This window comes from Oreochromis niloticus, linkage group LG23 (genome assembly GCF_001858045.2).
Source record: "Oreochromis niloticus isolate F11D_XX linkage group LG23, O_niloticus_UMD_NMBU, whole genome shotgun sequence".
NCBI lineage: Eukaryota > Metazoa > Chordata > Actinopteri > Cichliformes > Cichlidae > Oreochromis > Oreochromis niloticus.
In genome coordinates, this window is record NC_031986.2 from 25,658,223 (window position 1) to 25,787,221 (window position 128,999).

The window sequence follows — 128,999 nt, forward strand, 5'->3', positions numbered from 1 at the left end:
AATATTTGACATATATGTAAGTATCATTGTGGAAATTTTCCATTTAATAAAGCCTGCAGACAAGCAGTGATCGGTAGCTAACATTCTTTCATCAAAACACAAAAACGGAAACCAAGCTTGGTGAGAGAATGCATCATCACGGGGCAGACGATCAGCCATGCTAGACGATCAGCCTAGCATGATGTTATTCCCCCCTTTTCATATATATATATTTTTTTAGGGTAAACAGTGTCTCAAGACAGACTGACACTTGAATTAGTCTGCACAGCAGATTTACTGAAAATAGCTTATTTGCATGCTAACTACTACACCAAGTCCTCAAATTGTAAAGAGTTGTAAAGTTGTAAAGAGTGCAGCTTGAAGCGTGCTGGTGACCCCCTGCTGTACTTGGAAAATTGATGAATTGGTTTTCTTTAAAATAGTGTTTAATTTAAAGTCAACCGGTGTGTGCGCACAGAACTGAGAAAATAGACACAGATGTTTTCACTGTGCAATGATCTCTTTGTAGAAAAGAGAAAAACTGGAGCACTCAAAACCCCATCATGTGCCTGGAAAACTCTTTCTCAGTCAGTCAGTTCAATGTAATTAGACTGTTTGATAAAGAAAGTAAATGACAGGCTACTGTGTGATTTTTTTTTCTCTTTACTGTTCACGGTGAGAATAGTGCATGCAAAAGATGTGCCATTACTAATAACAAGAATGTTCTGATAGTGAGCCGGCCTAGGTACAAACAATATACCTGTACGTCTTGATGCATGCTCAATCATCCAGGTAAGTAAATCTCCAAAAGTTGATTCTGTTCATCTGGACGTAGAGTTTTCACTAGGAGAAACGTTTCGTCACTCATCCAAGTGAGTCTCAGCTGACTGCAGGTTTCCCCAATCTTAGTACATTTGCATAATGACTGAAACCAGCCCACTGAAGGAACAATAGGCTGGGAGGTCAGTTCCTTCATCATAATTATGCAGATTTTCATGACCATTGAGCAACAACCATTGATCAAAGCCCACTGATCAATGGGCATGAGTACCATTCACAGACAGTAAGGAATGGCTGCAATCACAGCATTGTAAGATGGTGAAAGATGTACCCTTAGGCCCCCTCCTGGCCTGACGAGGTAGCTCTTCTGTGTCGTGCCATCCGCTTCGCCAAAGGTTGTTTGGTTTCCCCGATGTATAAATCCTGGCACTTAACAGCGTACACTATGTTACTCTGTGTCAGGGGACCCGATCCTTGGGGTAGACCAATTTTTGGCGCAGCGTGCTTTGGGGTTTAAAAGCCACAGAGACCCGGTGTTTAGAAAAAATTGCGTCTCAACTGTTCCGATACTCCTGACACATATGGGATCACTACAGGTTTTCACTTAGGCAGCGGTTTTCCTTCTCTCCTGGATCGGCTGGAGCTTTCTTTAAGCGCCTTCCCAGCTTTAACAAATGTCCAGCTGAGATAATCACATTTACTCAGGGCCTTCTTGATGTGATGTCCTTCTGCTTCCCTGGCCGCTGTGTCTGTGAGGATGTGTGTTCACTCTGATCAGTGGTTGATGATCAGTAGCGCTGGTTTCACTCATTGTGCAAATGTACTGTTTATAAGACTGCGGAAACCTGCAGTCAGCTGAGACTGAAGAAGTCACTTGGATGAGTGACGAAACGTTTCTCCCACTGAAAACGCTACAAAGATGAACAAAATCAACTTTTGGAAATATATCTGTACATTCTGTAATAGATAACACAAAGATGGGATGTAGGGTCTGTAGGCTGTGTGTTCTCCCTCTGCAGATTAGAGGTGACACAACCCAGATTAAAGAGACATACCTGCATATTAATCCAGACCATCCATCTCCCTCTCTGTTCTATATACTTCTCTGTCTAGCTATCACTTTATCCTTTTCTCTATATTTCTTCCTCACTTTTCTCTCACTTATTAACTAATCTTTGTGAACATATATTGTGTAATAAATAGAAACATATTCCTTCTCTTAGAGTAAGATTTTTCTCTGTCTCTGATTCGTACCTTTGTGAAACATATCAGCATCTTAATTTTTTACATATCATTTAGAGGAAGAAAAGGAGAAGCTAGCTTGAATACAAGAATATACGAATTTACGTAAAAACAGCACAGAAATGATAAGTGACAAAAAAGGCTGACATCCTAGAATAACATCTACTTCCTTGTGGTGCCTGCTGGGTTTTTTCCTGCTGCCTAACAGCGTAAACCAGAGACAAACCAGAGAAACTGTTACAGCCCTGTTGAATCTGCTGTGTGTCCTGCTGCTCTTTCTAACTCACTCAGATAATACTTCTCCTGACTCCACTCAGCAATCAGCACTGAGGGCAAAGCTGGTGAGTTCTTTGGAATATTCTGCTGATTTATCTATCTATTTATTTATTTATTTTTATTTAATGACATCTGATGGAGCATGTCTCCAACATAGAGTAGCTGCACAGAGAGTTTAGAGCAGTTCTTGTTTTCTTGTCTGTAGTTTTTCATCAACGAAAGCAAATAAAATGTATATTTGTAGAAAGAAACAATAGTGGCACTAACACACATAATAAAACATGAATCAAAAATGTCAAATAATTGTATTTATTTATATCCATTTTGAAAAAAATAGAAAAGTCTTGGAATGTGTATATATTTTTCTTCTCTATTTTAACTAACCCCAAAGTCATTTTTATGTGATTCTTGTTTTCAGTGGGCTTAATAACAAAGCTGATATGTTTGAAGTTTTTAAAACATATTTTAAAGGTGTCAAAATTGTTGATCATGAGCAGAAATTTTGCTGAAACAGTTCAGAACTAATTCTACATTGAAATATGTGAATTTATCCTTGAAGTGAACAGGTCAGGATATTTCCTAAAGCTGAAAAAAAAGAGGCAGCCTGAAACGCTAACTGGTAAGACAACAGGAAGTAGTTATTTAAAGGTAATGCACAGTGAATGTGTCATCTCAGATACTTCTCTGGGTGATTCCATCATGCTACTTCACTGGACATGGCACTGCAAAGAAATCTGAGTTTCAAGTGGATCAGTTCCCTTATTTTGCTGATCTTCTTGCTTTCCTTTCTTGTTAAAGTTTTACGTCTCTTTCCTGTCACGATCTGCAATAACAGATCACATGGAAGTTGTGGTGTGTAGACCCAAAAGCAGAAGGACAAGGTGGAACTGAGCTGTAAGGAAATGCGAGTGTTTATTGTGGCTAAAAACAAAAACATAAGGCAAATGAAGGAAATAACCAGGGGGGAAACTAACATAAAACTCAAACCAGGAAAACTAAGTACATGAAAGCTGGAATGCCTGGAACAGAGAGCAGGGAATGTAACACGCAGACTAAGACATACTTGACTCTGTCATAATCGTCTTTTTGCTGTAAATGCTGATTGAATGATGCATTACAGGAAGTCTGGGTCTGAGTGGGCAGCTATAGCTTTACAGCACAACCACAACTGTTTCTCTGTGCAGCGTTTACAGAAATACTGCTGCTTTGCATTTTTGTTCTGTCTTTTTTTTGCCTTGTTTTGTCTTCTTTCGTGATCTGTCTGTAACACTCTGGTTTAAGTTTTTTAAAAAAGCATTTGAGCCCTAAGTGGAACATATGGAAGACTGATAATGTGCATTTAATGCATCTAATTATTCAATTGGAGCAGTGGTGTCTAACTCAGTATAGGGCTGTGAAGTTATCTGCTCTAAACTGAGGATGTAATTTATTTGTTTTTTAGTACATTTGGTTTCTGAATGTTTCATTTGTAGACTCTCTTCTGTGTTACACACTGGAAGGAGCCTTTTTTCTAGCTACAGATCACCTGTGTGTCTGCAGCAGGGTAAAGCACAGAGGGTGTGTTTGATTTGTTTTGTTTGTTTTGGATACTTTATTAACTTGTTTATTTTATATGGCTAAAGTAGAGGTAACGGGGTGCCTTGGTGGTGAGACTTTCTGTGTGTTGTGGTTATTTATTTATTACATTTATTAAATAATATTTATTTTTGTTTATTTATTTTTATGGATTTTTAAATAGCTGTCAATAAATTGATTCTGTCTCAAGTATAATGGACCTAAGAGTCTTCTTGATGATCAGCATAGTTTCAAACTAAATATCCTCTGGGTGAAATTCCCAGGGTGGCTTTGAGTTTTCCCTATGATTGTAAAAGCTTTTGAGCTCTCTGTTGTCACATTCTAGCATATGCGTGTGACATCACTGGTTCCTTGCTTTCTTCCTCATTATTCTCACCTCCTTTTCCCTCCTTTAATATAATGTTGCTCCATTGTTCAAACTGTCCAGCTGTTCTGTCCACTCTCCTGCCACCAATTAGATGGCATGTCCTGTTCAAACTACTGATTAGACAACTTGAAGGTTTTATTCATGTTTGTTTGAAAAGCAAACTCTTGTTACTTTGTTCTTCTCACTGCAGCGTTTCAGCTTCCTCTGCCTCACACTGCTGTCTGACTGCATTCAGCTGACAGTGAAATGAAGCAGAAAAGAAGCTGCTGATATTTGGACAGCACACATGATGGAAAGGAGGATTTCAGTTGATGTGCACATGAATGATTTGTGTTTCCTCTGCAGGTGAAGGTAGAAAGTGTGTGTGAGCTGATGTGGATGTGAAGTTGGCAGCATGGGTCAGTGTGTGGGAAGACAGCAAGCTTTGAGGTGAGATGAGCATCTCTAACTGTGCATGACTCTTCTCCATGTCACAGCTCAGCACTCACTGCTGAGCTTTTCTCTGAACTTTGAGTGTTTAAAGAGCATGGATCTGTTTGTCTGCTGTGGACAGTTTTATTAACAGCAGAGTCTCAGATCAGGCTGTTTATCCTCCAGTTATAAATGTGATTCAAGCACATTTTTACTGAGTCTGTTTATTGTAATCTATTAGTGTGTTGCCTCTTTTCCCTCTTCTTAGCACAGCTTTGGGTCCTTCACATGGGGCGAGCTTGTTGACTCATCATTTATCATCCAGATCAGTTTTTAATGTTTGCAGTAGTGAGTGATTCACACTGTGACTCTGTGGTGTAGTGGGTAACACAGTCTATGCAGTTCAATTTCACCCAGAGACACATCCAGTTAAACTTTACAAACTGCTGCAGCAGAAAAATCTGAACTCTAATAGCTGAGTTGAAGGAAGTGCAGGAGAAGAAGACACAACATTTGTAATACTGACTTTAAACAAAGACATTTGTCTGGCACAGAGTGAGTCACTCTCAGTATTTAATCTGATTATCGTTGTATTTTAGAGGAAAGACTGACATTAGGAGGTTTATGATATGAAGACAGGTAATGTTGTTGGTGACTCAGTGTTTGTGAATAAATCCTCCATCATGTTTAATATCAGCTCAGCTCTTTTCCACACACATTTCTATGTTCATATGTGAAGCGGTGTGTGTTGGAGTGTTTCCACAAACACAGCAGTCAGAGTGTAAAGAATGGATGTTGTAGGAGGTGTTTCTGTAGTGAAGAGGCTGAGTGTCTGTAGGACTCCAGCTGCTCCAGCTGCTCCAGCAGGTCTCCTTTGTGCTTTGTTTCAAACACAGTGTAGGGAGGAGCTTCCACGCAGGTGTTTCAGGTGTTGCTGGATGGAGGAACGAGGATATTATTGTCATTGCATATACAGACTAAAATGTGATCTAGTCTGCATGTTCAATTGTAATGAGCAGTGATGTCAAATGTAGCAGTTTTACTTTGTTGTAAAGATTTTATATTGTGTTTATTTTTACCAGGTGAGGCTGAACCAGAGATCTAATAAGCCAATCACTTGGCAAAAGTAAACAGTACACTGTTTACTCCTGTTTGTCTGTATTTCTGTAGTTTCTTCTTTCAGTGTCAAACAAGCTTTCTGGTTAGGATTGGATGGCAGTGGTTAATGTTTTATCTCAGCCATGATGTTGAATGGCTCAAAAAACATAAGCAGCACTACAGGGAGTCATTAAGTCTGTGATCTTAATAGACCTTTATTTTGTGTGTTTCTTCTTGATGATATCTGTTTAAGAGCTCTGACTACAGAGAGCTCAGAGATTTCCACTGTTCACATACTGAAGCAGGAGTTGCCCAGCCATGAAGAGAGGGGTAAGAGGATACGCGCATACACCTTAATTAAAATGCATGATGCATAACGCATTAATAATATATAATATTGAACAATGTATACAATGTAAAGATAAATAGGAATTAAACTGCTACTTAAAAGCTTATTATCAAAATCTACAAACTCCATCTTTCTAACTCTGCAACTTTGCTGACAGTGATGCAGATGTCAGACTGTCAAGTTTTTTTTTCACTTGAAACATTTACTATATGTTACTGTAACAATCACAACAAAAAGAAACTTCTCTATCTGATACGTCACTTGCTGTGTCGTAATCGGTCATAAAATGTTTTCTTTCCGTTTCAAAAACTCAGAGTTCTTAATCTCAGTTTCTTTAAGCTCATTTTGTTGAATATTCTTCCTAGCGTATAACCAAGTGACAACAAATCTTAAATAATTTTATTTTTGTGTTTAATGCTGTTGTCAGTCACAGTGTTTTGGATAACACATTAAATACACATTATCAGAAATGATGTCCTAACAATCATACGAACTTCATCACACTAAAAGTGTCCTTGGTGCAATGCCTGTTACCAGATATTAGTACAATTAAAAAGTAAAAAAAAAAAAAAAATCAGATGTAAGATTCCGTTTTGACTCTTTTCAGTTTTATAGAAGACAGCTACTTGTTAATGTTTCTTTTTCTTTTCTTTCCTTTTCCATGGTTTCTTCCAGGTTCTCCGGAGGTGAATGTCACACCAAAGGTAAGGTTGTTTTCAGTTTGGAGTGTATTGTCAGTGTCTGAGCCTGTTCTAGTTAAGCTTCTGGTACGAACTTTGCCTCACTAAAAAAGAAATCTATCATACCACTGGTCCCGGAAGCCCAGGCCTTCTACACCTCCAACTTAGTAATCCCGTGTGGGAATCTTCGAGCTGCTTTAGCCTGCCTTCTGTCGCTGCTGTTGATTTGCAGCCTGTTCTTATCCTGGCTCCCCCTGTTCATGTTGTTTCTAAGGAGTGTCATATCTGTTCCCTAAGAATATTTCCCTGCTCCGAAATATAAATTATTGCAAATGGAATTAATACATACAATAATATTATTATTACATTGGTGGTCATGAATAAAATGAATTAATCAGGTCAAGACTGCAGAACAGTGGGAAAGCTAATCAGTGGCAAGGACGAGTCGAGGAGCTGGACTCCTGCAGCAATGAGCGGCCAGGATGAGTGACATGCTTCCTCCTTGCTCTATACTGGAGATTAGGAAAAGGCCAACACAGATCAATTACAAATAACATCTTTTTGTGGATGATTGGATGAAGTCCCTTCTGAACTGTTACAAAGTTACATCAACATAATATTGCCTAAATATAATTATAGTAAAGTAACATGGAAAATAATTTGAAAATGAAATGCTTCACTAACACTAAACTCTGATTTTTAGCTGAAAGTTTCAACTGAGCTCCTCGAGATCCTGAATGATTTAGATGATGTGGACTTTGACACCTTTAAGTGGCACCTCAAGTCTGAATCGAAGAAAAACATCAAGCCCATCCAACAGAGCAGGCTGACGAAGGCAGAGCGGCATGCAATGGTGGATCTCATGGTGAAGAAGTATGAGATAAGTGGAGCTGTAGAAGTGATGGAGAGCGTTTTAATGAAGATCAGCAGGAATGACCTGGTGGAAAAGTTGAGACTCTTAACTGAGGATGCATAAATCTGACATTTAGATCAGATATCGACCAAATCCTGAGTAGAACATCTGAATTTAATCTTGGTAACAAAACAAATTTAAGACCAGTCCATTCAGTTAAATCCCATTCAGGCATTTATTGGACAGATGGTAAGATAATGTGTTCTGGCTCTTAATTTTGCTTAATTTTTACTGTGTGCAGAGAGAGGTGCACTCAGTGACATCTGCCTGTCAAATTTGCTTTGTTTTGTTTGTGTGCGCAGTGCTGAGAAAATAGTCACAGTACTGTGTCCCTGTAATTAACACAGATGAATAAACCCCATCATGTGCCCGCAAAACTCTCTCAGTCAGTTCAATTTATTAAAGAAGCCAAATGAGAGGCTAATGTGTATTTTTATTTTAAATGAGAGATCTCATTTATGTAATCACACACTGAAACATAAACCTGCCTCACCACTGCTGCTTTCAATAGATCACATTCTTGAAGAAACAGGAATATTGGACAAATTAGCAGCTATCTTTAAAAAATAGATAGGACCCGTTTTAGCCAGTAACCAGGTTTCTGTAAGATCAAATTAATCAATATCTTGATCAACTATTAAATCATGTACTAAGAGGCTTTGAAGAGTGAGACGTTTTGTTGAAGAATCCACATTTAACTGTTTCTTTTGTCTTTGATTCAGTTGAGGATACCTCAGTAAAAATTCTTTCTTTGTAATTTTTTTTTGCTGAAATTATTTTTTACTGACCTCTGATGTAGCCAGGTGTCATTACTGGTGAATTATTATTTTACTAAATCTATGTTTATCTTTAGCCAGCCGTTTCAGAATTTATTTAATGTCAGCTTCTCTGGTCCCTGGAAGACAATGGACAATAGCTGATGTATTGTCTTGCTTTCCATTTTCTCAGAATAGAGTCGCCAATAACCAGAGTTTGTTTCTTCCTCGCAGATGTTTCACCAACTGGGAAAAAGCTCTTTGAAACGTGAACAGACTGGTAGTGTGTCAGCACAGAGGCTTCTATTTAGGGCTACACTGCACCCATATCCTCATCCTCACCCAGCCAGCCTGAGTTCCTGGATGCTCAGGAATCTCTACTGGGGACTAGTTAATGTTAACTAAGCTACCTTTGCTTACAGTGACTACAGGATATTGACTACATACTGGATTTTCGAGGGTGGGGAACTAGGTCTCTAATTCACTTAGTCTTTCCTCCACAGCTACAAACAGCCTACATTTATTACAAGTATATTAATTATTAAAGGAGGCCTAAGTACACCCTCTGTTGTGATAACAATTTGGCGTAAAATGCTTGTAAATTCAGTAGAAATCTAGTAATAGAAGTCATAAAGTCCATGCTTGTGGTAGTATTAATAGCAGTAGTAGCAGGATCGTGAGTAGTTGTAGGTAGTCCAAAGACATGCAATTAGTGGGGTTAGGTTAATTGGTGCCATAGGTGTGAATGTAAATGCAAACAGCTGTCTGTCTCGCTGGCTACGTCCACACTAATGCATTTTTGTTTGAAAACGCGTCGTTTTCTCTCCATTTTGGCCTCCTGTCCACACTGAGACGGCGTTTTCGCTCAAGGAAAACGCAGCGTTTTTAAAACGCTCTCGAAAACGCATACATTTGAAAACGGTGCTTTCGCGTCGCAGTGTGGACCGTGAAAACTGAGACTTTCTAAAATGATGACGCATGTTAGTCATATGATGCAGTCATGTGACCAATTAAACTAAGATAGTGGACGGCATTATACAGCAGTTGTTTTGTTTGCTCTCAGTTTTGACAGCCCTATTAAAGATTAATATCAGTCTGTACATGCTCCAGATAGCTTTTCTTCAAATTCTTTAACTCTCAGTCGCTTTTGCAACTTTGTACTTTTGTGTTACTCGCAGCAACAACTCCACCTCATTGTTAGTCCATTTAAAAAACTTGGTGCTTTTTCTCAACATTTTGCCGCAACGTTTCAAAAAGCCAGAAAGTCAGAAATGAGGCAGGTCGAATCTTCTTGTGTTTCACGCATGCGCAGTACTGGAACGTAAACGTTTTCGGCCGTTTCAATGTGGACGCACAACTCTGTAAAACTCCGCTAGTGTGGACGGGGAGCGTTTTCAGACAAAAACGCTGTTTTCAAATTTATCCGGGCTAGTGTGAACGTAGCCTCTGTGTTAGCCCTGCTTGCCCCATCCCTAAGCCTATGGTAGGATTTATGGCAGCACTATGAGACCGAACTGGATATAAAAATAATGATGTTTTTTCTTGTTTCCATTGTTTATGCCATGACTTATATCCTGAAAAAAATATGTGTATTATGTAAAACTAAAGTCAGCAAAGGGAAGTGATTTAATGTGGTCATCATGTACAGCTTACAAGGAAAACACGACTACTCAGAAAGAGCTGTTTTTTCATTATTTGTCATCATCACTATGGAGCATCCATTGTTCTCAATAACTAGAATAGTAGAAGTACCATTAATAAAACAAACAGAGCGGTAGACTAATTATAGATTAGTAAACTTTCTAAAAGTGCTGATTCTTGTTTGTGTTTGTGGAAAGACTTTTACTTTCTTGCAAGAATTCTATGGAATAACTGTAAAAAAAAAAATAACACAGGAAAAGGTAATTGATTTCATATGGTAATCGTACACTATGTTCCACACATACTCCAAATGATGTCACTAAAATTTTGTTGTCATCATTTCCTGATCAAAGTGCCTGGATTTAACTTGTCTCCTCAGGTCCTCTTTTAAAGGCCAATTCACATATAAAATGATCCCTTCAAGGCCCATCACTCTGGATCTGCTGGTTTTTACAGTGCAGCTGAACACAAAGTCATTAATATTCCAGATACTGATGATCACTACACATGTGTACAAATAAGTTGATTATGTACTGCAGAAGGGGCAACATGGTGGGTAGCACTGAGTGGTTAGGTCCTGGGTTTGAATCCACCATCTGGCTGTCGCCTTTCTGTGTGGAGTTTGCGTGTCCTCTGCAGGTCCTCTGGCTTCCTCCCACAGTCCAAAGACATGTGTGGTTTGATTAACTGGTTATAAATTGAATGGTTGTCTGTCTCTCTGTGTTAGCCCTGCGACAGACTGGCGACCTGTCCAGGGTGTACCCTGACTAGCAGACCTAGAAGTACGTTGGGTCTGTAGTGTCAGTACTACCAAATGGTGTAGTTTGTGTTTTGGCAGAGTTATAGTACTAGAAAATGTGCCACCTCATTGAAGTTATTATCTACTTTGATTTGTTTTACTTAATATGGGTATGAATGTGTTTCTGCAGTAACAGCTTGGAGACAAGAGGTGGAGCCACTTGATCAGCTGGGACATGATGAACTGACGATCAGCTTTGGCTCTCATGTTTTAAGTCTGTGTTATTGCTGTTGTTACTTATCAAATCACATATACTACTAGTACTACTTTGTTAGCATTAGAGTCAGTATTAGAGACAGTTTGTCCTCTTCTGAAGTTATTTATGATGCTATCACAGCTTTTGATAGATATTGATGTACAACAATGTTGCTGTTGAAGTGTTGTTTTACTATTTTGGTACCATCGTCAAAAATCAGTCAGTAAGAGCTGAAAATCTGTTATGTTAACCAAAACTGCAGAGGTTAGGGCAGAGGTGTGAAAAGCTGGTATTTATGGTGTTTTGTGCAACATTACAACAGCCAAACTGACTGTGTGAAACAGGAAGTGTAGAGCAATTCTTAGTCAATCACATCAGAGGTGAGCTGCTTTCAGACGACTCCGTCTTGTTGTGGATGCTGAAGCTGATCATGGTTCTCCTGTGGATGATCCTGTTGGTGCTTCTGCTCTGTGCAGAGGCCGAGAACATGACTCTAACTCTAACCTGCTGTTATGGCAGTTCAGGCAAACACTGGTACAGTCAGTTCAGATGATGCATCAGGTGCAATGTGTCACTTACAGATTCTATGTTCTGCTTCTTGATTTTGAAGCCAACATTTAATTCTGAGAAACAAGGACTGATTGGATTGACTGAAGGACATTTTTTATGCTGTGCATATGTTCTGCCTCATCTCATATAAGCACCCAGCTTCTTTTACTAAAAGAAAAAAAATTTCTATGTTGCAATGTGTAAAAATAAAGCAGGAAATAAAGTACTTTATTTTCAGGTGGTAACAATGCTCAGTAGGACCTCACTTAAATAATTTTACTGAAGCTAAAATGATGACAAAGCTGTAGGAATGAACTCTAATCTATAAAAGCACCGTTATGCACAAACACATGTGGAAGAAGACGTTCTTATGAACTCAGAGCCTCCAAGCCCAGCAACAAACATGCTGAGATTGAACTTTCTTTCCTTTGATTGTTTTAGCGTTCCAGTATGTTGGAGCTCCCTGCTGCAGGTCCACCTGAGTCAGAGTGACATGGAGACATTTATGGTCTGATCAGCCTATGAATGACTGGCTGTTTAAACCAAACAGGAGAGTGCTGCATCTGAAAGCTGAGGCCTTAAAACAGTTAACTGTCTTGCATTTGTATGAAGCTGTGTGGGTGATAATTGATTTTTAAGCAAAAGAGTTAAGTCCGTATTTTAAAATATATTTCAATCACTGCTCCCACTTGGCTGATGGTTTTCAGTAGGAAAATCATCATTGTTGGGTGCAGCTGAGTGTGAGGTGACTGGCATGGTGATCGTGTCATGATTCTCAAGTGGAAACGTGTGGAGTACCCAATTCTAACTGGGTAAAAGGTGCTGTTTCAAGTAGAGTATTAGAGATATCGGAGCAGAAACTTATCGGACAGACTGGTGCAGCATGTGAACTGGGGCTCTGTGCCACTCTGTGGTGCTGAAGAGAGAGCTGTGCTTACCATTGGAAAGAAAATGGGCCCAGACCTGGAAGTTGCAGCTGGACTGGACATCTGTCTTAAGGGGAGCTAGCTTAACTACCACTCAGTAAATGTGTTGTTTCTCTAGTTTTGTGGTTGTGTCCTGTTGACAAATGCTGGGACAAAGCTGAGGAAGACAGCATTTTGTTTTTTATCATTTAGGATGAGTTTATTAATGGTTTGCGGCTGTTGGTTTACCTGCTCAGGTTCATTTGAACAATTTCTCACGCAGGCATAAATAAAGTAAAATGACCTCACTTCTATTTCTTCTATTGTTACAGACTGAACAACTGAAGGAAGCAGTATGAAGCTGTTAGAATCTGTTTAAATTTAACCTTTAAAGCCGGTCGGAGCGGGCACGCTCCGTTTTGCACAACCATTTTTAAATCCCGGTAGCACTGTAACCACGTAAGCTAGCGCAAAAATTTTTTTTGCATATGAAACCGAAGGAGTTGTACTTACATTTTATGCCATCAGCTTGTCCTAGGTCACGGTTTCCTTCCACATATAGCTTTGCAAAAACTGCATAAAAAGCACTTGCAGCAACAAAAACATAATATTCCAGAAACACGCTTTGACAATCTGATCAGCTGTTCGTAACACTTCCTACGTCCATCAGCGCGAACTATCGCATGTCCGCCATGACCTGACCTAAACCGGAAGTGACGTTATTTTGCGGAAATGTAGTTTTTTACCATCAGGGCCTTATGAGGCTATACTGGTGTTTTTAAAAGTTATCTTTGACTTTATGACTTTCTGTATCGTTTCTGGGATGCTTAGAACTCAAATTGCACTGCTGGAAATAGTTTATTTTGATGCATATGCTGCTTTTTTCCAAATTTGCATCATAATATTTATTTTCGTTTTTCCTGCAGTATATAAAAATTGGTGTATTTCAAAAATAAAACTATGAGACACTCAAAATAAATTTCCTGTGGTGGGAAACTATTTTGTGCAACTTTTTTGTATTTACAGTTTTGAGGGATAAGCCTCTTATGTTTCTCTAACTAGAAATATATGTTAAAAAACAAAAACGATTTTCAATTTTTTGGTAGTTTATTGCACTTGTTTGCAATTTATGTAGTTACTATGCACTTAATGCATACATATTGTTAAAATCTGGGCTATAATGGTTGTATTGATGTATATCAACTTGAAATGCTCCCAAAAATGGCACTACAGCATGTAAAAATATAATATAAGCTCTGGCGGACTTGGTTCTATGGTAGGTCTTAAAGGGTTAAAGTCCCTATTAACCCACATGCCACAGTACTGCCTTGAAGTGGTAAAGTTTTAGTTCCCGTGCGACATTAAGGGGATTTGTGGGTTTTGTTTTTAGGTTTTTTTTGTTTGTTTTTTCAGACGTCACACTGACTGAAGTCACCATGTAAAGTAGGAAGTGTAGAGCACTTCTGTGTCAGAGTCCATCAGAGCTGAGCTGCTTTCAGACGACTCCGTCTTGTTGTGGATGCTGAAGCTGATCATGGTTCTCCTGTGGATGATCCTGTTGGTGCTTCTGCTCTGTGCAGAGGCCGAGAATGTGAGAGAGGTCAGAGGAGAGCTGGGGACCAATGTCACTCTAACCTGCTCCAATCAGACAGCAGACACACACTGGTACATGGAGATCTACAGTCAGTTCAGAGCATGTATCGGCCGCAGTTTTTCCTCAGCAGGCTCTACCTACTGCTCTCCTGGTTTTGAAACCAAATTTTCAGTCCTGGGAAACAAACTGATAATTAAAAACTTGACAGCAGAGGACTGCAGGCTTTACTTCTGTGGCATCGAGAGAGGAGGCAGCATTCATTTTGTTGAATCTTTCCACCTTGTCTCAAGTAAGTAGCCAAGTTTTTTATTTTTATTTTTTTGCTTTTGCTGTAAAACATATGAACATATGATTAACAAGTGATTAGTTAGTTCTCAGGCTTTATGACGTATTTGCAGAAAAGCACATTTTGAGCAGGCTAACATGATTTCTCTTTTCTGTTTTTCATGTTTTAACTTATCTATGACCACATTCTTTATTTTTGCATTCACTTTGTTCTCAAGTCTGACCTTCATAGTCATTAGTATTAGTAAGTGTGAGAATGAATGCAAAGGAAATGAGATCATGTTTTTTTCACATTCAAACTTCCCACCATGTTTTTTTTGACTCAGTCAAACTGTCCTCTCTGAAGGTCCAGCGTGGTGGGTTTCAACATGTCCTGAGATACTGTAAAAGAAAACTTTGGCAGTTAGAACCTAACAAGTAATAACTCAACTTGTGAGCTTGATACATTTTTCTTTTTTCTTTTATTTTGCACTTACTCTGGGTACAAAAAAGTTACTTGCAGCTTCAAGGATGGATTTCATAAGGCAAACGGCTGCACCTATTCTGATTTGCTTGATTTCTTGAGTGAAAGCAATCCCTTCTTTGGATAAAAATTATAAAAATAAATAAATAATTAACACGAAAAAACCCAGCAGAGTTTTGTTATAGTGGTTAGCAATAAGATGGTGTATTGATACAGGTAACTAGATGGGTTTTTTGTTGTTGTTGTTTAAAGAAATAAGAGTTTTCTATCATGGCTGTATGCTACCTTATATCTCTGATATATGGAAAGTATGTTTTTCAATGAAAATTTATAGACGGTGGGCGTGTTTCAAGTTGCTGATTTGTAACTATAACATGTTCTCAGTTGATCTTTTTACCTCTTTGTTTCCAGATGTCATTGTTCCTCCCAACGACCCACAGAACGACTGCTATAAGAGTCGCCTCATCATCATCTGTGTCTCAGTGGCTGCCTTTATCATTCTGATAATCAGTGAGTGTGTCACTGTAGATAAATTTAGCACATTTTCTAACTTCAGATCAGAGTATCTAATGTTTGAATAGATGTTTCTGGCAGCACATATTAGAAGTGTTGGTCGAACTTCAGTCCATATTTATTTGAATAATTTTGCACTGTGACCAATCACTCTTACAAGTGAGGAAGCAGCTTTATACTGTCAGCGACTGCACAGAAATCAGTGTATTATAAGCATATGTCTGGATCTGTACATCTGGATAAACAAGATGAAGTGACTCACTGCTCTGTTGGCAGGTTTTGTCGTCATATTGCTGTGCTTGAAGAGGAGCAAATACTACGACCGATGCTTCAGGTCACATCTGTGACGCTACAGAGCTACTGCGGGCTGTGCAGGTAAGCAAAAACTGTGATTGCTAGCAAAACTGATGCTGTGTGTGCTACATAAACCATAACTACTGACAGTACTGGTACTAGGATCACTCTCTATAATGGTTAAAAAATGCTATGACCAACATTAACAGGCAATAAGTTGTAATGACAAAATGGAAATATGCATGTGATGTCTTCTGAAATTAATAGAATCTAAAACAGCTTCGTTCATTTAAGATTCCTGGTCATTTATGTTTGCTGCTTCAGACCATCCAGGTGTGCATTATCACAGTTATACAGTTTTCCCAAGAGAGGACGTCCCAACAAATTCACCCCAGTCCAGCATGCAATAGTATCCTCCTCTGTCACACTGATCTTCTCTGAGAAGATCTTCTTTTACTCTTTTACTCTTTTACTGCTGGCAGCTCCATATTTAACATCATTTGTCCAAAATATCTACTACCCATCCTCTATGTGCGCCCAAAACATCTCAGCCTTGTCTCTATAACTTTTGATTTACCCCATTATTAATGTTTTCATGTGCATTTGGATGAGCTGCATCAGGGACAAACATAATCAAAGTAATGCGACATCACAGCCTCTCTAACTTTAGCTCCAAACCACTCAGCCTGAGCCGTCCCTCTGATATACTCATTTTCAGCCATTATCTCCCAACTGTACATCAGCAGGTCTCACTGTGGTTGGGTTAAAGTCATACAGAAATGGTTACTTCAAAATTATTGCTCCTAAAGTTGGTTCTGTGAGCTATTAAATCATGAATTATATTTAGTTTTTCACAGGACTCCTTCCAACTTCCAGTGGGCTCAGCAAACACTTTTCTGGTGGGTTTATGGCCTCAGGAGCTCCTTTCAGGTCTTCCTGAATGAAACATGATGCTCATTTAGGAAGTCATGTTCACATTAGTACAGAAAGAATGAAAAGCAGGGCATAATTTAGGGCCTTACTCAATTGTGAGGTATGGTTTCTTAAGGAACACCAGTGTTTTGGCACGAAAAACATGATGATCAAGTCAAATGAATGAGATGAACCAGTGTCAAAAAATTATCTTCAAAGCCAAAGTGAAGCAGCAAAAACCTCATTTTTCCTAATAAAGACTTGAGTCTGACTCTAAAAAAGACAGTTGCCCACAGACCTGCGTGTTAAAATGCTGAAAAACAGTTTTGATCTCTATATCTATTTTACTCCTTCAGAGTTGCTGCTAACGCTGCAAAGACGATCACTGTAACTATTAAAAGTACTCTAATAGTACTACTTGTACTACCCTGTACTGATTACTCATTTTCTGTTTCAGGGTAGGTGACCCTCTTCCAGCAAGACATCACGGGGTTTGATTCATTCATTTCATTTGTAGTGTGTAGTATCAGTACACAATATATTTCATGATTTGTTGTAACAGTATTAAAAAGTAATTTGTCTGCTTCCACTTTGTTTCACTGTGTAATAAAAATTACATTTATTACAATGTAACATTTGTTCTTTATTTTAATCCATATTTCTATTTCTAATCTATTTCTTAACCGTGGGAACATTTAAGAAGATCAGAAGACACCGTACAATTTAAACTGAGCCTTTTGTGTCATGTAGCAGCCAACTGTTACTTTAAACATGTCATTGTCATCTCTGGTACAATGATTTTGCTGTTAAAGTTGCTATTGTTCTCATTACTAGCATCACTACTGCAGCATTGTCATTAAATCATTGAGCTGCAGAAAACAGTTGAATATCTCTAATACTAAACCAAGCTACTGAGTTTAAGCAAGGCCGTCAAAGTAATTCTACTTCCTGAGCGCTTGCTCGTTTTTGTGGTTTTTAAAAAAGTCTGATGTCATATCAAGTGACCATCTGAAAAAGGAAGTGTAGAGCACTTCCCTCTTAGAATCACATCAGAGCTGAGCTGCTTTCAGACGACTCCGTCTTGTTGTGGATGCTGAAGCTGATCATGGTTCTCCTGTGGATGATCCTGTTGGTGGTTCTGCTCTGTGCAGAGGCCGAGAACGTGACCGAGGTCAGAGGAGAGCTGGGGACCAACGTCACTCTAAACTGGTCCAATCAGACATCAGACACATACTGGTACATGGAGATCTACAGTCAGTTCAGAGCATGTATCGGCCGTAGTTTTTCTTCAGCAGTCTCTACCTACTGCTCTCCTGGTTTTGAATCCAAATTTTCAATCCTGGGAAACAAACTCGTGATTAAAAACTTCACAGCAGAGGACTGCAGGCTTTACTTCTGTGGCATCAAGAGAGGAGGCAGCATTCATTTTGTGGAGACTTTCCACCTTTTATTAGGTAAGTACCCAAGTTTCAATTTACTTTATTGCTGTAAAACAAATGATTAGTTGGTGTTCAGGTCGCATGATGTATTTGTAGAAATGCACATTCGGAACTGTCTAACAGGAGTTTTTTACTGTTTCAACATGTTTAGGAAAGTTGTGACCACATCCTTGCAGTAATGTGGGATGTATGTGAATATTTGTTCTTAACCTCTAACAATACCATTGGGCTGTGGTGACAGTCTTTTAAGCCAATGTGCATGTGAGCATGGATAGTTTCAATAGTATTGTAGCAAGAGCTGTAGTCATATGGTTCCTGATTCAGAATAATTTGACTTTGATAACCATTCTGTTGAAAATTATGAAATTAATACAATGAGAAATGAGCTCAAGTGCTACATTGCTCCTCCCCCGCCCCCACAACCAATAGACAGCAGAAACTAAAAATTGGCCATACTTTCAAATGCCTTCAGTAAAAAAGCATCAGAAGAGCTATTCTGCTGAATACTGCTGTCGTCACAGATCTGCACGCAAAGTGTGCTTGACCATTGGTGTCTTGGTTCCATGGTAATACTAAACACAGATAAAAACCAGTCCTCTTTAGTCACATTAGGATGAGTGGCGAGGAACTCGCGTCCCATTTGCTTTGTGTCTGTACTTCATGTGTGAACAGTAGATCAGGGCACCAACACCAGAAGACATCTTGTGCATATCTAAATAAGAACGAGTTGTATACTTACAGTTGGTAGGCAGCTGACGTTCTTGTTCGTGTGTTAATTAAATATTTTCCTTTTCTCTACATTTAAGTTGCCTCAGCAATCAGAGTTAATTTAACTTGTTAGTACCTTAGTTTAGATCACTGCTTGTGTTTGGAGATGTGAATCTTCTGCACTGTTTTCAGAATAATTTGTCAACAAAATGCCCCGATTGGAAACTTTAATTATCATAACTGTAACTGTTCTAAAGAGATAAAACAGAATACTTTTTTTATTTTCCTTGTTTTCCATTAAATCTCTCCTTTGTTCCTCTTTCATCTTTCTCCAGATGCATCTACCAGCAACCCACTGAAGGACTGCATCATGACTCAGTTCATCCTCACGATATCCGTCTCAGTTGCCGCTGTCATCATTCTGATAATGGGTGAGTGTGACTGGAGATAAGTTTAGGAGATTTTAGTCTGAACTGTAAATACCGACATCCACTACTAGACAAGCCACACTATTCACCGATGAACACGACCCAAATTTATCTATCACAGAGTTCACTGGAGCTTTAAAAGCTGGTATTTAAAAAAAATAAATAAATAATAAAATGAAAAATAACTCACTGACATCTGTACTAAAGGAACAGTTAGGACACGAATACTTGAGCTCAGCTACACGCTCTGTCCTCATATCGTGACCTCTGGTTTGGTAATATTTGCACAGACTTTTTGAGAAGAGCATAACAGTGTTAGTCACATTTAACCTGAGGCTTGTCGCCCATGATTAATTCATTTCAGTGCTCTAATGTGTTTTATGTATTTTTAAACATGATTCTATCTTTTCAAACACACTAAAGTTTGATATTTTAAGTATTTTATGATTAACTTTGATCAAAAAGTTCTTTAATATCAGGAAAAAGAGCCTCTACAAGACCACCCACATCCTTCATTGACTGAATCACAATCATAACACAATTTTTGATCTTTCATTAATGTCTGTTGTTAATCGACTGATCTGTTGACCAGCAACCACTAGTAAATAGTAGAAATAACTACTAGATAGTTTTTGTACACTATTTTTCTTATTTATTTCTTTAATATTTTTTTTTCTAATATATCTCTAATTCAGGTTTTCTTGCTCAACCCTGATTGTCTGTGAATTTCCCCAGTGTGGGATTAGTAAGTTTATGTCTAACTTCTTGGCAAAGAGGAACATAGGAAAATGATGATGAGTCCATCATTTATAATTTGTGCTAATCCAAATCACTTAAAAAAGCATGTCAAGAACATTCACCTTAGTCAACAATGCCGATCTAATGGAGTTCTTGTAGTTTGTATTTTTGACGTGGGTTTTATTTTTATTTTGAGTTTTTGATTTCAAGTCAGTAAAGCTTCAGTTTGTTTGTTTTCTCTTATTTCAGTTTAGCTTTTCTTAGTTTCAGTTTTACTTTTAGTTCACTTAAGTATTGTGATATAGCAGACATTTATCATGGGGATTTTCAGAACTCAGAATAAACATTACAACCCAACCACTCTCTGAAAAGCCAGTTAGTCATGTAGACCCTGAGTCTCAGTGAAAAGATGACACAAACCTCTTCAGAGAGGATGTGTGGACAGAGATGTTCAAATTGACAAATAACCTGTATATTTTTATTTTATTTTAGTGTTTCAGGTATTTTCTTTTTCTTGCATGTCTTATTTGATTTATTTTGGGTTGTTTTTATTTTACTTGACTAAATCATTTTGGGAATGGCAGCAGTATTCAGACCAGATCACATTCTTACATTCATTATGAGACATCCTGTCCTGACTGTGAGTTTGAAGGTGGAGTGATTCGGTGATCTGTTGGCAGGTGGGGTTTTGATACTGCTGTGCTCGAGGAAGAACAAAAGTAGCAAACAGGTAGAAGAGCCTTCAGCTCACATCTACGAGAACGCAGAAACACTGTGGGCTATTCAGGTAAACAAACCTTCCACTGTTACTGACAGAACTGATACTGTGAGTTTTAATTTTCATTGCAAATATTTTTCTAGAAACTCCACAATCCTATATATCTGTATATTTGGTAGTTCAGTTGAGTAACGAATGGAGCGCTTTAGTATAGCATGTAATGTCGTAACACAGAAGAGGATATCACATTACAATGCTGTGTCACAATATAAAATAGCATCATACTATAACAATCATAGTGTATGTGAATAGGTTTGTACGTTGTCTGCTTCCCATGGACAGTGTGGGGGTTTGCTACTCTAGTCAATTTAAACTGTATGAAGTCTTCATGGCTTTGAGTTTGCTCCATGTCCACACAGTTAGATGTAGCTGGCACCATTCAACCACACTTCATACTATTGTCAGACTTAACACAGATAATAGTGCTGAAAATGTTAATTTTAAGCCTTCAACAAGGAACTTAACTAACCAACTGTAGAGATCACCGCATTACCTCTATGAACTACACTGTGAAGCACTTTTCTACTCTGAGCACCCACAATGCATTGAATCTGCTGAGCCACAGTCACCCCAACATCTCTAAAAACTGTTTTATGTTTGCATCTGGTGATGACACTGCTATTGGTACCTATGATATCAATACCACTGCTTAAAGTGCTAACACAATACTGCTTCTTCCCTATACTTATGTTGTGTTTCAGGGCAAGGTGATCCACCCCTACCGAGCAAGACATCACTGAACGAGTTCTTTCAGACGCTACAAGACTTCATTTGTTGTATTTCACTGAAAAACATACAAACATTTGTGCACGTTTCTTCTCTGCAGCAAATACATTAATTTTTTGCTAGTGCTGTAGAGCGTTAATCTCGTTAAAATGATGTTAACGCCATAACCGCGTTAACGCGACAAATCTGCATTAGCGAGTCAATGTGGATCGCCCCGTGCGTGGGGCTGCACAGCGTCAACGCATAGATTTGCCACGTCAGTGCGGTTATGGCGCTAACGTCATTTTAACGAGATTAACGCTGACAGCACTACATTTTGTATATTATCAGGCTTGTTGGAAGACATCTGTCCACTTGAGATGTAAAACTTTCCAATCATATGGAAAGTTGTACGTTTTAAAAGATAAACTATAAGCTGCTGTCAAACCCTGTCAAGATGGAATCTGAAGACAGACAATGATTCAAACTTGTGGGTTCATTTTGCAGTATTAGTACTAGGTGGAGGCAATAACAGTATTTATGATACTAACAGAAATTTTATAAAATACACTGAGGAGTAACAGTAGTAAAAGAAGTACAAACATAGTTAATGTCAACATCATAGGTAGTAGTTTTCGTTAAAGTTCTTGAAAATGGAGCAGTAATCTATTAATAGATGTAGTAAAGTCTACGTTTGTGGTAGAACTGATGCAGTAGTAATAACAGTAAGGATTATGGGTAGTTTTTGCAGGAATTTTATAGCGTTACTGTCAGACAGGATGGGGTTGGTGGGTAAAACGTTTCCTGACTTCTTCTTTTCTGCAAAGATTCTGGCAACGCCTGAAGAAAAAGTAGAAAAGAGGAAATAATTTGAAGTGCTAATTTTACAAACGTTTCCAGGGAAATATGGCTACTCCGCATGACTTCACCATTAAAATCCTACTGTCATCACTTCTTCTGCACACAACGATGTGGCTGAATTTAACTTTAAAGTCTTCACTCTCAGAAACAGCCAAATGTATTAGATGTGCTGAGTGTGTTGGGAGGTTCTTCAGAACCACTGAGGTATCTGACGTACCACATCTTTTGGTGTGCAGCTGATCACTTATGTAACAGATGGTCCCTACAGTCATGTGTAAAAACTAGATTTTTGCCTTGAATAAGAGTTTATAACTCTGTCAGGCTGGAGATGGAGGGCAGACCTTTCTTCTTATTTGACTGTTTCAGTATTGGCTTTTGTACCAGACGTTTTACAGTCATAGCAGTAACAGTAACTACTGTACTGTTTGTACTTCTGCTTTTGGTTTTCTCTTATTGTTAGCAATATAGATGGTAGCAGGATTTGTAATGATTATAGTAAATGTTGCAGTAACTTACTAATAGATGTAGAAAAGGCTGCCCTAGAAGTAGTAATACCCTTGGTTAAGGGTAGTTGTAGCACAGGACCTGTAAAACCATGCAAATAGTATAAAATGGAGTTTGTCTTTGACTCATTTGTCTGTTTCCACTTGTTTGTTTCACTGTGCAATTTAAAAAATGTAAATGGAGTCAAATGTTTTATACTTTTTACTTAATTTAATTTATATTTAACTATCTTTTTTTTATTTTCAAGCCACTTTCTTTTCAGTATCAGCTATGAGCTGTTGTTAAGGGAAGATTTACGATGTTCAGAAAATACATTATGATCCGAGCAGAATTTCATTTTTTTTTCATTTTCATTTTCTTTCAATTTGTATTTTAAGTTCAGTTTAATGTCATTTCTCTGTGATTTACCATCTCATCACTTACATTGCCTCTTACTAATAACATCTCTGATACATATATATATGATGCAGAGTAGTTTGCAAAGAAATCCTTAATAACGGAGAGCTCCTGTAATGCCTGATTTATTAAAACAAGTTAAACAGGTTCAGACTGCACCAGCGTCTCTGAGAAATTAACTGGCAGAATGAATGCACAAAGTTTAACCATTTTTCTGTAAATATTACCAGTTAGTCATGCAACCCTTTTAATTACATTTTTTAAATTGTATATATCAAGATTTATGCTTGAACTGCTGAGTTGTTGGTTTTTTTTTTAGATAAATGATGACAGGAAATCCAAATTACAAGCACCTGATTTCACAGAACGTGACGCGTTGCCTGAAATTAAACAGCATAGAAAATGTTTAAAGTGAGCTCAGGCTTAAACATCTGCAGCAGTAATATTAATCATATTAATATATTAATAATCCATGAAATCCATTTCATAATAATTCACAATATACAGCTACAGTTACATGTGTAGTGGGTTTTTCATAGTGTTTTTTTGTTATTTTTATTTAAAATAATCCTCTACCTTTTGACTGTCATGGATTTGCTGTGTAGCAGGAAGGATGTAGGACTCATAAATAAAGAGTGAACTAAAACACGCAGCTTTATATTGGCTGTAAATGACTCTTCACACATACAGGAAACAAAACCAAAAGCAAGGAACTACAAATATGAACTTGAATCAAAACACTATTAAACTTGGACACTAAGGAACTAAACTGGGAAACAGAGAGCTAGAAAACTACGAAGAGCACGGAGGAAAAAACACACAGCAAAGAGGATGTCCACGAGGGTTACAGACGTGACAACAAGCAGCGGAAGACTGAGGACTAAAATACACAGGCAGGCTAACGAGAGGATGGGGAACAGGAAGAACACATCGGGGACTAATCTGACGTGATGAGACAGGGGAAAAGCAAAACTCCAAAACACTGAACAAGCAAAGTAACACAGGAAGCATGACACATAGACGTGGACTTGACACTGAGACACAGAAACATGACAGACTCGGGAACAGCGGGAACATGAAGCACAGAGACAAGACCTGGGACACAGGAAAGACATGAAGACAAAACTAAGACTGGGCATATAACACAAAACTATAATACAAAACTCAAAGAGTATAACTAAACCCAAAAAACACAAACACTGGGCAGCCAGACCCAGTGCCCTGTCATTGACATTGTCTGCTAGTGGCAAATTTTAGGCTGATCACTGTAGAAGTGACAGATTTTACAGTTTGTCAGCCAAGGAAGGAGTGCAGCAAGCTTTCATGTTTCTCTTGCTTTCTTTCATGTAAAAGTTTGTTCCTCATTTCTTCTTTTACTTCCTATAAAGGTTATTGCATGCCACTGGTAGTACCAGAGGGTGCATGCTTGCGTTTCATGTTGCAGCAGTATTATGGTACTCTTTACATTACTTGAAGTGTCGGATCACATAACAATTGGACTTAATGTTACATTTTGAAATAAATACTATAGTTAAATGTATAGAAATGTGAGTTTTTCTCAGGACTGGATTGAGACAAAAAAATCGGACCACACATTTTGGTCTAGATTCCCCCCCAAAAGAGAGATATTTATTAAAACTCAGGCGGTGTGATTTTTTTTTTTTTTTACACCTTCCTCCATCTCTTCCCCCTGAACTTCTCCAAAGCAACGAGGGACAGCGATGGCTTGTTACTAGTTGTTAACCTTCACTGTGATGAGCTCTGAAACCTGAATAAAACTCAGTAAGCAGTTTTATAACTACTCTGTCACAAAATTTTGAGATGAAAGTGATGTTAAAGATTGGCCTGTAATTAGCTAAGATGGCTGTTTCAAAGTGATGGCTTTTTAAGAAATTATTTAATTATTGCCAGCTTTAACTCCTGTGGCACATAGCCCATTAATACATATAATATTTAAGATTGAAGCATTAATTAATGGTGGAACTTCTTTGAGCAGTCTTGTCGGAGTTCCCCCGCTTAGTACATCTGTACTGGATAGTGATGCACCGTAGCTCCTTTCCAAAATTCTTTCCATTCATCCTTTATATTAGCTAAACCAAGTAAAAAAAAATGCACATGCCAAATTTATTTACAGAGCAAATTCCATTACATGTAAACTCAATGTGTGCACCAAGAGATAAAAACATAAACTATATAGGTCTACAGTGTCTCAGTGTAAATAAAAAACAAAGAAACAAATGATAACGAAAGGGTTTTGAGTCTGTTTTTAAGTGTATGAGTAGATGTGTGGACCCAGGTCAACAGACAGCTCAGAATCCTGAAAATAGAGCATCACAGTTTTCCCAGTTTCTCAGAGCCCTTTTGAGATCAGACTTTTATGTTATAGAAAACAGTTCTGGTAACTCTGTTGATGTTTCTTGTAAAAATCCAGATCATTGTCCAAAATAAGGCCAAGATTCCTGACTTGCTCACTGTGCTTCAGAGACAGGGATGATTAATATGAATGTCTCTGACTGTTTGGATCAGCAACAAATATTTCTGTCTTATCGCTGTTCAAATCTTAAAAGTTTTTCAGAAATCCAGTAGTTCATGTCATCAGTGCTGCTCAATTATTTGTGAACAGGATTTTGGTAATAAGACGAAAACGATGACTACAACTGTGTATCTTCTGCATTAGAATGGCAGGCTTTATTTTGATTCTTTTTGACAGTATCAATTTAGAGCAATGAAAAAATTGACGAGCAGTTGGCCAAGAATTGACCCCCAGTGAACTTCTGATTAAATGTTTATTCAAACCAGTATCAGAGCAAGAGGTGAACCAGACATGCCAATCTACCATGTGCATTTCAAGGTTAGCCTCCACAAAACATCAAATACACACACATGCTGAAGTTGCAGTAATCTGCAGTACCTCTGCTGGTACCAGTACCAGCAGAGGGAGATATTGGATTTCAAGCAGGAAAATAGTGACAGGAAAGTGTTAATGGTTTCTGGTGATTTAGGACCCTTCAGTGTACTTCACACTTTCCTTTCTCACGAGCAGTTTTCAGTTTGGATAGAGGAGACAAACATCTCTATTTAAAGATAGGCTTAAAACGTTCCTTTTTATAGAGACCTGTAGCATGTAAGGCTGGATCAGGTGACCCTGAACCCTCCCCTACTCTGCAATAGGCCCAGGCTGCTGTGGGATTTCCATCATGCACTGAGCGTTTCTCCTTCACAGCAGTAATAAACAGCTGGAACCTATTAGGATGGTTTTATGATTTGTTTGGGACTGTTGGTTCATTTCTTGCACAGCTATATTGAAAATAACATATTCTCACTCTTGTTATTAAAACAGAACAGCAGAAGGAAGCAGCATGAAGCTGTTACAACTTATTTAAATTTAAAGTCTCTTTTAACCCAAAGAGCAAAGTGCTAGCTAGAGGCGATAAAGTTTTACATCCTGTGACAGATGTAAGGTGTTTGCGGGTTTTCTTTATCAGACATGCCACTGCCCAAAGTCACCATGTAAAGTAGGAAGTGTAGAGCACTTCTGTGTCAGAGTCCATCAGAGCTGAGCTGCTTTCAGACGACTCCGTCTTGTTGTGGACGCTGAAGCTGATCATGGTTCTCCTGTGGATGATCCTGTTGGTGCTTCTGCTCTGTGCAGAGGCCGAGAAGGTGACCGAGGTCAGAGGAGAGCTGGGGACCAATGTCACTCTAACCTGCTCCAATCAGACAGCAGAGATCCACTGGTACATGGAGATCCACAGTCAGTTCAGAGCAGGTATCGGCTGCAGTTTTTCCACAGCAGACTCTACCTACTGCTCTCCTGGTTTTAAATCCAAATTTTCAATCCTGGGAAACAAACTTGTGATTAAAAACCTCAGAGCAGAGGACTGCAGGCTTTACTTCTGTGGCATCAAGAGAGGAGACAGCGTTCATTTTGTGGAGACTTTCCACCTTTTCTCAGGTAAGTACAAGAATTTATTTTTGATTATTGCTGTAGGATTAGTGAGTGTTTAGGCCTCAATACACATTTTCAACTGGCTGACAGCATCTTAAATACACGAGTAAGTAGTTTTTGTTACTGTCGGAAACCATCTACTTTCTTTATTATAACTTGAGAGTTGAGGAAATTTGGGACAACTCCTTATACTGTCTTGTGATAGTACAAGATTATTACATGCAAACGTTTGTTTTTGAGTCTGACCTTTATAGGCACTACTAAGTGCTATAATGAACACAAAGGAAATGAGTTCATGTGGTACGTTTTCAAATTCGTGACCACCCACACAAACTGGCACACACACACACACACACACACACACACACACACACACACACACACACACACACACTATAAACATTTAGCCACCAAAAACTACTTGTTTTGGTTTAGGAAAACTGGTGCGTTGTTAAGACTTGCTCCAGTGTACCAAGGAGCTTGGAAAGAAAAGCGACTGGACTTCTTTGAGCTTCTTAAAGACGTTTCATGTCTCATCTGAGAAGTTTAATCAGTTCTAAGACTAATTGGGGAAGAGTCCCAGATTTCTGAGACCACTGCGAGTTGTCCCTTATGAGGGTCACAGACCCAATATTGATCATCTGCCTAATCACATGAGCCATACTCCTGTGTTTTTATATGAGTATATGAGTTTCCTGTTTAGTTTTTCTCAATTCCTGTTTCGGTTTGCTAGTAATTTAGACCTTGCTTTGTTTCACCTCCTTCGCTGCCTGTGACCCATTACCCTCCCGATCTGACTACACTGTTTATCTTCATGTGTTTAGATACTTGTAATCTTGACCTTGCCTTTAGTCTGTTGTAGCACTTCTTTCTCCTCCCTGTGTGTTTCGTTACCAAATTTTCAATTTGCCTTCTCCCAGTTTTCTTTCTTTCTTTTATAAGATTTTGCACAAGCTTGAAATAAAAGGCTTGTTTTCTTGTTTACATTAGCCTGCCTAAGAGTGCTTTAACCAGTGCCACCATGCTACTTATAAACGCTTCTTAACTTATCTTTGTCCTTTCTATTTTCCAGATGTCACTCAGCCTACCAACAACCCACAAAACAACTGCTTTTTCAGTCTGTTGATCACCATATCTGTGTCAGTTGTCGCCTTCAGTGTTCTAATAATCAGTGAGTCTGTTATTTTTGAATTTTAGTAGATTTTGTGGTCCAACCCAATATCATGGCAAAGCGTGTAACAGACATACCGGTCCACTGTGTCCATTTCACACTTGGCCTCTCCTAAACCTGAAATGGACACACGCATGCAGAAGCGGCAGTAAGTTGCAGTAACAGCAGAGGGAGATATCTTATTTCAAACCACTTTGAAAATAATCATCCAAAAACCATTTAAATAGACATTATTAACACATTTACATGTATATACAGCAGATACCACCTAGCTTAATCATTTCCTGTGATCAAAGGCCCTGAAATGTACTATAGGTTTTTTGCACACTACTGACTTCATAAAGTTAGAGAGGCTGCTTTATTGCAGTGGCAACTTGCACAAAAAAAACCTTACAAAACTAAACCAAAACCTAGAAACTGGAACTAATGACAAAAGACTGGGAAACTACAGACGGCGACCTCAGGAAGCACAGGAGAAGAGACACACATAGCATGAGGGGAGAACACGACACTGACAGAGACAAACACAGGGCTAAAATACACTGAGGGATAACGAGGGCGTGGGACACAAGAGGAGAGCACAGCTGGGAGGAATCACACTTGACAAGACCAAAGGGCGGCAAGGCTAGAGACATGAGACAAGGGACCGTCAAAGTAAAATGGCATGAACACAAGGGGAACACAGAGAACACTTAGACACTGGAAAAAACAACAAAAACCCAGAAAACTCTAAAAATTCTAAAAATTAATAAATGCAAAACATAAACATGGAGTCACTAGACTCTAGACCATGACCTAGATAAGTTACCTTAGTCACCACAGCTAGCCTTAAAGGCTGTTATTATTATTTCTTTTTATGAATCTAATTAAATAAAAGCTCATTGAACATGTGGGCTGAATGAAAGATGAAGTAACTCAGTGATCTGTTGGCAGCTTTTGCTTGTATAATGCTGTGCTTGAAGAGGAAAAGCTACAGCAACCAGAGGGATGATATCTCAGTTCACATCTATGATGTACCAGAGCCCCTGCAGGCTGTGAAGGTAATTAAACCACTGCTATTACTAACAAGACTCATACTTTGAAAGGTAAGGCTTCAAAAACTAGAAAACTAGAATGTAAACTGAATGACCACCTACTATACATTGCTTTCTTATGTTTTCAGTCCCATTCACCATTATTAACATGCACTGTGACATAATGACAAAGTGAAAACATGATTATTTTGTCTTTAAAAAATTAGAATGATAAAAAAAACATTATTTCATTGAAGTTTTCTAACATTTGTTATTTGATACTTTTTATAATTCTACTTTTCACAACTATACTATTGTACTATTAGCTTTTGCTATTAGGTACTACTTTTGTGTGTGTTTGTTTGTGTGTAAAGGCCTGTGAAAAATATGACTAAACAAACTGGTATGTTCGTATGTTCACCTAAACTGTCCAAGCGATGTGGGAAAGCAATAAAAAAATGTCCGGGTTGGAAAAAGGATACAGGGAGGCAAAATTGCCAGATTAAAGGGTTTTATTAATGTTTCTATTGTAATTAAACCACAAGAGATGGAAAAAGCTGTTATAACATTTTAACGAAGGAAAACATCAAAACCCAGGAGTTGGTCACTAAACTAAAATGTCCAAAAAGATTTAGTCACCAAAACAGACCCCTCTCCACAGAGCAGAAGCAACCACCACACACAGCTCACTAGCTACAATACCACTGACACTACAGCTCACCTTTCTCTGGCCTTAAGTGTTCTTAATTGCTGATTAGCATCAGCTGTACAAAAAGGGTGGCACCTAAGGCAGGAGAGATGCCAGGACACACCCACATGAGGTCAATTTGCTGCTAGGACCGTAACAAATATAAACAAACAAAAATGTTTCAACACCGATGGCTTGTTTAGAAGGATTGAACAACTCCTGTAAAAGCAGCATGGCAGCACAGCTTAGCTTCGGGAATTTGCGTCTGAACAAACCACAAAACCTTTGTGTTAATAATAAGAATAACTGGTTGAAGATGAAGGCTAAGCCTGATTCTGCCTCAGGTTCCTTCCTGTTAGAAGGGAGTTTTTCTTTCCTGCTGTCTTTAAGTGCTTGCTCAAGGTGGTCATTCGATTGTTGGGGTTTTCGCTGTACTTACAATATATGATTGCTGTTATGATTTGGTGCTATATAAATAAAATTGAACTGAATAAAGTTTAGTGGAGGGAGGTTATGGTGGATCTAACCCCCTTAGTTTTAGTATAACAGAATAATGGAAGAACAATAACCCAGGGAATAATTTCCCATTGTGTTGAATAAAATGGTAATCAATGGCTATGTATGCTTTCCTCTCACAAACCTCAGGATATCTGGCTTTGAAGACCAAGATGACTGAATATGAAACAAAGTCCACAAACTAAAAGAGAAATTATCAGTCGTTGTAATAATGATCACTGCTGAGAAGTTAATAGGCCTTGGCTTTTCTTCTTAAACACATTGTAGAGCACTCAGCACCCTTTACTAAAAGATTTAAGTGATTTATGTATACTTTTGACTATGTGGGGGGGAAATCCACAATAGATTCAAATGTGCCCATCCCATTCATGTTGTTTAAAGTCCAAATATTTTTGACCTCTATAGCTAATTCCATCTTCATAACTACTGTGCAACAAACAGTATCACTCTAGTATTCTAATCTACTACTACTGTCAAAAATACTTCCACTAGTACCTGTACTAAATATTTGTGTTTCCTTTCAGGGTAGGGCAGTCCACTCCCAACCAAGAAGACATCACTGAAAGATGACTTTATCCTTCATCAACCGTTGCATAGTAGTTTTTTTCTGTGCAGTTGTTGTTGACTAGCCTTTATGTTTTCATAGTATTGTTAGAAAATACCATCTAGGCTACGTCCACACGTACACGGGTATTTTTGAAAACGGAGATTTTCCGTTTTCGTTTTAAAAAATAATCCCGTCCACACGTAAACGCAGAAATGAAGGAAAACGCTGCTAGGAGCATGCCAAAGCAACAGGTGACGATATATTCCTAACCGTGTAGAAATGTTGGCCAATCAGAAGTCTAGAAGCCTCGGTGGGAAATAGTAAACAAAGATGGGGCAAAGAAGCAGAACCGAGTCGTATGTGTGGAGGGACAGTAACTGTGTGTGTATATGTAAGCATTTAAACACTGCAGAGTACAATTAACAGTAACAGTATTGTAGAAATTCATTTCACCTAAACAATAACGTGGCGCACAGTGTGACTTCAAAAAAGGTGCACACCTTTGACGCTCTCCGTTTTCCTCGTCCACACGTAAATGCAAAAACGGAGTTTTCGAAAATATCCACCCTGACAGGCGTTTTTAAAAATCTCCGTTTTCAGTGACCGAAAACGCCGTTTACATGTGGACGAAAGGTGCAAACACATCTGCGTTTTCAAAAATACCCGGGTACGTGTGGACGTAGCCCTAGTCTGGTTAGGATGGAAAACCTCAAATTCATCATTTAACAGAGGCAGTAATATTAATAGCTGCATTTATAACCATGATTCTATGTATTTGTAGTAGGAGATGTAGTTTTCATTCATTACAAATAGTGTAACATGGAGTTAGATTTGTAGTATCGATACTACCATTAGGTGTCGTTGCACTGTTACAGTATCAGAAGCTTTACACTCTTTCTGGGTTTTTCTTGTTTGTTTTTTCTCCATCCAATAAAGTTGTAGTTCTAGTCAAAGTTCTTTTTGTTTTATTTTATACATAATATAATTAACACAGCCTTTGATCACATAGACATGTCAGTCACAAACCACACACCAAAGCTTTCCTGATGTTTTTGAGTGGCAAAGGTGTCACATTTATAGATATTTCTTCTTTGGTTTGAATTTTGTTTTACTGTAAACACACTAGAAGTGTAGAAACAGCTTGAAGATCTGTCTAATATGTTCATATTTAGACTCCAACATTTCGTCTGTTACCTCTACTACAACATACTCCTTCATGTATTTTTCTGTAACCGTTAGAGTCAGTATTTCCTCCACAGGTATGACATTCACTGTCAGAAAGATGTAAAACCATTTTTCTCATGAAACTGCTGCTGCTTGTGCTATTCATTAGGATTCATCATCGAACACTTTCTTAATTTCTTGGTATTTGTGGTGGAGGTTTTTTTTGTTTGCTTGTTGAAAACATGGGTCAGATTTTGAAAAAAGAAGTGTAGAGCGCTTCTCCACCATCAGAGCTGAGCTTGGACTTCCTGTGAGGTACTTGGTGCTTGTGGGATTTTATCAGGTGTCATATTGGCTGAAGTCAGCATTTGAGAGAGGAAGTGTAGAGGACCAAACTGTGCCAATAAAACAGGAAATATAAAACAGATCTTCGTCAGTCCCATCAGAGCTGAGCTGCTTTCAGACGACTCCGTCTTGTTGTGGATGCTGAAGCTGATCATGGTTCTCCTGTGGATGATCCTGTTGGTGGTTCTGCTCTGTGCAGAGGCCGAGAACATGACTGAGGTCAGAGGAGAGCTGGGGACCAATGTCACTCTAACCTGCTCCAATCAGACATCAGACACACACTGGTACATGGAGATCCACAGTCACTTCACAGCATGTATTGGTTATTATTCCTCAGGAAGCTCTACCTACTGCTCTCCTGGTTTTGAAACCAAATTTTCAATCCTGGGAAACAAACTCGTGATTAAAAACTTGACAGCAGAGGACTGCAGGCTTTACTTCTGTGACATCAAGAAAAATGGCAGTAATCAGTTTGTGGAAACTTTCCACCTTGTCTCAGGTAAGTTTCAAAGATTTTGCAGGCATATAATAATAATGACGATAATGTTCATTATTGTTGTTGTTCTTCTTCTTTTTGTTAAGGTTATGTTGTATTTTGAATCCTTTTTGTCTCTTTCATTTTCCCTGCATTCATTCATCATGTTCTAGTTACAGCCTAGTTTTTATCATCTTGGTTCCTGGTGTTTTACAAAATGTACAGTTATTTCTAGTTTCTTGATATTTTTTTTGTTTGAAGTGTTTCCATATCATGCTGGATTCTTTTGGATGTAAATATTAAACTTTGTATGCCTAAACATGTATTTTAAAACTTAAGAAATATAGAAGTAACAGGAAAATATCTCATTTAAATAACCCCCAACCTCCACCTTGATAATTATGCAACTTAACTTGGAATTGCGATTTCATTATATTCATCATATATATAAATATATCTATATATAGATATATATATTTGATGACATATCGGTGCTACACCAACAGCTTTGACACAATTTTGACAAATACCCCTGTTAACAGAATGTGCTGTACAGTATGTGCACTTACTTTAGCCAGGATTAGTTGATCTCTCATGTGAAACTAAGAACAAATGAAAAAGCCTCTGATGAAACTTCGAGTACAATGTAACTCTTTTAAAGAAGTACAACAGTTTCAGAAAAAGAGAAGTTTCTTCATTGTGGCTGATTTGCAAAATTGTGAGGTTTCTTTTTCCTACCCTAACCCTTTATTTTTTTCTTTTTCTCATACACAGATCTGCTGACCAACAACCCACAGAATGACAACACCATGAGTCAGTTCAGTATCACGATCATCTTATATATATCCGTCTCTGTTGCCCTGATCATTCTAGTCCTGGGTGAGTGCGTAAATTGTGTTGTAGATAGCTTTAGCAGAATCTTTGGTCTGAACAGTAAATATTGACAGCCACTCCAAGAGAAGTCCCAGTATTCACCAATGACAACACATATTTAATTCCAATAACAGGCATACTCATTCATAAATAATATATAATTCAGCTCCTTCTTCTAATAAATCTAGTTCAATGACAAACATTGAAATGTGTGGTAAATGACAGGTTAGACTCAATCTTAATCTCAATCTTAGTTTTTACAACCAGTTTTAGTGGACTGTAACAAGCTTGTCCTACTGAGTATGATCTGCTGGCAGCAGCTTGGGTTTCAAAACAGATTGTTTTCATACATTCGTGATGAGATGTTTATCTGTGAGATTGTGAGTTTGAAAGTGGAGTGACTTTGTAATCTGTTGGCAGGCGGGGTAATGATACTGCTGTGTTTGAGGAGGAACAACAAAAGCAAACAGCTGGAAGATCCTTCAGCTCCCATCTATGAGAATGTAGTGACACTGCATGCTTTCCAGGTAATTCAACCACTGCCGGTGCTGACAAAACTGATACTGTGAAGGATAATTGTTCTTGTCACTATCAGACCTGAATTACCCACTGTACCCTTAAAATGACTCCGAAAGTTTTCAAGTACAAAGTCACAATGACGAAGTGAAAATGTGATGTCTTTTTCATTATTAAAAACACTGAATGCTGAATAAAGGGCCTAATGTTAGATGTGACATTGGGTATAGTTATTGCTGCTTCTGTTGCTAGTATGCGTGTTTATATAGCCCCTATGTCTGAAAATGAAGTCCTTAAACCTGCATTTTCTTTGATGTCAGGGGGCGATTACTCTGGTTGTAAAGTCTGGTGTACTGTATACATGTCTATGAAAAAAAGACTGTTTACTTGATTTATGAGCTCTGTAAACACTTTCATGATTAGTTCATGATCTTCATTTTTAATTTCAATCACCGTGGGAATGAATAATGTCCTCAACCAGGTTCAGCACTGTTTCTGTCAGTCTTAAATGGAAGTTACTGATGATGAAATTCCTGACATCAATTCTGTGGCTGACAAATGACGTGTAACAGTGCCAAAAACAGAAGTTTATCTAATGTCTATTTAAGGCAGGCTCCAAAAGTCACTCAGTTCCATAGATTCCATAGATCCAAGTTAAATTGTCAAACCTTTACATCCAAAAGAAAGATGTTTAGGAGCTACTACACAATCCACTTTTCATCTCTATAGCTAATTTCCCCCTTTGTAACAACTCTACAGGGGTCTCTTTTATCAACTAAAGCTACGGCCATTCTATTTGTGTTTGACGTGTATGAATTGAAATGAGTTGATACTGACACAGAATGCTGTAAATTCCACTATTTAGAAACACTTTACCCTATTGGTTAATTTTGGTCACTTCTGGCTCCAAAAAAACACACCATTGGCAAAATGTTACCTTAAATGCTTCAAAATGGGTTAAGAGTTTAGGTCACAGTAACTTAATCCATTTCTATAAACTAGAGTTGTACTCAAACAGATCTTTTCTACTCTCAGCACACAAAGTTTTACCACAACACACACACAGCTCATTATTTTATACATTCATGTACTGAGTAACTGTTTGACACACAGTGAGGGGATACTCACTGGGAAACTCTCTACGTGGACTGGAAGTGCACCAAATTTGATATTTTCTGCTTAAATCTAAATGATTACTCACCCGAATATCTCTAGTAATTTTTCTGTGTTTTCTGCTGATATCACTGCTAATGCTAACAGCTTAAAGTCAACATTAAAAACTTCATGTGTAAAGGCTAAATTACACCATTGAGCCTTGCTCTCAAAAACCAATATAGATGTAACAGTGTTTGTGTGGCGGGAAATAAGTGCTGAAAGTTTTTAAAACATGTTCAGCGTTGTGTTAGTACAGAACATTACGTCACAGAGTTGGCTGGTTGGTGGTGTCCCCAGGTGCAAGGATGTACTCTCCACTTTCACTCTGTATCTTTAGCAGTAAGTAGTTCTTTGCTGTTGGCTAGCTGCACTGACATGGGAAATTCTACCTGTTACTTGTAATGTATGGGTTTGTAAAGCACTTTATAAATAAGGACTGTGTGGGGGTGGAAATCAGCTGATGTGATAAGGTATTTTATGCAATACGATAATCTTTCTTTTCCAAAGAAAAACATGTTAATCACACTACAAACATCTCATCAGAATGTCTGCAGGGAAACTAGATTGATTTGTGCGAAAAAGGGAAAAAAACACAAAAAAATGGAGGTTCAGAGGAAGAGATGGAACATTTTTGGTAACCTTTTTTTTCTCATCTCACTGGCTGAATTACTTCATATTAGAAGCGAAAAAAAAGTGAAGCCCAAACAGAAGTGAAAAAGATGTGGATATGCTGACGGATATCAGGATTTCCAATTATGTTTTGGTAAGAAACATAGTTATGTTTGCGGTGTGATACAAATGTAGTAACCTGTGTTATAAAATCTTGTTTTGTGTTAGGAAAAGAGAAACTATTTAATCTATAAAATAGCGCTGATCACATTTTGCGAGCTGCTTTGCTAGCTTAATGTGTAGCTTGTTGGCTTGAAGCAGCTATCTGTTGAGGAAAATCTGGAGTTTTGGACTCCAGCATGTTGATCTGGTGATTCAAACAGACTCTCTTCTATATAGTTCTCATTTATAAATCGCAAACCTGAACATTATGGCTAACAGGTAGATTTTCCTGTTTTAGTGCAGCTAGCCAAACAATGCCAAACCACTTACTGCTTATGAGACAGACTGAAAGTTGGCAGTAAATCCTTGATTTTAACATAAAACTCATTGTTTTAACCAGGGTAGCACAAAAGTGACAACTTAAACGGATTTTTAATGTTAGTCTCCTTATATTCCACTGAGTTATAGTTTCTGTTACTTGTTAGCTAAAATAACCTAATGTAAGTGTTATGTAATGAGCCACCAACCAACCAACCCGCTAATTTAGTGTTCTGTCCTGACAGAAGATGGCGCTAAACATGCTTTAAAAACTTTAACTTTAAACCCCCATAGTTTTGGGGGTGATTTAATTACCTGGATGATTGAGCATGCATCAAGACGTTTAACTTTGAACACTTATTTTCAGTTACACAGACAGTGTTACATCTCTGTCAGGGCTCAATGGCCTTTATGCATTTAATGTTTCATGTCCACTTTAAAATACTACTGCAGTACTGCGTCTCCCTTGTACTCATTACTTCTATTCTATTTCAGGGTAAGGCAATCAACTCTCAGCCAGCAAAACATCACTGAAAACTCGAAAGACTGCTTTAACCTTCATCAGAAGTTGGAGAGAGAGATTTTCTGAACATTTGTTGTTGTTATTGTTGTTGTTTAAATTGGCTAACATTTAACTAGAAAAATAAAAATATTAATGCATGTTTCTTTTCTGTAGCAAATACATTGCCTCACATTAATGTATATTCAGCACTGTTAGAAAATATATGATGCAAACCTTTAAATTTATATGAAAATGATATAAGCCAAAGCTTTTCACACATTTTGAGTAAGAAACTTTGAAACCCTATAAAGCTGGGATTTGAAGGCAGGCTGTTTGCACTTTTGGCAGTAATGTGAGGAGGTAGTAATATTTGTAATAGTAACAGGCATTTTACAGAATACTATATAGAGTAACAGCTAGTAGTAGAAGACTAATAGCAATGGCAGAAGTACAAACATATTTACAGCTAAAAATTCAGGTAGTAATAATAGTAGTAGTAACCTAGTAATAGATGTAGTAATGGTTATGTTTTTGGTAATGCTAATAGTGGCAGTGCTAAATGGGGTAGCTGTAGAACTTTACACAGCACTACTTATAATTCTAGAAAGAACTGGAAATTTTAAGTAAAAATGCTGATGCTTGTTTCTATTGTTTCTGCAAAGATTACTCCAAACTGAAAAAATAAAGGAGGGAAAAGGGAACTATTTTCACGTGGTAATTATTCAAAACTTTCCATTCAAAACTCACGTCAACAGCTAAGAGTGTCTGAAGTCCCCTCAGACCCTCTTTGAAGACCCTTCCAGATATAAATTGATCCCTTATGGTGCATTACTTTGTAAACGTATATGTATATGTATATGTTACAGATAGCTCCTGTAGTCATGTGTACAAATAAGTAGATTTTGTATCGAAGAAGATAATATTACCCCATCTAATTGGACAGACTGACAATCTTTCTGATTTAATAGTTTCAGTATTTGTAGTTTTAACAGACATTTTACAGTCATAGCAGTAACTACTGGATTGTTTTTAGTCCCTTGTTATGGACAACGACATGGATAGTAGAAGGATTTGTAAAAGCTACAGGAAATTAGGTATTAACCTAGTAATAGATGCAGTAAAGGTCACATTAGATAAAGTGATAGCAGCAGTAATAATAAGGCTCACTAGGAGCTGTAGCTTATATAGAAGTATAAGGTTCATTCAGGTGTAGTGCTACACTACTTGAAGTGTCTTATCATTTCACATTTTAACTTAATGTTTATAGTTAAAGTTGGCAAAATGGTTGAGTTTTTCTGTATTAACAGCTTTGAGACTCAAGATGTCGCCACTTGATCAGATGAGACACATTGAACTTGGCTCTGAAGCGTTATGCAAGGAGTTTTCCTGTAATGCAACTCAGATTGGAATAAATGACACTCAGACAGGTTTTACAAATTAACGTGCACGGGAGAGAACTGGACAGGCGCCGTTCCTTCGCTTGACCCCAGTTGCTCTCGTCCGCTCTCCCGTAACACTGCTCTTTTATTATGGTTACATGGTTACATGAATATGCATAGGTTCATTAACATATGACGTATACCTTGTGTGTGTGTGTGTGTGTGTGTGTGTGTGTGTGTGTGTGTGTGTGTGTGTGGGGTCGAGATATGACCCCGTGAAGACTCCCCAAAGCTGGTGCCAGGAGTCTAGCGGTCCATCTAAACAAAAGGCTCTTAGACTAAAACAGATATAGATACGTTTATCCTACCATAAAACAATAAGACAAGGTACGACCTCTCCCATGCTCCCAGGATGTGGGTGTGAAAGTCAGAGAGCTCTGGAATGCACACAAAGCTTGCACAACGTAACTTCTCTAGTAAAAAAGGAGCAAACACATCTAAAAAAGCTTAAATGAAATGTACTTCTAAACATAAACATAATAAAATCTTTCAACACGTTATTATTCTGAATTACGCAGTTTGTTACCTGTGCTGTAACATTACTACTGTTACCACCAGAGGAAGTTGGTGTTATTTTAACAGGCACTGTCATCTCAGGTACAACAGGGTTGCTGCTGAAACAGAATTGTTGTGTAAATGAATTTTACTTCTGTAATAACATTAAATGGGGCTGATAAATCCCCTTGCTGACTTCAGCAAGTGGTTGCCATTTCACTTCCTTCAAGACTTGTGAGGTCTTTGTAGGTTACCCATTGAACCAAACTGTGCCAATAAAACAGGAAATATAAAACAGATCTTCGTCAGTCCCATCAGAGCTGAGCTGCTTTCAGACGACTCCGTCTTGTTGTGGATGCTGAAGCTGATCATGGTTCTCCTGTGGATGATCCTGTTGGTGCTTCTGCTCTGAGCAGAGGCTGATAACGTGACCAAGGTCAGAGGACAGCTGGGGACCAATGTCACTCTAACCTGCAATGAGAGTTCAAACACACACTGGTACATGGAGATCCACAGCCAGTTCAGAGCACGTATGGTCGTAGTTTTTCTTCAGCAGGCTCTACCTTCTGCTTTCCTGGTTTTGAAACCAACTGTTTAATCATGGGAGACAGACTTGTGATTAAAAACTTTACAGTAGAGAACTGCAGGCTTTACTTCTGTGGCAGGAAGAGAAACGGCAGTAATCATTTTGTGGACACATTCTGCTTCAACTCAGGTAAGTACAAAGTTTTTCTTTTTCTTTTTAACTGTGGACAGTTTCACATGACTGCATTCCACACCATCTTTTTGCGACTGGCAAAGTAGCTTCTGCTAATATACTGAGGTAGCAAGGCCATTGACACCATGGGTTTCCTGAAACTGAGACACAGATGCAGTGCTCACTTCTGCTCACTATTATTTTTTTTTCCACAGTTCACTCCAGCACTGTAAAGTCCTCTCTCATAAGCATTTGGCACAGCTTGACACACCAGGTGCCACCTCTCCTTCTATGGAGTGTGTACAGGTCTCACAGCGCTAATGCATACGTGGATATGAATGATTGATTGGAAATTGTACTATGCCACACTTTAGCTATGCCTTTGCTTCTTCGGGCCCTGGACCCTGACCTGCTGTGCTCTACTTCTACACTTTTACTTGAGCTAAAACCAAACTCCTCCCCTACAGTGTGACTTGGGCCAGCTGTAGCTCAGGAGGTAGAGCAGGTCACCTACTAATGGTTTGATCCCTGGCTGCTCTAGTCTGCATGCCAAAATTTCCTTGGGTCAAAATATCCTGGAGCAAGATAATAATCCCAAGTTGCTCTCTGAAGCATACATCGGAGTGTGAATGTTAGAAAGTAAGCATAGAAAGGTTGAATGAGGCATGTTGTATAAAGTGCTTGGACTGCTCAGGCAGCATAAAGAAATGCTTTATTAGAAGGAGTCCATTTATCATTTAGAGTCAGGTATATACATGCGTAAAGGTGATGATGATTGCTTTTCCTGTGTGTGCTTAGATGTATAGTTTTCACTGGAAAAAATCACAGCATAATGTCACAGAGCCGTCAAATGCTGTGCAGGTAACCAAACCTCACTGATTACTAACAAAACTGAAAATGTCTATAAAAAAAGGACAACCGCTGCCCAGGGGAAAACCTGTAGTGATCCCATATGTGTCAGGAGTATCGGAACAGTTGAGACGCATTTTTTCTAAACACCGGGTCTCTGTGGCTTTTAAACCCCAAAATACGCTGCGCCAAAAACTGGTCCACCCCAAGGACCCATTCAGAGACTGAATGGCCTGATTGATCTGAGTAGAGTTCTGTCATGTTACTTTTGCACCATTATGTTCCAGCACATGCTGTTATTACATGGCTTGATTAAGGTACACATTATGCTGACATCTGGGGCCAGAGCTGAAACTGTTCTGGGCCAGCACAGGGGCACCAGTGTGTCTGCAACTGGCCTTGTGCTGGCCCATGTGTGAGCCACCTCTGGCAAACCTGATCTGGGCCACCAAAGGGCCGTCGTTCTTTGCAGAATGTGGGCCATGTGTAAGCACATTGTGTGGGCCAGATTTGGGCCATACCAATTTTGCTATGCGGGTCAAAGTGACAATAACTGCACTTCCTCTAATGTCCAATTCAAGCTGGCTCCAAACATTAGTCACATAGACTCCCATGTTACAACTTAACACCTTAACAGCAAAATTAAACAAGTTGACATCCTAGTACAAAACAGTGGTTTTAGCCACTATAGCCATTTCCCTTGTCATGACAGCTGTATGTCGGGGGGTGGGGGTGGAGTGTCATTGTATCAACTCAGGCTGTGGTGGGCATACAATATACAATGGCCAAACTGCTATTATTGAGACTTCAACAGAATTTACCAAGTTCTTCTTTAATAATCAATCTCTGGTTGCTGTTGTAGTCAAGGGTGTTATGTGTTTTTTCATTAATGTTAATTTTTATACAATACTGTATTTTTTTTTCCCCCAACACACAGTTTAGTTTGAGCTAGTTTCCACAATTGGTTTCCTTGTTGTTCCTTTTTTAAAATAGATTTTTATAATAATGTTAAGGGCGGTATTTGTGAAGGGTGGAAGTTCAACACAGATATTACAATCCAAACTCAACACTTTATGTCATTTAGATATAATACTTACAAACCACACCTTCAGTTAGGCCCATTTAAGACTTATAACAGACTTACAGACATTTTCAAGCTAGAGTGAAATATGGGACTTTGTTTGTGTTATGACCTTAAATAAACGGGCACCACTTGTAGTTATGCCATTATTTTTACTTTTTGTGATATATTTATAATTTCTCTATTTGTTGTATTCAGAAAATTTACACTTTACAATTTTCCTTCAAAGTGGAGTTAATATTGACTTAGAGTTTTATAATTCGCACATTTTTGTAAACCCCCCGATTTGAAGTTTAAAGTCTGCACTTTAATTTAATCTTAATTGTTTAATTTAAAATCTACTGTGGTGGTGTACAGAAGCAAAACTGCAAAAATGTGCCTTTGTCCAAAACATTATCAGCATAACTGGACCAGATGCTTATTTATGGAGTTAAATCAGGGCCATACTTATTGAGCTGACAATTTCAACCATTCAAAAAGACGACAATTATGGGCATTTCCTCTTTATTTCATTGCATTTGAGTTAATTTTATACATACACACAACATACACACAATATATGGTATTGTTTCACTATTGTTTCTTCTTTTTTAAAAAGTCTTTAATTTTTTGGACAAAATGTTGTGTTATAATTATTATTTTTTTGTTTAATTTTAGTTAACTATAATAACCACGGATCAAGAAGGAAATAATGAAGTGAAGATCTTTGTTTAGACTTTCCTTATATGCTACTCCTTTTGTTACTATAAAACATACATTACTAGTACTGTCTTTATCTACAGTAGAGTCAGTACTTTCTCTGCTGGACGTCATCTCATGTACTGCTCATGTCCATCATTGCTGCCGCTTGTGTCGTAGCTAGAGACTTTGTTAACTGAGCTGAGTGTAGACTCAAGGTCAAGTTTGATTTCCTTTTTGGTAACTGTGGTTTGGCATTAGATGTTGCATGCAACATAATCACCACGTGAAGGAAATGGAAAGTGCAGAACACTTCTCTGTCAGTCCCATCTGAGCTGTGCTGCTTTGAGACGATTCCATTTTGTTTTGGATGCTGAAGCCAATCATGGTTCTCCTGTGGATGATCCTTTTGGTGGTTCTGCTCTGTGCAGAGGCCGAGAACATAAAAGCCAAAGGGGAGCTGGGAACCAATGTCACTCTAACCTGTTCCAACAGGAGTTCAGACACACACTGGTACATGGAGATCCACAGTCAGCTCAGAGGATGTATTGGCCGCAGTTTTTCTCTAACAGTCTCTACCTACTGCTCTCCTGATTTTGAAGCCAAATTTTCAATCTCGGGAAACAGACTCATAATAAAAAACTTCACAGCAGAGGACTGCAGGCTTTACTTCTGTGGCAGGAAGAGAAATGGCAGCATTCATTTCATGGAAACCTTCTACCTCGTGTCAAGTATGTATCTCAGTTTTGCTTGACCTTATCACGGTTTTAGGGATTTGTTCCAGAGTTTGAAGTTGTTTATCCTTTATTATTTGCTATTTTGTTCCGTTTGTTTGTTTGTTTTTTATTGCTGTGGATTATATTATTATTATTATTGTTGCTGTGATAGGGTTACTGGGTGCCTGGCTCTGGGTCCCACCCTGAACCCTCATGTTTATGAATGGGTCCTTACTGTTGTTTGTTTTCATAAAGGTGTGAAGGTGCCCATAAGTGCACGCAGGACAAGGACATCCTAGGTTGCAGGCTGATGACTGATTTTGTAATTTTATCATCAGATTTGCAGCTGTGTGTTCTCTATACCTGCATAAACAGAGGAGCTGTATTGTCATCCTCTTCTGTCATCAGGTGGTTGTGGTGGACAGGTCTGGCATGCCCTACTCACACAGAGTAGACTGCAAGTGGGGCACTGCTAAGTTCAACTGAGGCTATATTCGGGTGGTGTAATGAATAATTTCAACACTTCCTCAATTACATTAACAGGTAGAGTCTGGAGATGAGAGGGACTACTTGCAAAACAAGGTCACTGAGATAGTTAGAACCTCCTCGGTGGGAGGGCCCTTAGGGTGGATGATATTTGCCCTGAATTCCATCCTAGATGTTGTAGGGCTGTCTTGGTTGACTTTCCTTTACAATGTCACAAGAAGACAGTGCTTCTGGACTGGGGTTGTGGTTATGGGAAAGGATAATCTATTAATTAGTCCAAATTTGGATTAAGGTTTTCGTCTTGGTCATGGAACGCTGGACCAACCTGTTATCCTGTCACAGGCTAAACGGCATTTAGAATTTATTTTGTATTGTTGAGATTTTCATGTTAGGTTTGTGATTATTGTTTGTGTGTTATTCTTATTTAAGTTTTAGTTGAGGGTAAGCTTAGCCATTATTTATCATCTGTCTCCTTGCTTTTCTGTTTGATTTCATTTCTTGTCTGTCATGTGTTTCAGGTCCGGTAAGCTGGTGTTGTCATTGTTAGGTGTAGGCTATGTGCAGACAGGAATCGTGGACCCAAAAGTGCAGACACTCGGAGGCACAAAGTAAACTCAAAAAACAGCTTTAATGCTGAACTAAAAAGATACCAGAACTGAGACTTTAAACATAAACTCAGGCAAGCAGACAAAACACACAGCAAAATAAACGGTAGATCGCGACAATGACAAACTGAAACACAGGGCTTAAATACATAGAGGGAGCAATCAGGGAATGGGCAACAGGAGGGAAACACAGCTGGGGCAAATCAGGACTAACGAGACAAGGAAAGCAAAACCAGATACACTAACATGACACACGGACTTTCAAAGTAAAACAGGAAACATAACACAGAGACGCGAACTTAACAAGGGGATACAGCCGACAGGGGAGAAAGCAACTAAGGATTACACAGAGACAAACCATAAGACATGACTCTAACAAAAACCCAAAGACTAGAAATTATAAATAATATAATAAACCCAAAAACCCTGGGTCAATGACCCAGGCATCCTAACAGTCATGTCTAAGTCTCCATGTTTCCTGTTTTATTTTGAAGAGGTCTTGTGTTCTGTGTTCATTATTTTAGTTTCACTTTCTCCTTTGGTGTCATCATGTTAATTTGTGTCAGCTGTTTCCCTTCCCCTCATCACCTCTTGTGTATTTAATCTGTGTGTTTCCATTTGTTCCTCATCACGTTGTCTGTGTATCTTCCCCTCGTCATAATCGTCATAGAAATCAGTCAGTTCAGAGTCGTCATAGTGTCTTAGCTGAGTTTCAAGTAGTAGTTTCACAGCCTAGTTTGTTTTTCGCTTTGATTAATGTTCCACATATACCAGCCAAAATAAAGGCTCGCCTTTTGTTGGAGTTAATTCTGTCTCCTGGCCTGTCCGCACCTGGGTCCTCCAAACAACAAGCATTTTCCTTCAAGGACAGGTGATCCCAACCACTGCTCCTGATTCATTCACTGAGTTTGTATCTGTACTGTATCTGGGGGTGGGAGGTGGAAGACAAGCTCACTTGTGCCCCTAGAGCTGAACATAAAGCTTTTCATACATGTGATACATGCTGGATTCTTACAAACCAGTGGTTTTTATTGCTGAGCAATTAAGGTTAGAAAAATAGAAGGTAAGATGAAATAGAGATCCTTAGAAAACTGATCAGCAAAAGTAAGTATGACTTTATTTCCACTGGAAGGACACAAAGATAGATCCAGAGTTGCTATATATGTGACCAATGGTTGGATAGGAATTGCTAGGGACTGGTTGGGGCCTTAATAGCCAAGCTGGGAATAAGTGGGAGGCCACATTATGGGCACAAACTGAACAGGCAGAATATGTAGAAAATGAATATAAATATGAAATGAATAAGAGGGTGCTATGGAGGATCTTGTCTTTATTGTCCACAAAGAAAATGCCAGTGCTTATAGGGGAGGTAGATGGATGTGTGGATTATTCCTGCAGCTAGAGTTTGAGATATATTTCGCTGTGGGAAATGAATTCCAGGAGTGAGAGGTTATTTGAATCCAGAGTGGCTGTAATGTGGTTTGATGCCCGACAGTTGGCAGCCAATGGAAATGTGAGGTGCTCGCTGCTGTGTCCATCACTTGTCTTCAGACAATTTGCCTTAAAGGTTTTATAAGTTTAACTTGATACTCATCCACATCATCATTGGTCACTTTACTCATTATCACGATGTTGGCATATTTTGGTGGTCTTCCACTATGTCTGGTCTCTATATTACTACATCTGTGTGTGTGGCCCTTATCATTTCAGTTTTTTGCCACAAAACTATTTTGTACATGGCAGTGTCTGTACAAGTTTTAGAAGTGTTATTTGATCAGTTTCTCTACTGAAACTGTTAGAAAAAGCAAACCGAAATAATATTTTCTATTTTAAAGAAATAACTATTTCTTTATCTTCTACATTTTTGTCTAATATTTGAGGAAAAACATTTGGGGCTTCGAGTGTAAACTGTATGTGTTTACATTATCACAGTTTTAACTTTTCATCATCAACTTTCACATTTCATCTTTGTCCCTTTTCCTTTTTCAGATGCCACTCTGTCTGACAACAACAACCCACAGAACAACTGCATCCCGAGTCAGTTCTTCATCATCATCATATCTGTCTTTGTTGCCACTGTCATCATTCTAATAATGGGTCAGTGTATGGATTTAGTTGTCAATAACTTTGAAAGACTTTATGATCTCAACAAGAAATATCCACAGCCAGATCCTTCAAATTCAAACCAAACATAGTGATTTACTTATCATATATATATTTGTACCAATCCATATACATACCTTTCCATATAAAAGGCATCACATTTAGCTTTATTTTATTTAGAATTTGTCTTTTAACTTTCATTTTAGTTTAAGTTAGTTTCCAGAGAGTTTTTGGTCAGTATAATTTTTATTGTTTGAAAATGTTCGGTCTTGTTTTTATATTGTTAATATATAAATAAGCTTTTGTTTTCAGTTATACAATTTCAGTTATACAATCAGTGTTTTAGTTTGTTCGTACTTCTGAAAAATGTCCCTTAAGTTCCAGTTTTTATCTTTTTAGTTTATTATTCATTGACGGTACTGAACTTTAATTTGCCACTGATTGGAAAGCACAACACTATTAGGAGTTTCACTTTTAGAGCAAAGCGTTTTGATTCATTGATCATAAGACTGCTTATGAAGCTGTGAGTTTGGAAGTAAAGTGACTTAGTCATCTGTTGACAGGTGGGCTTTTCATACTGCTGTGCTTGAGGAAGAAAAACAGCAGCACACAGCTGGATGATCCGTCGATTCACATCTATGAGAATTCTATAACACTGTAGCTGAGCAGGTAAGCAAACCAATGCTGATACTTCACTTCAATTTTCAATTCAGTTTTATTCATATAACGCCAAATCACAACAACAGTTACCTCAAGGCACTTTATATTGTAACGTAAAGAACCTACATCAATACAAACAACAGATAAAACTCCAAAAATCATATGACCCCCTATGAGGAAGCACTTATGCAACAGTAGGAAGGAAAAACTCCCTTTTAGCAGGAAGAAACCTCAAACAGAACCAGGCTGTGGGAGGGGCAGCCATCCTCCACGACCAGTTGGGGGTGAGGGGAGAAAGGAAGTGTACTGTGGGTGCTAATGCTGCAATATTGTTGCTGAAAATACTAGTTACTACCATGAGAACTGAATTAAGTATTGCACTTCATAAATGTTTCACAAAATACTAAATCTCTCTTACCATCACCTGTAAACAACAAGTTGTAAAAAGAAAGTAAAAACATGGCAAATAATGTTTTTTTTTCTTTTAATCTCAGAAAGATAAATCTAGACTAACCAACCTGATATTATTTATGTGATATTATTGCTAAGTCTGCATTAATGTTCTGTCAGTTCTACTTTCAGTTAGTGGAGTTGTCACTTCTGGTGGTCATATGGTCACAAATAGCAACAAAAGTGAAGCCAAGTCTTTCGTGCCTAAACCTGTATTCCTTCTATTGACCAGCAGGAGGCAGCTCCTCTGGTTGCTAAGAGATGTCAGATCGCATAGACATCTATGACAAAGTGATTTACTGCTCACTTAATCTTTGATAACAATAATCACTGATGAGTTTATGGTCACAAGTTTAAGGTCTTATTGAATAAATGATTGATGGTGCACAACTGGACTGAAGGTGCATTAGTTCCATAGTCTTCATTGTTAAAGTTTTCACATTTACAGGATAAATAAACGTGTTTACAGCCTGCTCTAAAAAACTGTTTTGATGTCTATAGATAATTCCCCCCATAGCTGTACAGGAGTCACCTCAGGCTTAAAGCTTGTAGTATTATTAGTGTTTGAACAGGATACATAACCGCATCCAAAACACTATTGTTGAGACTTCAAAACAAGGTTCCCCAAGAACTGTTTTAATAATCAATCTGCTGCTAATACTACAGCACAAACACTATCACTACCCATCCTGCTTAAAAGTACCGCTATAGTATTACTACTTCCCTATACTGAGTAACTGTCTTGTGTTTCAGGATAGGAGGATCCAGATTATGGCGTAGATTTCTGCTGAACCAGCAAGACATCACCGAAAGATTTCTTTGCCTTTCATCAAACGTTGTTGCTGTCAGACTACATTCTAATTTTAATTGGTTAATAATTGGTTTACATTAAACTAAAAAAATAAAATATGTATATATTTTTGTCCTCTACAGCAAAAAGCTGACTAAGTCAGGATAAGCATCGTTAGAAAATACCTGTACAGTTATTATGTAAAACTTTAAAGAAATGTAGATGTAGAATGTTTTCAGGGTTTTTTTGCTTTGTTTGTTTTTTTATTTGTTTTTTTTTTATCCTTCTATAAACTTTTAGCTGTGTCGTGTTCATTTTTTCAGAGGGAAGTACAGGAGAACATCAATGGTTTAAAATATTGAATTTGCTTTAGCAGTTGAACTTACAGGTTACAGCACAGGACCTCTGTGTGAAATCAGCCATGTGTCTTCACACAAAAGGATGAGCCTGGATTGGGCCGTACAGTTTTATACCCCAACAATAACAAGTATTATTATGACTGTTTATCCACAACTATATCTTTTTCCGGAAGCAACGTGGCAATCCTGCTGTCTCCCTACGAGTCTTCTCTCCGTTCACGTCAATGTCTGACCTCGCCTCACATCTGCGCCTTATCCTGGAATAAAACTGAGAAGAGAAAACACCTCCCTGCCTAGCCGTACTGATTCTATTTATTATTTAAGTTTGGGACATTCGGTTCGGACTCCCTTGGCCCAGAAAATATCATCCTAGCTGTTAACTAGTTATGACATGTAAGCATGTTGCAAAACCATCTGCGCACTACGTCACATCACAATAATTCAATTCAGTCATAGCACTGAATGAAGCTTTTGACCCTTAAAAACACGGAGTGCGAACTCTTTATTGAGCACACAGGAATTTGTATATAAAAATAAAATAAAAAACAGCTTTATTTAATCATTTTATTCCTAACAGCTGCAGTCATTTGAACACGTGAAGGGCATTCTGTACTGACAGAGACTTTGAACAGTTTTTGAAACTTAAAGGGTTCAGTTTCTTGCACTGGCACCTAGTTAAATTCAGCAATATTACCAGTAATTGTAGTAAAAAAAACATCTTGTAAATGGAGTAGTACCCCTGTAGTCAATGTAATAAAAGACTGTAACTACTAGAAGTGACTATGTTAAGAATTAACCAGGATTATATGTAGTAGGAGCTGTAGTTTTCATAGCAGTACTGATTGCACAACATAGAGTTAGATTTGTAATATCACTATCCCAAAAAGTTGATTCTGTTCATGTAGTACTATCAGTACTATATGGGGGTGTGGTTCATGTTATATCAATGTTTCAGTACTTTAAGTGTCACCTACTGAAACACTTTATAACACACAATACACAACTATACACACAGCTTGGTTAGAAACAGGAAACAGTCAGGACCCCAGCCAGTCTTGACAGGGGGCAATATATAGCAAGCCCCATTCAGTTTCCGAGCAAAAGTCAGCTTCCACCTGCAACTTACATAAGCAAAAACAGCAGAGAAAATGAACAATGCCGCCCTCAGTAGCGGAGGAGAGAAAACAATACACAAAATTATGACCTGGGTCATAACAATTGTCTGCACTGACTTACTGACCACAAACCAGTTTAAGTTCTTCTATGGTTTCTTTCATTTAAAGTAAAACAGTGTTGTAATTGGTTTTAATGTGCATCACATTCAGCTGTGGGTCTCGGTTTGTGACATCATACTAACCCAAGCTGTCAACAAATTGGACTTCCTGTAAGTTATTCGGTGTTTGAGGTTTCCTATCACTGATCAGAGGTGCCATTTAACTCATCAGAGCTGAGCTGCTTTCAGACGACTCCGTCTTGTTGTGGATGCTGAAGCTGATCATGGTTCTCCTGTGGATGATCCTGTTGGTGGTTCTGCTCTGTGCAGAGGCCGAGAAGGTGACCGAGGTCAGAGGAGAGCTGGGGACCAATGTCACTCTAACCTGCTCCAATCAGACATCAGACACACACTGGTACATGGAGATCCACAGTCAGTTGAGAGCATGTATTGGTAGGATATCTGGAGGATCAGCAGGCTCTACCTACTGCTCTCCTGGTTTTGAAACCAAATTTTCAATCCTGGGAAACAAACTCGTGATTAAAAACTTGACAGCAGAGGACTGCAGGCTTTACTTCTGTGGCATCAAGAGAGATGCCAGCATTCAGTTTGTGGACACTTTTTGCCTCGTCTCAGGTAAGAACCACAGTTTATTTAACTTTATTGTTGTAGGATTAGTTATTCTTCAGGCCCATGATCCATTACCAGTAAAGCATATTTTAAAAAGGCTGACTGCATCTTAAACTTGGTGCAGAGGTGACACATGGATAAAAGATCAAATGTGTACATTTGGATAGTTTTTTGTTAGTTGTGCCTATGTGAGGTGGTGGTTAGTGACAGCACTTATTTTTTGCAAAGGAAACCATAGGGTGCATGTAGAAACAGCTCCCTGCTCTGATTGGCCACATGAAAAACAAAAATGCCCACTCCCTTCTTCTTACCATCAAAGTGACGGACTCATTGTCTCTTGGTACCATCAAAATGTCTTGAACTTAAAACCAATGCATTGGGGAATAATGGTGGTTAAGTGAACATCCACCTGGTTTTGTAGATGTGGCAGTCATCGATGCTACCTGTGGGTTCTTCTCAGTTTAAATAACATCAGGCTGTAGATGTGTTATCACCAGATTTTTCACTCTGTTCACTCCAAAATATTCAGACTTTCCCTCACTACATCATTCACAGATAAGACACGTCCATACTCTTCACAGTAACTCAGAGTCTCTTCCAGAGGAGTGCACAGCTTGAGAGTAGCCTCTCAGGTCTGGTTTGTGTGGCCACATCTTTGTCTCTGCACTTACTCTAGAAAAAGGGAGCTGAACAGCAGGTGCAGCAGTGGGATTTTGGCCTCTTTGCTATACCCATATTGAAAGGCTTTGAACAGAAAACATGTAAGACCGCAATGTGTCTGAGTTTGCATCTGAAAGGTGACATCATCTAGTTTCTAAAACAATACTGGTCTAGGAAGAGGGTAAAAAAAATAACCAAACTCTTAGTGCATTGCAAATGGAAGATATTTTCCTTTACCGGCCTATGACACATTCTCACAAGTTTATGTTTAATCTGTTGTGGTTTCACAAAGGGCATTGTCACCCACTGCTTTGTATCAGTTCTGTTTCCAGGAATAAATTATCTAAACCTTCTTAATGTTTCCATTTGGGGATGTAAATCAGGTACATGTGAACCTAAGACTAATTATACTGCTCTCTTTAAAGAAGTAACTGAGACCTAATGAATGTTAAGCAGTTAAAATAAAAGTCAAGTGAAAATTCTATTTAAACAGCTGCCTTAGCTTTTCTGCTCTAAATTTCTGTAAGGTGGGCTGAGTATACACGTGTATCTGGCTATTGGTTGGTGTTAAAATGTACAATTTGATAAAATGTGTTTGCCTAATTTTTAATGCATTTTTTAATTAAGTTACAGTCTAAAGTCTCCAAAAAGCTGCTGGATGCCCAAAATGTTGCCACTGAGTTTTTTTTAAAGCATTCAGTATATTAAAATTATCTCAAACAAATCTTAATGGCTATCAACAAAGGAATAGACCAGCTGAGATGTAATGATCACAGATGATTTCTTGATATTATGATGAAATTTGGTGACAGATGAAATAAACTTTACTGAAGTGTAGTGGGTGGATCTAAATGTGTGCTTCAGGGTTCTGACTGAAGTGGGCACCAATGGGGGTGGAGAATACAGTTGTAAAATGAGAGAGTGGAAAATACATTAAAGGAATATATGCTGCATCTTCACACATTCCAGACTGCAGGTATTTACCACAACTGCAGATGTAATAAATACACAGCAGCAATAGTATTGCAGGTAAGAGTCGGCTTTCTTATTGTGAGGTAAAGTGTAAACCAGCCTACCGGGAACACACACACACACCCACACACACATACACCTGCAAGCAGGGAAACAGAGGACTGGGAGAGGAGTCAAAACAAAACACACGAGCAGAGTAAGTCTAACCCAGACCCACAGGCAGGACGACCTGCGAGGATCGCCAGCCCGAGAAAACTCCAACAAAAACCCATGAGCCCTGGGTACACAGACCCAGGCCCAAGACAGTAAGTCTGTGCAACTTTTCAGCTGAAGGATCCAGTCAGTCAAACACAGTATTAACCCAAATTGCACAGTACTGTGTGGAGATGGAAAAATTTTCACTTCCTGTCAGACTTGAGGTGTTTGTGGGTACAACACCCAAGTCATCATTTTCAGAAGGTAGTGTAGAGCTCTTGTTGGTCAACGCCACAGTCTCTGTGCAAAGGTGCAGAATGTAACCAAGCCACAGCATGTCTCTAACAGACGCTACTTACTGCTCTTCTGATTTTGAAATCATGTTTTCAATCACAGGAAACAGATTCAAACTTCACAGCAGAAAACTGCAGGCTTGACTTCTGTGGCAGAAAAAGAAAAAAAAAGTATTTTGTGGCGACTTTCTCCCTCATCTGTGTCTCCAAAACATTAAAAGAAAAAGCTTCTTTCACTTAACCTAGTGTTCAGGCTTTTTGATTATTTCTAGCAAATTACATTATGTACAATATAAGATTCCATGTGTACATTTGTTTTTAGGTCTGACCTCTTATTGTCTGTTGCACTAGCAAGTGCTAAAGTGAAGACATGAGGAAATTAAGTCATGTAGTCAGTTTTCACAGGTCAAAATTGCTTTGTTTTTAGTACTTTATAAAGACTGTCCATTTTAAAGTTAGTGTGTACCGGCTCTAAACACACCTCGAGTTAAAGTGGTGATATGCAATAGAGTCCACCCTATGACAGAAAAAGTAAGTAACAGGTCTATCAGGTGATAGTTTATCATTTCTATTCTGTTTGAGATCTTGGTGTGTTGTTTAGATTTCACTTTTTGTTTTTTTTCCTTTTCACATTCACACTGCTAATGTTCTGCAGAACATGTGGATAGGTTTGGGAATGATAGGTTAGATTAAAACATATCCCTTTACAAGATTTTCTCTATGCAATGAAAACTGACACTTACCCAGTACATTTAAATAGGACACAGAGAGTTCTTTTACTAGCATCTATATTTGATCTGAGAATCAGACCTGTGTAATTTTTCCAATAAATCTAATGACTATGAAAGGACACCTTTTGGTTGTCTCTGACACCAGGATCTTTGTTGATCAACAATGTTTTTCACTGGCCTCTTTGGTCAAGTCACCTCAAAGTTAAGATTAGTTTCAGAGGTTTCCACTTCACCATGAGTTACTTTGCCCATCATTACTTTAAGCTGCCATATTTCATTGACCTTCTCACAGTCTCTGGTCCCCATATCACTGCTAAAGTCTCTTCCAGTGTCTACGGCTCCTAAACATTTAGGTTGCTTCACAGAAACTTTCTACGTCTAGTTTTCAAAAACTGTCAGTGTCAACATATCTTGCCAGTTTCACATGGTATTTCAATAAGGAGAGATTATTAGAAAGAATGGACAAGATTTACTGATGAACAGAATTTTGATAGAGTTATTTGGCAGTTAGACTCCGATGGCTCATCTCGGTGCAATAGAACCCCAGCTGTGAAATGGATTAGACCGCTACCCCCCAGAGCCTAGACTCTGGTTGTGGAGATGAAGGTGGCTTGAATGGAACCTGAATGAAGAGAGCTGGAGATGGGGAGATGGTGGGTTGCACTAAGGCATCTGAGTCTAAGGCATGACTCATATGAGTTCTAAAGTATGCTGCATGAATGCTGATTGGCCTAGAGAGGGTGATTAGACTAGACCAGTGCTGACACAAACAGCTTGACATCGTGGGAAAGTGAGTGATAAAGTGATAAAGCTTACATTTAACCGACAGCACCTGGGAGCAGACAGATTTGAGACCACAGATACCGTATTTTTTGGACTATGAGGCGCGCTTAAAATCGTTTAATTCTCTCAGAAATTGACAGTCCACCTTATAATCTGGTGTATGAACTCTCATTGTGCTTACTGACCTCGAACCGATTTTATGTGGTACACGGCGCTCAAATATCTGTCAAAATGTTTTGTTACGACTGCTTTATGGATTGTCTGAGCATTACGGCTACCATAGTCAGGAGCCTCGTCAGCCTTATCTGACTGTTTTGTTTCACTTAATGCTCCTTATAATCCGGTGCGCCTTATAGTCCAAAAACTACGGTACTCCTTATTGACCTTAAGCTTCATTACTTTATTTTCAAATGTTACTTACAAATTGTCAGCAAGTCTTTCCAGTGTATCTAGAATGATTTTAAGTGAAGCTGCTTCTGTTGGAGAAAAGAAAACACAACTTTTGATATGATAAGACACTCGTATTATCCCAAGTAATAAGAAGATGCAGGACTCAGGACAGTTTCATGGCTACAGAGAGCTGTAAATGTCTAATCTTTGAAAAGTTTGTGGACTTTAATGGAAATGTGAACAACTGAGTTTTACTACAGTACTGCAACAGTAAAAAAAAACAAAAAACTTGATGACTTGTAAACATAAATTTAAAATGTATTAATGTAATCTTTTTTCACGTATGATTTCCAGATGTCATTCTGCCTTCCAACAACCTACAGAACGACTGCAGACTGAGTCAGCTCATCATACCTCTTTCAGTTAATGCTGCCATAATTCTAGTATTTGGTGAGTTTGTTATGGTAAATGAGTTTAATTGGGCCATACTTGGTCCACAAACAGCCTCTGTCACACATCCAATATTCACCAGAGACAAAACATATTTAATTCCTGTGGAAGCCAAGATGATAGCAAGTGTGACCTCACACTTAACTTGAGACAAGATTGATGTTTCCCTTTCTGAATTAACTCTTGTAAGATACTTTCTGCTTTTTACAGCTGTACAGACAAACTAGTTTATCATCAGCATAAAGTTGGATCTCTGCATCATGAACAGTTCACTTTATTGGAACTGTTCAGCACTTTTCAGAGTTTAAAGATTCGTCACAAGATGTCTTGTACTAATGTGAGTCTGAAGGTAAAGTGACCCAGTGATCTGTTGGCAGGGTTTGTTTTTGTAACACTGTCTTTGAAGAGGAAAGGCTGCAGCAACCAGGGGGATAACGTTTCAGTTCAAATCTCTGATGAAGCAGAAGTGGTTCAGGCTGTTCCGGTAAGCAAATTGCTGCTATTACTAAGAAATGAAATGGAACTGTGAGTGCTAATGTTATAAAATCTGTAACATTTTGTTTTTGTTTTGATTAGTTTTGTTAACTTTTTTTTTCATTAGTATATTCCCTTATTCCTGATTTCCTTTGATTGTATAGTAACTGGTCCTGGTTGTCTGCTTGTCTGTGCTTGTTCCTGAGATTACTACCTTGTTGTACTAATTCCTTCTGTTCTTTTTCAGCCAAAGGTGATCTACTCCCAACCCGAATGATGCCACTGAAAAAAATAAAATAAAATTAATAGTCTTTAGTGCTTTGAGATGACTTTGTCTTGTTCTGGATCCTGAAGCTGATCGTGGTTCTTCTGTGGATGATCATGTTGGCGGTTCTGCTCTGCGCAGATTCAGAGAACATGACTGATATTAAAGAGGAGCTGAGGAGAGATTTCACTTTAACCTGATCCAGCGGGGTTTCAGATAGTGTTGAACTTAAACCAACACTTGTGGAAACTTACAGACTTTTCTTTTAGTGTTTTACTTTAGTGTTTACTTCAACAACAACTTCAACATGTTTTCGCCACAGTTTTTCTTCAGACTCTATCTACTGCTCTTCATATTTTGCAACCAACTTGTCAACCCTGGAAGACAGACTTGTGATTTCAAGTTTCAGAGTAGAGGCCTACGGGCTTTACTTCTGTGGCAGGAAAAGACATTATATAATGCATTTTGTGGACATTTTCTGACCAATATCAAGTAAGTACCAAAGGTTTTTGTTTATTTATTTATTTTGACTGTGTGGTGTAATTCAAAGTTGAAGAGATGTTGTTTGTTGGTCCACTGTTGTCAAATTCTCTTTGAAAATGACATTTAACTTAAAAACCACAAATATTAATGTATTAGTGTCATCTTTAGGGAGAAAATAAATGGCTTCCATGTGGTGTTTCAGCAGCATTGTTATCTTCTAGTTATGATGTGACGCGCTATATTCATGTGAACGTTTGGCATTGTATTAAAAAAAAGAGAAGCTTTCTGCACTTCCATGGTCACCTAACTGCAAGCTGTAGTTATGTAACCATGAAAGTGCATTTTGTATTACTGAGAGAGAGAGACAGAAAACCCTGTCAAGTTGGCGTCTGAAAGCAGACAAGTCTTCAGATTTTAAGGGTTCAGTTCACAACATTTCCACTGAGCAAAAGCTGTAGTAATATATTAACAGAAGTTTTACAACACCACTAGCACATTCTTGGAAATGCAGACTTGCAGAAAGGGTAATACGGAGATCAAACTAAAAGTGTAAGGTGGAGTTGGATTTGTAGTATCAGTACCACCAGGTGGTGTAGATCATGTTGTTGGAGTTTTACAGTATTGGATCAGTGGAAAGACACTGGAAAAGTTACAAAAATGCACAAAAAAGTTTCAGATATATCCATGTATCACAAAAATAGCTCTTTCCCTGTTGATTGTGTAATGTTCTTATGCTAATCAGTAATCATGGTGGATAGATTTGTTTCACCAGACTAGAAAACTATATAAGCTACAGTTGTGTGAAAAAGTGCTTGCCCACTTACTGATTTCCTATTTTGTAATATTTTGTCACACTTAAATATTTCAGATCATCAAACAAATTTAAATATTAGAATAATTACTCAAATAAACAAGATACATCTTTGATTGATTTGATTGATTTTATTGATTAGCATTTAAATATCTCAGTGAATACAGAATACAAAATAAAGATTACCACAAAGCAAAAAATCATGAGACAAGGCTAATCAAAAGGTATTGGCTGAAGCATTTGCTTATTATGCCAACCCTTTTAACAAAAAATCTTTTGCATGCAGCTCCTGTACACAGGGCTCGAAGCAAAGAATAAAACAAAGCAAAGCAAAAACAAACAAACAAACAAACAAACAAAAAAACTTTCCACCTTAGATAACTACATCAAAGCAAAACAATCAAGAGTTTCAGAATTATTTTTTTGCTCTTTTCATTCTTGATTAATATATTTTTCTAATACTCTATTTTTAAACATGTTTTTAAACAAGAAAAATGAACTACACCTTTTTAAATCACTGTCATAACTATTCCACAGGTTAACTCCTTTAACAGAAACACATCTTTGCTTTATGTTTGTCCTTATCTTGTTTTTTTTAAAGAAATCTGTTCCCCTTAAGTCATATTGACTCTCTCTGACTTTAAACTTTAATCTTCTAAATGAAGGTGTTTGTTATCAAGGGGAAAAAATGTGTGGGAAAGCGATTTCCTGCTAAATGGTTGGGCCACGCTTAGCACCAACAACTGCAATTAAGTGTTTGCGATAACTGGCAAATGTGTAGAAATGTTGGCACATTCATCTTTACAGAATTGTTGTAATTCAGCCACACTGGAGTGTTTTTAAACATGAGTGGAACTTTTTAAGGTCATAACACAGCATCTCAATCGGACACATTTAAGTGTGTAATCTGCCTCGTCTCTCATCCTGTTTGGATATGAACTGCCTCCCACTCTCATAGATCTTTTGCTTGAGGATGCTCCAAAGATTCTCAATAGGATTGAGGTCAGGGGACAATGGGGGCCACACCCTGAGTTTCTCTCCTTTTATGCCAATAGCAGTCAGTGATGCAGAGGTATTCCTCGCAGCATGAGATGGTGCATTGTCTTGCATGAAGATGATTTTCTTGCAGAAAGCACGGTTCTTCTTTTTGTACCATGGAAGAAAGTGGTCAGTCAGAAACTCCACATACTTTGCAGAGATCATTTTCACACCTTCAGGGACCCTAAAGGGGCCGACCAGCTCTCTCCCCATGATTCTGGCCCAAAACATGACTCCACCACCTCCTTGCTGACGTCGCAGCCTTGTTGGAACATGGTGGCTGTCCACCAACTGTCCACCACTGCATCCATCTGGATCATCCAGGGTTGCACTGCACTCATCAGTGAACATGACTGTTTGAAAATTAGTCTTCATGTAGTTCTGGGCCCACTGCAGCCGTTTCTCCTTGTGAGCATTGGTTAGGGGTGGTTGAATAGAAGGCTTACGCATAACTGCAAGGTTCTGGCGGATCCTACACTTTGACATTCACGGGGCTCCAGACTCACCAGCAGCTTCAAATATTTGTTTGCTGCTTTCTTAATGGCCTTTTAGCAGCTGCTCTCTTAATCCGATGTATTTGTCTGGCAGACACCTTCCTCGTTGTGTCTTTATCTGCATGAACCCTGTGTGCTGTGACTCAGCAACAAATCTCTTAACAGTACAATGATCACGCTTAAGTTTTTGTGAAATATTTAAGGTTTTCATTTCTTGTCCAAGGTATTCAACTGTTTCACGCTTTTCAGCAGCAGAGAGATCCTTTTTCTTTCCCATATTGTTTGAAAATGGTCGTCTGCTTAATAATGTGGAACATCCTTCTTAAGTAGATTTTTCTTAAATGGGCTCACCTGGCAAACTAATCATCATAGGTGCCCGAGATTGATTTCAGTGATCCAAAGAGCCCTGAGACGCAATGCCATCCATGAGTTTAATTGAAAAACAACATATTTAATCTTTGTGACACTTAAATACAATTTGCATAATAATTTGGAACACGGTGTAAACCTTGTGGACATTTTTTTGTTAAATGGTCACACCACTTCACTGTGTTATTTTATTACAGCTTGAAATTCATCAGCCAACAGCAGAAAGCAGCTGAAAGGCTACGTATTAGCTCAGTAGTAATAGCTTAGCTCCGATTAGAGCTGCACAAGTTCGACTTCCTGTGAGTCACTTTGTATTTGTGGGGGGCTTTTTATCAGGTGTGACATCAGACGAAATGACCACAGGAAACAGGAAGCAAACAGCGCTTCTCTGCCAGCTATATAAGAACTGAGCTGCTTTTAGACGACTCCATCGCATTCTGGATGTTCGAGGAGATCTACAGTCAATTCAAAGCTCATATCAACTGTGGTCTTTGTGTTATTCGTCGTACTGCTCTCCTGATTTTGAAACCAAATTTTTAATCTTGGGAAACTTGTCACTGAAAACCTTACAGGGGAGAACTGCAGGCTTTGTATCTATGGCATGACAACAAACAGCAAACTTTACTATGTGGACACTTTTCACTCAGTCAGTAAGTACAAAGTTTTTACTTTAAAGGTCTAAAAGTCGGTGATGCCTGTTTTTACTTATTAAACAAAAAAATTTAAAGATTCTGTGAAACAAATCATAATATTAAAGTACTAAAGAGGAAGTGATTTTATGTGGTAAATAGATAAAACTTTCAAAAAATACTATCATCAAAGCTTCCTCCTGACCCCATCAAAGTGTCCAAAGAGTGATTAGCTTCATCAGTAAAGTTCACAGGGATACAAACAGCCAAGTGTTTTTCAACCAGCTGATGTTTGAAATTCTCACAGCCATCTGTAAAGGCCCGTCTGCATAGCTGATAGTTGGTTATCTGTTCTCAGAGAGGTAATCTTTGTGTGTTTCCCTCATCGTTTGAGGAGTTTACCAGCTCCACATCAGATCATTGCTGTCTACTTCAAACTGATAATTACATTAGTTGATTTTAGTTTATTCACAGAATTTTAGAATTTAACTCATTTTTAGGTGCTTTTGAGTCTCTCAGTAAGGTTGTTTGTTTGACAGTGAAATGCTGACAGTCGCTCTGTTGCCAGTTGTGTTTTGCACATTTGTTTTGTCTTTTGTTATCTGTGAAAAATAACAGATAATAGATGGATGACCCAAATATAACAAGTACCCAGCTAAACTAACCACTGCTGTAGCTGCTAACACTGACACCAGCATGAGTGCTGATCTGATCCAGCTGGAACTACACCACTGACACCAGTTACTGATAACCATTTTCAATGTATAAATACACTCATCAGTCATTTTAGTGAGCAATAATCTCATTTTCTCAGAGGCCTCTAAACAATCTGACCATTTTTCACAATTTTAGGAGTCCCCTGCTGGACATACAGGTTTAAGGCTCCACTTTTTCAGTGCTACCAGTGCTATCACTAATAATACTGATACTCCAATTTTATTTAAGGTTTCAGAAATTTTTTCTGCAATAGCAGCTTAGAGACACAAGATGGAGCCATTTGATCAGATCATCTTTGTTGAACAGCTGCTGCCCACCAGCTCTGGTGTTTGATTATTTAGAGTTTACGTCACACTACATTAGACCTGCTGTTATTTCTGCTAAACAAGATTTACTTATTGTCATTATTTTTGCTAGAACATAACAAAATAGCAGTGGTGCCCTCTGTGATAAAGAAAATACAAAAGAGATAAATGAAAAGATCAAAAAAAGATAAATGGAGAAGTCTGTAGAGTACAGTGACTGGATGTAAGTGTGTCTGCAGGGCAGAGGAGGGAAGGGCAGGTGAGCAGATGGCTTTCACAGCTCTGGGAAAAAGTTGTCTCTCAGCCGGGTGGTGGTGGTGGCCTTTCCGTTTCCTCACGGCTCTGTAAAAGGTCTTGAGCAGCTGGGGGGAGACTCCAGCCCGCTTCAGTATTCTGAAGAAGAAGAGTCTTTGTTGGGCCTTCCTCACCAGGAAGGAGGTGTTTAGTGACCAAGTCAGATCCGAGGTGATGTGGAGGCTCAGGAATTTGATGCCATCCACACCCTCCACCACCTCCCCTTGGATGAGGAGAGGGGGTGGTGTCCTCCTGGACCTCCTGGAGTCTACTATGACCTCCAACAGCTACTCCAACATAGATATTTGCAGCATTTGTAGTTATGGTACAAAAAAAATACACCCTCTAAAATTCAAATATTTTACATATCGGCACAAAATAAAAATTAAAGGTATTAAAATTAAGTAAATACAACCACAGATGAACAATAATACATCACTTATGGCACTGTGGCATTATTGGTTTAACAAAAGCAAAACCAAACCAAACCATGTAAAAGTAGTGACATTAGTGTGGATGCTATTACAGTAGGTCTTCTTGTTTCCAGTTCTGAGTACTGCTACTAATGCTTCAATCACAGCTGCTAACAAAACTAAAAATGCTGAATCTATGAGATTGGTAACAATGAAAGATGCACATAGCTGCTTTTGCGTCAGCTGTTGTTTGTGTTAAAGTTGGGAGTTTAGCATCTTTTTCTTTCTGTTTCAGAAAAAAACACCTGTTTTAATTTTGCACACCAGTGCATTTTGATATATTTGGCTTTGTTAAGAATTTTTTAAAAGTTTTTTTCACATTTAGTCAAACACACATTATCAGCTCCTATTTGAGATCATCATAATGCATAAGAATAACAGTAATATTGTGTAATTCATCTGAATACTTTCACTGAAATTCCTGCAGTATCATCCGATATTTTCATAAAGAACAGAAATACATGTAGGAGAGTTTTCAGGTGCAACTGAATGCATCATAACTCAGCTGTGTAGGAACCTATGAGTGACTCAAACCACCAATCCTGTGAATGCTGAATAACCACTATAACCACATCACGTTTAAGCAGGTCTATCACTCTGCCTGTACACACTGGTGCAGTCAAAGCCCAAACACCACAAGTGGATGTTCAGTTATCATAAATGCATATCACAAATATTTCTCTCTCAGATATGATGAGGTGTTAAATCCTCAGATGAGGCAGATGTGCTAGTTGTAATGGAGTATTTTCAAAGATACTAGCTTTACAAGGAAATGATCTTCTTCATCATCATTATAAGGTAATGGTCAGAATCTGAACACTTGTAGTACTTTTTGAGATATTACTCTCTCTGTTAAACATTTGTGTTAATGGTAGTCATGTTAAGAACATTAACATTTATAAACAGGAAGGAAGTGCAAGACAGAGACTTTGATCACAGGAAAAGCAGGCTACAGCAGACAACAGCTGACTCAGTCATTAAGATAGTTTTATGATTGGTTCATTTGCTTTGCTTGCTTTAATGTTTTCTTGCTCAAGTACAAGTAAATGAAGCAGTTTTACTGCTGTCAGTGGGAGCAGCAGAAAGAAGCAGCACAGAGGTGTTAGAGTCAGATTAACTTTAAAAGCAGTGTTAACCCAAACTGCATAGTGCTCACTGAAGGTTGAAAAGGTTTCATTTCCTCTGACACCTCTGAGGTGTCAGTGGTTTTTATTTTCTTCTTTTTTTTATTCAGATGTGACATCAACCAAACTCACCATGCACAGTAGGAAGTACAGAGCACTTCTTTGTCTGTCCCGTCAGAGCTGAGCTGCTTTCAGACGACTCCGTCTTGTTGTGGATGCTGAAGCTGATCATGGTTCTCCTGTGGATGATCCTGTTGGTGCTTCTGCTCTGTGCAGAGGCCGAGAAGGTGACCGAGGTCAGAGGAGAGCTGGGGACCAATGTCACTCTAACCTGCTCCAATCAGACAACAGAGGTCCACTGGTACATGGAGATCCACAGTCAGTTCAGAGCATGTATCGGCCGCAGTTTTTCTTCAGCAGGCTCTACCTACTGCTCTCCTGGTTTTGAAACCAAATTTTCAGTCCTGGGAAACAAACTGGTGATTAAAAACTTCAGAGCAGAGGACTGCAGGCTTTACTTCTGTGGCATCAAGAGAGATGGCAGCATTTATTTTGTGGAGACTTTCCACTTCGTCTCAGGTAAAAGTATTTTTTTAATTTAACATCCTGGATGCATGAATACCCAGAGTAACAGTGTTAAGTAGCTTCCTTCTGAAGTCATATGCTTTTATTTTTATTATTATTTTTTCTTATTAGATAAATCAGCATTTACAATTTGAAAAGCTTTCTTTGTCTCTCGCTGGTGTTCAGGCCTGGATTTCTTTGCAGTACATTACATTTTGTATCAGCACATCTCAGACCCTGAGTTAACTTTCTGTTTGCCACTTTCTGAAATCTTTTTCTCTATTTCCCTTGAATGTGAGCCGGTTTTTTTATGTGTATGAAAATATTGCATTATGTGCTTAGTTTATTTTTAAATATCAATATTTGTTCTTAACTCCGACCTGTATGGGTGTCAGTAAGTCCTAAAATTAAACAAAATTAGCTCATCTGGTAATTTTCCGAATCCACAGTTTATCACATCTACAACTTTTTTTGTCCTTTCCACTTTAAAGGTCAATGTAGTCGATCTAAAGATGTCTAAGACTTGAGGTGGTGACACTCACTTCTACCACAAATTCAAGGAAGCGTCTAGCATGCAATGTGTACAAATAACTATTTTCTCTCTTTTAAAAAAACAAAAAGTAAATTCTGTCACGGTGATCTTGTTGTTGTTGGTGGTGATTGAGTCCACATTAGGACAGGAGGGAATAAATAATGTGACAAGTTTACCAGCCAAGAGGTTGTCTCGTGTTTGGATGCTTTGTCTTTGAATCTCACTGGTTAGTTTCATTTGCACTTCATCTGGTTACATCTGGTTAGAAAAAAACTAAAAACCTGTTTAACTTTAAAAAAAGATGGTGATTTAAAGTAAAACACTTCACCATGCTCACTTAAAAATGAGAACTTCTAGTGCACTGTGTTATGATACTTTGAGAATGAGACCTCTCAGTAATGTGAACCTGGTGAGCAAGAACAACAAAACATAACACGTACATACCTGTGACTCGGACAGCTTTGACTAAACGTCAGTAAAGAATCGGTTGGACCAAAAGGCAAAGTCATGACTTGTGAATCTAACAGTTCTCAGCTCGTCTTTCCTCTTTTTTTTGTCAGATGTCACCATCACCGACCCCCAGAGCGACTGCAGGCTCAATCAGCTCATCATCATCTGTGTCTCCGTTGCTGTTATCGTCTTTGTAATACTGGGTGAGTGAGCCATGATAGATAAGACACTTGAACAGACACTCTACCAAATCTATAAGTGTTTATCTGAAGCCTGGTCATCTTTCTAATAAACATAATCACACTAAAGTAAAGTAACTGAGAAACATTTGTCAGATCATTTATCAGACCAGTCCACACATGCTGACACACAATACGCATCCATCCTGTGTAATTGTGAGTTTGATGGTGACGTGACTCAGTGATCTGTTGCAGGTGCTGTTTGTGCAGCGTTGTGTTTGAAGAGGAAAAAGCGCAGGATCCAGAAGAATAATGTTTCACTTCACATCTATGAGAACGCACACACCATTAGGGCTGCGCAGGTAAACAAACCACTGCTCTCATTGATAAAACTGATACTGTGAGCGCTAATGCTCAAGAACTAGTACTGTAGAAGTACTGATAGTAATAGTTAGTGCTATCAGATCTGAATTGTTTTTGGATATAACCCCCAGGTCTAAGTGAAGTGAAGCCAAGGCTAAATTGCCTTTAACCTCCTTATGTCCAACAGGGGGCAACACCTCTGGTTCAAAAATATGATTTTATAGAAATCTTTATGAGAAAATTAACCTGTTTTCAACCTATGAAATTATTCTTCACTAGATCTCTGAGCTCAGTTAACATTTCCCTGATGAGTTTATTATGGTGGTCACTTCTAGCTCCATTAAAAAAACAAACAAACAAAAAAAACAGACAAGAGTGAAAATAATCACTTCAAGGTTTCAAAATGGGACAAATCACCATTTAAAGGACAAGCTAACAGTTGAGACCACTGGGTTTCTCCATTCAAACATATTCATACAGCATTTTATTATTTGTCTTTAAGCACTTAGTAATTTTTACATGTTACACCCTGAGTGAAATGTGTACACTTTGATATGTGGACAGTCGGACTCTATAAGCTGAGCCACATCCACCCTAATCTCTGATAACTGTTCTATGTTTGCTACTGCTAATACTACAGCACCAACACTATCACTACTACTGTTTAAAGTTCCACCACTGTTCTGCTTCTTCCCCGTACTCATTAGTTCTGTTTTATTTCAGAACAAGGTGATCCACTCTCAACAGGCAAAACCTCACTGAAGGACTTCTTTACCCGTAATCAGAAGCTGGAAAGATGTTGCTTTTGTGGACACTTTGAATTGTTTCACATTTACCCCCAAAACACACATTTTCATGCATTTTTGTCTACTGCAGCACATAAATTGACATTTTGTGTATTATCAGGATTGTAAGAAAACAGCTGCGTACTTATGATGTAAAACTTCATATGAAAATGTGATGTGCTTCAAGTGTAAGCTGGAGTCCTTTGAACATGTGAAGTGCAGCTTAAGAGAGTCTGAAACCCTTTTAAGCTAAAATTTGAAAGCATGTCTGAAACTTTAAGGGCAGCGGTTATAGTACTGGCACTAAGTGAGGTGGTAGCACTATTTATGACAGTATCACATGACTAACAATAGTGACTGAAGTACAAACATATATAATGTCAACAGTAACGTCAACAGCATATTGTATTTGTAGTAGTACTTATAGAATTGCTGGTAAACTGCTTAGTAATCTAGTAATACATGCATTAAATACTATTTTTGCGGTTGTACTAATAGCAGCTGTAATAAACAGGATTGTGGGCAATTGAAGTAGCGATTGTAGTTTTTAAAGCAGTATAATAATATGTGTCTGTAAGTTGTAGCTAACAATTCTGTTTGCACAAATACTTCTTTTCTCCAACGCTTGTCTGAAAGTGTAAAAATAAAGCATGAAAAAGGAAGTGATTTCCTGTGTCAATTATAGACTTTCCTGAGAAACAACTACTCACACTGAGGCGGCTCTAAACCCAGTGGCCTCCCCCTTTTCTGTTACTCCCTGGAAACTCAGTTAAATTTGCATTTCAGACGTTTTTTAAAAGAATAACTGGAATACATGAATCATTCAGCTTTGACAGTTCACCTACTTTTACCCACATTGTCCAGCAGCCTACCACACAATCAGACATTCAAGATGTCTGTGTAGCTGATCTCTCCTGCGTCCACACAGGAAGTGATGCATCAGCCAGTGGCCATAGGAGGTGAATAACTTTCCACCAGTTCAAGTGAGAATGAGCAAAAATAACTGGTGTTTAAATTCCAAGTGAGCGACTGAAATTATTACCGATGACAGTGAAATAAAGAATAGATTGACATGTGACATAGGAGGAAATGCTTTACATGGTTACTTAGGCAACTGGATTCAATTTAGATAAATATGACTAAATAAAAGAAAATCAATGAAATATTATTGATTGAACTCCTTTTTGAGTGGATGGATTGTAAAATTACACAGTTTTTTGTGAAATATAAAAACGCTTTTGTGTCATTTAAATATTTATCTATTATTTATTAACTGGGAGGTTTTGACCTTGGTGTGATTGGAAAGAGCTTCATGCTTCCAGAATTAAAATCACCCAATCAAAGAGATGTAAAAACAAAAAAAGATCTTCTTTCAAACAAACTGTACAAATGACATCACCTGAACATAACTGAAATAAATGAATAAAATTATTTACACTCACAGTGTATATATTTGTTTCAACATACAGGAAGAACACATGTTCTATAGCTACACTTGCCTGTAGGGGTCACTGCTGAGACATTTTAATAGAATTCCAATAAAAATAATAAATCATTCTTTCCAAACAGATGTTTGTTTTGTACATCACTCTGATATTTGGCAAAGATTACTGAACTGACTTTGTTAAAAATATTTTTCTCTCCCACTTGTTCCTCTTTCTGTGTCTCAGTGGACAAGCTGCCACCGTCCAGTTGTGTTAATGCAAAACCTTGAAAAGTGTTGCATTAATGCTCAAAATTAATAACAACTACATTGACTTTGTTAGCTTTAAATTCAACACTTTGTCCCGTACGTGCAGTGCCATAATTAAAATTCATCAGAAAGCAACAGAAAGTCGCTCATATTAACCCATCCAGCAGCGTTCAGAGTGAAGGTCCGCAAGTTGGACTTCCTGTGAGGTACTTGGTACTTGTGGGATTTTATCAGGTGTCATATCGGCTGAAGTCAGCATTTGAGACAGGAAGTGTAGAGGACGTCAGAGTCCATCAGAGCTGAGCTGCTTTCAGACGACTCCGTCTTGTTGTGGATGCTGAAGCTGATCATGGTTCTCCTGTGGATGATCCTGTTGGTGCTTCTGCTCTGTGCAGAGGCCGAGAACGTGACCGAGGTCAGAGGAGAGCTGGGGACCAATGTCACTCTAACCTGCTCCAATCAGACATCAGACACATACTGGTACATGGAGATCTACAGTCAGATCAGAACATGTATCAGCCACAGTCATTCTGAGTCATTTTACCTACTGCTCTCCTGGTTTTGAAACCAAATTCTCTGTCCTGGGAAACAAACTCGTGATTAAAAACTTCAGAGCAGAGGACTGCAGGCTTTACTTCTGTAGCAGGTGGAGAATCGACCCCATTCATTTTGTGGACACCTTGCGCCTTGTCTCAGGCAAAGGCAAGGTTTTTAACTTTAATGCTGAAAACTACAGAAGCAAAGAAAAAGAAGAAAAACACTGACATATGTTTATGGTAACTAACAACTGCTGATGAAGACTATATAAATAAAGCAATAAATAAAGGAAGTTATTTCATGTGGGAAGTATACACACATATCTATATATACACCATCTATCTGTCAGATCATTTTGTTGTTCTTTTTTCACAGATCGCTCTCGTCCGCTGAGTCAGATCAGCAGCAGAGCAGCTCCACATCAGAGCATCAGCTCATCATCATGTACCGCTCAGCCTTCATCATTACTGCCATCATCCTCGTCATATGTGGTTATTTATTCATTTAACATTAGTAGAGCCAACAGCTGCTGCTACACAACTCAAACACATTAAGCACTGATCAGTATTTGTAGCACTGAGCTCATTCCTGTGCAAGTAAATCATCCAGAATGTTTATGACTCTCTCAGTAAGGTTGAAGGTGAGGGGTTTTTTCTTCTCCCTGGGTGAGGAGAAAATCTCAGTCAGGGAGACTATATAACTATTATTGATGTTCATATTCATGTCATTATTACTATTATTTATTTTTAAGAAAAAGTGTTGTTCACATGTTTAAGAGTCTCTTAGTGAGGATGTTGGTTTGACAGTTAACTGGTTATTGCTCTGCTGGCAGATGTGCGTTTTACGTCTCTGTGGGTGAAGATGTCGCGAAATCGATCAATGTAGAGCAGTGAAACAAGGCCCCAGAAAAGTGCAATCAAATGGTGAGTTTATTACAGTTTTTTCTGAATGCTTAAACCCTAACTGTGATTCTTATAGCACAATTTCTAAAACTATTAATACTTACAGCAAAACCACTCACTGAGTTTGCAAAACTAAAAGCACAAACACTGCTTTGCACTCAGTTTGCCATTTTGTAACACACACTTTGCAAAATTCACTGCACAGCACTCTTTTTGCAGAACTGTAAACACAACTCACTGCTTACACTCAATTACCAAATTTCCAACACACTCCTAGCAAAATTATACACATGTATGGCTATCATTAACACTATTTTGCCAACTGTCTGGCACACTTTCACATGTGAAAACTGTTTTAGATAATTAGTCCACTTTGCAGTCAGCCTAAGCACTATAAACAGGCCACAGGTAAGCTATGTGGAGTACAATGGAAGGAGCAGCAAGAGTGAGAAGAGTGAGAATCAGAGGAGGCTGAGGGAGACTACGTGGAGGTGAAGAAGTTGGAGGAAGAGGACGTGGAGGAGCAAGAAGAGGACGAGGAGGGGAAAGAGGAAGGGTAAGAAGAGTAAGAAACAGAATAACTGATGACATCAGAGCTACAATAGTGGACCATGTCATCAACCATGGGATGACCCTGAGGGAAGCTGGCCAACAGGTTCAGCCTAAACTTATTATTTATTATTCATTATTGGCAGTGTTGGGAAGGTTACTTTTAAAATGTATTCCACTACAGAATACTGAATACATGCCCCAAAATGTATTCTGTAACGTATTCCGTTACGTTACTCAATGAGAGTAACGTATTCTGAATACTTTGGATTACTCAATATATTATCATGCTGTTTACAACTACGTGAATGTACTATTGCTGTGATTTATTACTGTTACTGAAGGTCCGCGGCTCCGAAACGTAGTAAATGGACCTCTGGCTAATACGGTGGGTTCCGTGTCGGGCTGGTAGCCGAAAAATAGCTTTGCTTTGTTGTCTGGGTCAACTTTGCTTGCCAGAGACAGAGAGAGGCGTTGAAAGGCTGCTCCAACGGAACTTATTTTTTCCGGAGGAAAACACGAACACAGTGTACAGTCGAGTCTTAATAGCTTACTTACAAATGGGCTCGTCAGGCACTCTTCTTGGCTGCAGTGGTTATTATTATATTTACATGCTTCCAGCTCCCGTTTTTGCTCCGTGACAGCTCGGACTTTTCCTTTCTCTCCCTCCCTCGCTCACAGACACATAACGGGTATGGTAGTCCATTCTCCCTGCAGCACGGACTACACTGCCCATCAGGCTACATTCTTTAGAGCTATGCCTGTAGCATTCTGCCTATTAGCTTAGCACAACAACAACAACAAAAAGGCGCTCTCTCACCCAGGAAACACGCAGAGAGAGAGAGCGTCACCCTGTAACCATGGCAACCGTAACGCTGCCGCCTGGAACAACAGAACATAGCTGTCAAACAAAACCCAAACAGTCCTGACCCGCGACAATATGAAACAAGGAAGTACCGCCGTGTATTCCATTTATTTCAACAAAGTAACTGTATTCTGAATACCACCTTTTTAAACGGTAACTGTAACGGAATACAGTTACTCATATTTTGTATTCTGAATACGTAACGGCGGTACATGTATTCCGTTACTCCCCAACACTGATTATTGGACACCGTGCCATCATCAATGTCCCAGGACAACGTGGTGGTAACATAACCATGTGTGCAGCTATAAGCCAAAATGGTGTTGTTCACCATCATGCAACCACAGGCCCATACAACACTGCACACATTATTGCATTCCTGGACACCTTGCATGACATGCTCACTGTTCAGAGACCAGAGCAGACCCGATATGTCATCATATGGGACAATGTTAGTTTCCATAGGGCTGCTTTGGTCCGCAACTGGTTTACAGACCACCCATCCTTCATGGCACTCAACCTCCCTCCATACTCTCCATTCTTAAATCCCATCGAGGAGTTCTTCTCTGCCTGGCGCTGGAAAGTGTACGACCGTCATCCTCATCAACAGGTAGCCCTTTTACAGGCAATGGAGGAGGCATGTGGAGATATTGACCAGGCATCATGTCAGGCCTGGATACGGCATTCAAGGAGATATTTTCCCCGGTGCCTTGGACTGGAGGATATCGCATGCGATGTGGACGAAATTTTGTGGCCGGACCCAGAAAGACAACATGATGTAGGCTGATTGTCTTTTTTTTTCCCTTTTTTTTGTGAAATTCCTATTTTGTGTTCTGACTTTGTCTTGGTTTTGATGAGTGTGAATAAACACCAATACTTGAAGTTTGGATCCTTGTATGTTTACATGACACTATGACAAAAGTGTGACCTCAAATTGACATCTGTACACAGAGAATGCAAAAGCCACATGTGTTTTGTATTCATACGATCAGTGTGCAGTTGGCGCATTGTGTGCTTAGTAGATGATGGCTTGTGTGTACTGTTTGATATGAAAACACCATTTTTACGAAGGTGTGAAGAGTTAATCTAGCTGTGTTCGCTTTTGCAAGAGAACTACAATGTTTTGATAATTGGGTGACAGATTTTCTTATTTGTGTGTAGAGTTTTGCAAAAATAGCCAATAGTTACAAAAAATGTGCTTAAGCAATCAGAAAAAACTGTAATACAGAACAAAAATTACAGCATGAGTCTTCTCTCTCTCTCTGCTAAAAATACATGTGAAAAACACTTTTAAAACAATGGGGTATCCGCCCCCCCCATGGCGTCAAATACAGGTCAAAAATACATTATGTACAGTCATTGTTTACAGACAATGGTACATCTTGTACATTTTTAATGGCTAGACAAAGACATATAACTTCTCTTTTCCATAACACCTTCCATGCACAATCATAGTCTTAAGCCTTCAGAGTATCTGAGGGCTGGTTATCTCCTCCGGTCATCTGTTACCAGGTCGCTAAAAGGGCAGCCGGTTACAATAAGGTCAAAGACACTTGCCTTTTAAGGTAACCAGCTTCAAGCTACAGGGTCTCTAAGAGCTAATAATGGACACTCGTCATTAATCACTAAGTAGACTAAATTGCAGCAAGTCTCAAGAAGGAGCAGAAGACACTTGGGCCTTCGCTCAGACCTGTCCCTAGATTTATGTGTATTGTAAGCATGCATGCAATTAACCTGCTATGTTCTCATCTTCCCTCAACACGTATCACCTGGACACTCTCACCAGTGAAGCTTAAAACCCTCTTGGATAGAACATCAACTCTAAACAAGCACAGATATGCAATGTGTATAAAATGAACTCTACCTGTGAATAGAATGAATGTGATGACAAACATATTCAATGCAATATGAACCCTGTAAGAAATATTACTAATCAAATAATGCTGTAAAACATGTTATTAATGCAATTATAATAATGCAGGTTATATGGCAGCAATAAAAGAATTTCTGAATCTCCACAAAGAGCAGTGTTGGTCAAGAAAAAAATAATTACTTACTAATTACTGTTTACTTCTCCAAAAAAGTAATCCTGCTAATTTAATGATTACTTTTTTCAAAAGTAATTAATTACCTAATTGCTTAGTTACTTTTTAAAAACATGACACACAACCTGAATAGGTAATAAAGCAACAGACCTTTCAGCCCAACTCTATTTTTATGCACAATCCATCATATAAAATTAAATCAAATGGAAAGTCTCTTTTTTAAACTTGTTTTATTAGTTTTAATCTTTTAACTTTATGCACACTGCAATAAGCAAAAATGTAATTATATGCAACAGTCTTTGACTTGAAGAAATTTGTTTAACATTTAAACCTATTTTCTGCACATCCCAGCATATAAAATAAAATAATGTTTTGAGTTTACACTCACTCTTTCAAATAGATGCAAGTAAAACAGCAGAAAATAAATCAAATCCAAGACTCGGCAGCACTGAGTCCTGTCGCTCTTAATCTATTTTCACCTGTTTAGCAGGAGTGGAGCAGGCGCAGGTTTGCCCGGTGGCGCAGGGGTCATGTCAGCAGGGGGGTTACGGGGATTTCTCTGTGAATTTCAAATTCCCGTGATGGCTTGCTACGTGGTTGGCACATTTGAAGTTTAATTTTTCAGAAAGAAGTTTTCCTCCCACGCAGAGTGTCCAGCAAACACTAATGTTTTTGTCACTTTTTACAGAATTAAACTCAAAGTAGCATCAGTACTTCCACGCTTTAAATGCTGCATGGTCGCACTCTCTCCAGCACTCCAAATTACCCATTGTTGATCTGCACACATCTGTTGCTGCCTCAGATGTCGCACGCGTTTTCGTCATTGTCATGAGACACTCTCACAAACAAAATCACGACGGTTTAGTAACACAGTAACGCAGCATGCTTACGGGAACGTAACAGTAATCTATTTACTGAGTGCTGATCTGATCCAACTGGAACTACTGACACCAGTTAGTACACATGTATACATGTTAGCTGTATTTGGTAAAATACATTGATGTTAATGTGAGTCATAATTATAACTACTTTCAATTCAATTTTACTTATAGAGCACCACATCACGACAGCAGTCACCTCAAGGTGCTACTTGTTTCAACTACTAATCCTAATGCTATTGTCAGAGTGAATTGTTAAATGTTTGTCATTTTTATGCTTACCATCCATTTCTATATTGTTTAACTGTGGGATGAAAGGAATTTCACAGTCCCCCTCCCCAGATTCTCGAGGTTCTGGGTGAGGGGCTATAGTGTTTTATTGCAGATACATCCTATCTGGAAGATCTGCTTCTTTTGATGTAAGCTTCCTGCGTTTACGACCCTTTGGTCAGCAGGAGGTAACACACACACACACACACACGCACTTACAAAACCACAGGCAAGGTACTCTTTGTGTGTATGTATACATCATATGTTAATGACCCTATGCATATTCAAGTAACCTCAATAAAAGGAGTGCTATGGGGAACCTGGCTGAGAGTCTGACGGAGGTCAAGTGGGTGGAACGACACTTGGCTCCAGGCAGGCCTCCCTCATGCATGAGTATCACAAAGAACTTTGCCTACTTCGTGTCTTGCTTGCTGTGTAATTACATTGCATTTAACGTTCCAGCGAATAGGTTTAAGCTACAAACCTATCAGCTATATGCTAAAGCTGAGATGATGTTGCCACTGTGACATTAGGTTTTAGGTTGTGGGGGGGACTGTTTTACCCCATATCACTGAAGTGATGTTGAAGATGCATTTTTCTAGTCTTAATCTGTGATTAATATTACCTTCAAGTCATAATTAGGTTACAGTTTCTAAAAAACAAACATGCACACACAGGAGAAAACTCACTCCCAAAATAAAGCAGGAAGTTACTAATCAAAGAGACAAATGCTAAGACGCTCAAATTTCACACAGAAAAACAAACACACTGTCATGGTCCCCCTGTCTGCCCAGCCGGCCCCACAAGGCTACATGTGTTTTGTGTTGCTCTCTCTCTCTCTCTCACTCTCTCTCCTTCGCCGCTCTGCCTGGACGGAGCTTACTGCGGGCTCTCGCTCTTGGCCCACACACCTGTTCGCTATTATGTGCCATTATGTGTCTACCATTTGAGGCCGGGACGCAGACCTTCTCGTCACTGGATGATTGTGCGAGACACGTTAGTGATCCTCTCAGATCTTGTGAACGTTAGCTTGTGTGAGACTTGTGACTTAGTGTAACCTGCCTTTCCTGTGTGATAGTTTTCCTCCCTGGACCCATGACCTTCCCGACGTGTGTGTTTTGGAGTTAGGAGAAGAGAACAAGTGCGAGAGAGCTTTTCCCTGGACCTTCCCTTGGACCCTTGGAACCCCCGATCATTAATTGGTCCTTCGAGCCGGATCCCTGGAGTCGACATTCACCGAGGGGAGAGGAGGCACGCTGAAAGACCGACGTCAGCCAGGAAGTTCCTGTGGATTAGCTGTCTGTCTTTCTTCCTCGATGAATGACGATCGGCGGGATTCGAGGCTGATATTACACGCTAAGCAACACCGAGTAAGTTTGGAGTACATCTCTATAACTGTACGTCTTCGCCACTCAGTGGGGCGTTGTCCGTGGCCGCTTAGTGGGGCTAAAATTCGCCGTCTTAGTGGGGCGATGTACAAAGCCGCTCAGTGGGGTTTTTTGTACAGAAGCATTAAGTCGCAGAGTTGCGCAGTTCGAACTTTTTTGGTTCGCCGTCTTAGTGGGGCGAAATAGGGACCGCTTTGTGGGGTCCTGTAACAAATTCTCCGCCGTTCACTCGGGTGTTGAGAAGTTCCGCGGAGTCCATTTGTAGTGGACAATAGGCCTGTTCTTTGTTATTGTCCTTGTTGTTATTGTTGTTGTGTTTGTGTGTGTTGGTGTGAGTGACTGCGGAGCAGGTGCGGTCTGTGACGCGGTTGTTGTTATCATGGGTTCCTAAGCAACCAAGAGTGCGTCCGAGCGTGACAGACGTTTATGCTGGACTTCACTCCTGGCAGCGTAAAGTATTTAAAAAGAGAGCAACGGCTCCGTAGCTGCGCGGTTTCTCGCGAGCACGGGAGTGCGTTGGGCTGTGCGTTTAGGGCGCAGGTCCATGAGAGCTGTGCGTGCAGACGCAAGCGATAGGCCTATGTTGTGCGTGTGCAGGCCAGACGTGGTCTGCGTGAGTGTGGCTGATTGTTGTCTTGTAATGGAGAATAAACTAAGTAAGTCTGCCTTGAAAGAGGATGAAATACACTGCAAAGTTTTTATTGGGCAGCACGTGGTGTGTGGATCGTTGAAGAATGAAGTGAAATTTTGCTCTAAGCAGAAGTGAGTGTGAGTGTGTCTGATGTCACGGTGTGTGTGAAAAGGTATCCAGCTGGGGCAGACGTGATTCTGCAGGTCACCTGCCCAGCGGACAAAGAAATACAATAGTTGTGTCGTGAATGATAACACGAAGAGTGTTTGGTGTTTCTCAGCCTGAAACAGCTGTAATGCTACTTTCTGTTTATGAGAGAGAGAGAGAGAGAGAGAGAGAGAGAGAGATGTGTGTTGTTTTAAGCAGTGATGAGAATAATGAAAATGCGATGAGAGAGGAACACAAAAACATGCAGAAAATGCATCAACCATACTAACCCTACATGCATATACACATACAATGATACTCATGAAGACCAGACAGCATCTTAAGCATGAGATTCTGTTTGTCATCTTGTCCAAGTCACTAGTAAGATGAAAGTGATACATAGACTAGTGGACTGAATATTATTAGTAGGACAGATGACCGCATCATAGAGGAAAACAGAATGCTGATGAGGGGTCTTAAATGAGTGGGCTGAGTGAGCTGATTGTGAGTTTCTGGTGTGTGAAGAAGTTTTACCATGGCACACATTTGGATACATGAGAAGAAACTTATTATGTGATGAGACAACAGAGTTATGCTGTATGTTGTGTGTGGCTGATTGGATGAATGTTTGAGATTGATCTAGCTGTTGATTTGTCTTTTGTTACTAAGTTGAGCCTGCCAAATGGGTTGTTACAATTTATCCCCCTGGCATGAAGAACACGTGTCATGACTTAAACAAGGCCTTTCTTTCCTTTGCTTTCCTTTATTTTATTTCCTTTCTTTTTATTTTGTTACTTTCATGGTGCACTGAAAGTTTCGTTTGATGATCTCTGTTTGAGCAGAGATGCACGATTAGAATAGAAGCGCTATACGACTCGTCATCGGGAAAACTGTTGCAAAAGTGAGTTTCTCCAAAAATTAAAATGGGCTTGGGAGGAAGCCACTTATTTGGGACAATCAGAAAACAAGTCCCTGCCAAAAAGGATTCAGCGAGGTAATCCAGTCTAAATTATTTTTCTTTTTTGAATTGACGTCATTACTGGCAGTAGAAACTTATTGTGTCACGAGAGCTTCTGCTGTCAGCAAATAAGAATGAGTGGAAAAACTGACTGACAAAAGCTGACAAGACTGACTGACTTAACACCATTGTGTGAAGTTAACCCCCACCTGACAAAGGTGTGGCTGTATCTCTGTGTGTGTCTGTTGCAGGAACAGAAGGAGACCACAGGAGGAAACTTGGGTCACATGACTATGTGAACTCTGCAGATTTAACCTTTTAGTTTAAAATTCTCTGTGTCTGTGAATTCACCATGGGTTTGTTATTAACTACTTTGTGTTGCTCACAGAGATTACTGTGAGAGAGAGTGTATACAAATGCGCAGTGCTAACATTAACATTTCTTTTCACAGCAGATGGTTAATCATGTGATTTGATCATGTGATTTATAGCAGGACACAACTTAATGATGTTTTTCTACCACAGGATTACTGAGATTTTGTGTGAAGAAAACTGTGGTTACAGGCTGTGTGTTGATGATGAAATTACACTGTGTTGTGGAGAAAATATGAATGTTACAAGGGAGAAGTGAATACAGTGTGACACTGTTTGAAACCAGTGTTACTTCTTTTTACAGCGTCTCTGGAATCTGGATGGCCGACGCCTGACCACCAGGATGAACCGTGTGTTTGGCTAATGTTTGTTTTTCTTTAAGAGTGCTTGTAAAGGATTCAGCACAGACAGACAAGTGACAATTGAACAAATGTGCAGTGGTTACAGAATAGTTGAATATGGGGCTCATTAGCTGGCCACTATTGAGCTCACAGTGATAAAAATGAGTGGAGTGACATTGCTTAAGGAAAGTCACCGATTAAATTGTGGAATAAATTGGGATGGTTCATGATTTGGGACAAATTATGATAATAATAGTGATTTAATGACTGGAGAAAACCTGCACATGATATTTGTCTTTTATGCTGAATACTTTATTAATCTTATGATCTATAGTCGGTTGAGAATGTGAAGTTTGATTTAAAGACTTTGTCTTCCAGGATACAGGCTCCATGTGGAGCTGAGAGTTAGACAAGCTAAACATTTAATTGCTGACTGATGTTTTTACACAGGGTTACAGCTTGGAGTGAAGCTGCTCCAAGGGACAAACCCTGGAGATTGTTTTAGGGAGACTGTGCAACATTCTTGTACATGTCTCATTGGGGAGTCGACACACGGCGGAAGCCATGTGGGGAGAGGAGTGTCATTTTAATTTGCAGATGTCGTGAGGTGCCATGACGAGAAGGAGTGACTGAGAGGATTACTCCAACAGAGAATGGTCTGACTCGTTGAGATTATATATGTTAGAGCATTTAGAGTTCTAGTCTTCTGTAGTGATGATAGAAGAGCAGAAGAGAGAGCATATTAGCAGATGAGATGCTTAAAATGTTTAAAAATAAAGAAGTCATGAGAACAAATGATCTGCCAGATGATTCTGTTCTCTACAGGAGCAGAGTCTGAAGTCTGGAGATTGGATGTTGACAAGGCCATGGAGAGGAAGTACTGGTCCAGTCCACGGTGGGAAGGTCCATATCGGATGCTGCTGATGACGACCACAGCGGTGACGTTGCTGGAAGAAACACTTGGATACATCAAGCGCACTGCAAGAAGGTGACAAACATCCAGGCCAGCTCGGGGTAAGTGGCAGGAAGACCGGGTACAAAGAGGGGGAAAGCCTCCAGGGCCCCTCGTCTCAATCCGGTGAAGAAACCAACTGAGCCACAGGTACTCATCAGAATGGCTGGGAATGTGCTGTGCGCCTTCTTGTGCCTGTGGACCCAGAGTGGGATGACAGGAGCGCACTGGGACAGAGCAAATCACACCCAGTACCCGCATGGGGTTGTCAACAACTACTGGTGGCAGTTTGTGAACACAACTGGTCACATAAAGAACGAGACCAATGGTTATGCTTGTGATGCCACTGTCTACACATTCTTCTGGACTGTGGCCATATAGCATCACTGAGAGCGAGACAGTTGTTTGGTTGCCATGGCAACACATCCAGGAGTAAAGGTACTTGGAACACTGCCAACTTTTCAACTTCTGAACCTGAATGGACGGTTGGTTCACCAGTAGCTGGGACGGTGAACTGCTCTGGTACGACAGACCTGCTAGTCCGACTCCAAGTATCTGACTTGCTGCAGGACATTGAACAGCTAAATAAACTGGAAACAGGCCAGTTGCCTATGTGTATGAAGGGCAATGGATTAGTCCAAGTTGGAGATTTACCATGAAATTTGTGCAACGTCGCCTATTCTTTGTCTCCTCTGCAAGAAGGATGCAAACAGAGAAGCCTTTTGTCTACATTTACATCATGAACACTTCTCTAAGCTGGTTGAGGTTGTGAGCCAAGAAGATCAAAACACCTTGATCCAATTTCCTTTACAAAGCTTTTCCTGTGGTGACAACAGGACAGGAGAAGAGTTGTAAACGCAGATAATTCACCAGTTGACTCTAACCCCCACAGGATGCCTACAGTGAGAAGATTTGGGGGGTTGATAGGAGTCATAAAGAGGAGTGTTGACCAGGCTACAGCTTTGAAGTTAGCTGAAAGCCACATGGACAAAAAATAAAGTCAACTGATGTGTTTGAATGCCTATGTCTGTATACAGTTGTATTGTAGTGACATATGATTTTTGAGTATGTCGATTATTCTTGTTTGACTGTTACATTCAGTTGTTTACTTGCAGGAATACATAATGAATCGCACGACAGGAGTAGATGCACCACGAGGCTGGATAGCTTGGTTACTGTCTGGTCCTTGGTGGCATCTTCTTTTGAAAATATTAACTCCTGTTTTTGGGCTGTTGACATTTGATTTGCTTATGTATAGGATGCATTTTACCGTGTATAAGATCAATGCGAACTAAGATGATTTCTAATACATCTGTTAATTATGTACTTTTACAACAATATGAATTGACTGGAATGAATGACATGACAGAAGCCAGTGTATGAATGACGCTTGCGCTGAAATGTTAAGCAAGAGGTGCATGGCTGAGAATATACTACATAGGAATAATTTGGAGCATAAAAATCACAAAACAGGAGGGAAATGTCAGAGTGAATTGTTAAATGTTTGTCATTTTTATGCTTACCATCCATTTCTATATTGTTTAACTGTGGGATGAAAGGAATTTCACAGTCCCCCTCCCCAGATTCTCGAGGTTCTGGGTGAGGGGCTATAGTGTTTTATTGCAGATACATCCTATCTGGAAGATCTGCTTCTTTTGATGTAAGCTTCCTTTGGTCAGCAGGAGGTAACACACACACACACACACACACACACACACACACACACACACACACGCACTTACACACAAAGAGTACCTTGCCTGTGGTTTTGTATGTATACATCATATGTTAATGACCCTATGCATATTCAAGTAACCTCAATAAAAGGAGTGCTATGGGGAACCTGGCTGAGAGTCTGACGGAGGTCAAGTGGGTGGAACGACACTTGGCTCCAGGCAGGCCTCCCTCATGCATGAGTATCACAAAGAACTTTGCCTACTTCGTGTCTTGCTTGCTGTGTAATTACATTGCCTTTAACGTTCCAGCGAATAGGTTTAAGCTACAAACCTATCAGCTATATGCTAAAGCTGAGATGATGTTGCCACTGTGACATTAGGTTTTAGGTTGTGGGGGGGACTGTTTTACCCCATATCACTGAAGTGATGTTGAAGATGCATTTTTCTAGTCTTAATCTGTGATTAATATTACCTTCAAGTCATAATTAGGTTACAGTTTCTAAAAAACAAACATGCACACACAGGAGAAAACTCACTCCCAAAATAAAGCAGGAAGTTACTAATCAAAGAGACAAATGCTAAGACGCTCAAATTTCACACAGAAAAACAAACACACTGTCATGGTCCCCCTGTCTGCCCAGCCGGCCCCACAAGGCTACATGTGTTTTGTGTTGCTCTCTCTCTCTCTCTCCTTCGCCGCTCTACCTGGGCGGAGCTTACTGCGGGCTCTCGCTCTTGGCCCACACACCTGTTCGCTATTATGTGCCATTATGTGTCTACCATTTGAGGCCGGGACACAGACCTTCTCGTCGCTGGATGATTGTGCGAGACACGTTAGTGATCCTCTCAGATCTTGTGAACGTTAGCTTGTGTGAGACTTGTGACTTTGTGTAACTTGCCTTTCCTGTGTGATAGTTTTCCTCCCCGGACCCATGACCTTCCCAACGTGTGTGTGTTGGAGTTAGGAGAAGAGAACAAGTGCGAGAGAGCTTTTCCCTGGACCTTCCCTTGGACCCTTGGAACCCCCGATTTTCCCCCCACTGTATATATTCTGCACTTGGTGTTGTAAATAAACTCTGTGTTTGGAACTGACAACCCGCTCTGCGCTTGAGTCCCTGCAACTGATCGTGACGCACAGAAGGGAAGGAAAACAATATAAGCAAGAACCCTTAATAAACCCTGAACAAAATACTGATGGAAATTAACAGGCACTAAACTTAGGAACTAAATAAACAAGGTAATAAGGAAGGACACGAGAAAACAAGTTACCAATAAAACTAAAACCCAAACAGAATGCAAAATAACCTTTCAAAGTCCAGGAATTCAAACTTCAGGGTGTAAGTCCCACCAATACATCAAAGCTGAATGACCTTTATAACGTCAAGTTTATAAAGGTCAGTCGGGGAGTCCTGATCCGTACCTATCTTTTTATTTTTCATTTTTGTCTACATTATATTGAAATGTCACATTATTGCGAACATTTTTGTTCTTAACATCTTAACAGATACTCTAACCCAGGGGTGGGCAATCTCAGTGCACGAGGGCCGGTGTCCCTGCAGGTTTTAGATGTGTCCTCGAACCAACACAGCTGATTCAAATGGCTAAATTAGCTCCTCAACATGTCCTGAAGTTCTCCAGAGGCCTGGTAACGAACTAATCATGTGATTCAGGTGTGTTGACCCAAGGTGAGAACTAAAACCTACAGGGACACCGGCCCTCGTGCACTGAGATTGCCCACCCCTGCTCTAACCCTTAACTATCGTAAAATGCTTCGAGCGGCCTAAAATTAGTGGCCTTTAGCGCATGCGTTGTACCGATCGGGTTTCCGGTACAGATCGGGTAGTGACACGCCTCATAACTAAAGCGTGCAGTTTACTTTGTGTGCACTCAAATGGAGTTGAGTCAACTAGCGCCACCTGTGGCTAAGTGCCATAGCCTACATCCAGATTAACTTGTGACCCACATCTGCACCACGTTTGAATTTGTTCTGTGCACAGTACGTTTGTAATTAAAAAACATTTTTTTCTTAAGTGGTAATGTGTAAAATTACAGTATATCTTTACCCAGACTTACAATTACAAGACTGACATTTTTCATTAATCTACAGACTTTTTGTTGTTTTTGGGGTAGACGGACTTTAAAGTACCATACTTTACTAAAGGCACTAGTGAAAAAACTTTTCTGTCATTTAAATATCCATTGATTATAATTTATCTATTAGTTACTTACCTTGGTGTATTTTGAATGGCAATGATGGTTTTTATGAGCAGCAAAAGCTGTGAATGTTATGAGAATAATGTTAATAGTCCAAAACCTGCCAACTGCTTGACATTTTCTAAAGCTACCCACTGGACCAGACTGGCCGTGGGCCTTATCTTTGACAACTCTACCCTATTAGACAGTTACCTAGCTAACCAGATAGAGAAACATCAGCAAGAGATCGGCTGTCAGCTGCTGAACGAGTTACGGTGAATGTGAACACATCTTTACTGTGAAGATGCAAGAAAGTGAGACTATGAAATCACACCAAAATAAATACATTAAATAAATTAATTAATGGTGAATTTAGTGTGTGTGTAACTTTTTAGGTGTGTTGAACTGGGAGGTATCATGGATTCATGCTTCTGAAATTAATATCACACAATCAAAATGATGTAAAAACAAAAACAGATTGTCTTTCAAACAAGCTGTAGAAATCACAACACTCCTGAAAAACTTGAAATTTTTGTACTAAATATAAATAAATACTATAATCTACTACCACAGTCTATATATTTGAAAACTATATGCTCTATCCATACACTCACACACTGCCTTCTCCTGCCTGTAGGGGTCACTGCTGAGACATTTAATACAATTCCAATAAAAATTCATTCTTTGCAAAAACAGATTTATTTTAAACATGGCTCTGAGATTTGGTAAAAATTAATTTCATTGACTAACTTTTAAATTTTCCCACTTGTTCCTCTTTCTCTTTATTTCTGTGTCTCAGTTTACACTGTCTGCTTGAGTTAAGATAAGATAAGATAACCCTTATTCGTCCCACACATGCGAAATTTGTTCTGTTACAGCAGAAAGTGGACATTGCAAAGTTACATAGCAAAAATTAGAAAAACAATGGAATAGGATAAGATGATAAGAATAAGAATAAGATACTGTACACAATAGAATAGAATAAAATACTATATACAATTGAGTAAAGTACAACGTTGTCAGAAAAAGAGGATTGCACTTAGTGTTATTGCTATTGCACATGTGTGGATGTGTGCGTTTGGTCAGTTGTGAAGTCTTTGTTGTGGAGTCTGACAGCAGTGGGGAGGAAAGACCTGTGAAATCTCTCCGTCCCACACCGTGGGTGCCACAGCCTGCCACTGAAGGAGCTGCTCAGTGCTGTCAGAGTCTCCTGCATGGGGTGGGAGATGTTGTCCAACAGAGATGACAGCTTAGCCACCATTCTCCTGTCACTCACCACCTCCACTGGGTCCAGAGGGCATCCTAGAGCAGAGCTGGCCCTCCGGATCAGCCTGTTCAGTCTCTTCTTGTCCCCAGCAGAGATGCTGCCACCCCAGCAGACCACACTGTAAAAGATGGCTGAGGCCACCAGAGTCATAGAAGGTCTTCAGGAGTGGGCCCATGGTCGTCACAGATCACCTCCCACATAGTAGACTCAAAACAGTCCTTAAGAGCCTCCTCACTCTCCTCCTCCTGTGCAGGTGGCTGCTGGCTACCTGCGCAGTTTAATGTTGCATTGACGTTCACATTTCTAGACACATATTTTCACTTTGTTTGTGTTAAATTTAACACCCTGTTCTGTATTAATTAAAAATTAAAATTCATCAGAAAGCAGCAGAAAGTCTCTCACATTAACCCATCCAGCAGCGTTCAGAGTGAAGGTGCACAAGTTGGACTTCCTGTGAGGTACTTGGTGCTTGTGGGATTTTATCAGTCTGTCATATCGGCTGAAGTCAGCATTTGGGACAGGAAGTGTAGAGGACGTCAGAGTCCATCAGAGCTGAGCTGCTTTCAGACGACTCCGTCTTGTTGTGGATGCTGAAGCTGATCATGGTTCTCCTGTGGATGATCCTGTTGGTGCTTCTGCTCTGTGCAGAGGCCGAGAAGGTGACCGAGGTCAGAGGAGAGCTGGGGACCAATGTCACTCTAACCTGCTCCAATCAGTCCCCAGACACATACTGGTACATGGAGATCTACACCCAATTCAAAGGATATATCGGACGCAGTCATTCTTCAACTTCTTTTTGCTCTCCTGGTTTTGAAACCAAATTTTCAATCGTTGGAAACAAAGTCGTGATTAAAAACTTGACAGCAGAGGACTGCAGGCTTTACTTCTGTGGCATCAACAAAAAAAAGAACATTAATTTTACCGGCACGTTCCATGTTGTGTCATGTAAGCAGAAGTTTTTTCTTATTAAAAAAATTGTAAAGTTTGCTTTTCTAAGAAAGACTTGCAAAAATAATTTGATGAAATTCCGAAGTGATTCATGTTGGATATTCACATAATTATTTAAGAAAGTGACTGGAACAGCCTGCTACTATCATCTCTTCCTGACTTCATCAAAGTTTCTGAATTTAACTTCTCTGTGTGTTTTTTGTATGTTTTAGATTCTCAGCTCATCTCCTTTTTTTCCACATTTCCCTCCATCCTTTGTTTCAGGTCATCAGCAACAGAACAGCTCCATATCAGAGTATCAGCTGATCATCATTTACCGCTCAGCCTTCGTCCTTACCGCCCTCATGCTTCTCATACTGGGTGAGGCTTTTATTTGACAGCTGCTACTTTAGCACAGATCAATATTTGTGTCACCAATGTAGGCGAGCTAAATGTAATAAAACATATTGCAGCAAAAACAACAACAAAAAAACCCCCTCTAAGTACGGTGAGCCTGAGAGGTCGAAAGGACTAGAAAACAGTTATCATACTCCCTACTGGTCAGGTTGTTGCACTCTATTTATTGTATTATTTATCGTGTTATTTTATTACTTGTTATTCTGTTTTGTTTTTGTTTTTTTAAAACTATTTATTTATTATTTTAAAAAAAAGAAATCTGTTTCTTTGTTATTCTGTTTCTTTTCCTTACGGGACCATGTGCACACAGTTTCGTTCCACCTCATGTAAACATGTGATGCGAATGACAATAAATCTCCTTGAATCCTTGAATCCTTAAAAAATCCAGCAAAAATACCCCCCAAAAAGGCTCAAGCGAAACAAACAAAAAAAAAAAACCTGAAGAAATAAATCACGAAAGAAAACTGAAGATTTTCTGGGGGAAAAAAAATATGGAACAGCAGGAGAAGAGGCAAGCTAACTGTAATCAGCTAATAGCAAACATGTGTGTACAGTATTATATTAATCATGTGATTCAAACACACATTGCCTTGTATCTTTTCTCACTCACAACACTGATGAACCCTCGGCTTCTTTTGAAGTAGCCCGGATAGATTTGAAAACGTCTGAAAACGCTCCGCGTCCACACTAGCGTTTTCAGACGTTTTCACAGAGTTGTGCGTCCACATTGAAACGTCTGAAACTGAGAGCAAACAAAACAACTGCTGTATAATGCCCTCCGCTATCTTAGTTTAATTGGTCACATGACTGCTAGTGGTGTGCGATACTGCATATTTTGGTATCGATCCGATACCAAGTAAATACGGGCCAATATCGCCGATACCAATACCGATACCGATACTTTTCAATAAATCAGGTGGATGCCTCATTGAATTGCTAAATCGCAATTAATTTTCATGACCTTAAGTGTTATTTGTGATTTTTCCTTTTGTATTATTAATTACTTAAAACCCAGGACATAATTAGGAGAAATAATTTATTTATAATTAAATAAAAAATGCTTTATTATTGTGGCGGCCGTGGTCTGCGATGCTGCTGCAGATGAGGTGGACTCACCTTCACTGCATCTACAATCATGCCTCACCGGCTTAAAACCTGTGCGCTGCTTGTGCTGTTGTTGTTTTTGGTGTTGATGTGTACAGCTGGCAGCAGGAGGGCTGCAGCCATTGAATGTAGGCTACTGTTACAGCAACCGAGTGATCACTGTAAGGGTGGACAGTGCGCGGCTCGGGGTGAGCCGGAGGCTGGCGCGCCAGCGGGACCTGCCAAGCTGGAGATGGAGGTTGAGGTGCGCGAGGTGCGCGGGGGTCCTGCCTGAGGGCAGCATGCTGTCCGCTTCGGCACACAGGCTGCATGGTCCTGCGTGCCGAAGCGGACAGCTGCCTCTGAGCCCCGGCTCACTTCTACTCCTGCTCCACCGCCTCTGCTTGCCATATGGGTGACCATCAGGCCTCTGCTGGAGGCACGGGCGACCGCCAGAGTGGACACTTCCCCGTCGCTGGGCCGGGGCATGGGGCGCCGATGGTCCAGGCCGATTCCCTCGCCTGCTCGCGGGGTGGGGTGAAGTGGGCGATGGGGGTATGTGGCAGGGCGTGTTCTGCGATGCCGCTGCAGGTTTGGTGGTGGTGATGTGTACGGTTGCAGCGGGAGAGCTGCAGCCGTTGAATGTACTGTTACAGCAACCATGTGATTATTGTAAGAATAAATGATGCGGCGAAGCATGAAAATGCCATCGGGTCTGCCGTGGTGGCGATCTTTTTTTCTTTTTTCTTTTTTTTTAATCTTAAGTGCACGCAAACCAGTAAACAAATTAAAACAAATAGTGTTGATAAACTATAATACGAAAATTACAATTAAAATTCTCAACAACAAAAACAATTGTTAAAAATATAATTAATATGTAAACAACTTAATAACCCCCAAAGTGTCTAAGTCACGTGACGTGTCAGCGCAACACCGAAACATAAGAGAGGGGGGCGGGGGAGCAAAGTGTGCCTGCTCTCTGCTGACACAGGAGCGGCGAGTCCAGCGACCTGGCTGTTTCGTTTTGCCGAAAGCACAGCATAGCAAACAAGCAGAACTCAAAGTAAAGAATCGATCTAACCAGGCTAGTATCGATCCGATACAGATCCCGACTTGGGATCGATACTATCGATATTTGGATCGATCCGCCCACCACTAATGACTGCATCATATGACTAACATGCATCATCATTTTAGAAAGTCTGCGTTTTCGATGTCCACACTGTGACGCGAAAGCACCGTTTTCAAATGTATGCGTTTTTGAGAGCGTTTTCAAAACACTGCATTTTCCATGAGCGAAAACGCCCTCTCAGTGTGGACGGGAGGCCAAAACGGAGAGAAAACGATGCTTTTTCAAACAAAAACGCATCAGTGTGGACGTAGCTTCAGTGAGGTTGTTTGCATGTTTTGATTTCTGTCAGTTCTGCAGCTTGTCAGTCAAGTTTGTGTCCCGAGAAACATGTTTATTGTCTTTCCTGATTTCCTATGTTTTATTCAACTTTTGTTGTCTTTTTTTGTTTCCATTTTGTTTCGTATGCTTTTGCAGTGTTTTTCTTTGCTGGTGTTATCTTAAACTGAATCTCGTTTGACCTCTCAGGGCCACTATAACGAACTCTGGTGTTTATCAGGATTACGTTCTACTTCAAATTGAAAAATAAAGCACTAAACCTATTTTTTAATATAACTTATTAATATTCATATTCATGTCATTATTACTATTATTTACTTTTAACAAAAAGTGATGTTCACATGTTTATGAGTCTCTCTGCAGCTTTAATATTAACTCTCTCTGGTTATTGCTCTGCTGGCAGTTGTGCTTTTTACGTCTCTGTGGGTGAAGACAAAATCTCTCCAGGTGCGCAGCCTTCAGCCTGTGACCAGCTAGAATACAGAGACTCTACAGAGCGCCCAGGTAAACAAACCACTGCTGGAGCTGCTAACACTGACATTAGTGTGAGTGCTGATCTGATCCAGCTGGAACTAGTGACACCAGTTATACAGTACACATGTACATATATACATGTTAGCTGTATTTTTTAAAATGACATTAATGGTAATATCAGTTGTAATTATTACTACTTTTCATTTCATTTACAGAGCGCCAAATCACCATGACATTCACCTCAAGGCGCTACTTCTGCTACTAGTTTTAACTACTGCTGCTAATGTTACTACAATGCTAAAGCTAAGATGGATGCAGCCACTTTGAAGTCAGCTACTAGTCTTAAACCATGACTCACCACTGCTTTAACCCGCTCTATGCCATTTTACTGCTGCTGCTAACCTTACTACCAATATCAATGGGACAACCACAGAGTACTGAGTATTTGTTCTCTGTTTCAGGATGAGACCCATTCCAACCCTCCATATCATTGAAGTGATGTTAAAGAAACATGTTTTCTAGTGATTTATGATTGTTATTTCATAATGTATTAAAAATGTTATAGTATGAGAAAATGAAGCTGAAGACAGCTGATCTGCTCACACATGTTAAACTCATGATGATGTTTGACTCTGTATATTAAATCAAACTATATTACTGCGGTGGTTACCTCTAATAAAACATGTAGTGCTGTCCTATGTTCTCTGCTATTACAGTCAGGATTTTTTTAATTTGATGAGTGAAAGAAATCAAATGGACTATTGCAATGAAGAATACCACTGACTGACATATGACATTACAGCTGGGGTGTTAAACGCATTTTAAATCGTGGGCTATATACAGCCCCACTTTGATCACAAGTGGGTTGGATTAGCAAAAGCCCATCTTAATTTATTTTGATATATGAAAAGGATTTGCAATTTCAACAGTAATAGTAGAATAAATGTGTAAATTACAGTATTTAATGGCCCAGACTCTTATTTTTATTAACTCCCAAAAAAATGTTCTTTTGTTGTTGTTTGTAAAGATAGACACACTGTAAAGTAATACACTTTATTAAAGTCAATAGTGAAAAAGCTTTCCTGTCATTTAAATTTTCATCTATTATTTATCTATTACTTACGTGTATTTTGAATGGCAATGGAGGTCTTTATCGACTGTAAACCTTATGAAATTACAGTTAAATGTCCAAAATCTATGCCCTGCTTCACAGTTTTAAAGACACCCAGTGGGCCAAACTGGAGTCTTTACCAGGTTGATTCTGTTACCTGGGCCTTATCTTTGACATCTCTGCATTAGACAGTTACATGACCTAGGAACATCAGCAAGCAAACAGCTGTTAGCTGCTGAACAAATCACATTGAATGGGAACATATCATTAATGTGAAGAGGCACAAAAGCGAGACTGAAATCACACCGAAATAAATACATAAATAATCGTCAGTTGAGACGTGAGTGTAACTTTTCAGGTATGTTTAACTGGGAGCTTTTGACCGTGGTATGATTGGAAAGGTTTTCATGCATTCATGGTTCTGGAATTAATATCACACAATCAAAATGTAAAAACAGATCGTCTTTTAAACAAGCTATACAAATCACAACACTTGAAAAATGAAATCCTACCAAAAAGAAAAAAAAAGTCTGGTATATCTGTATCACAAAAACAGTTCTTTCCTTTATTACCGTGTTATATTATGTGTCATGCACGGTGCTGTGGCAGACATGATGAGGCTGGACCCAAATGCTGGACTCCAACACAACGGATGCTAAACTGGAGGAAGCAAAACTGAACAAGGGGCAAAAAAGTCCACAATAAAGAAAAGAAAACCCTTCCAGAGGCTGTCCGTGTGGGAAGTGACAGCAACAGCGAAGATCCTCGGCCAATAGATCTGGAGAACGACAACGGCAGCGAAGAAGGCACCCTTCAGGACCCAAACTGGGGAGAATACAGAAGTGAACTTCAGGTAACTTGGATGGTGGCCGGCGTCAGAGTGGCTTAGTGGATGGGTTGGTGGATGGCTGGCATCTGCGTCCACATGGTTTGGCAGGTGCTGCAGCAGGCAGCTGGATGGGCTCTCCTGAGCCTCCAGCTGATGTGGCAGGATGCAGTAATGGGCCAGAGACCACCCAAGGCGCTTTGGAGCTAGGCAAACCAGGAATACGGAAAACCGCACAGCCACATGGGACAACACAACAACAGGCAGAGGAAGACAGAGGACTAAACTCTTAAGCCCCAAAAGGGTTTCTGAGTTTCCTGCTCGAAAATCAAATTAAAATTAATTGATTATTTCTCTGCAATTACAAATGCTGTGTATACAATCTTGGTATCAAAATAAAGCTAACACTTGTGAAATTTCATCAGAGGTGTAAATATTGAAGCAGATTTTTCTGTGTCCAAGTTACTGAGACTGGAACACAGAAAAAGTAAGTAGATTTTATTCTCGCCTAATTTTTTTTATTTATTTTTTGGCATATAACCCTTTTAAAAATATGCTTAGTTCACATTTCATTCCAGAAATTCAGTAACCAACATATAAACATCATCTGTGCAAAGATTTGTGTTTCTAAAGTGAAACAGTGAAAAATTACAGCACTGTCAATACATGAATATCCAGATGTTGTACAAAAATGTCAAATTTTGGCACACAATGGACACCATGTCAGTTAATTTTTTTAGGTATTAAAGAGCATAAATGATTTAATTTTATTAACAGGCCTAAAAATGCTTGTTTTTTATTATATTTTTGAAGAATTAACCACACATTTACATGGCAATGGCCCTTCTCTGCCGTGCGCATGGAGGGTTTAATTGGCCTCTGGCCCTTTAGAATCTGAGAGGCTGTAATTTTGGTTTATTTTGGTCAATTTGCATGATTGACACCTCTTTTTAATTGTTTGAGCCAATAGGATCATAGTAATCATGCCAAGTACACACTTCAACCAATCAGAAGTTGCAAGGCCAAAACCCACATGGGCCCAAATTTACTGCATGTGGCGTCTGTCCAGTCACATGTCTGAAGGTGGGTCTAAAATGCAGGTTGTTGACGGAAATGGCTCTGATGCGGCTAGTTAGCTGTGGTAACTGCTGATAATCACATGGCTACCGGCTACCGGCGAAAATAACGGAGGAAATCGGGACGGTAAGCCAATTTCTGTCTTAGCGCATTTGTTTTTGTGGTCTTCTTTTGCTGCTCTTTCAGTGAATTTTGGTCAATTTTGGTGGTGAAACTTGGTGTTTGGAATCAGTAATAGCTCTGGAAGATAAGTAGCCTTTCTTTAGCCGGTTACATGAAGTCTGAAGAATTTCTGGTTCGGTTTTGTTTGTTTAGCGGACTTGTGCGCATTTATGTAACTGCTCGTTTAATCATGGCTTGTTTTTGTTGTGTTATGTGGTTGTAGAAATGGTTTATATGAGATTTTAGCTGAGATTCAGAGGTTTCTGTGGATACCACACATGTCGGGACTTCTATTTCTCACTCCGTGTGATAACCGATTAACGTGATCTCCTCCTTTTTGCCCCCGGTACCGGGGGCGTGGGGCTTAAGTGGCTAAATACAGAGAGGATAAGGGGATGGGACACACAGCTGGAAGTAATCAGCCATAATTAGACGGGGAGGAAGCAAAACTGAATACACTAAACACAGGCCACACACACAGCCTCCTCCATCCTGTACAGCTCAATGTTGAGATATGTAATAGAATTCCAATAAAATTAATCTTTCCAAAAGGAGTTTTATTTTATTAATGGCTTTGAGATTTGGTGAAGATTAATTTCATTGATTTGCTGTTTTAATTTAAATGTTTGTCCCTCCCACTTGTTCCTCTTTCTGTCTCTCAGTGGACAAGCTGCCACTGTCCAGTTGTGTTAATGCAAAACCTTGAAAAGTGTTGCATTAAAACTCAAAATTGTTAACACATACTTTGACTTTGTTAGTGTTAAATTCAACACTTTGTCCTGTACTTTAAATACTGCAGTGTCATAATTAAAACAGAAAGTCTCTCATATTAACCCATCCAGCAGCGTTCACAGTGAAGGTCCGCAAGTTGGACTTCCTGTGAGGTACTTGGTGCTTGTGGGATTTTATCAGTCTGTCATATCGGCTGAAGTCAGCATTTGGGACAGGAAGTGTAGAGGACGTCAGAGTCCATCAGAGCTGAGCTGCTTTCAGACGACTCCGTCTTGTTGTGAATGCTGAAGCTGATCATGGTTCTCCTGTGGATGATCCTGTTGGTGGTTCTGCTCTGTGCAGAGGCCGAGAACGTGACCGAGGTCAGAGGAGAGCTGGGGACCAATGTCACTCTAACCTGCTCCAATCAGACATCAGGCACACACTGGTACATGGAGATCTACAGCCAGTTCAGAGCATGTGTCAGCTGCCAGATTTCTTCAACACATTTTACCTACAACTCTCCTGATTTTGAAACCAAATTTTCACTCCTGGGAAACAAACTCATGATTAAAAACTTCAGTGCAGGAGACTGCAGGCTTTACTTCTGTGGCATCAACAGAAATGACAGCATTCATTTTGTGGAGACTTTCCGTCTCGTCTCAGGTAAGTACAAAGATAATCTTACGATAAGTTCAAAGAGACACTAGGAAACAAAGGAAGTGATTCAAGAAAGGGACTTGAAAAGCCTGCCACGCTCATCTCCTCCTGGCTGTGTCAAAGTTTAGGAATTTCATTTTTATTTTTGTTTTTTCTGTTTCAGATTCTCAGTTCATCTTCACCCTTTTTTCCAGTTTTTCTTTCTCCAGATATCTTTCCAACCTCTGAGTCAGACCCTCAGCAGCAGAGCAGCTCCATATCACAGCATCACCTCCTCATCATATACCGCTCAGCCTTCCTCATTACTGCCATCACCCTTGTCATACTGGGTGAGTCGTATTTATTAGATTAACATTGGTAGAGCCAATATTCATAATATTCGTAGCACTGAGCTATTTCCTGCGCTGGAAGATCACTCAGAATCAACCAAGCTGAATTTAATAAAACATGTTAGATTACTGCAGGAAGAAAAACAGGAAGAAGGCATTAATTTTAGTTTTTAATCTGGATTACATTCTGCTTAGATCTGATTAATAAAGTACCAAAGCTGTGTTTTTTGTATAATTTACTATCATTGTTATTATTATTTATTTTTAGGAAAAAAGTCACATGTTTTGAGGCATGCTTAATCACGCAGGTAAAGAAATTCAGTCTCAGAATCTGAAGAGGTCACTTAGATGAGTGACAAAACATTTCTCTGACCTAAAACACTTCGTCCAGATGAACAGAATAATCGTGTTGGGGTCATGCTCACATGTTCATGAGTCTCTCAGTGAGGATGTTGGTTTGACCGTTAACTGGTTATTGCTCTGCTGGCAGTTGTGGTTTTTACGTCTCTGTGGGTGAAGAGAAAATCTCTCCAGGTGCGCAGCCCTCGACCTGTGACCAGTTGGATTGCAGAGACTGTGCAGAGTGCCCAGGTAAACAGTTTCAGCTGGAACTACTGACACCAGTTATACAGTACACATGTACATATATACATGTTAGCTGTATTTGTCAAAAGGACATTAACACCTCAAGGCGCTACTTCTGCTACTAGTTTTAACTACTGCTGCTAATGTTACTAAAATGCTAAAGCTAAGATGGATGCAGCCACTTCACAGTCAGCTACTAGTCTTAAACCATGACTCACGACTGTTTTAACCCACTATAGGTGTGGATTTAGTGTCTCTAATGCCATTTTTCATCTGCCGCTAACTTTACTACCAATGTCAATGGGACAAACACAGAGTACTGAGTATTTGTGCTCTCTGTTTCAGGATGAGATCCACTCCAACCCTCCATGTCACTGAAGTGTGTTAGCGTACTTGTGTCATTGACTCAGTGTTTTCAGTTTTGTGCCTTTATGTGTTCTCATCTTGGTTTAATCCTGTGAAGGTTTTGGTTTCTGTTTTGTATTTCTAATTTCCCCAGTTCTTCTTGGTGTGAGATTTTGTAGTTCTTAAGTTTTGGTTTCCATACTCCCTCTGTTCTGTGTTCAGTCGGTGTTTGTCTGCCCTGGTCTCACGTCCCTCTGTTGCAGTGTCTGCTTGTGAGTCTGTCTGGAAGTTCAGTCGGTGTTTCCTGTTTCCTGTTTCCTGTTAATGTATCTGGTTTGGCTTCCCTTGTCTCGTTAGCCCTGATTTGTCCCAGCCGTGTTTCCCTCCTGGTTCCCATTCCCTGACTGCTCTCTCTGTGTATTTAAGCCCTGTGTTTTTCTTTGTCTGTGTTGTGATCTCCATCATCCCTTGCTGTGTTATCTTTATTCTCAGTTTATTTAGTTTACTGTTCTGTTCTGCCATCCAGCAATAAAAGCTGAGTTTGAGTTCACGTTTGCCTCCATGAGTCTGCACTTTGGGTCCTCCTATCCTGCCTGCACACAGCCTACACTTGACAAAGTGATGCTGAAGACGCATTTTTCTACTCATGTATGATTAATGTCATGTTGTAGAAATGTTACAGTATTAGAAAATGTACCACCTGTGTTAGCTTGTCTGCTTTGACCTTTTTCACTGTGAAACAGAAATTTGAGTTCAGATTGTGTTCATGTTTGAGTTTCCTTGCAGTAACAGTTTGGAGACAGAAGATGAAGACAGCTGATCTGCTCACATGTGTTGAACTAATGATGATCTTGACTCCTTTATTAATTCAAACCATATTATGGCTGTTGTTACTTCTATTAAACATGTACTGCTGGTGCTGTCCCTATGTGTTACTTTAAAGGTATCACTGTCATCTCAGGTGTTGTTAGTAATTTTACTCATCATCTCATCCACCCATATTTAATTCACAATAGCACGTTTAAACTAAGGAAAAGTACAATTTGGAAAAAGAAAATATTTATGTACTTTAAATTTGATGGAAGAAGAATGTCTCAAAACAATAGTCTTCAAAACTTTTTCAGAATTGGGTATGTGCTCCAACCTTAGGTTCACAACAGACTTACAACTTCCAAATGAATGAAAAGTTCAATTCTGGTCAAATATTTTTAAATATATATATATTGATTAATTTTAAACTGCATCAGTGTTGATGCACCATCTATACATGCATGTAAGTTCAAATATCTTTCAAGTGTTTGCTGTTGTGTTTTAGATATCCTTTAAAGACAGTCATGTTTATAGTAAAATGCATTTTATGTCAGCTAACAGTTTCTTAACTGGAACCATCTTCAGGCTGAATTCAAGGAAGTCTGAAGCAGTTCAGTGATCAGCATTAACAGCAGAGGTAGTAACAGCCTGACATCTGTCATTAACAGAAGTTGTAACTGATCATTTGGCAGTGACACTGTAACAGTAAACAGTCACAGACGGATAAACAGAACATAGATGATAGTAGTGCAAATGGAGGAGCAACTTTCTCATAGTTTTAGGTTGTAATAACAGGCACTAAAACCAGGGCTGTGGGCAGAAGGGTGTTTAATGAGCATTAGTAAAATGTACTGTCAGAGTGTGTAGTGCTTATTGTTGCAGTTATGCAGATGTACATGTAGCCAAACGCCACTCACATCATGCTTCACTGCTGATATGATAAAGGCATTAGTTTCATATCTGATTTAGATTCATCAGAATGAGTAATATTTGTAGTACAGACTGTAGTAGTGAAAGTAGTCATTGTAATACACTTTGAATGGAACACACTGTAATTACAGTAGTTAACGTTTCAGTGAGAATATTGAGTGTAAAGAGTTTAATACCTGGTTTTGCAGTAGAGGTTATAGAAGTATTTATAATAGGAATTCAGTGGGTTTGTGTTGCAGTAATTTTTGGATACAACTGGAGGCGCTGTGGTGTAACAGACGCAAAGCCATGTTTGAAGGGGTTAAATATACTTTCCTTTAATTTACTGTCTGATTTGACTTGAGGTGTGTTTCACTGGAGTAAAAGTTGAAGTTCTAGATGAAGATTTTTTTTTTTATTTACAGAGATACAAGACTGAGCCACTGAGTCAGTTCAGACATGTTAAAATGAGGATAGTCTTTGATTCATTCATTGTATCTGCACGTCTGTTTATTTTCTACTAAAACATATACTACCACTGCTAGTTTTTCTACCTGTGCTTCGTACTTTAAATCAAACACTGTCCTCTCAGGTATTCTCATGCTGATTTTAAACTTCCCCTTGCTTGTGTTGTTGTTATTACTCCTACAGTACCATTCGTAATGTGAAATTCAGTTCCAGAAAAACTGAGTCTGAAAGCTCCGTGTCAGATTCCTGCTGCAGACGTCAGGCTGGAGGTAAAAAAGGTTTCACTTCCTGTGAGAGTTACTTGGTATTTGTGGTTTATCAGCAGACGTCGCACACAACATAATCACCGCCTGAAGTAGGAAGTGTAGGAAGCACTTCTGTGTCAGAGTCGCTCACAGCTGAGCTGCTTTCAGGCAGCTCCGTCTTGTTGAAGCTGATCATGGTTCTCCTGTGGATGATCCTGTTGGTGCTTCTACTCTGTGCAGAGGCCGAGAACGTGACCGAGGTCAGAGGAGAGCTGGGGACCAATGTCACTCTAACCTGCTCCAATCAGACATCAGACAGATACTGGTACATGGAGATCCACAGTCAGTTCAGAGCAGGTATCGGCCGCAGTTTTTCTTCAGCAGGCTCTACCTACTGCTCTCCTGGTTTTGAATCCAAATTTTCAATCCTGGGAAACGAACTGGTGATTAAAAACTTTACAGCAGAGGACTGCAGGCTTTACTTCTGTGGCATCAAGAGAGATGGCAGCATTCATTTTGTGGACACTTTCCACCTCGTCTCAGGTAAGTACAAAGTTTTTTTTTAAATTTAATGCTGATAATGACAGAAGTACATATTATTATTGATTTACTTGAGAGACCTGCCATGATGCCAGGTCTCTCTTGGAAATTAAATGTTTAACCTCAATGAGATTTTTACCTGGATATAAAGGATTAATAAAGATAACTTCAATGTGTAACTTCAGTGAGCTCTCAGTGTCTTGCATGTTGTGTTTTCTAAGGGCCAAAGTACACAATGGAAAAAAAAGAAAAGAAAAAATGCTATTTTAAAAAGAGGGTTGTATTACATAACCAAAACTACATTTAAAAATAATTATGTTTGTACACAGGTTTCACTGGTATGCTTTAGTGAAGTTAATTTTTAGTCAAAAACTCATTATGCTTTCATGCAGATCTGTATCATGCTGTTTAAAATTGCATTGTTCTTTAGCTCTCAGGTTTTGGTGGCTGTGGTCACAGTTTCCCTGCAGTTAGCTTAGTGCACCAGAGGTATTTATGTGGAGCAATGCATTCATGGTTGTTTTTTTGTATAATGTTGGAAACCCCAGACTGTAATAGGTGGAGCTCCCTGCTGTGACTAATGCAGTGATAGGCTTGTCTCTAGAGATAAAAAAAAAATGTTCCTGAATTTATCACTGATAGAAGATTTATTACCTCCTACCACAGTGATTATTTCATAGCTGTTACTAGTTTGATGTAATTTTTTCCTCAAATTTCCTCCATCACAACTTTGGTGTCGTTCTTGATCAGCATTTGAACCTTGATATTTAACTTTTACAACACAAAGCTCACCCAGTCTTGTTTCTTTCATCTAGAAACATTGCAAAAATCAAACCATCACTGGCTTACTCGAGCGGTGGAACCATTAGAAGTGGAACTTTTTTAGAGATGACCGTAGCATGAAAGCAGTTTTTCTTATTTCGTCAGTTCAATGATTGCTTTGAATTTGCTGAAAACTAATTTTTGTAATTTTGCTTTTCCCTAATTTTTAGCCAGTTATTTTTGACTATAGTTCATGTAGTCAACATGACGATTCAATGTAACACTGCATGTTTGTCTGTGTGGAAATGTACACTTATATTTTGCTTGGTTTTATCCAATCAGTAAAGGACTTTTTGACTGTGTATTTTCAAAAGTTCTCTGCAAATAGTCATTATTGTAATGTTAACAGTGTCCTATTTATAGGTAAAGTAAATCTTCAGTAATATCCAGTGTTGGTCAAGTTACTTGAAAAAAGTAATCAGTAAATACTGATTACTTCCCCCGAAAAGTAATCCTTTTACTTTACTGATTACTTATTTTCAAAAGTAATTAGTTACTTATTTATTTAGTTACTTTTTAAAAACATGATTTACAGCCTGAATAGGTGATAAAGCGATAGATCCTTCAGCCCAATTCTACTTTTTCTGCATAATCAATCATATAAAATGTAATCAAATGAAAAAGTCTCTTTTTAAAACTTGTTTTATTAGTTTTAATCTTTTAACTTTATGCATCAAGCAAAAACTTAATTATATGCAACATTCTCTGACTGGAAGAAATTTGTTTAACATTTAAACCTATTTTCTGCACATTCCAGCACATAAAATAAAATAGTTTTTTGTGTTTACACTCAGTCTTTCAAATAGATGCAAGTAAAACACAGCAGAAAATAAATAAAATCAAAGACTCAGCGGTCCTGTTGCTCTATTTTCACCTGTATATCAGGAGTGGGGCGGGTGGAGGTTTGCCCTGGTGCAGGTGTGTCGCAGCCGTCATGTCATGTCAAGAATCCGGGAGTTTCTCTACGAATTTCCCATTGCGTGGCAGCGTACTGGGCGCTTGCTCGGAAGTTAAGGGTTTTTTTCGCTGTAAAAAGAAGTTTTCTTCCCACACAGTGAACAGCGGACACTAATATTTTTGTCACTTTTTACGGAATCAATCTCAAAATAAGGTCAGTACTTCCACGCTTTAAACGCTGCACGCTCATACTCTCTCCCGCACTCGATATATTATCCATTGTTGATCTGCAGACAGCTGTTGCCACGAACGTCGCACTCGGTTACGTCACTGTCATGAGACACTCTCGCAAACGAAATCACGGTTTAGTAACGCAGTAACGCAGCGTGCTTACAGGAAAGTAACAGTAATCTAATTACCTTTTTTGCATAGGTAATCCCTTACTTTACTTGTTACTTGAAAAAAGTAATCGGATTACAGTAATGCGTTACTGCCCATCTCTGGTAATATCCACCTTATTTCTTTGGAGTGTGACCTCTTTACTGTACAATAGAAGAACAGTCGAAACAAAATCTGAGGCTTTACCTAAAAGATGACATCATTCATTTCTAAAGCAACTGCTCAAATACGACATGATCCTTAACAGGATACCAATTTAAAATATAAAAGGCTCTAAGGAGCTTTGAAAGAAAGTGACTAGACTACTTTAAGTGTCTCTTATCCAAAAAGCTTCTTTAGAAGTCCAGTTGCTTTCTTTCAAAGCTACTTAGACTACCATGACTTGGGTGACTGAGAACATAAAAAGACATCTTAGAGGGTCTCCTAACAGCTGCTAACACAACCTGACAACTCACCTAATCTTTGAAAAATTGATTTTCCACCATTGTGTTGGTCTCTAAAGTTACAACAGATTGACAGCAAACCAACGTGTCTCAGGTTAGTTTTAATTTTAGCCAAAACCTAAACTAGAGCATGTTTTCATTCAGCCTTGTAACTATTCTGGTATATGTTTGCCATGGGTCTGCCAAATAGGAGAAGTTTCTTTATAAACAGGTAGAAATGCTAATCGCTCACCAATCAATTAGCACTCACCCTCAGAAGGGTACCGGAACTCATAGATGGTCAAAGGTTAAAATAATAAACAAAACTATTTATAATATTATAATAAAGAAACTCCAGTGCAAAATGTCTTTGGCACAACACGGAAATCACGTTACCCAAAGCCTGAGCAACAGAAATACAAATATTTTTTATTACTGCAATTTTTTTCAGCTTTTTTAAGTTCCTGTAATATAAAACAATAACTTGGGTCAACTAGATGAACTATTTGTTAAAGTGTTGTCAGCTGGGCCAATTTTCAAGCCTCAGACATGAAAACATTGTTAATGTCTGTTAGTTTTATGAAACACTCTTTAATTTCTTGGTCAATATGTGTAACTTTTCTCCTTCCAGATATCCCTACAACCCCTGACCCTGATAGTGAAGTGTTGCAGAGGAACACTATCCTCGTCAGCTCATTGAGCCTGAACGTTGTGCTCATTTTAGTAATCTGTGAGTCTTTCACTTTGTCTAAACCTCTGTGGTCTGTCTGCCCTTCTATTAATACCAGCACCCCTCCACAGCAACATGGTGCATATAGGTATACAGAAATGCTACCACTAACTCATGCAGCAGTACTTAATGCCACCAGCTCAGCCACAGTAAGTTTTTTAGTCAAGCTTGCTTTGAACCAAACTTCTATTTTTATAATAGATGTCAATTCATCTTGTAACCCTCGCTGTCCAGCAGTGCTTCTTGCTGTGTGGACTCAGGCATCTATACTTTATATTCATCCACCCAGCTTATAAAAAGTTTACAACTACAGGTTTCATACTGTAACTTTTAGACATAAGCTACAAGTATGTAAGGTAGTTTTGTAGTTGTACATTTGTGGAAATAAGTATTTTTAAAGTTGGCCCACAGTATTCTTAATTTTAGTCACATATTACCACGGTACGTAAATGTAACCCATGGAGGCAGAAAGCTGACTGTGTGCTGTGCTGTTTGCAGAACACATAAGTACAGATAGTACAGCACAAAAGTACTGCTCACTGCCCCTCAGCAGGCTTCAGCTGTGCTTCGGCTGTCCAGGTGTTGTGCCAGATGTTGAAAGGTTTCTCTGCAGTGGAGAAATGTGTTGTATGTGATGAGTGCTCATGTGAGTGTGAAGGTGATGTGATTCCCCTGATGGTCTGTTGGCAGGTCTGAGTTGTGTATGGCTGTCTCTGAAGAGGGGAATCAGCAAGAATCAGGCAAACCTCCCTCCAGCTGGGACCAGTGAGGGGCTGGAGACTCCACAGGTAACTCAGACAACACTTTTCTACTAGTATCTACACAACTTGACCCAGTTTGGGTCATTTTCAAGTACAATTGAGTAGCAAATCCTGTGACATCATTTGTATGCGATAGTAACACAAAAATGCTGTTTAGAATTTTTTAAGAAGTCACTCTCATGACTCATTAAATGACGCCACTAAATAGCCAATCGATGGCATGGAGTCTATTGATGTAGCATTTCGCCACTCTGGCTGGCTGAGTAGGTTCTAAAACAAGGACCTGGAACCAGCTACTTTTTTTAGTACCTAGTATCAGGTACTACCACCTAAGGGAAAATTAGGTGCCTAAAACCCAAGTCAAGTCAAGCAAAGCCGAGTAGGTAGTAGTGGGAAAGGCCCTAAAGTGTACAGGTGACACTGCAGCTCCTGCTCATTGTTCTCCTTCAGTGCTACTTTGTCCTGTACTCAGTTCTGCTGTTGTGTTTCAGTACGAGGAGATCCAGTTCCCCCCTCCATCTGCTGCTCCGCTTCAAGAGTGCATTTACTACAGAATTCAGCGTCCTCGCTCCACACTACCTCAAAGCTGATGGACACACCTGTACAGGTGGATGATACCTGCTGGATTCAGATTTTGGGGACAGAGGTCAGTCTGATAACTGAAGACTTGCTGCTCCTCTGCTCGTGGGAGGATTTCTTTTTCCTCCTGTCTGGTTTGAGTTGTTGGACCAAAAGAATGTTAAGTTCTGAATGAAGATTTTCCACAAACTTGACAAAACTGCTGTAAGATTAGTTTTAGTCAGGCACAATCTGCTCTGCCTCTGAGCTGAGATGGACCCAAGAATGTGACAACCCTTTAGCCAAACCTGCTTTAAGGTGCCTCAGGATTTAAAACCATAACTCAATGCTGCTGTGAAAACCTGTAAATCTGAGACTCAACATTTAATATTTATTTATTCTCCTGTTGTTTGTATCTGTTTATCAGTTTTTATTGCTGTTTGTCAGATGTTCGGTTGTTTATGCTGTTTTGAAAGCACTGATTTTAAACACGGTCACATTTCCTAAAAAGGCAGCACGATGATTAAGTATGACAACAGAATGCTGTGTTTTACAATTAAATGTCAAATAGAACTGAAACTAGGACAAAGACAAAATATCACATGATTGTGAGAAATGTGATTTTTGAAAGACTTCCTTTTTAAAAAAAAAAATGTTGCAGCATCAAATTTTATAAATGTTGTGAGAGTTGCAACAAAAGTCTGGAAAAGTTGTCAAATTTACTGAGCCATCCATTTCCCTCTACTTGTTGATTTTAGGGCCGCTGGAGTCTATACCAGCTGTCATAGGGCTAAGGGAGGGGTACACATGGACAGATCACCAGTCTGTCACTATAACATGTGAAAAAATTAAATGTGTTTTTTTTTTAAAAGCATCCCTGGTAAACAGGGAAAGGTTTCCAGAAAGACTTTGTTCACAAATAACTCATTCATCCACATTAATAACCTCAGTTTGAACATTTGATCTGTTCTCTGTGAGCTGTTTATTTTAAAATCTAGGATATAAGGTCTTTGCAAATTATTGCATAATAGGTTTGTGTGAGTCTTAGACTATGTAAAAGAACTTTCAACATATCTGTGTGTGAAACTACACTGTGAACATTTTCAGTTTGATTACAGCATTTATTTTTGGTTTAGGCATTCATGTAGTTATTAAATAGAACTTGAATTCACACCAGTGATTTGTTTGTTTGAAAGAGAAAATGCGGTTTGAAGTATTTCTTTGTAATGTTTAATATGAATCCATTAAACATTTGACAACAACAAGATGAGAATATGCTATTATTATGATATTATTATGATATGATATTATTCTTTAAAAAGGAGTTTTACAATGTTCCTCTTTCTTCAAGGCCGTGTGAGTGTTTCTTGGTCAGATTTCAGGGAAAACTATTCAGCGCTTTCATCACACGTTATGAAAACAACAGCAAGTGATAACCTGTAAAAACAATTTCAGTTTTTGCTCCTCTGTAGAATGCCAGCTTCCTGTTTTCATGTATTCTGACAATGTTAAGCAACCCATCCAGCTTCAACCAGTACAAAGTGGTCACGAAACCTCTTAGCTGTAATGTCTTGTTGGGTAGCAGGCAGGATTTTAACCCAAATGTAGAACGCAGGAGACAGAAAATAAACTCAAAAGGCAGCCTTAATGCTGAATTCCAATGAAATACAGAATAAAACTTGGCCAGAAATGAGGAATTCAAAAATTCTACAGAGCTGAGACACACAAATGTAATGAGGGAGAACACAACAAAAGCTGAAAAAAGCTGAGGGAATAAATAAACAAGGTGATGAGGGCAAAGAGGAGATATCTGGGAGGATAGTTTTACTTAACTGAGAAACTGAGAGAAGGGGTGTAAAACTAAATACAAACACAAGACACCTAACAAAATAAAGCAGGAAGTAACTAAACTTGTAAACAGAAACACAGACTTGACAGAGAACACAGGCAGACAGGAAGCCGACAAAATCAGGGGGAAAAAACATGATTGCAAATTTTAGAACCAGGAGTGAGAATAAGAGAAATAATTCTGAAGTACAAATGAGCTAAAATACCAAACTCAAAATGGGAGAACAAAGAAGAAACTAAGCAGAAAGATAAAATGGGGGCAAATGAAAAAAACTGAAGGTACTGAACAATAACAGAACCTGAATGACCAAAAACCCCAAAAAGGTTAGAAAAATGAGAACTGATGAGAGACGAAACAGCTCGAGACAGCAGATCAAGAATGATGATATTTGATTTTATGGTGTGAATCTGAATTGAGAAATCATTGGATTTGTGTTACTTACACCAATGGTAAAAAATCTTTATCAGGTCCTAAAATTAATCATTTACAACCTGAGATGAACAAGAAGACACAGCACAAACAAAGCCCAAATTCAAAAACAGCATGTAGAAAACCTGAGTGACTTCAATGATCTCTCACATTGAATTCTGGGTCACTTTACAAAGTTCCTTTGATTGGGATTTGGAGGCATTCGTTTATACACGGCTCTCTGAAGGGCCCACCACGGTATTTCAATCAGGTTGAGGTCTGACCTTTGATTGGTCCATTGCTAAACTTCGATTCTTTTCTTTTTTAGCCATTCTGTTGGAGATTTGCTGCACGCCCCAGTTGGGGCTGAGCTTTAGCTGTCAGACAGATAGCATCAATATCTGACACTAGAACACTTTGGTATGCAGAGGAGTTCATGGTCAACTCAATGACTTTAAGGTCCCCAGGTCTCATGACTGCAAAACAAGCCCAAATCATCAACCCTCCACCGTGCTAACAGTTGACATGAGGTTCTTATGCTGACATGCTGTGTTTGGTTTTTCCCAGATGTGATGCTGTGCATTATTGCTGAACATTGCCGCTTTTGTCTTATTTGTCCAAAGGGCATTAATTTAGATGTCTTGTAGCTTGTTTTAATGCATCTTCACAACTCTAACCCTTGTTGTCTTGTGGAGTGTTTAAAGTTACCTGTGCTACATAAGTTTGTGGGGTTGAATTGTTGCAGCATTCAGAGCTCTAGTTCCTGTTTCTGCAGCAAGCTTCAGCCACAAGTTTATCATCACTGTATATCTACTTTAAACCACACAGAGCAGAATAACGGTAATGATCGTGCATTTGTACCAGTTGGTTTAAAGAGAAAAAAACAAAAGCAAACATAAATCAACACTTCAAAGTAACACGACAATACAACATAACCCTCAACAACTCACTGTGTTGTTTTGTTTGTATTTGTGACACATTTATTTATCTACATTACCAAAAGATACCAGATATTTTCTCCCTAGCATAATCCTACATGATCATATTCACATGTTGTTAATAGAGATTAATTTGAGGCTTATTTATGTTCTTTCGCAATTTTGTCTTTGAAGAAAAAAGCAGATTAAGCACAGCCTGCATTTGTGCAGAGGTTTTTTTTCTTAGTTATTGTGGTAGTTCAGGAATTTCCCCTTAAGAACTTGTTGAACTCAGAATAGAAACCTTTTGAACAATTAGCCAATCTCAAAATGTTTAGGAACTGAGAGGCAAGTCAGTCAAAAGAGGAACTTCAGTATATACACAAAGGAACCTGCAAGTAACATAAAGAACATAAAGACGAAGAGAAAGTGGTGTAAAAACACCTTATAATTCTTATAATTTCTTTGTGTGGCAACAAGCGTGTGTGTGAGAATAATGAGGAAGAGGGCAAAAAACCAGTGGAACACACACACACACACACACACACACACACACACACACACACACACACACACACACACACACACACACCTGTCATCTGCTCTGATTAAATAATTTAATACAATAAATGCACATTAACAGGCTTCCATTTATTCCATATACAACTTAAATACAAGGCAGGCAAAAACGATAAGACAAGTAAAATATATAAAAACACCTGTTTCCTACCAAGTGAAATAATTAAACATGCGGCACAAAATAAAAACATGCCAGCAATCGATGGATGGCTTCAGAGGAAATAATGCACAGGTGATCTCTACAAAAGCACGAGTAGCACCAATCAACAAAAATGTGGCCAATTCAAACTGAGGCAGCAGCGACATGTACGCGACTCCTAACTGTAACATACATATATATACATATATACAGCAACAAGTGAGCCAGTGAGGGATGCTCAGATGGCAGCTACTATTTATAGTAGCACCATATAATGTGATTAATGCAATTTTCAAATGTAATATTCACTCTGCTACAGTAGCTATGGAAAACATGCCAGTGAAGACACTTCTGCATTTCATAAGAGGGAAGCTTGTGTTTGCTAAACTATTCTGTCTAAGGGTCAGCAGTTATATTTATATGTATTTGCATATTTACTGTGAATTCTATACAAACTCAAGCACTGGTACTGTATGACTCACCATTACCAGCTAAGCAGAGCTGGAATTCTGATTAATTTTAGACTCAGATATCTGACACCATCTTAAAAAGAGCAGCATTGCTTAAGACTTCTAAAGAAACTTTCAACAAGACAACTAACGTGGAACAGTCCTGTTGGAAAGACATGTATCTCTTACACTATGGTTTTTATGTAGGGATGGGGATTGTTTTTATATAACATACTTCAAAACAGACAATATTTGGAAGCAAACAAACAGCATTTTCAATATATTTTTTTTTTTATTAAAAACGGTTACTATGGTGACATTTGGCATATGTGCCCTGATTCACCCAGTAAGGGTGTCACTTAAAACTCATCATTAGTTAATAATTACTTTTTAGATTTGTTACCAAGTTATTGTTGTAGTGTAGAAATATTGGGGAAAAAAGATAATTTGAAAGAAACATTACTGTAAATACACAAAAATGCTGTGATTTGAGAACCTTTCACTTTGCTGGGTCACTGATTTCCCTTTTTACCGACCCTTATTTGAGTTCCTTAAAGTTCCCCTACCCCTTAACCTTATTTCTGGCGTAAAGTTGTCACAAAACGTATTTTAAATCCAACTTGTGAAGAATATCAACACCCAGTTAAAGAGCGATGTCATCTGTGTATAATGTAAAATATTAGATATTATTAGTAATGATAGCAATAGTGCTAGTGGTAACAGTAGTAATTAAAAAGGGAAGAAGTTGTATTAGAGCAGCTGTATAACAGTTGTATTAGAGCTAGAGTAGGTGTTAGAAGTAGCTGTATTACTGATGGCATGAAATAAAGCAGTGTGTGTGTGTGTGTGTGTGTGTGTGTGTGTGTGTGTGTGTGTGTGTGTGTGTGTGTGTGTGTGTGTGTGTGTGTCTGTGTTTGCACTGTGCAGTAATAGAAGATTATATTTGGCAATAAAGAATTCCACACAGTAGAAGCAGCATTTGCAGATATTTAGTTAGTGCTAGAGGTCTGTGGGGAAATGCATGAGTGAAGGTCATTTTATTTTTATTTCTAAGGCATGAACAGGCTTCAGCAGCTTTGCGGAAGTCTTTGTAACCGCAGGGAAATCTCACATGAAAAAAAAAAAATGTCTGACAGAGAACTGAGTGTGACTTGACATGAAAAACACTCTGAAACCACATCCTCTTTCCCTCTTAGCTCTGAAGGAGGCTGCAGGAGAGACGTTATCTGAAGAAGTCTAAGTCTAAATAAACTCGTCAACGTTGGCACTAATCTCTATTGTTAAGGTGTATTCAGTCATTCTTTACTTAATGCAAGTTTGTCTTGAGTGTAACTCATTCAAAGTGGCCTAAAATTTAAAGCTAAAGAGCAATATTCTTTTTGTGTTTCCATGCGTGAGTCGGCGGGTTTTTGATGTTGTCATAGTCATGAGGCAAGAGAACTCATGTTTCCTTTTAAACCCAAAGGTCAAAACCGTAAACTTGAAACTGATTCATGCCGAATCATCATTAGGAGTGTTTATTTTGTTGCAACAGCTGTGGCCATGTCACATGGACAGACTGTCACTTGACTCACTTGTTATCTAACTAAATGCAGACTTACTGTATGTTTATTCCCCAGTGACTCCTTTTCATACCCGCTAACCTTTAACACCCTCCTTAACTGAGACTCAGTCTAAACATGTATAAATCAATCATTAATGCGTAGAGCCAAACTATAAAAATGGACAATTATTCATAAAACTTGCACTTTTCTACTAATTCTCTTCCATGTTTACATTTTTTTTTCACAAACTAAGTTTATTATAAACATTGGAAAACATCACAAAGGTTTGAATCACTTCCTCATAAACAGCTGCTGGTTTTCCTGGTGGGGTTATGGGTCTCTAATAAAAGCCTGACCAAAAACCAAGACGTTAACTCATCTCTTGAGCATATATACATTTAGATTAATATACCTCATGTGAATATGAGATACATTACCACACAGTGGGCGATCAAAATGTATTTAACACTTAATTTAAAGTGCTCTTTGCTCCTCTTCAAAGATGAGGTGCAAAACTTCCAGAGGAGGAGCGCTGTGTCTTCTGAATACTTGTATTTATGCATCTATGTTTTCACCACAGTTTTCAAACCTGTGCAGAGAACAAACATCAACTTCTGTATCACATGGAGCATCTTTATGATAATGACTATGACTCACAGACCAGTAAGCAACTGTCAAAGTCTGCAGTTTCCAAACTTCAAGGTAGCGACCAGGATCAAGAACCTTCATTTCAATCCCCAGGATCAGATCATCAACCCCACATTTTACTATCAGGTACTTTGGCTATGAGAAATCTTGAGCACCACCAGCCCAGCTCACCTAGTTCTACTCAAAGCAAGGAGATCCAGCAAACAGGTCCGAGCGGTCAGAAGAAAACTTCTAAACATATCAGCAGAGATGGGAGCTGTTGGAGTCAAATTGTTAAATGTTGTCATTGTGTTACTTAGTCTTAGTTCAAACTGTATGATCAAAGACATTCCTTTGTTTCTCACCACCTCCCCAGCCTGTTGAACGGAGGGGGGAGGCTGTAGTGTTTTATTATAGGGACACATCCTATGTGAGGGTTCTTTTTTCTTGTTTAGTGAGGATGTTTTACTTCCTGCCATTTATGACCTCACCTGTGCTTGTGTATGGTGAGACCGTTAGAGGGGTTAAGCCATATACAGGGTGGGGGAGATTACCCTTTGGTGAGCAGGAGGTCACACAAACGCACCACCAAACACAAACACACACACACACACACACACAGTGCCTGACACCATAGGGGTTTTTTACAATAGGTATTTGTGTAAACTGTGTGTCACGAGAATAAAAGGCTGCAGGGGAAGCTCTTTCTCTGAAGTGGTCTGAGACCGAGGGCAGAAGGGCTGCTCTGAGATCCTTCCGGTGCTAGCATGTTAAAAACCGGTTAAAGCTGTTCGTCTTGCTTCGTTAACAGGAATAAGTCTTTAAACCAGCGGGGCCTGTGGAAGCGCAGACCCAACAGGAGCAGTGAATAAAAAAATTTCAGAGATGTGAGCTTCCAAGATGAGCTGCACAACATCCAGAGGAGGAGCGGTGTGTCTTCAGCTCGCTTCAGAATAAGCATCCGGAAGCTTTTCACATAGTGGCTGGGGATTTTAGCCATGTAAACATGACAGACATCTTGCCAAGGTTTTACCAGCATGTCACCATACCGACACGGGGAAATAACACGCTGGACAGTGTTTACACCAACATGTGAGACGCATACAGAGCAGTACCCCGCCCCCACCTCGGCCTCTCCGACCACATCTGCATTATGCTGGTCCCCGCCTACCATCTCCCACTACAACGCTCCAAACCCAGACAGAAAACCATCACTGTGTGGCCCAACGACGGAGACTCTGTACTGCAGGACTGCTTTGAATGCACAGACTGGCAGGTCTTCAGGGATGCTGCGGTGTATAAGGACGAGCTGGATTTGGAGGAGTATACATCTGCTGTCCTCGGCTACATTAATAAGCGTGCGGAGGATGTTACCACCACCAAGTCTGTGATGTGCTATCCAAACCAGAAACCCTGGCTGAATGCAGGAGTCCGTGCCCTGCTGAAAGCCAGGGACGCCGCTTCAGGTCTGGTGATGCACAGAGACTCAGGAGGGCTAGGAGAGAACTGACTGCAGGTGTAAAGAGAGCCAAAGCCACATACGCACGGAAGATTCAGGGTCATCTTCCTTCCCAGGACCCATGCAGTATGTGGAGAGGTTTCAAGTGCATCACCGACTACAAAACCAGGGATGCACAATGCCCCAGGGACCCTTCTCTGCCTGAGGGTCCCTGGAACGCCCGCTTTGAGGACCCTAACACCCCACCCCACCCCCCCAGCATCAGACTCTCCCCACCACCAGATGAACAAACCCTCAGTGTGACAGCAGCTGAAGTGAAGAGGACCCACAAGAGGATTAACCCCCGCAAAGCGACCGGCCCAGATAACATCCGGCGTGTTCTGAGGAACTGATCAGCTCTCTGAGGTCCTGACAGACATCTTTAACTCCTCCCTCACCCAGGCAGCTGTCCCCACCTGTATGAAGACTGCCACCATCATCCCAGTCCCCAAGAGCTCTGCGGTGACAGGTCTAAATGACTATCGGCCAGTAGCCCTCACGCCCATCGTCACGAAATGCTTTGAGAGGCTAATTATGGCCCACATCAAAGCCACCATCAGTGTCACTTCAGACCCACACCAGTACACCCACCGGAAGAATCGATCCACAGAAGATGCCATCTCTTCTGTGGTTCACACCACCCTCACCCATCTGGAGCAGAAGAATTCCTACGTCCGTCTGCTCTTCGTGGACTTCTCATCCGCTTTCAATACAATTATCCCGCAGACACTTGTTGACAAATTACTGACCCTGGGACTGAGCTCCTCTCTTTGTAACTGGGTGCTGGACTTCCTGACCAACAGACTGTAGTCTGTGAGGATCCACAAGGTCTCCTCATCTTCCATAGTCCTCAGCACTGGCTCCCCTCAGGGCTGTGTGCTAAGTCCCCTCCTGTTCACGCTGCTTACATATGAATGCTCACCCAACCATCCAGGCTGTCATATTGTAAAGTTTGCGGATGGCACAGCTGTGGTTGGTTGCATCACAAACAATGATGAGACCAGCTACAGGAAGGAGGTGGAACACTTGGAGGACTGGTGCAGGCAAAACAATCTCTGCTTAAATGAGAAGAAAGGAGATGATTGTGGACTTCAGGGGGGGAAGACACACACACACATACACACCTGCATGTTGGAGGATCTGCAGTCGAAGTAGTACCCAGCTACAAGTACCTGGGTACATACCTGGATAGCAACCTCACCTGGAAAAACAACACTTCCAGCCTGATCAGGAAGGCTCACCAGAGGCTCTACTTCCTGAGGAGGTTGAAAGGTTGAACGGGAATGGAGAGCTCAGTTCTCATCTCCTTCTACAGATGTGCAGTGGAGAGTGTTCTGTGCTCTGGCATCAACATGTGGCACAGAAACTGCACTGTGATAGAGAGGAAAGCTCTACAGAGGGTAGTGAAGGCTGCACAGAGAGTTGTCGGAGGCAGCCTCCCAACCGTCACAGACATATATACCTCCAGATGCAGGAAGAAGCCCACCTGTATCATGAAGGACCCCACTCACCCAGCACACACACTCTTTGTCCCGCTCCCCTCAGGCAGGAGGCTGAGAAGCATTAAACGCAAAACCACCAGACTGAGAAACAGCTTCATTCCAGAAGCTGTGAGACTTCTCAGTGCATAAATGGACAAGAACTGTTATTGTAGCACCTTAATCACTACTGACACTTACTGACACCGTCACTTTATGAATGCTGGTCATCATGTCCTTTCCTGCTAAAGTATTTATTTACACCTATATTTATACCCACACTCTATACCCATACTCCATACTGGTACTCGGGTTGTTGCACTCTACTTATAGTATTATTTATTGTATTGTCTTATTACTTGTCATTTCTGTTTCTTAAAAAAACAAAAAAACGTAACTATTTATTTATAACTTAAAAAAAAATTCTGTTTCTTCATTATTTTTGTTTCTTTTCACTCCGGGACCGTGTGTACATAATTTCGTTCCACCTCATGTTAACATGTGATGCGAATGACAAATAAAGCTCCTTGAATCCTTGAATCCTTAAAAAGGAAAAAAAACCTGGTTTGTAATAACCACATGGCAGAGGCGATCACATTTCTATGCTTTTCAGCGTTCTTTTATTACTCTCAGTTCCTGTCCCTTACACACAACCAGCTGCAGTTTTCCAGCTCACAGCTGCACACTTCCCCAACAACAACAACTAAGGCGGGACCTAGTTCAGCCCTTTAAAGCAGGTGCAGGATGATCGTTGATGCTGCTCAGGTGAGACCACCTCGCTGCAGCCGCACCACCGTCCATGCCCCGCCACAAAGTCATTATCTTATTTTTAATTTCATCACTTTTTCTTGTTACAAAAAACTCAGCAGATTCTTCATCATGATGCTAGCAGCATCATTTTTAAAAGTGTGAATACAAACAGGTCACTTGTAAATTTCTTGTTGCTTTTTGTGTTTCTTATTACATTTTTTCCACTTATCTCTCCTTCCACTGAGTCAGACCATCAGCAGCAGAACAGCTACACACCAGATCATCAGCTCGTCATCATATACTGCTCAGCCTTCCTCATTACTGGGAGAGTCTTTTATTTACAGGATTAACATTAAGAGAGTTAAAAGGTAATGATGCACAAAACAACCACATTTAGCACTGATTCATATTTGTAGCATTGAGCTGATTCCTCTGCAAGTAGATCAGTCAGAATCAACCAAGTTGAATTTTATGAAACATGTTGGACAAGTGCAGGAACAAAAAACAGGAAGAAGTCATTAAATTTGGTGAAGATGAACTGACCTAGTTGCTCTTTCGGCAGTTGTGGTGGTTGCATTTCTGTGGTTGAAGAGGAAGTCTCAGAGAGACCAGGCGGATGAACATCAACCTGTAACAAACTAGAATGCAGAGACTCTGCAGAGCGTTCAGGTAAACAAACCACTGCTGTAGCTGCTAACACTGACATTAGTGTGAATGCTGATCTAATCCAGCTTGAACTACTGACACAAGTTACAACTGTCTACAGTACACATTTGATATATGTTTGCTATATTTGGTGAAATGCCATTAAAAGTAATGCTAGTTTTTTTAGTACTGTATTCCGATTAGTTCCAACTACTGCTACCAATACCTGCATACCACAACTGTTCATATAACTAACAATGCTAAAGCTAAACCATTGTTAATGCTAAAAGATGGATGTAGCTTTTATTGCATCACCCCCTGACTTTTGTAAATCACTGTTTTAACCCGGATTAAATCTTCCCTTGATTTCTAATTGTTTCTAATTGTTGGAGCATAATTTACCACGTCATATTTTATTCAGTATGGTTTAAAATTAATGGCTGTGACCATAAACTCATTAGGAAACTGTTTATTGATCAGATATCGGGTGATCAGTAGACTTATTTTCTCACAAACTCTTGTCCATTCAGATATTGTTTTATATCTACAAGTCTCCCCCTGCTGGATATTAGAAAGAATGCAGGTTTAAGGTTTCATGATTACAGTTTTTCTGAAACACTAAAACACTAAACTCCCTTCTCTAAACCAAATTCTCAGTGGCCTAAACTTGTGTTTAATGTTTTGAGAAAAACCTTAATCTGGAAGTGCATACTGTAGTGCTGTGCATGTGCCTGTTGTGCTGAATTTGTTTTGTCTTGACTAGAGAGTGATGGAGCTAGAGGCAGATGCCATGGGTCATGAGCAGTTTTTTGTGGATGAGGCTGGTTTTTACCTCACTAAGACAAGGAGACGCAGCAGGAACATTATTGGACACCGTGCCATAATCAATGTCCCAGGACAACGTGGTGGTAACATAACTATGTGTGCAGCTATAAGTCAAAATGGTGTTGTTCACCATCATGCAGCCCTGGGCCCATATAACACTGCACACATTATTACATTCCTGGACACCTTACACGACATGCTCACTAATATTCAGAGACCAGAGCAGACCAGATACATTGTCATATGGGACAATGGTAGTTTCCATAGGGCTGCTTTGGTCCACAACTGGTTTACAGATCACCCACTCTTCACTGTACTCAACCTCCCCCATACTCTCCATTCTTGAATCCAATTGAAGAGTTCTTCTCTGCCTGGCACTGGAAGATCTATGACCGTCATCCCCATCCATGCATAGCCCTTTTACAGGCAATGGAGGAGGCATGTGGGGATATTTGACCAGGCATCATGTCAGGCCTGGATACGCCATTCCAGAAGATATTTTCCCCGGTGCCTTGGACTAGAGGACATTTCATGTGATGTAGACAAAATTTTGTGGCCGGACCCAGAGAGACGACACGATGTAGACTGATTTCTTTTTTTTTTCCTCAGTGAAATGAATATTTTGTTTTGACTTGGAAATAAACACTTGTGTTTGTTTTGATGTGTGTGAATAAACACCAGTACTTGAAGTTTGGATCCCTCTATGTTTACGGATCTATGACAAAAGTATGACCTCAAACTGACATAGCCTACCTTGTGCACAGAGAAAGCAAAAGCCAGATGTGTTTTTTATTCATACCATCAGTGTGTAGTTGGTGCATTGTGTGCTTATTAATATGATGGCTTGTGTTAACTGTTTGATACGAAAATACCATTTTTACAAAGGTGTGGAGAGTTAAGCAAGGTTTATTAGCTTTTGCAAGAAAACTACAATGTTTTGCTGATTTGGTGAAGGGTTTTCTTATTTGTGTGCAGAGTTTTGCAAAAATAGCCAATAGTTACAAAATATGTGCTTAAGCCATCAGAAAAAACTGTATAAGTATACTTGTATACATAGCACATGTATACATCATACTATTTCGTTTACAGAACTAAAATTAGTTTGTTGTGTACAGAGAATCTTTGAGCTTGACTCAGTGGTTAGGCCGCATGAATACATCTTTGTGGATGAAGCTGTATTCAATCTCGCAAAAAGCAGAAGAAGAGGTTGAAACGTGTGTTTTCAATTTTGAGTGGTAGTGTGTTCATGGTGAAAACAGTGTGTTAGTTGTGTTTAACTTCTGTGGCCTGTGTGCACCGGTCTGGGTACAAGTGCACCACACTGCTAAATGTGTTTTGTGTTTGAGAACGTGTTTAGAGTTTTGGTAAATGGGAGATTCAGATTTGCAAATGGTGTCCTAACCAGATGAATGGTGTTTAAGAGTTTGGCAACTGTGAGATTGATTTAATGAAAGCGTTTTCATAGTTGACAGTTTAGTTTTTACAATGGGATTTAGTGTTTTAGCAATTCAGAAAAACTGTAATCTCAACAATATGGATGGTAGCAGTGTGTGTAGTAATTAAAATAAATGCATTGGTAAACTAACAACTGATTCAATGAAGGATCTTTAGAAAACTGTGGAGGAATTTCAGGATTTACTTCTTAGTGTTGAAAATAATTAATGTATGATTTTGGAACTTTGGGAGATAATCCCATTGTTCATCATCCAGTTATTGCCACTTTTGAGGATTTCAAACCTATTTCCTTTTCTAGTTCTCAGAATGACTTTCTCATATGACATGTTCCACTTCTATATGTTCTTCCATCTTGGTTTATTAAGGAAACATTTGACATAATATGATGGAATGTTCTCACTATTAAAAATGGTTGTAGTTATGTATAGTTCCTCTGTGTTTTAAGCATGCAGTAGTCCAGTCATTCTTAAAGAAGCAAAATGTGGATGTGAATATCCTGAATAATTATCAAACTGCCATTTTTGGCTCTGGTTCTAGAATAGTTTGTTTTTAATTTAACTCTCATTCTTTCTGGACAAGAACAATATCTGAGGCCTTTTAATCAGACTTCAGCACCTGCCACAGTATCGAGTCTCCTCATTTGAAAGTGACAAATGATATTCTACTTCATGCCAATTCTGATGGTTCCATCTTAGTTGTGGTGCACTTGAGTGCTGCTTTTGACATCATGACTTACTCATTGAGCACTTGGAACACAGTCCAGAGTTTGGCTCTTAACTGGTCTAAATATTTTCTTAAATTCAGACATTCTCAGTTAACACTGGAAGACACTCCTCTGCATCAGCAGTGATGACATTTGGGGTCCCACAGAGGTCTATGTTGGAGCCGGTAGTTTGTTGTTGTTGTTTTCTTTCCTCCCTCTAAGTCAAATTAATTATAAACATCATTTTTCATTATTATGCAGATAATGAAGAGCTGTATTTAGCTTTGAATCTTGGAAATCACTGTTTCTTAAGAAGGCTCAGTGTGTGCACCATGTGTGTGTCCCACAGTTTTTCCAGCTACAAGAGTCCAAAACAAACGTCACATTTTTCACCTTCCATTCTTAGGTTGAAATATAACTTGATTTTTTTTAAACTCCCTCTGTTAAAGCACAACAATCCTGTGGCCAAGAGTATCTTGCAGCTCAGAACTGCTGCAAGATCCAATCTTTAAACATCCAATCTGGAAGAGACTACACCATCCATCCATTCTCTTCCACTTATCCTTTTCAGGGTCACAGGAGGCTGGAGCCTATCCCAGCTGTCGATAGGCAGGGTGCACCAGTCTGTCGCAGGGCTAATACATAGAGAAAGACAATCATTTGTACTCACATTCACACCTGTGGGCAATTTAGATTTAATTGACCTAACCCCACTAACTGCATGTCTTTGGACTGCAGGAGGACGCTGGAGTACCCGGGGAGAACACACGCAGATGCAGGGAAAACATGCAAACGCCAAACAGAAAGATGTTGGTGTGATGGTGGAATTGAACTCAGGACCTTCTTCCTGTGACGTAAAAGTGCTAACCACTGTGCTGCCCCGAAAACACTGCACATGTAGACTGGAGTTAGTCAAATAATGCAGCCAGATTACTGAGTGGTACAAAAATGAGAGATTGCATTACGCCAGTGCTGACCGCTTTGCAGTGGCTCTCTGTGCATTAGAGAATCCAGTATAGGCTTAAATGGTCTTGCACCTACATGTAATATATGTGCGTGGAATATTTGTGTCCATATAATCAAGCTCATGATCATTAAGTTCCAGTTCCCAGAAATCAATCAGCTGAGCCTTGTTATACATAAAGATGTCAGTTTTTCAAACTTTTGGAGACTTTTGAACTGTAGTAGAAGTTTGTTGTATCTGCACTATTATAGAATAGAGCTGGATTTTTAATATGAGTACTATGATAGTTCTAAATATTTAAATATTTGCGTTTTTCTGCTATAACAGCTTGACGACACAAGATGGAGCCACTTGATCAGCTCCTCAACATATTCAACTAATGATGACCATCAGCTCTGCTGTTCAGTGTTTCAGAGTTTACATCGATGTAGCTTCTGCTGTTACTTCTGCTAAAACATATATTACTAGTACTACCTTTAGAGGTCAGGGCAGCCGGATTCATCAGACTCTTTATCTCTTCATAACACACAGCTACCTCTCTAAGCTGCACCCCACCCACCACACTCCAAATATATATGCACATTGTAACTGTATATTTAGGCCAGATCAATTTAGTACCTGAAATGGTGATTGTACAAAGTGTTGTTGTTGCTGAATTAATCCTACAGTAAAGGCAATGCCAGCGCTGTGCTGAAGACGTTAGGCTAGAGGTGAAGGAGTTTCACTTCCTGTAGAGTTACTTGGTATTTGTGGTTTGTCTGAAGGTGTTGCACACGACATAATCAGTGCCCGAAGTAGGAAGTGTAGAGCACTTCTGTGTCAGAGTCCATCAGAGCTGAGCTGCTTTCAGACGGCTCCGTCTTGTTGTGGATGCTGAAGCTGATCATGGTTCTCCTGTGGATGATCCTGTTGGTGGTTCTGCTCTGTGCAGAGGCCGAGAACGTGACCGAGGTCAGAGGAGAGCTGGGGACCAATGTCACTCTAACCTGCTCCAATCAGACAGCAGACACATACTGGTACATGGAGATCCACAGTCAGTTCAGAGCATGTATCGGCCGCAGTTTTTCTTCAGCAGGCTCTACCCTCTACTCTCCTGGTTTTGAAACCAAATTTTCAATCCTGGGAAACAAACTCGTGATTAAAAACTTCACAGCAGAGGACTGCAGGCTTTACTTCTGTGGCATCAAGAGAGGAGGCAGCAATCAGTTTGTGGAAACTTTCCATCTCATTTCAGGTAACTGAGTAGTTAACATTTTTGCACTGACTTTGTTAGAGGATGTGGTGTCAAAATGCTCTACTGTCAGTTAAATCTGTCAAAGGTATATAGGTCTGGCAGTGACCTTGTGGTTTTCTTCTTTTTACACCTCTGATGTGACTCTGACAGAGAAATGCAGTACATTTGCTATTTAAGTTGTAAAAAAAGACTAGACTAATCTGAAGAGCATCATAACAAAATAAAGATCCAAACAGCCTCAGACTACGTGGGTATTAATGAACTTAGCTGAACTTGAAGTAACTCTATAAGTAACACAGTCAGGAGTGGGCTAATGGGACAATGAACATCCACCTTGTTTAAAAAAGAAAACTGTATAAAACACAGCCCATATGTAACCCTCAATGTGTTGGTATTGTAAGATCTTCTGAATCATGATGAGTTTCTGAATATGTTGAACCTTGGTGGTCATGACCACGACGCTCACCCTAAACAGTACAGTGGTGTGCTAGTAAATCCTAAGTGGTTACAATAAAACTCCAATGAAAACGATCTTTTCTGAATGACAGCGTCTGAATTTTCTCCAGCTTGATTAGATGGATCTGAACCTAGAATTTGATTGCAGTGCATTTCTATCAAGTAGCTGTCTAATGCCTCAAAATGATACAGTAGGAAACCAGCAGTGATGTGGTGACCAGAGGCCAACGAATGTCAGCAAAATACACCATCTTGTAGCAGCAACAGATAAGCTAACCTTTAGTGAAGTGAAGTGGGCGGGTTGTGAGCTTTGTCTGATGTCAGTATTGAGACAAGTGATTAAAGCGACCACCAATGCATTTTTCTCACAGAGGGGTGGTAAATTCAAAGGTTAAAGTGTAGGTTATAAAGGTAAAAAGGTTAAAAAAAGGTTAAAAAGTATTCACAGCTGGGCCAGTTCACAACATTCGCAAACTTTTCTTAAAATTTAGATCACAAACTTCTTAAAGTAATCAGCTGAAAAGTCCTCAGACATGTTTCACACACTTGTTCATCAATGTCTCCCTTTTCTTTCCAGATGTAACTCAAAAACCTGTTGCACTCACTGACAGCAACCAGCAGAGTGAGCTTGTCATCCTGAGCTCTCTGAGCCTGAACGCGGCACTCATTCTTGTGGTGATCTGTGAGTCTGTTACTTTGTCTAAAGCTTTGTGGTGTCTCTGCTCTGCTGCTAATACCACCATGTCTCCAGTGTGCAACCATTAGATCATGTTACAGAACAGCAATCAAACCTCCTGTTCATTAATGAAGCTGTTTTTATTTATATGTTTGTTATTTTTTCATTTCAGTAAAACATGGTTGGATGCAAACACCTTAACTAAATTTTATAACATTTTACAGAATAAAATCTGTGTTGTACAAATGCAGCTCTCAAGATTACTTCAAGGATTTTAATTTGTTCTTTAGTTAGTTTTTGTTGAGATAAGTCCATTAAAAGGGGCTTAAATTCTGCTTTTGCTGCATGAAGACCAGATGTTCACAATAAAGGTGAAAATTTAAATTAATGATGTAAACCTTTGTAAAATGATCAGTGTGAACTGAAAGTACAGCATGTCCAAACACAGACAGCATGGGTGTTGACCCTCAGCAGGTGCAATTTTTAGGGTCCTCTTAAAGGGGGCGGAGCTAAAACTATCAAGGTTCAGATGTGTGTCACAGAATGAAAACTTAAAGAGGCAGCTTTATTGTTCTATAGCGGAAAAAAAAATCAAACGCAAACTAGAACACGGAAACTGGAAATTAACAACTAAACACTGTAAAGCTAGAAACAAAGATAACAGGGAGCACGGCAGAGAGGGGGAGAAAAACCCAACACAGCACAGTGAGGGCGCAATGCAGCAGTGACAAATACGCAGAGGGATAACGAGGGAATGAGACACAGGAGGAGAGCACAGCTAGGAGTAATCAAACATGACGAGACCAAGGGAAGCAAAGCTAAAAACGTTTACATAAGACAAGAACTACCAAAGTAAAACAGGAAGCATGAGACAGTTCACAAAGACGCAGACTAGACACTAAGATGTGGAAACTTAACAGACCTGGAAACAGAAGTAACATGAAGCACAGAGACAACAACTAACCAGATGTGAAACACAGAGGATGTAAAGAAACTGAAACTAGAAGCCAGACCAACAAAATATAACCTCAAAAGAACTAAAACAATAACAATAATCACCAAATAGAAATCAAACACAAAACACTGGGTCACACCCAGGATCATGACAAAACCTGAACTAAGAAGCTGAACTCAGAAAAATGATTTTTCACCTTCAGTAAACATGAAGCAATAAGTTTAAGTCACATATGTCAAATCAAAGGTTTATTTATTCAAATGGTTGACTTTAATGAAAAAAGCTTTGTAAAAACTTAATGTATATCAGTTTTACCAGTTTCCATTACATGAAATGTTTTACATTGCACTTGTGTAACACAATTATAGGGAAAATTTGCATGTACTTAAATTAGTTAAAGTCAGCATTTTGGTAGGAAAAACATAAACATTTTCAGAGTGCGTAGCAATTTGTTGTTGTGATTTGCACTTCAGGGCCACCGTAAGCATGAGATAAAGATTAGTTTGAACTGTGAATGATACAAAGCTCTGCTGGAAGGAGTGGGAGGAAGGAACCGTTATGCACTCATTAGGTGTCACATTGTTGGGGAGGAGCAGCTGACTGGGCTTCCTGAAATGTGTTGTATTTGATGAGTGCTGATGTAAGTGTGAAGGTGATGTGATTCCCCTGATGGTCTGTTGGCAGGTCTGAGTTGTGTATCGCTGTCTCTGAAGAGGAGAATCAGCAAGTATCAGGCAAACCTCCCTCCAGCTGGGACCAGTGAGAGGCTGGAGACTCCACAGGTAACTCAGACAACACTTTTCTACTAGTATCTACACAACTCGACCCAGTTTGGGTCATTTTCAAGTACAATTGAGTAGCAAATCCTGTGACATCATTTGTATGCGATAGTAACACAAAAATGCTGGTTTTTTTTTTGAAGAAGTCACTCTCATGACTGATTAAATGACACCACTAAATAGCCAATCGTGGCATGGAGTCTATTGATGTTGCATTTTGCCTCAGATTGCTTGAAACTCTGGCTGAGTAGGTTCTAAAACAAGGACATGGAACCAGCTACTTTTTTTAGTACCTAGTATCAGGTACTACCACCTAAGGGAAAATGATGTGCCTAGTGAAGCAAACCCGAGTAGGTAGTAGTGGGAAAGGCCCTAAAGTGTACAGGTGACCCTGCAGCTCATGCTCATTGTTCTCCTTCAGTGCTACTTTGTCTGTACTCAGTGCTGCTGTTGTGTTTCAGAAGGAGATCCAGCCCCCGCCTCGATCTGCTGCTCCTCCTTCAGAGGGCATTTACTACAAACTTCACCTGCCTTGCTTCACATTGCCTCAAAGCTGACAAACACACCTGGACAGGTGGATGATACCTGCTGGATTCACATTTCACAACTTTTTGCCAAACCTTTTTTAAAGTGGTTCAGAACTTCAGATGGTTAAACCAGAACCAAAACCTGCTGTAAAAACCTGTAAATATGTGTACACTTCACTTTGATTCATCACATTATAGTGAACACAGCGTGAACGTTACAATGAAACATGTTGGACAAAAAAAGGCAAAGTCTGAAAATTTTGAGATTTAAAAAAAATAAAAACAATATAAATTTTAAAACTACCAGAGACTAAAAATTAAATTTAAAAAGTCATAAATAGATCAAGTAGAGTGTGAGATGTAGTTTTTCTTTCTTTTTTTTTTTTTCAATTCAAGACCGTCTGACATTGGAGTGAATTTAGAAGATCATTGCGTTGTGTTAACAAACACCTGAACGCTCCAGACCTGCAACCTGCCAACAACGCTGCTTTTATAGAGCTGCTCATACTCACTGACGATCAGTTACTGATGTGTACCTGGCTGCTACAAATCCTGTTTATTCCTATGGAAACAGTAAGGCTGGGCTTAACAGTTGGTTTAGCTTTTGTTAAATAAATAATGAGACAGTGTAATGTGTCATGTTGTGGTTTTGTTACTGTGTGACAATGTGTGTGTGAAAAAACAGAATACACTGATTTACATTCAGAGCTTAAACAGAACTGAAACTAGTAAAAAACAACATGTTCACGTGAGAAATTACAAGAAAATAGGTGACATCATCTCTCTCCGAGAGAGAGAGGGATTTAATGCTCTGTGAAAGTCTGCAAGGATAAATAGTAGTGAAGCCTTGAAACTTTCCTTCCAAGGGGTTAAAAAAAAGTTCCTTTCTCGAGGTTTCATGTGCACACAGCTCCCTCATTTCAACTATTTGTTATGGCCTTATGGCTGTGTTCCAACAGTGTCAGCATGGAGATAATCAAAGAAATAAAAACACCTTAATATGACTTTGTGTAGTTAATTCATTTCATCTGTTTTTTATAAGGATAATAAAAGTCCATCAATGTGGAAAAAACCTCATCAATATTATTTCAGTCAGTGTTTAAATAAACAGGACATGAGACATTAAGTGTTGCACTGCTTTCCAGTGATGGGACGATGATTGTGCTTATGAATATTCAGCTGATGGTGACTTCATTCACATTTTCTAAAAATATTTTGGACTTGGTCAGTTAGATTTTTAGTAATGAGCTCTTTAGCTTTGGAGAAAAAACTTTCATGTGATGTCTCCAACACAAACATGTAAATTATGTGGGCATACATTGTGATTTGTATGTGGACATAAATCACATCGACACTCGAACCACTTTCTGAACCAGCGAGGCTTCAGTGTCATCAATGACGTCACTTTATAAAAGACTTTCTGGATTTCTTGTTATGAGCTTTGAAGCCTCGGCACAGTACTGCCCATCAACAACAAATAGTTTTAACAATTTAAGAAATAAAAATAATAAAAAAGTGAACTACATCATCTATGTTCATGATTTCATGAGAAAGTTCAAAGAACAAACAGAGAGACAGAAACACTGACAAAGCAGCCGGAGTTTGTTAAGATGAGTGGAAGTGCAAACCTGTCGAATGATAATAATAATAATAATAATAATAATAATAATAATAATGATGTATACTTCATTGATCCCCGTGGGGAAATTACTCTCTCTGCATTTGACCCATTCACTCAGTGAAGCAAGGGTCAGCCACTAAGCAGGCACACCAGGGAGCAGTGTGGAGGGACGGTACCTTGCTCAGGGGTACCTCAGGGTAACTGTTCAGTGGATTCAAACCCCCGACCTTCCGATCATGGGGCGACCACTCTACCTACTGAGCTATTCCTGAGTGCTACGACCAATCACAATGTGAGATTCTTTGGAAGTCATGAATGTTGTGTCTTCTTGGATCTCTGGCTTCACAGCAAACATGTCTCCGTGGGGCCTGTGTGGGTTCCCCACAGTGGACAGACCCACAACACCAGCATGAAATGTGGGGCAAAGAGGAGAACAGAGACACTTGTATGCTGAGTTACTATCAGCAGACAGGTCAAAGCCAGAGTCTTGAATAATGTGGGACATGCTAGTGCACACTGCAGAGGAATCCTGAACATCTACGGGTTTAGAAACACACGTTGTCCTCCAGAAGATGTCAGTTTCAGGGAAGTCTTTATTTTTTCTGCAGGTGAAGCAAAACCTCGTATTCCCACACTCATCTACTACCCTTTAAAGTACATGTAATTCATGTTTGTGCACATTTTCAGTTTGATTCATTCATTTTTGGTTTAGGAAATTCAGAGGTTGTTAAATTTTTCTACTCTCACACATGTTAGCAATGCTGTAACTGTCAGGTTTATTTTCCTTTGTTTCTTCTTTATGTAAATATGACTATATTTACTAAAAAGGACAAAAAAGCAGTCTCCAAATAAGACTGCAAGTGTGGTTAGTTTTGTGGGCTGCAAGGCAAAAAATGCCTGATGGTGTTAACAGAAACACTTTGCTGTGTTTGTTTAAAAAATAAAACATTGTTAAAGTGCAGGCAGCTGAATTAGTGCAGGTCCAACACTAAAAATGTGTTTGAGCTCATCAGATCATGGCGAAAACTGCATGCACTTTCCATGGTCCTGAAGCTGTAACCTCAATTCCAACTTTATTTATATATATTTTATTTTTCTGTAATATGTCACAATATTTATATATCAGAGATATTTCGTAATATTTTGGATCCAGTTTTAAAGTTGATTTTGGTTTTGTGACTCGTTCTTTTGGATTTAGGAGATTTTCATATTCTAGTTCTGTATTTGCTGGTCTTTAGTTTTGTATTTTCTACTGACTTTTTATCATTTGCATTTTTAGCTCTATATATGTTGTTAATGTCCCTGCATGTCCATTCTGTCCTCGTCCCCTCGTCTCCTTATCTCTGTGTTTTCTCTTATTTTTTCAGTCTCTCGGTCATGCCGTGTCTGTCTCTGTCTCTGTTCACATGTTCATCTCTGTGTTTTGCTCCTCGTCTCCCTAGTCTGTCTTGTGTCCATGTCTGGTCCCTCTGCCCACTGTCTCTCTAGTTTGTCTTGCTACTCCTGTCCTTGTCTAGCTTTTAATAAATAATTATCTGAATCTTACACCCAAAGTTTTCATCTGATGTAAAATGTATGAAAGTCCATTATTGTAATATAGTAACTATAAAGTCTAATATATACATATAGTAATATAATATAGTAAGCTACAGTACTTTTTCCTTTGGGGATGTATCATCTGCACAGTCTGCAATTCTGTTGAAGAAAGATGTTGAATCTACTTAATTACTTTAGAAAAATACTTGATTTCTGTGCATTTTTTTTGCACGTGCAATAAATTAAAGTTGATTACGTCGATTAAGCATCATGAGTCGGAGGGTGGGGGGTGGTCCTTTTTTTTTTTTGGTAGGAGTTGGCAGCCCTATTAGTTAGGTTGTTTAATATTTCTGCTAAGTACTCTTTAAAAAAACCAGAACAGGGAGGATGGTGCAGGTTTACGTTTATTAGATTGATCAGTGTTGCTGAACTATGAAATATTTGGTGTGCAGTGTATTTTTTGCATACAAGTATAACAGAATAGCTTTAATGTTTTTTTGTTTTTTTACTTGAGTATGAACTTATACAAAATGCAGCAAGATAATTAAAAAAAAACATTTTATTGATTATAAAATACGCTATATCGGATTTTTATTGGTATCAGCAGATATCCAAATTTATGATATCGGTATCGGACATAAAAAAGTGGTATCGTGCCATCTCTAATTGCAGGTATAAAATCATACATGTAAAAGTGATTCAGGTGTTTCACACAGGCAGTGGGCAGGCGACTGAAGAACAGAAAGCAAAGTTACTGAGCATAAAACATGAGAACTATCAAATATTTGAAATAATGATCAGAGTGAGAGTCGCAGCACAAACCAGCAATTAAACACCATCGGATCAGGTGACAGAGAGATTCACTAACAGTGTCAGAACTGAAACCCTCTCCAGGCTGAAGTCAGGGACAGACAGTCTGACCCAGTTTCAGGGCTAGGTTTGCAGTATCAGTGCTGACAATAGGGGCAGTAATGGGGTAGTATTTCTGGTCATAACAAAAGTTATTACCCATGGTTTTACAGTAGAAAAATAGAAAACTAGAAAGTACAGTAGAAAATAACGTAAAAGGAAACAGAAGTATAAACTAAATATAGATGATAGTTGTAGTGTAAATGAAGGAGAAACAGTTGTAATAAAAGCAGTACTGTCAGAGGGAGTAGTGCATGTTGCAGTCATGTAGTAGTACACAGGCTACTGCCACATACTGTAGTTGAAGCTTCACCGCTGTTAGAGAGAGAATAAGAAGTATTTGTAGTATAAGAGTACGCATTCTAGTCAAGTTGAAGTTTTTTTCTCTGCAGTAACTGGTTAGAGACACAAGATGGAGCCACTTTTTCAGCTCAGACATATTTCAGTTTTCTCAAATGCTAAAACACATTTCACAAACGTTCCCACCATGTTCCCCAATGTCTAAACACAACACCCTTTTCTAAAGCTACATAAACACAACCACACCTTCCCACTGCAAAACTCAAACTTTCACACCGAAAGAGCAGCTCGGAGCTTTCAAAAATGTAAACACTATACACATCATTACACACTACAGCAAAACAATTGAAAACACAATGCTCAATTTGTGAGAAGGTTCTTTTTTTCATAACTGCCAATTCATATTTTTAGAAACTATACAGTAACGGATCGTCGTAGATCTCTGCAGAGGATTAGGCATTTAGATTTATGAGTTTCATATGAAGAGTATAAATCTATAGAAAATCCTGCATGTACGTACACTACTGTAACACAACTCAATGCAAAAGCAGAATCTATTGCACACAACAGTACTCTTGAAAACATGATCAGGGTGTGAAGTTTTTTTATTTACGTTATTCACACCACACACACACCAAATCACTGTGCAGCATCGTGTCGCTGAGCTGCATCGGGCCACATCACCTCATCCACATCGCAGGCTATATTGTCTCTTGCCAGGCACTGCGGGAAAAACGCCCCGGAATGGCGAATACACCCTTGGAAGGCCTCCGCTGGGATGTCAACACAGGCCAGCTCCATTGCCCTTAGGAGGTTCTCTCTTGTGTATGGTTGTCTGTCATAAACCTTCCATCTCCATGATGAGAAGAACTCCTCTATAGGGTTCAGGAAAGGGGAGTAGGGTGGCAGACAGACATTTAAAAAGTGGTCACTGCTGGTGGTGAACCACTCTCTGATTTGGTTTGTTCTGTGGAAGCGGACATATTCCCAAATGATCACATAAATGTGATGTGCAGGCCCAGGATGGTGTTGTTGGTGGTCCAGGAGGATGTCTTTTAGCTCCTCTAGGAAGGTGAGGAGACGTTGGGTGTTGTAAGACCCAAGGACAGCATGCTGGTGGACAAGCCCCTCCGAACCCATGGCCACACAAAGGGTAATATTACCCCCCCGTTGGCCAGGGACCTCAGTGATGGCTCTTTGGCCAATGATGTTACGGCCTCTTTGCCTTCGTTTCTGCAGGTTGAAGCCTCATCCAGGAAGAGGTACTCATGAGGTCTGGCCATCGCGTCCAACTGTAATATCCTCTGTGAAAATGTGAAAGTGCACAGGTGTTCAGAACAACAGTCAATCAGGTAGCACAGTATTGTCCAGAAGTAATGTAGGCCACTGAGCAACACAGTATGTCCACTAACTGTACTGTGAACATGGATGTATACTTACTTGCACATACTCGTAACGTAGGTCTTTGTGTCGCGCAGAGTTGCGATCAAAGGGAACCCTATAGACCTGTTTCATCTGCGTCTTTTGGCGCCGGAGAACTCGGTCTATTGTGGCCAAGCTGACATCGTCACTGCTCTCAAAGTTGACGTTATCGGCATTTACTTTGTCTCTGATCTCCCGGAGTCTGATGAGGTTGTTCCCACGAACCATATCCACAATGAGGGTTTCTTGTGCAGCTGTAAATATGGCAACCATCCCACCTCTATGTGGCATTCTTTCAACTCTAAAGAAAGAAACATGTGTTGTCAATTGACATGTGTTACAATACAGTCACAACTGATTTGAACTCCTCTTCCTCGTTGGCCTGCTTCTCTTCTTCCAGGGCCAGCTCTTCTCCCTCCTCTGCATCGAATTCCTCTTCCCCTGACTCTGCCTTCATCTATTGTGTTTGTTTGGAATCTGCACTTTGAACTTGCTTTTATACATGTGTTCACAGCATTAGCAACAAGTGTCTTCAATTTTGAGTCGTTGTGTGTAATGAATGATGCCAGGTATGTTCATTGTGTTCAAATATTGCTGACTGTGGCAAGCATTTTGCATCACATGAGCTTTCATTTAGAATAGAATAGAATAGAATAGAATAGAATAGAATAGAATTCAACTTTATTGTCATTGCACATGTCACAGGTACAGGGCAACGAAATGCAGTTTGCATCCATCCAGAAGTGCTTTAGCCGTGATGTAGGTATATTACAATATATATTAGCAATAATATAGACATGTAAGTATATTACAGAAATGGGTCTATTATGGTATGTTATAATGTACACAGTGTGAAGTATGTTATGAATATTCTATAAGTATGTACAGGCTGTAGTGAGTACAAGCTATGTACAGGCTATGAACAGGATATAAATATGAAATAAAAACTATACAGAAATCTGAGATATACAGTTATACAGAATGTGAACTATGCAAGTTATAAACAGTTGTAGGATTGAAAAATTATCATATGTACAGAATGATATTCACACAGAACTATACAGTAGTGCAGTTAGGATAATTGTGATAGTGATAAAGTGCTAGTGGTTGTGGGTGTGTGTATGTTCAGTCCATGAGTTTAACGTGGGTCAGATGTCAGGAGGCAGAGTTCAGGAGTCTGACAGCTGTGGGGAAGAAGCTGTTCCGGTACCTGGTGGTCTTAGTCCGGAAGCTCCTGTAGCGCCTCCCAGAGGGCAGGAGGGTGAAGAGTCCATGTGATGGGTGACTGGGGTCTCTGATGATTTTCCCAGCCCTTTTCAGACACCGCTTCCTGTAGATGTCCTTTATGGCAGGAAGTGGTGCTCCGGCGATGCGCTGGGCAGTTTTCACGACCCTCTGCAACGCCTTCCGGTCTGAGGCGGAGCAGTTCCCGTACCAGACTGTTATACAGTTGGTCAGGATGCTCTCGATGGTGCAGCGATAGAAGTTCACCAGGATGTCTGAGGACAGGTGGTTCATTTGAGAATATGAGCAGAGTTCTTTTGCAACTTGTGTCTTAGCAAGGAAAGATGTGGTTAGATTTGTGACGACGGAGGATTGTGTTCTGTGAATTGTGTCTTCATGTCACATGTGTTTATGATATTGGTAAATGATGGCTAGATTTAGTAAATGTGTTTAGACAACTGGTCATTTGGTTTAGAGGATTGGCTTTTGTGTTTTAGCATTTGAGAAAAACTGTAAAGTAACAGTGATCTTTGGTTATGCTTTTGATTTATTTAAACTATTTGAATCCTGTTTTTTATTTCTACTGAAACATTTACTACTAGTACTACATGATCATTAGTCAGGACATTCTCTGCTCCTCTGTACTTTAAAGACATCACTGTCGTCTCAGGTGTAAAGGTCAACCTTCCTGCTTTTAGGGTTACTGTATCTAATTTCTGATGCAGACTTCTGGCTGAAGGTGAATAGGTTTCACTTCCTGTAGAGTTACTTGGTATTTGCGGTTTGTGAGCAGACAATACAACAGCACCTGAAGTAGGAAGTGTAGAGCACTTCTGTGTCAGAGTCCATCAGAGCTGAGCTGCTTTCTCATGACTGTGGATGCTGACGCTGATCATGGTTCTCCTGTGGATGATCCTGTTGGTGGTTCTGCTCTGTGCAGAGGCCGAGAATGTGACCGAGGTCAGAGGAGAGCTGGGGACCAATGTCAATCTAACCTGCTCCAATCAGACATCAGACACACACTGGTACATGGAGATCTACAGTCAGTTCAGAGCATGTATCGGCCGCAGTTTTTCTTCAGCAGGCTCTACCTACTGCTCTCCTGGTTTTGAAACCAAATTTTCAGTCCTGGGAAACAAACTTGTGATTAAGAACTTTACAGCAGAGGACTGCAGGCTTTACTTCTGTGGCATCAGGAGAGATGGCAATATTCATTTTGTGGAGACTTTCCACCTCGTCTCAGGTAAGTACAAAGTTTTTTACTTTAATGCTGAAAACTACAGAAACATGACCCCCTCGCAGCCAGCATACCACCTTAAATAAATGACCGGTTAAAATGTTCTTAGTTATTTTATCTGTGAATCCTCAGTGAGGTCTCGGGGTGCTGCATGTTATTTTTCCACTCAGTCTTGTTTGTTTGGAGGTCCCAAGCACACTCTGGGAAAAAAGCTTGTACTAACGTGTACGTATGAATGCGTCCAAAGCTAAATCTCACAAGTTCAGCTTCATCAAAGTTATGTTTTCAGTCAAAGCAAGAAGTCATTAAATGTTGGTGCAGATCAGGATCATTGTATTAAAAACAGCTCAATGTCTGTGGTGGAGGATGTGGTCTCAGAGTCCTGCTATTAGAGGTGTTCACATCAGGCAGTGACCTCGTGGTTAAAGGCAGCCTCCAGTTTTAGCACATTGGTGGAAACCAAAGACTACACCAAATACTTCCCTGTTCTGAATGGACACATTACAATATATAGCCACTGGTTCCACCTCATTGTCGTGTTTCTGGATATGAATAGTTATCTGCAACATCTTTTCTTCCACCAGTGACCCGTTATTGGCAGGGTGTTCCTGTCATGGTCATGCTGTATTTGATACAGTTAAAAATAACAGCTTACAACATAAAAGTCTTGAGTCTCAAACTGAAAACATCATGTAGTTTCTTAAAAAAGTGTCCTCCTTGTATGTTCCTAGTTAGATTCTGTGC

General features: G+C 39.4%; 6 protein-coding genes and 1 long non-coding RNA gene across 11 annotated transcripts; all 7 read left to right on the forward strand.

Moving 5' to 3' along the window:
- The first annotated feature begins 11,367 nt into the window (after nt 1-11,367).
- On the forward strand, nt 11,368-101,814 carry LOC102075659 (uncharacterized). The gene is made up of 5 exons (XM_005462687.4): nt 11,368-11,539; nt 95,663-95,963; nt 99,132-99,230; nt 99,921-100,018; nt 100,483-101,814. The coding sequence occupies exons 1-5, from the start codon at nt 11,477-11,479 to the stop codon at nt 100,579-100,581; spliced, it is 660 nt and encodes a 219-aa protein (XP_005462744.2). The 5' UTR covers nt 11,368-11,476; the 3' UTR covers nt 100,582-101,814.
- Nucleotides 13,726-22,468, forward strand: LOC109204651 (uncharacterized). Its single transcript, XM_019366209.2, has 7 exons — nt 13,726-14,398; nt 15,269-15,367; nt 15,647-15,745; nt 17,034-18,030; nt 19,059-19,154; nt 20,570-20,676; nt 21,369-22,468. Exons 4-7 carry the CDS (start codon nt 17,667-17,669, stop codon nt 21,405-21,407), a joined length of 606 nt encoding a protein of 201 aa, XP_019221754.1. The 5' UTR covers nt 13,726-14,398; nt 15,269-15,367; nt 15,647-15,745; nt 17,034-17,666; the 3' UTR covers nt 21,408-22,468.
- On the forward strand, nt 32,019-37,829 carry LOC106096857 (uncharacterized). Its single transcript, XM_013265765.3, has 4 exons — nt 32,019-33,025; nt 33,776-33,880; nt 34,295-34,401; nt 37,130-37,829. The coding sequence occupies exons 1-4, from the start codon at nt 32,665-32,667 to the stop codon at nt 37,166-37,168; spliced, it is 612 nt and encodes a 203-aa protein (XP_013121219.1). The 5' UTR covers nt 32,019-32,664; the 3' UTR covers nt 37,169-37,829.
- LOC109204652 (uncharacterized) lies at nt 44,821-48,813 on the forward strand. Its single transcript, XR_002064181.2, has 4 exons — nt 44,821-45,053; nt 46,172-46,279; nt 46,849-46,954; nt 48,149-48,813. It is a non-coding gene; the product is annotated as an uncharacterized LOC109204652 (long non-coding RNA).
- LOC102075736 (uncharacterized) lies at nt 49,979-65,872 on the forward strand. Of its 4 annotated transcripts, none has more exons than XM_025903366.1 (5): nt 49,979-50,176; nt 62,703-62,916; nt 63,994-64,086; nt 64,318-64,424; nt 65,149-65,872. In XM_025903366.1, the coding sequence occupies exons 1-5, from the start codon at nt 50,027-50,029 to the stop codon at nt 65,185-65,187; spliced, it is 603 nt and encodes a 200-aa protein (XP_025759151.1). In that variant the 5' UTR covers nt 49,979-50,026; the 3' UTR covers nt 65,188-65,872. The 4 variants fall into 4 exon arrangements, with proteins under 4 accessions (XP_025759151.1, XP_025759152.1, XP_005462745.1 ...); XM_005462688.4 differs by lacking the exon at nt 49,979-50,176 and adding an exon at nt 59,125-59,445 and having other exon boundaries at nt 62,448-62,916; XM_025903367.1 differs by lacking the exons at nt 62,703-62,916; nt 63,994-64,086; nt 64,318-64,424; nt 65,149-65,872 and adding exons at nt 54,766-54,861; nt 55,239-55,345; nt 55,583-56,252 and having other exon boundaries at nt 49,979-50,393.
- LOC109204443 (uncharacterized) lies at nt 90,164-93,460 on the forward strand. Of its 2 annotated transcripts, XM_019365391.1 has the most exons (5): nt 90,164-90,322; nt 91,433-91,735; nt 91,924-92,058; nt 92,549-92,649; nt 92,989-93,460. In XM_019365391.1, exons 2-5 carry the CDS (start codon nt 91,522-91,524, stop codon nt 93,019-93,021), a joined length of 483 nt encoding a protein of 160 aa, XP_019220936.1. In that variant the 5' UTR covers nt 90,164-90,322; nt 91,433-91,521; the 3' UTR covers nt 93,022-93,460. The 2 variants fall into 2 exon arrangements, with proteins under 2 accessions (XP_019220936.1, XP_019220935.1); XM_019365390.2 differs by lacking the exon at nt 90,164-90,322 and having other exon boundaries at nt 91,208-91,735.
- A 9,434-nt stretch (nt 101,815-111,248) lies between the features above and the next one.
- Nucleotides 111,249-120,999, forward strand: LOC102076626 (uncharacterized). The gene is made up of 6 exons (XM_013265760.3): nt 111,249-111,456; nt 115,154-115,269; nt 115,707-116,613; nt 117,647-117,751; nt 119,385-119,482; nt 119,941-120,999. The coding sequence occupies exons 3-6, from the start codon at nt 116,250-116,252 to the stop codon at nt 120,034-120,036; spliced, it is 663 nt and encodes a 220-aa protein (XP_013121214.1). The 5' UTR covers nt 111,249-111,456; nt 115,154-115,269; nt 115,707-116,249; the 3' UTR covers nt 120,037-120,999.
- The last annotated feature ends 8,000 nt before the right edge of the window (nt 121,000-128,999 follow it).

What these genes read in the sequence shown, in the direction of transcription:
- LOC109204651 (XM_019366209.2), top strand. Translation starts at nt 17,667, where the DNA reads ATGCTGAAGCTGATCATGGTTCTCCTGTGGATGATCCTGTTGGTGGTT. An exon ending in GACTTTCCACCTTTTATTAG is followed by an intron (nt 18,031 to 19,058) that starts GTAAGTACCCAA and finishes ATCTTTCTCCAG; the next exon opens with ATGCATCTACCAGCAACCCA. An exon ending in AAACACTGTGGGCTATTCAG is followed by an intron (nt 20,677 to 21,368) that starts GTAAACAAACCT and finishes GTTGTGTTTCAG; the next exon opens with GGCAAGGTGATCCACCCCTA.
- LOC102076626 (XM_013265760.3), top strand. Translation starts at nt 116,250, where the DNA reads ATGCTGAAGCTGATCATGGTTCTCCTGTGGATGATCCTGTTGGTGGTT. An exon ending in ACTCATTCTTGTGGTGATCT is followed by an intron (nt 117,752 to 119,384) that starts GTGAGTCTGTTA and finishes GTCTGTTGGCAG; the next exon opens with GTCTGAGTTGTGTATCGCTG. An exon ending in AGAGGCTGGAGACTCCACAG is followed by an intron (nt 119,483 to 119,940) that starts GTAACTCAGACA and finishes GTTGTGTTTCAG; the next exon opens with AAGGAGATCCAGCCCCCGCC.
- LOC109204443 (XM_019365390.2), top strand. Translation starts at nt 91,372, where the DNA reads ATGCTGAAGCTGATCATGGTTCTCCTGTGGATGATCCTGTTGGTGGTT. An exon ending in CATCACCCTTGTCATACTGG is followed by an intron (nt 92,059 to 92,548) that starts GTGAGTCGTATT and finishes CTCTGCTGGCAG; the next exon opens with TTGTGGTTTTTACGTCTCTG. An exon ending in AGACTGTGCAGAGTGCCCAG is followed by an intron (nt 92,650 to 92,988) that starts GTAAACAGTTTC and finishes TCTCTGTTTCAG; the next exon opens with GATGAGATCCACTCCAACCC.
- LOC106096857 (XM_013265765.3), top strand. Translation starts at nt 32,665, where the DNA reads ATGCTGAAGCTGATCATGGTTCTCCTGTGGATGATCCTGTTGGTGGTT. An exon ending in AACTTTCCACCTTGTCTCAG is followed by an intron (nt 33,026 to 33,775) that starts GTAAGTTTCAAA and finishes TCTCATACACAG; the next exon opens with ATCTGCTGACCAACAACCCA. An exon ending in CCTGATCATTCTAGTCCTGG is followed by an intron (nt 33,881 to 34,294) that starts GTGAGTGCGTAA and finishes ATCTGTTGGCAG; the next exon opens with GCGGGGTAATGATACTGCTG.
- LOC102075736 (XM_025903366.1), top strand. Translation starts at nt 50,027, where the DNA reads ATGCTGAAGCTGATCATGGTTCTCCTGTGGATGATCCTGTTGGTGGTT. An exon ending in CATCAGACACACACTGGTAC is followed by an intron (nt 50,177 to 62,702) that starts ATGGAGATCCAC and finishes GTCCACTGGTAC; the next exon opens with ATGGAGATCCACAGTCAGTT. An exon ending in ACACCATTAGGGCTGCGCAG is followed by an intron (nt 64,425 to 65,148) that starts GTAAACAAACCA and finishes GTTTTATTTCAG; the next exon opens with AACAAGGTGATCCACTCTCA.
- LOC102075659 (XM_005462687.4), top strand. Translation starts at nt 11,477, where the DNA reads ATGCTGAAGCTGATCATGGTTCTCCTGTGGATGATCCTGTTGGTGCTT. An exon ending in CACTTTCCACCTCGTCTCAG is followed by an intron (nt 95,964 to 99,131) that starts GTAAGTACAAAG and finishes TTCTCCTTCCAG; the next exon opens with ATATCCCTACAACCCCTGAC. An exon ending in TGTGCTCATTTTAGTAATCT is followed by an intron (nt 99,231 to 99,920) that starts GTGAGTCTTTCA and finishes GTCTGTTGGCAG; the next exon opens with GTCTGAGTTGTGTATGGCTG.